This window comes from Vidua macroura, chromosome 28, assembly GCF_024509145.1.
Source record: "Vidua macroura isolate BioBank_ID:100142 chromosome 28, ASM2450914v1, whole genome shotgun sequence".
NCBI lineage: Eukaryota > Metazoa > Chordata > Aves > Passeriformes > Viduidae > Vidua > Vidua macroura.
The window spans coordinates 1,134,730-1,275,925 of record NC_071598.1 but is presented as its reverse complement, the minus strand read 5'-3'; the positions used below and the strand labels follow the sequence as shown (position 1 = coordinate 1,275,925).

At 50.5% G+C, this 141,196-nt stretch overlaps 1 protein-coding gene and 1 long non-coding RNA gene across 2 annotated transcripts; one reads left to right on the top strand and one right to left on the bottom strand.

The window, feature by feature from the left end:
* Positions 1-14,200: 14,200 nt before the first annotated feature.
* Positions 14,201-16,327, bottom strand: LOC128820242 (uncharacterized). The gene is made up of 3 exons (XR_008440865.1): positions 16,210-16,327; positions 15,805-15,953; positions 14,201-15,410 (listed from the first exon to the last, which is right to left on the bottom strand). It is a non-coding gene; the product is annotated as an uncharacterized LOC128820242 (long non-coding RNA).
* A 12,793-nt stretch (positions 16,328-29,120) lies between these two features.
* UNC5D (unc-5 netrin receptor D) lies at positions 29,121-119,726 on the top strand. Its single transcript, XM_054000473.1, has 17 exons — positions 29,121-29,199; positions 66,202-66,420; positions 71,200-71,343; positions 74,318-74,421; positions 89,272-89,452; positions 89,664-89,831; positions 90,536-90,700; positions 94,401-94,433; positions 99,211-99,396; positions 100,915-101,292; positions 103,642-103,726; positions 105,280-105,448; positions 106,340-106,567; positions 109,119-109,268; positions 111,969-112,133; positions 114,025-114,203; positions 116,312-119,726. Exons 1-17 carry the CDS (start codon positions 29,121-29,123, stop codon positions 116,511-116,513), a joined length of 2,835 nt encoding a protein of 944 aa, XP_053856448.1. The 3' UTR covers positions 116,514-119,726.
* Positions 119,727-141,196: the final 21,470 nt, after the last annotated feature.

Below are 141,196 nucleotides of genomic sequence, written 5' to 3'. Positions count from 1 at the left end.
TCAGCTTGCCCCTTTCCCTTTGCTGTTTTCTGTGCTTTTTGGGTAAGGTTGTCCTTGGTTCTCCAGCTGTGAGGGGATTTATTGTAAATGCAGGCGAACCCGGTGGGAAGAAACGCTGATGTGTGACTCCAGCTCAGAAGGCTGAATGATTTCTTTATTATAACTATGCTATCATACATTAATATACTATTTAAAGGAGATACTAAAACTACAAACCTACTTTTCTAACTACCAAATCTAACTCACTCACAACTCATGACCCTCTCTGAGAGTCCAGCCACAGGTGGATTGGATTGGATTGGATTGGATTGGATTGGACTGGATTGGATTGGATTGGATTGGATTGGGTTGGATTGGATTGGATTGGATTGGATTGGACTGGACTGGACTGGATTGGATTGGATTGGATTGGATTGGACTGGATTGGATTGGATTGGATTGGACTGGATTGGATTGGATTGGACTGGATTGGATTGGATTGGATTGGATTGGATTGGGTTGGGTTGGGTTAGATTGGATTGGATTGGCCATCAGGCTCAAACAATCCTCACCAGGATCCAACCAAGCAATCACCCCAGGTAAACAATTTTCCAAACACATTCCACAAGGGAAAAACAAGAAGCAGAAATAGGAATTGTTTTCTCTTGCTTTCCTCTGTGCTCCTCGATGAAAAATCCTGAAAGAGAGAGAAAAGAATGTGCCACAGCCACAGGGATTGTTTGGTCCAACTGCCCTGTGGAGAGAACCTACTGACACCCAATACTCAGAGTTACACACCAGGCAGCAGAGAATCTGAGAAACACAACAGCTACAACCCAAGGCACCACCGTATTTCCTCAGCTGTGTTGGGCACTGCTCTCCCTGCCTCGAGCAGATCCTGGCTTTCAGCTGGTTTATTCCTTTTGATCCCACGTTTTCTCAGCTCTCTTGAACTCTGCTCTCCCGCCCTGGCCTCCCGGGGCTGTGATGTGACAGAGCCAGCAGAGGCCAGGCCGCTTTCATCTGCTGATTCGCGAGCTGGTGCTCAGCAGCCTTGAAGTGCCTCGTGCCTGCTCTCCAGAGGCAGCCTGAGCCGTGGCTGCAGGTCCCACGGTGTCCCTTTGTGTCACTGTGTGCCTGCAGCCCGTCACTCCCGGGGAAGGGATTTACTGTGCTCTGACACGGGGAAGTGACGCTGTTGAGCCAGGGATGGGCGAAATGACGCGCACGATTTCAGAAGGCAAAATGAGCGTTTATTCAAAAGCACCTCTCTCTTTTATAGAGAACATCGTGAGCATTAATTCCATTGGTTTTAAAGTAAAAACATTTCACCTGATTGCCACACTGGCCTCAGGTCAGTGTGGCAGAACAGGTCTATAAACAATATGAACAGAAAGCAAGATAACAGATTATTTACATTGCTCTCGGGCTTTTTCCCAGGCTAAACCTGGCAGAAATCTTTCTCTTTTTCTCTCTGACTGAACTGAGAATGTCCAAAGGGAAGGGCTGGGCCAAACCTTCTCCTGGAGCAGTCAGATCTCAGTGCCTCCATCTGGGCCATCCCACATCGCTTTATGTGGGGCTTCCCCAGGAATGCTGCACATCCCAAATCAGCTGTGACCCGGCAGCAGCTCTGGCGTCATTCCTTGGAGTGGATTTTGGTGTTCATTCCTGTATCCTGCTGGTGCTGGAGCCACAGAAACTGCACTGAGAGCAAATATTCTGTGAAAATCACAGAATCAATCACAGAATCAATCACAGAATCACAGAATCAATCACAGAATCAATCACAGAATCACAGAATCAATCACAGACTCAATCACAGAATCAATCACAGAATCAGTCACAGGCAGGGCTGAGGCCGTTCTCCCTGCCTTGGGAACAGCCTGGCAGAACCTCCTCTGCTGAAATCAGGATGAAATCCTGCTGAAATCAGGCCGAAATCCTGCTGAAATCCAGCTGAAATCCGGCTGAAATCAGGCTGAAATCAGGATGAAATCAGGATGAAATCCTGCTGAAATCAGGATGAAATCAGGCTGAAATCCTGCTGAAATCAGGATGAAATCCTGCTGAAATCCTGCTGAAATCCAGCTGAAATCAGGATGAAATCCTGCTGAAATCCTGCTGAAATCCAGCTGAAATCAGGATGAAATCAGGCTGAAATCAGGATGAAATCCTGCTGAAATCCTGCTGAAATCAGGATGAAATCAGGATGAAATCCTGCTGAAATCCTGCTGAACTACATAGGGAAGTGCAGGGCAATATTCCCCTCCTGCAGCACCAGGCAAAGGGCAAGAGGAAATGTTTCATTTCCAATAATTCTGTGAAGCTGCCAGAGAGGAACAGGCTGCAGGGCAGGAGCTCAGAGAGACAGGAAATCAGATTCATTCATGAAATATCTCATGGCAGCTCCTGCGCTGCGATTGCAGCTGCAAGAGCTCTTTAACGTCCACACTCCGAATTAATTTAAACACTGGAATACAGAGCTGGGGGATGGATTCTGCTCTGGCTGTGGTTTTGTGTGAGTGCAGGTCAGGTCCCTCTGGATTCCTGAATAAATCTGGGCTCTTGAGGAGCCTTCTCAGAGAATGAGGAGCCTTCGGAGCACTGGGCTCCAAAGCAGGATTTATCTGCTGCAGCCTTGGCTTTCTTGGAGGATTAATTCACTTAATCATAACTGTTTCCTGCAAGCATTTTAATCAGCTGCTAATCCTCATCTCTTCCTTCACATTAGCTAATTAAATCAAGTTATTATTTTTAAGTGTTCCCTCAAAGCCAATGATTCATGTGGAAATGGGTGAGATCAGTGCCACGTGCTGGACAGGATCCTGTTCTTTTGGGGGCTTTTGGTGGCTTTTATTGAACATTCCCGTGGCAGCTTAGGAAACACCCTCTGTCTTTATGTTGTACAAAGAGCCAGTTGTGCATCCTTGTTTTTATTCATAGAGACAGATAATAAAATTAATGCCTTTGGTGGTAGCAGCAGATCACCCCCCGCAGCTTTTTAAGCAGATCTTTGTGAGAAATGAAGCCACTCGCCAAAAACGGCAACAAACAAATTACACAAGCAGAGTTCAATCTGCATTGAGTCCCCACAGACGCGGCTGGGAAAGCTTGTTAGAAGTAATTGTGGTTTTGTTCCTCTTCTCCCTCCCCTCGCGTTGTGTCACAGCAGATACCGGCAGCAGGGCCCTGTCTGTGTGATTCACCTCCTGCAGCCAGCAGAGCGGTTTTGGGGTGTTTGTCCTGCTCCCAGCTGGGTCATCCTGGGAGCCCTGGGGTCACCCAGGTACTGCCCAGGGCTCAAAAAAGCAAATTATCTTTTCATTTCTGCATTCCCTGGGACCCCCGGAACCCCTGGGGGCTGTGGGCGCTTACAAGCCAAGGCAGAGAACTTTAAAACTTTCAAAAGAACTGTAAAAGAAAACGTAACGCTTTTTAAAAATCAGGGTGACAAATTCTGTATATTGCAGGGTCAGAAAATAAAACTCTCTTTTAGTTCTTTTCCTCCCCCTTTTGCATCTCACGTGCGTGCCGCGGTGCGACAGAAGGTTGGTTGGGGTCAGTGGCCGATGGGATCCAGCTGTGTTGGACTCCCAGCAGAGAGTCACGAGTTTGAGTTAGTTGATAGTTTAGGTAAGTAAGAAGTAAGTAAGTAGAAGAGGATAGTCTCTCTTTAAATAGTACATTAATGCAATATAGTTTTAATAAAGCTATCCTTCATCCTTCTGATCTGGAGCCAGACATCATCATCATCATCATTTCTTCCTGCATCCGGGGTTCGCCGCATTTTTTGGCCCGGGGTAAATCTTTGGGGATTTGGGAGCAGGAGGCTTCTCCCTGTTTTATTGCCAGCCCCAAAGTGAATCTGCAGCTCCTGGCGTTGCCTCCCCTCAGCCAGGACTGCCAGGCCTGGTGCTGCTTAAGGATTTTGAGATAAATTTTACCTCCGGGAAATCTCCAGGTATTTCATTGCATTTCTGGAATAATTGTCCTCCCCTTCTGCTCGTTTCTAGAGGGGGGAGATAACACCTCTCTCTCATTAATGAGCCTTTTTTAATCTGAATTATTGAAACACGAGGCCAGGTCCCTGCTCGTCCTGCTGCAATATGGGCAGCCCTGTACTGAGCTAAGGACACTTCTAAATGAGATTTCATAATATAGCAGGACATTTAGCATATATTAATTAAATATCAGCAGATGGTGACGAGAGCCCTCGCTGGGAGTGAGTTCAGAGGATTGGAAGTGCCACGTAATTACCCAAACCTGCAGAAACAATGGAGGTGCAATTACTTTTTTATTAACACATTACACCGGCCTGCAATGCCCAGGAATTTAATTACTGCCCAGCTCCAGTTCTGTGCAGTGGCAGGGTTCAGGTAGAAAAGGGTTTGGAATCTCATCTCCTCCAGGAGAGCAGCTCTGGCAGCCCCAAGAACTTGGAATAAAAGCTGGGCATGAGGCTGGGAATAAGGTTCTGCACTCATGGAGTGAACCTGAAAAATGGTGTGAAATCTGGAAATTTCTGAGTGCCTCAGCACAGAAATGTGAAATCTGAAAGTTTCTGAATGCCACCAGTACAGAAATGTGAAATCTGGACATTTCTGAGTGCCATCACCATGGAAATGTGAAATTTGGAAATTTCTGAGTGCCTCAACACAGGAAACCCTGTGTGAAATCTGGAAATTTCTGAGAGCATCAGCACAGAAATGTGAAATCTGGAAATTTCTGAGAGCATCAGCACAGAAATCCCTGCTGGCACCGTGGTGGCAGCCACACATCTGGAGTTTTGCCAGGCCAAAGAGGGATTTTTGTCCATCCCTCCAAGCCAAGGTGCCCTCAAGCCTCACCCTCTGTGTGTCCTCCAAGCCCTTCCTGGGTGTTCCACCTTTGGCTGAACCACCATTTTAATCTCTTTAGGGTTAAAATCCTGCCCTTACAAGGATTGGCATAAAAACCCCTGAAGGTGTGGCAGGGTTTGGGGGCTCCAGCCCATTTTCCAGCCCCTTTTCCAGCCCAGAGCTGCAGGGAGAGTCTGAGCACCAGGGAGTTCCTGTCAGACACCTCGTGAAGGTTTTGGGATCCAGGTTTGTGGGGCTGGCGAGGTGGGAACACTCAGGTTGCAGCAGCTGGCTGAGCTGCCTCCCCTGGGACAGCAGTGCTTAGCCAAAAATAAATTAAACCCTCAATCCTGCCGACCTTTTTCCCTGCAAAATCCTCATTTGTGCCTTTTTCCAGGGCAAAGCAATGCTTAGTGGCAGAAGCAGCTCTGTTAACTTATGTTGGTGGAGTCCCTGTTATATTCAACCTGACACAAAATGCCAAGAAACGGCCAAGAATGACATTTAAATGCATGGAATCGACAGCCCTACCTCTAGGTGTGGGTTTGCAGGAGCTTTTCCCCCCCTAAATAATAATGCAAAGCTACATTTGCCATCCAGTTCTGCTACCTTAAAGTACCTTGTTTGACATTTTACTGTGATGAGTGAACCTTTAACAAGGTCATTAGCTTTGAAGGATTTTTCTCCTGGGGCTGTGGCAAGCAGTTTATTTTAAATAGCCAGGAAGAGAGAATAAAATATAAACAAAAATAACACCGTGTAACTGTGAAAGATTTCATTTGTAAAGAACATAAAGTGGAAGTCTCCACGAAATAATCCGGCCCTTCAAGAAGCCAGCAGTCATTGAAATGAATAAATCCAGGCACAGCAGAATAACTCCATAAAAATAACAACAAACTCCACCAGGTTTATGGGACAGGAGGGGAGCTGGGGCAGCTCGGGGCTGTGAACATTCCCAGAATTGCCACTCAGCTGGAGAGGGAACGGGAGCAGAGTGATAACAGCAATGAAAACGGTCGGGTTCTCGCTTGGAAAGGGAAGGGGGTGAGATCCTAATCCGCGTTTTTTTTTTCCGTTTCTGGGCTGTGAGAAGGCAAAACCCGGGAGCTGCGAGCTCAGAGCTCCCAATCCCCCATGGCTGCTTGGATTACTGATCAATGGCTGCTTGGATTATTGATCAATGGCTGCTTGGATTATTGATCAATGGCTGCTTGGGTTACTGATCAATGGCTGCTTGGATTATTGATCAATGGCTGCTTGGGTTACTGATCAGGGAGAGCCCCGAGGTGCTCTGGGTCACCCGCAGCTGCAGGGCTCTGATGCTGACCCAGACAAACCCCTGGCCAGGGCTGGGTGCAGGGACCCTTTCACCAGAGCATTAAAATGAAATTTTCCATGAGCAGTTCCAGGGGAGTGAGGCGGAACTGCGCTCATCCTGCCCGGAATGATGTGGGAACGTGCGGGAATGTGCTCATCCTGCCTGGCTGTGCTTTCAGGAGGCTCCTGGGCTGTGCAGTTCAGAGGGAATGATGTGGGAATGTGCTCATCCTGCCAGGAATGATGTGGGAATGTGCACATCCTGCCAGGAATGATGTGGGAATGTGCCCATCCTGCCAGGAATGATGTGGGAATGTGCCCATCCTGCCCTGCTGCCCTTCAGGAGGCTCCTGGGCTGTGCAATTCCAGGAGGATGATCTGGGAATGTGCTCATCCCGCCCTGCTGCCCTTCAGGAGGCTCCTGGGCTGTGCAATTCCAGAAGGATGATCTGGGAATGTGCTCATCCTGCCCTGCTGCCCTTCAGGAGGCTCCTGGGCTGTGCAATTCCAGGAGAATGATCTGGGAATGTGCCCATCCTGCCCTGCTGCCCTTCAGGAGGCTCCTGGGCTGTGCTGCTCTGTCGCTGTAAACGGCCCCAGCCGGGTAACAATTGGTATAGACTCCATGTATTGCAGAAGGCTGATCAATAAAAATCTTCATTAAGAAACTTCTTGTTCTTTTCTAGACAGCTACGATACACGTGCGCTTGATTGGTCCTTTAATTAAAACACCGTCACCATTGGTTAATTAGGAAACCACCCTTTGGCAAGCAAGTCTCCAGAACACGTTGCACGTGCGCACGACACCAGGTGCAGCAAGTTAAGAATGGTTTCTCGTTCTTTGCTCTGATCTTCTCACAGCCTTTTAATACCTGGGAAAGTTGTGCCTGTCGCTCTCTGTGGCTCCATCCCTCCGGCCATTTCCTGACTTTGCTTTAGGCCATTTCCTTCACTGCTTTAGCCGCGAGTGGGAGAGCCCAGCTCCTGCCGGGCACCAGAGGGATCCCATTCCCCAAGGCAGGGAGCGCCGGCTGTTTGTTGTTCTGGAGATTCTGCCTGAACCTCCCTGGCAGCAGCAGCAGCAGCAGCAGGTCCCTGGTGTGCTCCCAGCAGAGACGTCTCCTTGGTGGAGCTGACCTGCAGCAGTAAGGACAAACTCCCGCCGAGACGCAAAGCACTGGGACAGAGGCAGACAGGACAATCCAGGCGGCAGCCGGAATTCCGTTTCCCCCGTGGGTGCTGGCTGTCGGAGCGTTGGTTGGTAGGACGGTCAGACAGAGAGACAGACAGACGGACGGACAGAGACGAGAGATCTCTGAAGTCAGGTCTTGGAACATGCAGTTTATTACAAAGGGCGTGGGTGCAGGGGCCCTGCTGAGAGCTGCCAGCCACGGAGCAGGCCCGAAAGAGCAAGAGAGAGAGAGGCAAGAGGAGAGCAAGAGCAAGAGAGGGCAAGAGTAAGAGCAAGAAAGTGAAATTCCCGTTACAATACAATAAATCTTCTGTGCTGAATATTCTCATTTTCACTAGCCAACCCAGTACAAGATACAAATCCTACAGCATTTGCATACAGCCTATGAGAATCATGACATTACCATACTGTGTTACATTTTAAACCCTAAAAACTTCTCTTTGGACCCCTCCTGCCAAGCCAGTAGGGTTTGCTCTGACCCGTGGAGCTGTCTGCAAGCAGAGGGTGTTGTTTCATCAAAAAGGGATTCCTTTCAGCCGGCCATACCATTTGTTTTCCAGTTGTTCAGTAACCAAGGCTTGCTACTTCAAAGCTTGCTTTCATTTCAATCTCACAGTTTCTATATTCTCAAAATCTTTTGCCAGGCAATCATATTTATAAGGCTTTCCTGTTCCATCTTGCCCAACAGCTGGCACTGCTTCTCTGTGTGTCTATCCGTACAGGACCTGCCAGGCACCGACAGCTGAGTGCTACGGAGCAAGGAAATGCTCCCAAATCGTGCTGGAGATGTCTTTGTCAACTCCCCACCAGCCCTGAGAGCAGCCAAAGCAGAGCACAGCTAATTGGCTGGGATCTCATTAATTGCACTATTTAGCCAGTCATTATCAATGAGCGCGAGAAGGAAGTTTCAGATATTTATTTGCTGCCTATAGCACGGGAAACATCTCCTATTTAATACACAAAAATGTTGCCTCTTATCTCTCATCCCACAAGGGATTTGTTTAACCAAGGCTCCGGCTGATAGCAGCAGGCTTTTAAATTGAAAAATTGCAATTCACTCCCCCCCAACTTTGATACAAGTCTTATCAGCAGGAGGAAGTGACAAAAACGTATCTCTTCTCCAAGACAGAGGAAGGATTAGCTGAGCAGCGAAGGAGACTTCATTTGGTGTCTCGGGAAGGAGAAGAATGGGAGGAAAGCTCTGTCCTTCACTGAGACAGAGGGCTGCTGCTGGGCCTGGCTTTGCAAAGCCGGGCGCCTTTGGGCTCCTCCTCAGGCTGAAATTACTGCCGAGGTTCTCAGGGGGTGAAAGGTGTGAAAGAATGAAATAATGGGAGGAGATCAGGGGATTTGCTGTGCAGAGCCATCCCTGGAATGTCCTGAGCAGCCCCTCCATCCCCCCGGATCAGGCACAGGGGACCCCAAAAACTGGATTTTGTTACTTTAACCAGAATCTCCCTCAGGTCAGCAGTGGTTTTAATGGGAGGAATCTGGGAGGAGGAACAAAGCCCATGTCTGCTTTTTGATTGAGCTCCAGGCCCAATCAGGCCTAATTAAAGCCCTTTGTTGCTCTCTGTGAGTTCTGCTCCAGGCCTGGGGGTCCAGACTCGTGATTTAATCATTCCAGGGATCGATGGGGGGGGATTTATGATTCAGCTGGATGGAAACTTGGCAGAATGATAATGTGAAATGCTCTCTGATAATCAATACGGGATAGGAAAGGGCTTGAAAGTGCAAAACTCTCCAGATCTGCTACAAGCAGCTGAATTTAGCAGCTTTTCAAAGGGATGGTGGTAAATACTCAAATCAACAAGAAAAGGGGGCTCGAAACATGAGTTGGTATCTAAGATCTGTCAGTCTGAACTATCTTTACATTATGTGGAGGTTTCAACTTAATTCCAGCTCCGAGGTGTTCCACAGCTCCAGGGTGTAACATTTCTGTGCCCTTGGACAGCAAACAGTAAATTCAGGGTCTTAATTGCCCAGACAGACTTTGAGTATGGAGGGGAATTTACGGGAGATCTCAATTTCCCACTTAACATTCCACGCCCGCACTTAGGCTGGAGCGGAATTATTCCCCAGCATGGAATTGCTTCAATCCATCCCGATCTGGATGGCTTTTGCTCTCCTCTAAGGGAAGAGCAGCAATAACTCAATTCAAGTGACATTGTGCCTCGTGCCAGCTAACAAACGGCCAGAGCTGTCGGTGCCACGCTGGGGCTCCTCTCCCGCGGCACAATTTGACATTTCCTGGGCGCTAAATCTTCCCCGTGAGCGCTGAACGCAGTGTGGGAACTGGGGCGGTGTCCTGGGGAGGAGGGGCTCTTGTCACACCCCTTGGGAGGGGTGGTGGGTTGTTTAAAGTGCAGATTAAATGACTGGCTCTTCGCAAATATTAAATTAAATTCTATATGTGTTATGTTAGAAAGTTGTTTTGTAACTTAATTAACTGTATTAATCGTTTTTAAGTAGTGTGCTAAACACAGTTTTAGGCTATGGCATAATATTAAGATAGAAGCTGTGTGATGTAAAATACCTTTTTGTGACCAGCACAAGGAATGGATAAGATAACCAAGAAATTCTTCACATGGAAATAACAACAGCAACAAAACACCCAAAAATCTCAAGACAAAATTTGTTACCTCTTTATCAGACTATACAGACTTCTTCCAAACACCCCAGAGCCAAAAAGACTGATTTATAAGATGAGGGGAGAAGCTGACAATAAACAGAAAAATTCCTAGTTTGAAAGGAATATTTGCATCATGTTTGAGATATATGAATATCAGCAGGCTATCACTTTTAAGAGTTAATCCTTTGTTGGTGAGCCATGCGTCCGTAATTCTTTGTTTTTTTAATTGTCATTTATTGTCCTAACTCTGATTATCCAAACTCTTATTGCTCTAATTTTTATTACTGTTTTTTTTTTTTAATAACTATTTTATTACTATCAAACTTTTAACTTTTTTAAACTACTGACTGGCTTTTTTCACAGGGCAGAGCCCCCGGGCCACCAAGTCAAGCAGCACGCTGCAGAGGAACTTGTAATTCCTTGCAAATCGCTCTTCCTTCCAGAACAATCAGCATTATTTCACAATAATTGCCTCTGTGATTTAATAACCCGCACGGGGAGGAACATTTCCTTCCAGCTCCCTGCGCTCCTCCGCGCGGAACGGCGCCGCATCCCTGCAGTCCCAAAATGTTTGACAAGCGGCCCTGCTCTGGCTCAGACCTCCCCATCTGTTCGCTGGAATAATAATCAGCATTTCTATCCCGACAGTGCCCTTTGCCGTGCCCGGCTCTGCCCGGAACCATCTGCTCGGAACCGCCGGAATTCCGGGCTTGGAGCCGTGCCTTGGCCCGCCTGGGGAGCCAGGGAGCTTTTCCCAGCTAGCGCCCGAATTCCAGAGCAGGAGCTGGGTGAGAGTCCCCCTGCCCCACGTGTGGCGCTGTCAGGGAGGGAAATCCCTGGGTTGGAGGGGCTCTCTGCTCTCCCTGCTGGTTTTTATCTCTTCCAGAGGGGGAAAAGCTTTATCCGAGCAAAGGGAAGATCCCAGTGCCCGGGGCCATCCTGCCCAGGAGCTGCTGCCGGCCAGGTGAGAGCAGTGTCCACTGAAAGAACTGTATGGGTGGATTATTATTTTTTTTTTTAATTCATTTTTATTTTTATTTTTATTATGATATTACTGCTGCTATTATTATTATCAAATTGCTATTACTATTGTTATAATTATCATTGTATCACAAATTATAGTATAGTATAGTATTATTTTATTATTACTATTATTATTCTATTACTACTGCTATTATTATTATCATATTGCTATTACTATTATTATAATTATTATTGTATGACATATTATATTATATTATATTATATTATATTATATTATATTATATATTATATTATATTATATTATATTATATTATATTATATTATATTATGTTATGTTATATTATATTATATTATATTATATTATATTTTTACTATTACTATTATTATTCTAGTACTACTGCTATTATAGTTGTTATTATTATTATTATTATTATTATTATTATTATTATTATTATTATTATTATTATTATCCTCATCTCCCTGTTTACTGCCAGGCTTTCAACAGCTCTTCCCGTGGTGGAATCACACCAATGATGATAAAAGCCCTCAGCTGTCGCTGTTGGACACGAAATGAGCACACAGCAGCTTGGGAAGTTCAAAAGGGAAAAAGAGCCAGGTTTATTCCAACATCTGGGATTTACAGAATTCCAAAGGTGCCCGTGGATTGGAGGATGGAGTTACCACCTCTCCAACCACACTGTTCCAAAGATCAATCCATCATTTCTCTCCACCCACAGAGAAATATGTAAATTATTTTATTTGCACATGAAATTGTGTGGGAGCTCTGACTCTCAAACACGTAAACATTATCAGAAGGCTAAAGAAGTTTGATGAGAACTTTAAAACTTTCAAAAGAGCCATAAAAGAAAACTCAACACTTTTAAAGATCAGGGCAACACGCGGTCTCTCCAGCCTTCCCTCTGTGGCTCGAGCTGTGGCAGAGGAAGGAGCTGCCTCGTTCACCCCCGAGGATTTAAATTATTTCCATTCCCTGTGCCCTGGGTCCTGCTCTCCCATTCCTCCTCTGTGCCTTTGCTGCAGGGGGAAATGGAGAATTTTTGCTGCTCCTCCCTGAAGCTCTCAGAAGAGCCGTTCAAAGCTTTGAACCACAAAATCAGTTCACCAGGAGCCGCCAGGGGCACAAAAGTGCCCCAAATTTTTGTGGCTGGAGGTCAAACCCTGCCCTCAGCACCCTGCTTCGAGCAGGGACTGGAAGAAGGGCACCTCCAGAGATGCCTTCAGGGGAATTGTTGGAGGAATCCCTGATTTTGGTCCAGCAGACCCTTCCCAGCCCTGTGGGAGAGCTGGAAATCAGGGATGAACATTCCCTTCAGCCTCTCCTGCTGAGCGGGCTGCAGCCATGCTTTAAATGAAGAACAAATTCTCCTAATTGGTTTTTTTTGGCAGATTTTCAGTGATAAATTATTCTCCAACTTTACAGCTCCTTAAATTCGGGTTTGCAGCGCTGTTTACAAACCCCAGAAATTGATGCCTGAGCAAACAGACAATGAAAGGGATCTTGTAAACTGCAGTTGTGTGTAATTGCTGCCTGGGAAGCGTCCATGGGGGAGAGAAGAGCCTCCCTCTCTTTCAGGTTTGACATTCAGAGTGTAAATATTTGCAAATCTGCCTCTTCCTTCCCTAATTATTTGTTGTTTGTCTGTTTGTTTGCACTGGGAAGGTTTGCGGGGTGAGAGGAGCTCGGAAAATCCCTCCTGTTACGGCTCTGGCTCTTCCAGATGTGGGGGGAAATTTCGGGATACTCCAGCCTGTGGGGCAGTCGATGCTTTTGTGCTTTTTAGAGCTCTGTTTGTGCTTTTTAGAGCCCAGCCTGTGTTTTTCCTGTGTTCAACCCTCGGAACTGCCAGGCTGGAGCTGCCTCTGGCTCAGCTCTGCCCTGAGGTGAGGTTGGCTCTTCCTGTCCCAGCTCTGACGGGAATTCGGGATGAAAATCGACAATTCCCCGCCTTTGCTGTTGGGCTGTGCAGGGGAGCAATGACCAACAATCCGTGAAGCTCTCAGCCCTTCTGATGCCTCAGGTTTAGCTTTGATATTTTTCACATTCTGTGCTGCTTTAGTGCGCGGGTCTGGGCTTCATATTATGGGATGGTGAGCTCTCTTCACAGAGTAGGGAGACAAAACAATTCCTTCTCCAGCTGGGGACCAAGGACAACCCAAATTTCAGGCCCAAAAAGTATAAATAACAGTGGATTGAAGAGAGAAAAACAAGGATGGGACTTGATAAGCTAAAGCTGGAATTGGACAATTAACTCCAGTATGCAAATGGAGCAGAACTGATAAAAGTGAGAGCCCCCGTGAGCGGTCGTGCATTTTGGGCCCATTTTGGTTCATTTTGGGTGTGGCCCTGGCTGGGCTCTGGTGCTGCCCAAGGTGGATCCATGGAGGAGTTTTTTTATTGGGAATTCAGGGTTCTGCTCAGTCATTTCCCCAAGCAAGGAGTGAATTCCCAGTTTTATTGGGAATTCAGGGTTCTGCTCAGTCATTTCCCCAAGCAAGGAGTGAATTCCCAGTTTTATTGGGAATTCAGGGTTCTGCTCAGTTATTTCCCCAAGCAAGGAGTGAATTCCCAGGGTTTTATTGGGAATTCAGGGGTTTACAGTGAAGTTTTCGATGGCTCCACACCCTTCCCTACAGAATCAAGCACTCCTAAAATCGTTTTATTTTTTTTTTTACTCTTATAGGTGGAATTTCCTGACAAAACATCCCTGAAATGGCCAATTCCCCTCGGAGGCCACGGAGCAGTCAGGGTGGAACCACCCAGAGCAAACCCAGCAGCTCCTGGATGTGCAATCAAACCCAGCCCAGGAAGTCTCTCCTGCGGGCACAGAGTGGCAGGGCTGGTAATTTTATGAATTGTATCATTAATAAAATATATTTCATTCTATTTGATATTGGCTTTGGAAGGTTCCTGTATGATTATTACATTTTTAAGCATCGGATTTTTTTTTTTTTTCCTAAAGGCTTTACTGGAGGCTAAATTGAGATCTAATACAAAATTCAAAGAGGTTCTGCTGAAATGCCATTAAAAATTTAACTTTATGTTCTTTCAGGGCTTTCAAAGTTATAGAGGCAAAGCAGCACAAGGCAAGAGGAATTTAACTACCAGATTTCTGCGTTCTGTAACGGGCAGGGTTCTCATTTCAGCCACAGCCGCTGGAAAATTCACGGAGCAGCTTTTTCTGCTGCCTCACGGAGCTTTGGTGGTGGCAGGGAAACATTCCTGGGCTCTTATTTCAGCCCAAAAAATCACTTTACAGTGTCCTGGTGATGCTGTGCTGCTGGTTTGGGTTGTTCTGGGTCGTTTTGGGTCGTTTTGGGGGGTGTTTATTCATTCCTGCTGTTCTGGAGGGGGGGAATCAGCACGTCCAGGAAATCCCAGAGAAGTGAGAGCAGTGGGAAGGGCAGGAGGCAGAGTGGGAATTCTGGCACACAGGTAAATAGGGGTGTGCATCCGTGTCCACACGGATTCCTGAATCCAGGGCTTTTCTGGCTCCATTCTGGAGCTCAAACAGAATTTCCCTCTCTCCTGCTCACTCTTCATGGATTTTGTCCTACTTGTTCACACAACTGTTTCTTAAAAATCTCCGTGCCTTTGTTTTGACAGGGTCGAACATTCCCCAAGGGGGTTTCAGGCATTCATGTGGAAAAGGGAAAAAAATAAATGTTCCTTGCTGCAGCAGGAATGACCCAAAATTCCTGTGTGCACTGCAGATCCTTGGGGTGCCTGGCCTGGTGATGGCAACTTTAATCAAATTATTGCCTGAGATAATGGGCTGATTCTTGGAGTCATTTTTAATTCTTTTGTTCTCATAAGAACAAAACGGAGCAGACAGAAATCAAATCTTTTTGGAGAAAGGGAGTGGGAGGGGAGGGCACTGGGAAGTGGGCAGGGGGAGCCGCTCTGGCCACTTTGGGTTTATTCCTTTTGCAGCTTCACATCTGCACTCCGTGGAAAATTAAAACACAAACCACATTTTTCTGGCAAAAAAATGCTCTTGTGCCGAAAGCAGCGTTGGATGAGCAAAGCCCTGAGTGCTGAGGCATCAAATAGAAGATTTTGCAATATATATATATATATATATATATGTGTGTGTGTGTGTGTTACATCATACATCCAATATAGACACAGATCTTAAAACTGAAATCCCTGAAGCTCTGAACTCGTCATTTCCTGTCCCTCTCCTCAGTGACATTCAAGTGCTTTTTCCTCTGCCCTGCCCTTCAGCTGAAGCTGCGTGGATTCTTGAATCCTGAAGGCTGGGGTCAGCGGGGAACCTTTCCAGACCTTGGCTTTCTTTGGCAGATCATCAGCAGAGTCTGTGCTTGGTGGTGGGTGAGGAGTTCCACCCGTAGAAGAACAAAGGGGAAGGATCATTCCAGAGCCTTCCAGGGACAGGGGGGCTGCAGGGGACTTTGTGCTGTGCTGCTGGGTGCTCCCAGGGCCCTGGAGGGCAGAAAGAATGCCACGATCTGACTTGCTAGACGGAGCTCAGCAGGTCAGAGAAAGAATGTTATAAGTAAGGAAAAATAAACAACCTTGAGAAGCAAAACCCACGCATCTGGACTTCTTCTTTGGCTGTGGGGCTGGGAGAAAAAGACTTTTTACGATCTCAGGGTCATCTTGACCACAGAACCCCGAGACCCTGCCTCTCCCTCCCCTTCACTCCTGAATCCCGTGGTCTGGGCACTTCTCCCTGGCAGGTATCCCTGGAAATCCCAGCTCCAGGTGCAGGATCCGACTGCAGCCACGGGAGCTGAGGTCCCCTGGGACTCTTGGGAAGAGGAGAAATTACTCCGAATTCCATCCTGGCTAATTATCCTGTGGGAATCGCACTTACCTGCCAGAGGAAGCCGTGTGTTTTGTAAAATCTTCCAAGCTGAAGGTGACTTGTTTTGTTTTGGAGCACGAGCAGAATTCTCTCCTTCCCATAGCAACTGGAGCTTGGCAGCAGAAGTGTCGGGTGCTTGGGGAGATGTTCGGCTTTGGCTGAAGGTTTTTGACAAAAAAAAAAAGCGTGGTCAGAATGTAGAGGTTTCTTTATTTGTATTCAGTGAAATTAGATATTACTCAGGGACAGCCTGAGAGAAAATTGGGAAATATTCTTTGTTGTATTGCCTGTGAAAATTAGGAAATATTCTTTGTTGTCTTGACTGTGCAAAGCAGATTTAGGGGTGAGGGCAAAAGAAACCAAACGAAATGGCTGGAAACAACAAAGAATGTGCGAAGCCAGGGACGTTCACACCTTTTTGTGGTGCAGCTGCGGCCAAGGAAATCCTTCCCAGGCACGAACCCAGTCCCTGTGAACTCCGCTGCCCTGTCTTGCAATATCACACATATTTTGAGACGATTTGGAAACGAAGTGTCTGGAAAATACAAGGGTTGCGAGTTCACCTTAAGGGGATTTTTAATTCTCTCTCCTACGTGATCGCTTAGGAGAAAATGCTGATACTGACAGGAGCTGGGATGCCAAAATGAACCAACTGGGCTGGTGAATTTGGGATTTGGAGGCAAATATTGTAGGGAAATACCCCCGTGGAAGGAGAAGAAACCCACAGCACCCCAACAAGCCCACAGCACCCCAATTCCCTCAGCTAAAACAAACCCCACAGCACCTCAAATCTTCAATTAAAAAAAACCCCACAGCACCTCAATTCCCTCAGCTAAAACAAACCCACAGCACCCCAAATTTTTCAGTTTAAAGCAAACCCCACAGCACCTCAATTCCTTCAGTAAAAAAAACCCCACAGCACCTCAATTCCTCAGTTTAAAACAAACCTCACAGCACCTCAGTTCCCTCCAAAAAAAACCCACAGCACCCCAGTTCCTGAGTGTAAAACAGACCCACAGCACCCCAATTCCTCAGTTTAAAACAAACCCCACAGCACCCCAATTCCTGAGTGTAAAACAAACCCACAGCACCCCAATTCCTGAGAGTAGAACAGATCCACAGCACCCCAATTCCTGAGTGTAAAACAAACCCCACAGCACCCCAATTCCTCAATTTAAAACAAACCCCACAGCACCCCAATTCCTGAGTGTAAAGTAGACCCACAGCACCCCAATTCCTCAGTGTAAAACAAACCCACAGCACCCCAATTCCTGTGTGTAAAACAGACCCACAGCACCCCAATTCCTGAGTGTAAAACAAACCCACAGCACCCCAATTCCTCAATTTAAAACAAACCCCACAGCACCCCAATTCCTGTGTGTAAAACAGACCCACAGCACCCCAATTCCTGAGTGTAAAACAAACCCACAGCACCCCAATTCCTGAGTGTAAAACAAACCCCACAGCACCCCAATTCCTCAATTTAAAACAAACCCCACAGCGCCCCAATTCCTCAATTTAAAACAAACCCCACAGCACCCCAATTCCTCAATTTAAAACAAACCCCACAGCACCCCAATTCCTGAGTGTAAAACAAACCCCACAGCACCCCAATTCCTGAGCGTAGAACAGATCCACAGCACCCCAATTCCTCAGTTTAAAGCAGACCCACAGCACCCCAATTCCTGAGTGTAAAGCAGACCCACAGCACCCCAATTCCTGAGTGTAAAGCAGACCCACAGCACCCCAATTCCTGAGTGTAAAACAAACCCACAGCACCCCAATTCCTCAGTGTAAAACAGACCCAGAGCACCCCAATTCCTCAGTTTAAAACAAACCCCACAGCACCCCAATTCCTGAGAATAGAACAGACCCACAGCACCCCAATTCCTGAGTGTAAAACAAACCCACAGCACCCCAATTCCTGAGAGTAGAACAGACCCCACAGCACCCCAATTCCTGAGTGTAAAACAAACCCACAGCACCCCAATTCCTGAGAGTAGAACAGATCCACAGCACCCCAATTCCTCAATTTAAAACAAACCCCACAGCACCCCAATTCCTCAGTTTAAAGCAGACCCACAGCACCCCAATTCCTCAGTTTAAAGCAGACCCACAGCACCCCAGTTCCCGGTTCTGGGGCGCAGAGGCCCCTCGGGTCCCCTCCATGTCCCTCCTCTCCATCAATAGATGGAGCTGGAAGCACACAAATCCATGGGAGGCGTTCCTGGGAGGCCTCAGGAGCTCCTGCTGCCCCAGGATGAGGGGGAAACACATCGAACAGAGCTGGCACCCCTTCTCAGTGGACCTGGAATCGTTATCCCATCAAAATGCACATGGATGAGGAAGATAAGTGGGTTTTTTAAGGACCAAAAAAAATTAAATTCTGGTGAATTTCCATCATATACCTGCTCCAGTGCTTGAGTTTATGGGGAGTAATGTTTTTATCAGCTGCCAAATCCATTTGGTGACTTTTCTTTCATTAATTCTTTTTTTTTAGTTTTGAGATAAAACAATGCATTTTAGAGAAGCTACTGATGACTCTGACATCTGCCCAGAAACTCTTCTTTCTTACAGCTGCAGTTTGAAACTTATTTGGGGTTCTCAATTAATTCCTCCTTGTGCAATTCCACTTTTTATTACGAATTTAACCGCTATTACAGGTCTGAAATGTTGTAGGTTCATTCGGAAGGGCTGAATTCCCAGAAATTTTGGAGTGAGCAGGGGTGGGAGGGTTTTTTTTTTATTATTCTGCTGGTGGCTGTGAGGTGCCAGGAGCTGAGGTGGTTTTGGGGGGAGGATGGGAGCAGCAGCTCCTCCTGCTGCACCAGCTCTGGGCTGGCCAGAGCCACAGCTGGGCCTGCTTACTGAGAAATAAAGGCTTGGTTTGGTGAAAAAACACTGAAATGGGAGAAGCCTCGGGCTGTTTGGGATCCAGGATGGGATCAGGGCAAGGAAACCTCGCCCTGGAAATTCCCTCCCGTGGCTTCTGTTCCAGGGGAGATCATTAAACCAAAACTGGGAGAGGATGGAGCCTTTCCTGGGGAGGCAGAGCTGGGTTTGGGAAAGGGAAGCAGAGCTGGGTTTGTTTGGGAAGGGAAAGGGAAGCAGAGCTGGGTTTGGGAAAGGGAGGCAGAGCTGGGTTTGGGAAAGGGAAGCAGAGCTGGGTTTGGGAAGGGGAAGCAGAGCTCGGTTTGGGAAGGGGAGGCAGAGCTGGGTTTGGGAAAGGGAAGCAGAGCTGAGTTTGGGAAAGGGAAGCAGAGCTGAGTTTGGGAAGGGGAGGCAGAGCTGGGTTTGTTTGGGAAGGGGAGGCAGAGCTGGGATTGTTTGGGAGGGGAAAGGGAAGCTGAGCTGGGTTTGGGGAGGGGAAGCAGAGTTGGGTTTGTTTGGGAAGGGGAAACAGAGCTGGGTTTGGGAAGGGGATGAAGAGCTGGGTTGGGGAAAGGAGAGGCAAAGCTGGGTTTGGGAAGGGGAAGCAGAGCTGGGTTTGGGAAAGGGAAGCAGAGCTGGGTTTGGGAATGCAAACACCCGGGCAGGCCCTCAGGAGCCATCATCTCCCAGGAGTTAATTGATATTAAAGTTGGTGTTTCTCCTCTAATAAACTGCAGCAGAGGAGTGAAACTTTCCTCGGCGAGGCAGGAGCAGCAGCTCCTCCTTTTCTCCGTGTGACCCCAGGGAGAGGAACGATCCGAGTGTGGTTTTCATCCTCTGCCCCCACAGGGACCTAACGGGGTTCGTTTAATAACATCCCCTTTGTTCTGGCAGGTAATCATGGGCTGGCCCAGATAGCATCGCAAATCCTCTTTACCAGGATCTTTATCAAGGCCTCAGCAGCATGCGGCCATTTCCAGGCTTTAATTAAAATGACAATATGGGTGAGATTCCCCGGCCTGGCATCTCGGCAGCATCAGCCTGGAGAGGGACAGGGTAATAAATGGCTTTTATCTGGTACAGGGAGAAGGCAGAGAAGTTTTGCCAAGGCTTTAATCAGCTGTTGCTGGATGGAACCTCGCTTGGAAGTTGTAGGGGAAGGGAAGGTGTGTGGAACCCCTGGGCTGTGCTGATGGAGCCCAAAAACCCAAAAACCTAGAGCTGAAATGGAATGGGAGGCTCGAACCGAGCTGGGACGGTTTGCACCTCTGCTTTTGGCCACCAGTGGTGGGCATGTCAGGTCTGGTGATGGAGAACACAGGATTTTGGAGCACAGCATCCTCTGGGTCAGGGCTGGCTGTGTTCTCCCTGCAGAAACTGGGGCTGCAGGCAGCATTCCCAGGGCTGCTTTGGGAAACAAAATGGGCCATTCCCGACTCACAGATCGGCAAATCGCTGACTGGGGTTGGGGAAAGGCTGGATTTGAGAAAACAGCGGGAGGGGAGGGGTGTGCTGGGCACTGCCCAGGGCATTGTGGCACCTGGGGCCAGCCCTGCGGTGCTGGGGCTCGGGAGGGATCCCTGACCTCCTCCTCCCTGCCCCAAATCTCCTTTGGCACCTTTGGGTTCCCACCTGGGAATGCCCAAACCCAGGGGAAGGCTCCTCATCTTCCTGCTGCTGCCAGGGAAGCCAGGGCAGGGAGGGCGAGCCCGGCCTTATCAGCAGCACGAGGGAGGCTGCTTATCAAAAAAATCCACCTCCCCTCCTCTCCCCACCCTCAGAGCTCCGCCGTCCCTGCTCCTGCTCCCCAAATTCCCGCTGATAAGAACCCGCTGTGCCTTCCTTTCCCGCCGGGGGCACAGCGATGCGGGGGAAGAGGATTTAAAACCAGACTGGGCATCCTCCCCCAAGAGCACCCAGTGCCACGGGGTGCAGAGCTGTGAGGTCACAGGTTGGGCTCGGTGGTCTCAAAGGTCTGTTCCAGCCTCGTTCGTCCTGGGATTCCGTGAATTCCCTCCCCAGGGTTCCCTCTGGCACGGAGCTGTGCAGCTCTCCGGGGAGGCAGGGAGGCTCCAAATGAGGCTCAGGCCTCGCTGCCCACTCTTTGAGGTTTCTTGCCTCTCTTTGGGGGCCCTGAAGAGAGCACTTCAAAGCAGGAGCTGCCCCCCAGCCAGTGCTGAAAGTTTTCCAGCACTAAGCATCTTCTACATTGGAATTGCGTTGTGTAACCTCCACGACGCAATCACTGCGAATATCCCGAAGAACAGCAGATGACAACGGATGAAAAGGCTCCAGGAATCAGCTGACTTAAGGGAAAATAATTACCTTTACTCAGCAAAGCTGAAGTTAATATTTTTGAAGCACTGAGTTGCCCGATAGAAACCTCCTCGAAGAAGTTTTTTTTCCTGGTTAATCTTAGCGCTTTTTCTTGCTTTGTTGTGTTCCTTTGCTTGGATTTTGTATCCTTTAAAAGCTAAACGAAAGGGCTTTGTGTCCTGTCATGGCTGGCTTTGAAATGAGAGGTTAAAGGAAATCTCTGCGTGCCTGAGAATTTCTGGGGTTTGTTCCCTTGCTGGGGGTCACGTTGGAAAAGCCTGATGGGACATAATGGAGTACACAGTGATGGGATTTTTAAATTTCTTTTTTTCCATATCAAGGTCGTATCTGCAGTGCAGATTTCTCTGAAACCACGCTGGGAGAAGTGGGTTTGTGTCCTACCCTGCAAAACTCCCGGATTTATTAAAATGGGGGTGTCTACCAGCATGGGAAATACAAACATCCTACTAAAAAAAAAAAAAAAAAAAATCTGTATTTTGATCTGAAAGCAGCAGTGCCCTGAACTGGAGCCCTGCACATTTCCTGGGACTGGGAGAATTTTATTGCAAATCTCAGCTTGGCTCCAAACCCAAGAGCAATTTCCTGGCAGTCACATTCCCACCTTAAAATCTAGTCCTGGTTTAGAAATGTGAGTCTCTTTGTCTTAGTTCATTACAGCCACCCTTTAAATAATCAGTAATTACCAGCCTTTAACCTTTAGATCTAACCCCAGACAGCAGTTATTTAATATTATTTTACTCTAAGCGTTGAGGAAAGGAAGAAATCTGTATTTCAAAGCAATTTAGTCTTATGGTTTTATCACATGATCTGGGCTTTTAACAGCTTCATAATTATTCCTACCTGGGCTGTCTCCTTCTGCCTCCCTTCCCACAAATCTTCTTTATAGCAGGATCAAGGAATTGTCTCCTTCAGCTTCCTGAGCACAGGGCGGGAATGGGAATTGAGGCATTAAAGGGGGAATTGAGGCATTAAAGGGGACTCGAGGCAGAAAGGGGGGCCCTGGCTCGAAGCCAAAGAGAAAACTCCCTGGACAATCCTGAAATTCCCAAATTTGTGCACTGCAGTCCATGCTCTGGGGCTTGTTGTGCTACATCTTTCACAAATTTAATTAAATTAAATTTAAAATATATCAGCGATGGCCCTGGATGATTCGCCTGGGAACTTTGAGGAATGTTTGGCCTCGAAGCCTTCCTGGAGAGGTGGGGTGGGAGCAGGGCAGGTAAATCCCAGCCTTTTGTCCAGGGTGAAATCCCATTTCAGTGTCACAGCCGTCCCTGACCTGCCTGGGAATTGCAGTCCCCGAGTAGGAAACACCTCTGGGGCTCTGGTGCCTCCTGTAAGGGGGAACTGGGTGATTAAATGCTTTAAATTCCTCAATTTTTTGGGCTGACAAACACCAGAAAAATGGGAGAAAAGGGTCCAAAAGTGAGTTTTCTGCACTGTTTGGTTCCTGTGTCAAGGTATATCACACCAAAGACACAAAACGTCAAACTTTAAATACTTCAAATCTATTGTAGGCAAAACTTCCCCTCCTTTATCTGCCAGCAGTTGGAGCTGGGGATGTATTTAGAAAATACAGATTTTCTTAGAAAAGCAGATTTGTTGTTAATTCTTGAGAGACTCTCGAGATTTGATGAAATTTCTGCATTTGCAGTAAGTTTTTCTGGTAGAGCGCCAGGCCTGGACAAGCAAAGCAGAACCCTGCATTCGCTGGGCTCCTTCTCCTGAGCTCGGGGTGTTTTCCCTAAAGCCAGAGGAAATTCCACTTGGACTTTCACCCGCTTGCAGCGAGCCCAGAGCTCACCACGTGCGGGCTGAGCCAAATCAAATCTGTCGCCCTGTTCTTCAGAGAGTTTTAAACTTCTTCTAAAAGTCCCTGTGCCTTCTGACATTTACATATTTCAGCTGAGTTTTCTCACGCACTGTTCGTGGCAAATAATGATTGTTTTGCATTCTTCTTTGTGGGAGGGGAGGATTGATGGGCTGTTGGTTTGGCCAGTGTGGTTGGAGAGGTGGCAGCTTCACCCTCCAATCCGCCGTCACTTTTGTTATTGTATATATAGCGGAGTCAGACAATAAAGTTAGCTTTTTTAGGTTCTTTTTCTTTCCTTTTCCATCTCGCCTGCTTCTGTGGGTTATTTCGCGTCGCGGTGTGACAGAAATGTTTAAATTCGGCGGCTGAGCACGTTGCGGGGCCGGCTGCTTCCCTCTGCTGCACGGAGCCAGAAGTGCTCGGGGACGGAATCGGGAGCTCTGCCCGGCCCCGCAGGGCTGAGCTGCTGCCGGGAGGTGATGGGGACCTGCCCCGTGACCCCTCTCTGGTTCTCTGCTCCCTCCTGGAATGATGTTTTGGTGTGGGAGAGTGTGAAAAATCCATATTTTATCGTCGGCTCTTGGCAAATATTAAATTGGGTGCTGTATGTGTTATGGAGGGTCGTTTTGTAATGCTGCGTTAATCCTTTTTAAGCAGTGTGTTAAATATAGTTTTAGGTTACAACATAGTGATAAAATAGAAACTCTGCGATGTAAGATATTTTTTACAAGCTCAAGAAAGAGATGAGATAATCAAGAAACTCTTCACACAGAGATAACAGCGACAGGGCACACAAAGAGTTACAGCCTCCTTATCAGAAAAGACAAACATCCTTCCACCTCCTCTCCCTCTTCATGGAACCACCAGGATTAAGGGGAAGAAGTTGACAAAAAACAGAAAAAAATTCTTAATTTGCAAGGAATTCCTGCACCATGTATGAGCTCTATGAAGATGCAACAGGCTGCTGCTTTTCAGGGTTATTCCTTTGTTCACAGGGCGTGTTTTTGGCAGCTCAGCGCCCAAAAACATCCGGACGTCCGAAATTCTTTGCTTTTTATTGTCTTGTAGTGTCCTAATCCTCACTGTCCACATTTTTATTGCTCTAATTTTATTACTATTTTTAATAACTATTTTATTGTTAATAATGTTATAAGATTTTTAAAAACAAGTGGTTGGTGTTTTTCACAGAGAGGTTTTACAGCGACTTCTGCGAGCCACAGAGAAGTTTGAGAAGAGGGTCCGTGTCCACCCCTGAAAGGATTTCCTACCGAGGTCGTTGACACAGAAACCAAGAAAGAAAAAGGAGAAATAAGAGAAACCTGCCGCTGCCTGTTCCGGTGAGCACTTTGTGGGAAGTGTAACTTCATGAGTTTTGTAAGAATGCATAAAAAGCATGCAGGCTCGGATAAAAAGGGGTTGAAGCCTCCTGAAAACGGAGTTGCTTTGGATTTTCTCCATCCCAACTCCGACATTTTGGAGCTTCAGGAACATCCCAGCTCCTCGCTGTCTCACAGCTGAGGTCACCCTGCTGCCCTCCCCGGTTTGGGGCTAATGATTTACCTGCCGCTTCAGGTGTGAACGCTTGCAGCTGCTCCCGGCGAGGAGCACCAGTGGCTCAGGTGCGTTTGTTCTCTTTTCTCCTTGCTCACGCTCACGGCAGCGGCTCTGTGGCACCGCGGGGATGTTTTCATTTGCCAGAGCAGCAGAAGGAGGCAGCTGCCTTTCATCTGCGTCCCCAGCCCTTCTCTGACACGCAGGTGATGGAAGTCCTGGTTTCTGGCCCGGCACAGGTGGGGAGCTCCAAGGGCATCTGTGGCAGGCACATTCTCTCAGGATGTGAGAGAAATCTCTCTCTCAGGATTTTTCATAGAAAGCTTCTTAGATTTCATAGGAATTTCATGGATCTCTCAGAAATCTTCTTCAGGATTCTCTCAGGAAATCTCTCTCTCAGGATTTTTTTCATAGAGGAGCACAGAGAGAAGAAAGAGAAAGCAATTCCTATTTCTGCTCCTTGTTTTTCCCTTGTGGAATGTGTTTGGAGAAATGTTTACCTGGGGTGATTGCTTGGTTGGATCCTGGTGAGGATTGTCTGAGCCTGGTGGCCAATCCGATCCAATCCAATCCAACCCAACCCAATCCAATCCAACCCAATCCAATCCAACCCAATCCAATCCAATCCAATCCAATCCAATCCAATCCAATCCAATCCAATCCAACCCAACCCAATCCAATCCAATCCAACCCAATCCAACCCAATCCAATCCAACCCAATCCAACCCAATCCAATCCAGCCCAGTCCAATCCAATCCAATCCAACCCAATCCAATCCAATCCAATCCAATCCAATCCAGTCCAATCCAATCCAATCCAGTCCAATCCAACCCAACCCAATCCAACCCAGTCCAATCCAACCCAACCCTATCCAATCCAGTCCAATCCAACCCAATCCAACCCAATCCAGTCCAACCCAATCCAACCCAATCCAACCCAATCCAACCCAATCCAACCCAATCCAATCCAACCCAACCCAACCCACCTGTGTCTGGACTCTCAGAGAGGGTCACGAGTTTTAGTTAAATATAGTAGTTAAAAAGTAGGTTTGTAGTTTTAGTATCTCCTTTAAATAGTATATTAATGTATTATAGCACAGTTATCATAAAGAAATCATTCATCCTTCTGAGCTGGAGTCACACATCAGCGTTTCTTCCCACCTGGCTGCAGAGCTTCGAGCAGACCCCGAGCGCCTCTGCGAGCTCAGCTGGAGCGTCCTGCTGAGCCTCCGGGATTTAGCTTTTCTTTTCTTTCCTTTTTATTTCAGCCCGCAGCTCTCCGGGTTATTACGATGGTCGGGGCGTTGGTGTCTCCTCTCCACGAAGATTTCCCCTGCAGCTGGGGAGTGCCGCGCGGTCAGTGAGCCAAGGTGGATTGCAGGAATCTCCTCAGTGCCTGAGTGGCACCACAACAAACCTGAGATGGGGGAAAAGGAGCCCAGAAGTTGCTGTGGGGTGGAGATTTTGGATTCTGGATCCTCTCTGCCCCTCCCAGGGGCGTTCTCCAACTGGGATGTGGCTGCTGGGTCGAGATGTTCAGGAAAGGCCAAACCGAAGCAACTTTCTCCTTTCTGGTTTTTATTTTTTTTTTTGTTTGGTGGGGTTTTGGTGCAGCTGCCTCAAACTTCAGGCTCGGAGTTTCCAGGAAATGCAGGCTCCAGCTGTGGAACGTGGACCAGGCCTCCATTCCTGGAATCACTGAAGTGCCCTGGTGTGCACAGAGCTTCATTTCTGTATTTATTCCGCATTATTATTTATTCTGCAGCAGCGCTGAAAGGACGGATAACTTCAGCTTGAGCTGCGCTCCACCCGCTCAGAAGAAGCTGCCTCACCCCGAGATTTTATTTTTGTGGAATATTCTGCTTATTTCCATTTCCAAGTGCGCTGATTGAAGCCACAGCTGCTGCCCTTATTTCTACTTTTGCTCTCTCCTTCCCCACCAGAGCTGCGTTATAAACTGAGGACTCGGTATTTTTATCTGAAGCACCAAACACAGACTCCGTGGCGTAGGCAAAAATCCATAATTAGTGGGGCTCGAGGCAGAAGTGGCTGCACTGACGTGGGCAGGCTCGGGAGGATGCTCTGCCACGTGAAAACTTTCCCGTGGAGCGGCCCAGCTCTGCCCCTCCGCGGGGCTTTTGTTGGGTTTGAGTTCGGCTTTTATTATTATTATTATTACTTTTATTTCCTTGGCAGCATCAGACACAGGGAAATGACCTAAAAGGCTGTTGAAGGAAATGTATTTTTCATATATTTGCTCCGTGCCTTTGCAGCGCCGCTCCTCGTTGTGAGCTGGAGCCTGGCAAGCACAGGTTGGCGAGGGAATAAGGAATCTTCTGATGTGATGTGCTCAGATATTGATTTTTTCCCCCTCCCCTCTCTCTTAAAATTCTGTTTACAAATTCCTTTTGCTTTAATTATTTCTTTCCTCCTGAAGGCAGCACAAAGGCAGCCTGCAGGAGGACCAGGGGCCGAGCCCTGTTCTTCAGGAGATGGAACCAGCCCTGCTGCGCTCTCCCGGCCTCTTCCAGGCAGGGACTGAAAAGCATTTTGTCTTTTTTCCCCAAAACTTGGGAAACGAGTGGGGTTTGGGGTTGGGGTGGCTGGGATGGGGCGAGCTCAGTGCAGCTGCTCCAGCACGGATGGGGAGCAGTGCTGAGCTCTGCTCTGGGCCCCATGGAAATGGAGTTGATTTCCAAAGGGGGATGGAAATGGAGTTGATTTCCAAAAGAAAAGGGATGAGCCCTGAGCTCTGCTCAAGGCCTGATGGAAATGGAGTAGAATTCCAGTGGAAGGATGGAAACAGAGTTGATTTCCAAAAGGGGGAAGGGAAATGAAGTTGATTTCCAAAAGGAGGATGGGAATGGAGTTGATTTCCAAAAGAAAAGGGATTAGCCCTTAGCTCTGCTCAAGACCTGATGGAAATGGAGTAGAATTCCAGTGGAGGGATGGAAACAGAGTTCATTTCCAAAAGGGGGATGGAAATGAAGTTGATATCCAAAAAGGGGATGAGCCCTGAGCTCTGCTCTGGACCCCAATGGAAACGGAGTTTATTTCCTAAAGGGGATGGGAATGGAATTGATTTCCAAAAGGGGATGGAAATGGAGTTGATTTCCAAAAGAAAGGAGATGAGCCCTGAGCTCTGCTCAAGACCTGATGGAAATGGAGTTGATTTCCAAAATAAAAGGGGAATGGACGCAAAATTCCAACATCTTGGCCGGGAATTTTTCCTGCTCCCCTTCCACAGCCAGAATTCCTTGCAGGCCCCACGATGCAAACAGGGCCTGGCTGTTCCTGCCCTGTGCTGAGGGAATCTCCACTCCTGAGCATCAAATCTCATTCCGTGCCTCCCCCTGCCCCGTTTCTGCGGGGTTTGTGTCCCACACAGCTCTGACACGCCAGATCCCCCGTGGCTTTGCCCCTTTCCTCTCCCCCTCTGCCCACTGGAAAGAAAACACCACAAATCCCCCAAATCCTGTGCCCTGGCTGGATCCAAGGACAGAGCCTGGCAGAGCTGCTGTTCTTTCCAGCCACAATTCCTCCTCCAGCCGTGCCCTCTCCTCCAGGTGCTGCCTCTGCTTCCCAGCCCCTCCCTGGTCGGATTTATCCAGGGCAGAGCAGAGCAGCCGTGGTTTCACTCGGGCAGAGCCAGGAGTTTGGCCTTGGACCCTTGAGGTGTGTCCTGATCAGGCGTGTGATAAAAATATCGATGTGCAATTAGCCGGGGAAGGGAAACTGCTGCCGCGGGCAAGAAAGAGAATTTTAGATCACAGCCCCCTGCAATATTGATAACAACAGCCCAGAACAGGGCGGGTGGGCTGGGGAGGCTTTTTCATCCTGTTCCTGGGCACGGGGATGCGTTTTTAGGGGTTTGGGCCCAAACGTGCGAGTTTAAAGGGTGGAGCAACCTGGGGAGGGCGCAGGGCCACGCCTGGGTGTCACAGCCTGGCCTCGGGGCTGCGGGGGAAGCCTTGGGGCTGCTGCCAGTGGCTCTCCCGGGCCGGGGCTGGCGGGTCCCGCACCCCCGGGGTGGGGGACAGTGTGGGGCGGGCCCTGGGCGTGTCCCCGTCCCGCACACCCGGGCGTGTCCCCTCGCACCTGGGCGTGTCCCAGCTCACCTGGGCGTGTCCCAGCTCACCTGGGTGCCCCTCCCCCGCCGCACTTTGGGGGGGGGGAAGGGTGGGTGGATGGGTGGGGGGGGGGTCTCGCCTGTCCTCCATCCCCCCCCCACCCCCAAAACCTGCGCGCGCGCCGCCGGCAGGACCCGCCCCGCGCGCCCCTAATTGGCTGCGGGGGGAGGGGCGGCTCATTAGTGATGCGGGCGCGCGCCGCGGCCCCGGAGTCGGCGGCGGCCGGAGCGGGGAGCGGAGCCCGCACCGCGGCCCCGGAGAGCCGCATCCCCGGGGGCGAGACAGCGCGGGGGACAGGAGCGGGAACCCCCCCCAAAACCGCCCATAACCCCCCAAAACCCCGGCCAATTCTCTGGCTGGAGCTCGGCTCCGCATCCCGGGGCTTCATCCCCGGGGCTCCATCCCGGGCTCCGCATCCCGGAGCTCCATCCCCGGCTCCGCATCCCGGGGCTCCATCCCCGGCTCCGCATCCCGGGGCTCCATCCCCGGCTCAGCATCCCGGGGCTCCATCCCCGGCTCCGCATCCCCGGGCTCCATCCCCGGCTCAGCATCCCTGGCTCCGCATCCCGGGGCTCCATCCCCGTGTTCCATCCCCGGCTCGATCCCCGGTTCTGCGGGCTCAGCATGGGCGGAGGAGCCCCGCGCCTGCACCGGCGGCTGCTGCTGCTGCTGGGGCTGTGCAGCTGGACGGCCGCGCTGCGAGGTAAGCGGGGCTCGTCCTGCCCTCCCCGGGGCGACCGTGGGGCGCGGGGGTCCCACCGGTTGCTCCGCGGCGGGGGGAGCGCCGGAGGATGGCGGAGCGGGAGCAGCGAGACGCGGGGAGATGGCGGGGACCCGCCGGGAAAAACATCCACTATCCCAGCGCCGGGAGAAACCCCGCATCCCAGCGCCGGGAAAAACATCCGCTATCCCAGCGCCGGGAGCAAAACCCGCATCCCACCTCCGGGAGAACCACCGGCATCCCAGCGCCGGGAGAAACACCTGCATCGTCGCTCTGGGAGAAACATCCACATCCCATCTCCCGGAGAAACACCCGCACCGCCGTGGGGAGCGGAGCCGACGGCGCTGGGGGTCCCGGGGTGGTCCCGGGATGATCCTGGCCGTGGTCCTGGGATGGTCCCGGGGCGGTCGCGGCCGTTCGGGTGCTTGGGGCGCAGCGCATCCCCGCGGGCTGCGGCTCCGCGCACGGAGCGCTCCGCGCTGTGCGGTGCAGCAGCCGCAGCAGCCGCGGGCAGCCCGCGGGGCGCGGAGCCAGGGCTGGCTCTGGCTCTGGCTCTGGCTCTGGCTCTGGCTCTGCCTCTGCCTCTGCCTCTGGCTCTGGCTCTGGGGGTGTCCCGGGACGGGCTCCGGGAGCCTCAGGGACCCCGCGGGCAGCGCGGTCTCATCCCCCGGGTGCCTCCGGCCGATGCGCACACGCGGGTGGATCTGCGGATCTGTTTCCCATGTGCCAGGCTCGTGGAGATACTCCGAATCCCTTTTTTTTTTTTTTTTTTTTTTTTTTTTTTTGGTGATTTTTATTTAACTTTTCCCTGGTAAATCACTGGAGGGCAGTCAGCTCTTCAGGGCACCCAGCCAGAGGATGTCACCAGCCCTCGCCGCCCGGGCTCCCGCAGCCTCGGCGGGGCTGGCTGGGCTTCTCCCGGTGCTGGAAGTGCGGGGACGTGCGGGCGGGGCTCTGTCCTCCCTTTCGGAGGAAGGCGCCTGCTGCGGTGAGCAGCTCCGCGACGCTCAGCACAAGCGCTCCTTCCCGCACCGCGGAGCGATCAGACTTCGCGGCTCCTCACAGGTTCCTCACCAGTGGAGCTCTCCCTTCCCGTCGTGTCTGCGCTTCCATTCTCCTTTGGATGGAATTTATGGGCTCTGCTCTCTGCAGGGGAGACCATCCTCAGGTAGCCACGGGCTTGTGCCCGCTGGCCACAGGTGCTGGAGCCTCCCTGGCCACCTCACCTGCCCGGACCTCTCCCTGAATTATGGCTCCAGCAGAGGAGGATTTTGTGGAACAGACAAAATCTGCCCTTTTGGGGGTGTTTTGGGGGAGGAAAAAAAACCGCCAACCCACAGAACCCCACCGGTTTAGAGGGCAGTGAAATAAATGGCGAGAGTAGAATGGAAAAGAATAATTCCTGGTTTTCATTATACTTTGATCGAGAAGCGTCGGTGCCTGCAGAGGGAACCGTGTGCCTAAATCAGTGATGGGGGTGCTCGGTGCCTTCTGTGCCTCCCCCCTGGGAGCCTCTGGCAGCTCTTGCTCTGGGCGAAGTGTGGTCAGGGGCTGGAATTTCAGACCTCGGGGCTGGGAGATGCTTCTGGTGCTGCCAAGTAACAAATTCCAGCTCTTTAATTAAAACGCGCCGGGTTGGACGTTTGGGATTCTGGGCTGGGGCAGAGTTTTGGGCACGGTTGTGAGGCAGAGCAGTGATTTCTGGGCAGTTTGGTGGCGGTGCTGCCTGGGGGTCACTGGCAGCTCTGGCTGAAGCAGCTAAAGCTCAGCTCCAAGCCCGGAGCTGTGAGGTTTTGGTTTATGAAGTTGTCTCAAAGCTGCCTCAGAGACAGATTGTGCTCAGATTTCTGTTCTGAGCGGGGATTAAAGACAAATGGAACGGTTGTAGAAACCCCTGGCACGGCATTTGAAATCTGCTGGAATGAATATACATGGATAGCCCTGGGCTTGTGCTTTTACAGGAAAAAATTGCTCTGACAGGCTGGTAACTGGAGGAGAGAGTCACTAATATTTATTATCTCCTTTCTGCCTCCAAACTCATTTTGAGTTGCACATCTCTGAACGGAGATGTCTGTGAACACGAGCGTTAATTCTCTGCAGCTCGAGCTGTGTCAGATCGGGGCGTTTGGTGCTAAACGAGCATCGTTTGGGGATTTTCCTGCTCGGGAAGGAGTGGGGTGGCTCTGTGGGCAGGGAGCTGTTGGAGCAGAGATCTCCGAGCCTTGCTGTGGCTTTGGGGAGTTTTTGGTTGCTTTTTCACGGCCATGAGAAGCTCTGATCTCTGCTGGTCAGAGAGCTGCGTGCTCACAGCGCTGCTGTCCAGCTCCGGAGAAACAAGGCTGGCTTTGGGTGAAAACAGCAACTTTTGCTGCCGAGGGGGCGAGTCTGGTGGGGTGCCCAGATTGGCCCTTTTGTCCTGCACTGAACGACGTGAATTGGATGTCCCCGTCACTCCATCCTAAAGGGGCTGGGGTTTGGGGCAGTGCAGGAGCCACCAGGGGCTGCTGCTCCTTGGCTGTGCCCATTCCTGCTCCAGGGGCGGGTTTTGGGCAGTTTGGGGACACTCAGCAGCTCTGGGTGGGACATTTCTGCTGTGCCAGCCCTGGCTGAGGGCACAAGTATCAATAATAACATCAATAACACTACAGGGTAATCAATAGAGGCCCTGGACTGATTCATCTGCTCTCCAATAGCCCAGCTGGGGTATTGATAACCCAGCCCTGGGCTTGGCACGGGATAAACACAAATCCAGGCAGGAGCTGGGTGCTGCTGGGACCTCTCCTGGCTCTGCTCGAGCTGCTCCACGCAGGAAATTCTGCATTTTGGTCTCGTTAGGATGAAGTGCTCATTAAAATAACAACCACACGCTCCTCTCCCAGCTGTCCTCCCACTCCCCTGCAGTGCCTCGTGTGGGCTTCCCCGTCAATATTTATATTATTTAATTTAATTTTCTCATGTTATTGAAACTTCCCAGGGAATGAGCTCCCTTCCCTTGGGGTTTAGGAGCTGCGCTGCGGGGCCATTTCCCATCTCCCAGGGTGACCCAGGTGTGCTGCAGGTGCTGGGGCTTTGCTGTTCTTTTTGGGCCACTCAGGGCTTGGAGCAGCAATTTTCTGAAAAGCACAAGGAATTTGGGGGCCCTGGAGAGCAGGATGGCAAAGCTGGGTGTGCAGGAGTGCGTGGTTTGGAATTACTGTGTGGGGGGTTCTGCTCAGCCCTGGGTTTTCTCTGCGTTTGTGGCCGTGTTTGTGATGTGCTGTAACAGAATTCGGGAGAGGATTCCGAGAGAAAGTGGCCAGGCCTGACTTTGGGCAGGAATATTTGGTCTGGCTTAGAGCAGTCTGGTCTGGCTTAGAGCACTGACCCTTGTGTTCTAATTCGCCGGGGTGTGCTCCAAACACAAATAATGTGATTTTTGCTAAGATGGAAAGTCTCAGAGCAGAGGAGGCCTCAGGGCCCCGGCTGTGTCTTTTCTGTATTTTTAGCCCTGCTTCTGGTTGAAGGTGGAGTCGGAGGGAAGGAGCAGGATGTTGACACCAGAGGCTGCTGTTTCAGAGGCTTTGGGATGCTGCTGGAGCAGATGGTCACATTCATCTGCCTCAAACACAGAAATGCTTCATTTTCTATTTATACTTTGGTGCTCTGGTTGTGCCACGTGTGGCTCAGGGCAGGAGTTCTGGAGGGCTCGTGTCCCATCAGCTCCCACCAATAAATCGCTTTTTGGAGCAGGCAGGGGTGCAGAGGTGCCAAGGAGGAGCCTGAGCACCTGGAATTTACCTGCACAAAGGTGATGAAGGTTTCCATCACCTTCCCCTGCCCGCCCGCCCTTTCGTGGCCTTTTGAACCACTCAAAAATGTTCTTAATTAAGAGACTTCCATTAAGTCCAGTGACTTTCTCAATATTGTTCAGTGCCAAATACTTCTAGGAATTTCCATGCAGGGAATTACACTGAATTACACTTTGACATCATCATCCCTAATGAATTTTTTGGTTTGTTTTTTTTTGGTTTTTTTTTTTTTTTTTTTTTTTTTTTTTGTGGTCTTTTGTTTGTTTTTGGTTTTGTTTCTTTGCTTTTTTTGTTTTTGTTTTTTGGTTTTTTTTTTTTTGCTGGCTGCTGCTGTGGGTAAGGGGTCTGTCACTTTTAGAAGTTCAGGTCCATTTGCATATTGGAGTTAATTGTCCAGTTACAGCGTTAGGTTATGAAGTTCCATCCTTGTTTTTCTCTCTTCCCTTCAGCTTTGTTTACGCTTTTTGGGCCTGGAGCTGGTGAGGCCTGTCCTTGGTCTCAGCTGGAACAGGAATTGTTTTGTCTCCCCACCCTGTGGAGAGAACGTGCTAACACTTAGCACAAAGCCCAGAGTTACACTAAAGCAGCACAGAGTGTGAAAAACAGAAAAGCTTGTGAAAAACGCGGATTTTGTGATTGGCTTTTTCTCAAATATTACAATGAATATTACATGTGTGATGTTAGAAAGTGATGCTGTGTTAATCCTTTTTAAGCAGTGTGTTAAATACAGTTTTAGGTTACAACATAATGATAAAATAGAAACTCTGCTATGTAAGGTATTTTTTACAAGCTCAAGAAAGGGATGAGATAATCAAGAAACTCTTCACACAGAAATAACAGCGACAGGACACACAAAGAGTTACAGCCTCCTTATCAGAAAAGACAAACATCCTTCCACCTCCTCTCCCTCTTCATGGAACCACCAGGATTAAGGGGAAGAAGTGGAAAAAAAAACAGAAAAAAATTCTTAATTTGCAAGGAATTCCTGCACCATGTATGAGATCTATGAATATGCAGCAGGCTGTTGCTTTTCAGGGTTATTCCTTTGTTCACAGGGCTGTTTTTGGCAGCTCAGTGCCCAAAAACATCCGGACGTCCAAAATTCTTTGCTTTTTATTGTCTCGTAGTGTCCTAATCCTCACTGTCCACATTTTTATTGCTCTAATTTTATTACTATTTTTAATAACTATTTTATTATTATTAAACTTCTAAAAATCCCAGAAACAAGTGGTTGGCGTTTTTCACAAGCTGGAACTTAAGGCATCATTTCTGAAGGCAAATGTTCTGTGAGCCGGGGGAGCCTCGTGCTCCTGCTGAGGCTTCCTGAGTGCTGCAAAGCCTCTGCTGCAGACGTCTGGGGAGCAGCATTTGGGAGGATTATTGTTGTGGGATTTCTTTAAGACATGATTATTCTGCAAAGGCTTTTTCTCCTCTGTAAAATCACACAGTAACTGCTTGGAATTATTGGGGTTTTTTTTGTTTGTTTTTTTTTTGTTTGTTTGTTTGCTTGTTTGGTTGGGTTTTTTTTTAGTAAACAGGCCCAACGTGCCTTTTGTTCTGTTTTGTTTATCTCAGCCCCGGCGAGCCCAAAAAATCACATTTTGCCAGGATTAATCCCACACCTGGAGGTGGGCAGAGTCGCTGCCCTTCACCTGGGGGTGCTGCCATCAGACTTTTCTCTGTGCCAGCCTGAGAATGTTCTTTGTCCTCTCTGGCCTCTCAAAAAGCTCTTTTTGGAGCCTGGAGCCCCCAGTCTGCCTTGGAGGTGTTTAATGGCATTTTCAGCACACCTGGGCTGGGGCTGAGCCCTGGGAAATGCCCCCGGAGCTCAGGGAGCTCACCCTGCCTGGAAAACTGCAGGATTTAGGGCTGAGCTCCTCCAGGAGACACCCCCGGGCCAGAGCTGAGGGGGGATGGAATAAAAAGGGGGCTGGGGGTGGCAAATTGCTTGGGAAAGACTCAATTCCCCCTCCAGAAGCACCAGTTCAGTTCCCAATCCTCATTTTCCTGGGATGGTTCAGCCTCTGCTCTCCTCACTCCGACTTTTGGGGGAAGGATTTTGGTGTTTGAGAGATGAGGGAGAAAAAAAAGAAAAGCTTCTGACCCCCGAAAATGTGATTATTGAGATCATTCCCCCTCCTGGACAGCAGTTGTAGGTGTGGCTGGGGGTGTTGGGAATGAAACACCCCCTGATCCTTGTGGGGGGATTCGGAGGGGGCAGGGTGTGGGAAGTGCTGGGCTCTGCAGCCCCAGGTTGTTGGGAGCTCACTTCAACTTTTTATTAAATATCCCCAACTCAGCAAACATCTGTCAGTGGCTGGCACTTGGTACAACACAAAATAAAATCAATTTTGTGGCCAATCCCCACAGCTGAAACAGGGAAGAAAGGCAGAGGATGAGCTGAAGGATTCTCCTCCTTTCCCCAATAACCAATCCCTTCCACAGCTCCAGGAGAGGTGTGGGATGTTGGTGTTTGTCTTTCCCCCCAGAAGCAGAGGATATTCCTGCATTTCAGTGATTGCTCTGAGCGGGGTCTGCTCCACAAAGCCCCAAAATCCCGGGAAACGCGGGCAGGGAAAACTGCCCAGCCCTGCCTCTGCTGCTGGGGCCTCAGCAGAGATTGCCTTTGGTGCTCCCAGGGGTGACAACGACTTTTGCAGGCCCCCAGGAATAAAAATCAGCCGTCCTGCAGCCAATTTTCATTAATTTTCTAATAACTTAATCTGTGTCCAGGAAGGTAAAACGGCTCAAGCCCTAAATGAGAAGGATTTTTAAATAATCAAAGCCTGGCCCAGCCTCCCCTTGTTCTCCTGCAGTCCGAGGGGCTGGGATGCTGCAGAGCATCTCCAAGGGACCAACTTTATTTGGATATCTTAAATTGCATTAAAATGAAAGTGCAGAAATAGCCTCTCCTCAATTACAGCTGCAGCATGTGACTCCTCAGGCCTATTTACTAATTTTTTAAACCCTGCTGAAGTTGGGGCTGAGGGTGTCAGAGGCTTTTCTGTGACAGACTTGGTGAGAACCAATTAGTCCTGGAGGGCTGCTGATGTCACGGGCTCAGCTGGGAACAAAAGGGACTTTTTGGGATCATTTGAGGAGAATTTTATCTAAAACTGGGGGATTAACACAACAAATGGAGCCGTGGACTCTTCCCACTCGGTTTGCAGTGGAAATGCTGAACTGCAGGGATTTGTGTTCCTATTTTCCTCTCTTCCCAGGGATTTTTATTCCTATTTTCCTCCCTTCCCAGAGATTTGCATCCCTGTTTCCCTCCCTTCCCTGCCCCGAGCTGCAGGCACAGGTCAGACCTTGGGAGTGGAAGTTTGGTTATCCCCAGATGAAAAGCAGATTTTTGTTTCCAGAATGCTGCACAGACAGCAATCCTCTGTGGTTAATTAGGCTTTAGATAATTGGCACAATAGTGCTGCTTCACCTGGAGGTGCTGGAGCCTGGGGTTTTCTTTGTTCACACACCCTCAGAATAATAAATAAATAAATCCAGTGTGCTGCAGGTTCCTTCCATCAGCAGCTGATTGACTGCAGGATGGATTTGCAGACAATTAACACACTCAAGGCTGGCAGGGACTGCCCAGGGACCTAAACCCCATCACCTTCTCTTTAATTAGCCCCAGAAATTTAATCTCATGCTTTTTGTGGGAAAAAAAACAACTGAACCCATGAGCTTTGGGGTGAGCAGAGCCCTTCCTTTCCCACCCAAGCAGGTGAGAGCACCTGAGTGCTCTGAATTCCTGCCAGGGGATGTGGGGGAAAACACCAGGAATCTTTATGGGGATTATTCCAGGCCCTGTTCCTGGTGGATCTGCCTGTTCCCAGAGCTCTTCTGAGAGCCCTAAAATCTGTCTCTGTGTGTGTGGGACCCAGCCCATGCTGAAATGGGAGTGAGGATTTGGGGGAGCTGGGTGAGGGTTTGTGACCACCCAAACCCCGCTGCTCGAATTACCACTCCTTGGGGAGGAGAATTCCTGGCCACAGCCCCAGGAATGAGGGAAAGTTGGGGGCAAAGGACCCTGGGGTGTGACTTCCCTCTGTGCCCTCAGCGTGAGACCCTCAAAGGTTCCCCAGAACCCGCCTGGGGCGGGCAGCAAATCCTGCAGGGACTCTGGAACAGCAAAATCTGGCAAAAAACGGGGACTCTGGAACAGGAAAACCCAGCAGGAAAAAACTCAAAACCAGGGACTCTGGAACAGGAAAATCTGACAGGAAAAACCCCAAAAAACCAGGGACTCTGGAACAGGAAAATCTGGCAGGAAAAACCCCAAACCAGGGACTATGGAACAGCAAAATCTGACAGGAAAAAACCCAAAACAGGGACTCTGGAACAGGAAATCCGGACAGGAAAAAAACCAAATCCAGGGACTCTGGAATAGGAAAACCCAGCAGGAAAACCCCAAAACAAGGACTCTGGAACAGGATAGCCTGGCAGGACTCTGGAACAGGGAAACCCAGCAGGAAAAGTGCCAGCAAAGGGAACCTGGGATGGGTTGGAGGCTCTGTGCTCAGGACAAGGAGGGTCTGAGCAGCACAGGGATGGTTTTGGTGGTTTTTTCGTTTTTAAAATGAAATCTTTGGGAACATCCATGGTGAGTTCCCCCCTGAGTGCCCAGGGGGGTGTCAGGGACAGGTTCAGGGCTGGATCTCTGAGGTACAAGCAGGATGTTCCCCCCGGGAAGGGCTCCAGGGAGCACAGAGAATTCCAGAGGAGTTTGCTCACAGAGCATTGTCCTGCTGGGTGTTTTTTTGTTTTTTTTTTTTTTCCCTTTAAAGAATGATTTAATTGCATGTGAGTGGAGGTTTTTTCCGCTGGATTACTGCTGTCAGTGCATTTCATCAGCCACGACCTCCGCCCTGCACCCCCTCCCCGGGCTGGCACAAACCCCAGGCTGCTTAACGTGACATAATTGTCACTGTCCCTGTGCTGTGCCTGCCTCCTGTCCCTGTGCTGTGCCTGCCTCCTGAAACGCGGATAAAAATTAAAACTCGGTAATTTTTATAAAGATTTGTAGGGACGGTATGTTTGTTACAGCGCTGGGCGCGTGTGGGATCATTCCCCTGCGAAGGACATGCGTGCCCCTGAGGACTCCCAATCCCTTTTTATTACCCCTTACTAATTTACATATGCATAGAATTCCACAATAGGTTCGTGCATATTCATTCTGCTGATTTCTCGTTACACTTACAGCTGGTTGCACTTGTAGCCATTTTTTTTGTCAGAAAGTGCAGAAAGAACTCCTGGGTCACTCTGCCCTGTCTGCTTCAAGGTTCGAGGAGCGTCTCTTATCTCTTCAGTTTGGAAATTCACATTCTTTCTCCTCAGCTGGGGCAGCTTTGCTAGTGCTGCAGTTACCAGACTAAACAGCATATTTTACTTACGCTAGCGAGCTCGAAGCGGCACATTTCACCTAAATCCAAATGGATTTCTACCCCATTAAATTTTCACTCTGTCTCACTCTGGCACTGCTGCCACTTGGAAATGTCACAAATGTCACAAATGTCACCAGGGGTTCTGCAGCACCCCAGGGTCCAGCACAGGCTGGGAACCCTTCAGTGCCTCAGTGCCCAAACCCCTCTGAGGCAGCTCCCAAGATAAGAATCCTCCAAAACTGTGAAAAACAGCAATCGCTTGGGTTTTTTTTTAAATCTTAAAAGTTTATTAGTAATAAAATAGTTAGAAAAAAATAGTAATAAAATTAGAGCAATAAAAATTTGGACAGTGAGGATTAGGACACTATGAGACAATAAAAAGCAAAGAATTTCGGATGTCCGGATGTTTTTGGGCACTGAGCTGCCAAAAACACGCCCTGTGAACAAAGGAATAACCCTTAAAAGCAGCAGCCTGTTGCATCTTCATAGATCTCATACATGGTGCAGGAATTCCTTGCAAATTAAGAATTTTTTTCTGTTTTTTGTCAACTTCTTCCCCTTAATCCTGGTGGTTCCATGAAGAGGGAGAGGAGGTGGAAGGATGTTTGTCTTTTCTGATAAGGAGGCTGTAACTCTTTGTGTGCCCTGTCGCTGTTATCTCTGTGTGAAGAGTTTCTTGATTATCTCATCTCTTTCTTGAGCTTGTAAAAAATATCTTACATCGCAGAGTTTCTATTTTAACATTATGTTGTAACCTAAAACTATATTTAACATACTGATTAAGAGAATTAACACAGCATCGCTTTCTAACATCACACATGTAATATTCATTGTAATATTTGAGAAAAAGCCAATCATAAAATACGCATTTTTCACAAAAAACTGATTCAGAAAGGGCCCTCTCCTCACAAACAATTGGAAATAAAAATCCTCACAGCTCCTGTGATGTGTTCCCTTTCCCCCTTTTTTAACTCCTTTTTCCCTCCCATTCCTGGCTTTTCCCCTCCTCTTTTCAAGTGGCATTTTCAGATAATCCCCAAAATTAATCAGTGCAACAAAATGCCACTTTGCAGGGTGGCTTTGGCTCATGGATGCAGAAGGAACATTGAAGCTTTGGGCTGAAAAGCAGCGGGTTTGGGTCTGCTTTTAAAAACTTTTAACAGGCAGGAGGCTTCCCTGGATGAACGTGAGCCAGGTAAATCCGAAGCTGGGATAAATTTGCCTTTCCAGCCGTGTTTCAGTGAGCTGGGAGTGCCAAAGGTTGCGTTTAAATGAGTGTTCAGTTAAAATGTTTTATGGGTCCTGGTGGCCACGCTGCATTTCTGCAAGCTCTTTATTTTTTTTTTGCTCTTTATTTAACCTGGAAGGTGTCCTGAGGAGCCCAGGCAGCTCCCGGGGAGCTCTGGCAGTAAAACGTGCAGGAAATGGGAATTTGGTGATTTATGGCGATATTTTCATAGGGTGTTTGCCAGGGGCAGGCTGAGTGCTCGAGCTGCCAACAGAAGCTGTGCCAGCGTTGGGGTTTGTGTCAATAAAAAATCTCGCTTTGCTGAGTGTTGCGGTTTGATAGGGAAGTGAATTTTTTTAGGAAGTGGGGGTTAAATTAATTAGTAGTTAGGTTTGGATATTGACGTTTGGAGTGATTATTGAAGGTATTGGGTATTTCCAGGGGAGCACTAACCCTGGTCTGGTTAGTGAAGAGTGCAGATCTCCCTTGCCCAGCGTGGCGAAGGGGAAGTTATGTGGTTTGTGGTTAAATTAGGTTAGAGGTTTTTTTATAAGATAGAAGGGTGGAGAAATACTGAGATGTTTTAGGTAGTTTTTTTAAGAGGGAGAGAGAGAAAGAGGGAGCTTGTTTTATTTAGAAATTTGATATTATGTGTTGGTAGTATGTTGTAGAAAAGATAGAGGTAGGGGGGAGGTAGGTGTTTAGTTGTGGGAGTTTGATAGTTTGTTGTGAGATTTCAGTTGTTTCGGGAGTTTAAGAATTTTAACTTTTTTCTGAGAAAAAAAAAGTTTTATAAAACACTATTTTTTTTTTTTAATTTGAAAGAGAAAAGAGATAGTTTGAGACTTGAGATGTTAAAAGTAGAAATTTTAGGTGAGAGGAAATGATGGAGTGGTTTTAATTAGACTTTTCTTATATAACCATAGACTAAGCCAATTTCTCCTGCAACACAGAGACTGCATACACTGGGGCACAGAAAGCCTCTGCACACACCGGTCCCCAGCCCTGGCCCAGGTGATTTTCAGGTTAAAGCTGCTGGGCCAGAGCAGAGCAATCATTGATGGTCAGAGGGAGCAAAACCTGCCAGAGCTCAGCCTTGGAAATGCCAATTCCTGCAGCTGCTCTGGCCCTGAACTCTTGGTTTTGTTGTTATTTTTTCTCTCAGTCTCTCCATGTTCCCATTCACAGCAGTGACGCTGTGGGAGGAAGGAGGGGGATGAACACAGCTCTGAATGCAGAACAAATTCTTGTCCTTAAAGAAGATAAAAAGGAAAATCGAGTGCTTGTCCAGGTCCCTTTTATCTGTACCAGGAGCCAATTACTTAATTCAAGATGAGATTGGGTCTGGGCAGAATCAGAGCAGTGAAAAGCTGCCCTGGTAACATTGGGTCTGGAAACTCACCTCTGGATCTGGATCCATTTTCTTCTCATTACTCTGAGAGGATATTTGGCACGTACAAATTAAAACCAATTAAAACACTTGTTGACCTCCTAAATTGTTATTTATTCATAACCATTTAAATTGCCGCTGCTTGTAATTTAACTAATAATTCCATTTTAAATAATTGATATAATCATTGTGCTTAATTTAAAGTTGAATAAAGTCTGTGGGAATAAATTGCATGAAACAGTGGTTTCATCAATAACATGTCAAAAGGCAATCAATATTTAGGTCGCAGAGCTCTGTTAATGGATGGGGATATTAAAAAAAATAACAACCTTCTTGAAGCACTGACGTTTCCTCCTGCTCTGAACCCCTGGATCGGAGTTCTGGCAGGGAGGCTTTGCCAGAAGCCTGGAAACAAAGTCCTTGATTTTCCACCTTTGAGGCACAAAAGCATCTTTAATATTAAAGGATCAAATAAGAGAGAAATTCCAGAGTCGGTGGGAAAGAATTTGCTGATAGAAACGTTTCTGGCAGGGGGGTTTGTGTTTGTAACCCAGCGTGGATCTCCCTGGAGCTTCCCCTGGTGCATCCCAGCCCGCGCTCTGAGGAGCAGTGCTACTCTGTTCTTTTGAGGGTTTTAAAGTTCTTCTAAAAGTCCCTGTGCCTTCTCACATTTGCATATTTCAACTGTGTTTTCTCACGCATTGTTCATGTAAATAATGATTGTTTTACCTTTTTTTTTTTTTTTTTTTTTGGTGGGTGGAGAGAATTGATGGACTGTTGGTTAGGCCAGTGTGGTTGGAGAGGTGGCAGCTTCACCCTCCAATCCACCGTCACTTTTGTTATAGTGGTGTCAGATAATAAAGTTAGCTTTTTTAGGTTCTTTTTCTTTCCTTTTCCATCTCGCCTGCTTCTGTGGGTTATTTCCTGTCACGGTATAACATTTGGACTATATACACAATAGTGCCCAACATCAATGACAGATATTGGCACGTTATTGTAACCACGGCACACGGAGTTTTGGGTATAAAATGTGAACAGTGCCCTGAGGGCAGACAGAATGCCATGGCCGAGCTGCTGGACAGAGCTCAGCAGGGCAGAGAGAGAATGTTCTAGAGAAGGGAAAAGGAACAACCTTGAGAAGCCGACCCTGCACATTCAGACTCCTCCTTTGGCTGCTCGGGCTGGGAGAAAAAAGACTTTTACACTCTTGGGGTCACCCCGACACCCAGACCCCAAGAAGAGCCTTTCTGGGAGCCGTGGCATGGCTGAGTGCTGGATTTGCTGTCAAAGTTCTTGGAATGCTGATTTGCTGTCAGAGTGAAGATCCAATGTCTATAAAATGCTGAGGGGTGGCTCAGGACCCTAAACTGGTGCCATAAATCCCTGTCCAGGTGATTCCTTTCTCTCCAGGTGCAGAGCCAGCTGTTCCCGAGGTGCTGCTGGGAAGTGGGGCTGGAATTCTGGGGCTGGGCAGGTCCAGGCAGGAATTCTGCCCTAAACCAGGCAGGGCTCCGAATTCCCCTGCAGTGCAGCCAAGCAAGGAAGGAATTGGGGTCTGGGGCTCCCCGGGGCTGTGCGGAGAGCAGGGGCTCCCCCAGACTGCTGAAATCCTGGACGGCTTTGGGATGTCTCCTTGCGAGAACTCCAGTGGGAATCAGCAGGGATTTCCTGCCCACCTGCTCAGGGTTTGCCCCTGGCAAAGCCTGGGGGGAGCTGCTGGGTTTGTGTTTCCTCGCCGAGGCAATTTTGCTGGGGTTTTGCTGGGATTTTCAATTTTTTAAAATTATTTTTCTCTTTTTTTTTAATTTTTCTGGAGACTTTCTGGAAAATACCTCGCATGTTTGCATTTCTCTGACTGTTGTCCCTGCCTACCCTGGTGTTTGCCCTCTCTTGGTGCTCTGCTGTGCCTGCAGAGTTTTTCCCTCCCCTTTGTCCCCACTGGAAAGCGAATTCTCAGGTCAGCAGCCCGTGAGAAACGGCCTGGAAAACAACTTAAAGAGCAGATCAGCTGGGGTTATGTGATGCATTTGGATTCCTGAATGCATCCTGGAGGAATTTATCTTACCTGGGTCAGGAGTTTCCCAGCGAGCAGCAATTTCCAGTTCATTTAAACCCTTGGCTTTGTGTCCTGGAGTGGGCACTTGGCGGTGCTGAGGACATCAGAGTCAGCTCGAGGTGCCTCTTCATTTCTGAGTGTCTGCTCCTGCCTCTGTCCTGCTGCCAATTGTCCAGGCCAGAGGCAGAGAGCAAATTGAGAGGGATAATTCCATGTACACAGGGATTTGGGAAGTCTGGTTCAGTGACTGGAGAGCCCGGTAACCCCCGTGCTCCAAACAAAGCTTTTCCTTTTCCTTTTCCTTTTCCTTTTCCTTTTCCTTTTCCTTTTCCTTTTCCTTTTCCTTTTCCTTTTCCTTTTCCTTTTCCTTTTCCTTTTCCTTTTCCTTTTCCTTTTCCTTTTCCTTTTCCTTTTCCTCTTCCTCTTCCTCTTCCTTTTCCTTTTCCTTTTCCTTTTCCTTTTCCTTTTCCTTTTCCTTTTCCTTTTCCTTTTCCTTTTCCTTTCCCTTTCCCTTTCCCTTTCCCTTTTCCTTTTCCTTTCCCTTTCCCTATCCCTTTCCCTTTTCCTTTCCCTTTTCCTTTCCCTTTCCCTTTTCCTTTTCCTTTTTTTCCTTTTCCTTTTCCTTTTCCTTTTCCTTTTCCCTTTCCTTTCCCTTTCCCTTTCCCTTTCCCTTTCCCTTTCCCTGGAATAGAACTGAAATCTCTCTGCCTGTCTCTCCTGGGTCACCAGGACTGCACAGGATTTTTCCTGCTGCTCTGAGCAGCAGCCCTGGAATATCAATGATTTTTCTGAGGAGTTGGGAGCTCTTCCCCCGACACCTCGGGGACAGCACCGGGCTCTTTGTAAACTCTTTAATGGCAACAATTTCCTAAATCAAAGCAATCTGCGCTTCCCCATTTACAATTTCATTTCCAAGCACTAAAGCCTCATAAAAGGGTTTACAGCTCGGAGTCTGTGGCTGCTGTGAAGTTATCCAGCAGTGGTGCAGTGGCGTTATCTTCAGTGGAGTATTTTATCTTTAAAATTATAAGGATTTGTTCTGCTCTCTTCTATGCAGAAATAGAATGCCAACAGATGCAAAGTTTATTTTTAAACTTGGCTAGGGGCTGGAAAAGCGCATTTAAGTGGAGGTGTCATTTGGTGCTCTGAGTATATTTCAGGCTTTAATAGTAAAATGTTTCAAAAACTTACAGAGCTGATAATTTCTGTGCTGGAGGTGACACCGAGGGTGGACACCCAGAGTTCCCCCTCGCGTTTCCTTCCATCCTCTCCTGCCTGGATGCTGCTGGAGAAGCAGGTGATTATTAATTATTAATTATTATTATTAATGAACGGGAGAGGTGTGGATGCAGCCAGCCCTTCCTGGCTGCCTCGGGACGTGCAGCTCTGGGCGTTCCCAGAGGGGATTTTGGGCAGGGCAGCAGCACTTTGGGGGATTATTTGGGGGATTATCTTCTCCCCTTTCCAGTGTGCCCAGCCTGGCCATGAACACGGGATATTCCCATTTTCCTGCAGAAACTTCCACGAGCTCGCTGCCAAAAATCCTTTTCCCTCGTTTTGGGCTGAAATCTCCCTTTTAGGAGAGCTCGCTGCTTTCCTGGGCAGAGGCTGCAGCTCTGCTCTGCTGGCATGGAGAGCTCAGGGAATCCCCCCAAAACCCCCCGGGCACCCCCAGAACCCCGGGGAGGTTTCTGCTGGGGGAGGAACACGGAAATTGGGGTGCTGCAGCAGGGGCTGCTGCTCATCCCTGCCAGGCTCTGTCTGACCCCGGTGGCACATCAGCGCTGGAGGGGCAGATTTGTGTCCCCCACAGGGGGGGAGGCTTCATTTTCATTTAACTTCCATTTAATTTCGGTTTTAAATTGTGTGTTCGGGCTCTGGGAAGGTCCTGACAATTGGGGTAGATCCCCCTCCCAGGTTTTGGGATAAATCCTCATCCTGGGTTTTGTGGTAAATCCTCATCCTGGGTTTGGGGTAAATCCTCCTCCCAGGTTTTAGGGTAAATCCTCCTCCTGGGCTTTGGGGTAAATCCTCCTCACAGGTTTTGGGGTAAATCCTCCTCACAGGTTTTGGGGTAAATCCTCATCCTGGGTTTTAGGGTAAATCCTCCTCCTGGCTTTTGGGGTAAATCCTCATCCTGGGTTTTGGGTTTGAGTTTTTTCTTTGGGTTTTTTTGGTGTTTTTTTTTTGGTTTTTTTTTTTTGTTTTTTTTTTTTGTTTGGGTTTGAGCGCATGAATTGACTTTTTTTACTCCTGTACCGTCGTTGGTGCCGTTAAGGCTGGAAAATGTCATGTTTGGAGGGTAAATAATGACTGGAAACAGGACGTTTTTGGCGCTATGAAGGCTGGGAAATGTCACATTTTGAGGGTGAATAATGCCTGGAAACAGGCCAGGAGTGCTGGCTGGCCAGGGTGGGGAGGGGACAGCGAGGGACAAAGTCATTTCCCAGTTCCAGCAGATTTCAGCAGCCTGTGATGGGGCTGGGGCTGTGACAAGATAAACCCTGGTGGAGTGATTAAGGAGGGAGGGAGATGTGCTTTGCTGTCCTTATCAAGCCCTCATTTCCAGGCTTTAACACTCCGAGGACTGAAGCTCATCCTCAAGGAGAAAAATGGGGAGATCAGTTCGGACTAAGCCCATCTTTGTGTCTCCTAAGAGCTCCTGAGCGGGATTTTAAACAAGAAAATGAGCAAAACAGCGAGATTGTCAAACCCCTGGGGTTTCTCTCTAAAGTTTTGTAAAATTTTATTTCTTCAACCCAGGCTGCGGCAGGCCTGGTGTGTGGTTCTGGGAGTGAGGATCAGGGGGATGCTGGAATTCCTTGGGCTCAGATCCTGCAGTTTGTCTGGGTGAGGGCAGAGTCTGCTCTCGGCAGCCAGTGCTGGCTGAGATTTCCATCTGTGACTCTCCAGGAGGGTCAGGTGTGTGCTGCTCCCACCCATCCAACAGGAATTTTTATTTATTTATTTAGTTTATTGCATCTCAGGTCCTTCAAAAACACTCCGTGGTCCTGGTGAGCTGCTGGAGCTCCACAAATCCAGCACAGCTTCATTGGGGGATGTCACAGAAACCCCAGGGACTCCAAATGAACTTTAATTGTTGTGGATTCACTAAATTATTTGTTATAAATAACAGTGGGCCCAGCAAAGCAAGGGATCCCCCACCTATAGAATGGGAATTTTTATTTATTGCATCTCAGTTAATTGGGAAAACACTCCGTGGTCCTGGTGAGCTGCTGGAGCTCCACAAATCCAGCACAGCTTCACTGGGGGATGTCACAGAAACCCCAGGGACTCCAAATGAACTTTAATTGTTGTGGATTCATTATTATTCGTTATAAATGACAGCGAGCCAGCAAAGCAAGGGGAGCTGCAGGGAAGGAGTGCAAGAGATGCAGATTTTCCCTGACCACACCTTGGGATCATCCCGAGGCCTCTGCCCCAGCCCTGCCGGGCAGCGCAGAGTGTGTGAGAGGGTGATTAAAGCTGGGTGTTAATTGTGGATCCCAAAGAGGAGATGGGCAGAGAGGAGCCCTCAGCTGTCAGCTCCCAGCCCCTGGCATATGGTTCCATTAAGATAAAGGAACAAAAGGTAATTTACAGTAACAGATGGGCTTGAACTCTTTCTGGAGCTGCTGAATACTTTTTAATTTTTAATTTACGACGGCTCTTCCGTGCAGCATCGGAGCAACTCCTCTGTCGTGTTCTTTCAGGATCCACAAGCAGGGGAAATGTCTGTGAGGGACTCACCAGGGGCTTTGTGACTTCTGGGGATGGAGCAGGGAGGGCCTGGCCAGGGCTGGAATTCTGCAAACCAGTGAGGCTGGGAGTGCAAATCCTGCTGGAGGAACTCAGGAACATTCTGGGAATGCTTTTGAGCCCTCGCTCCGTGTGCTGAGGGTTGCTGAGCTCAGGGGGGAAATGCTGGGACACCAAAGCTGTCCCACACCTCAGGGATCCCTTCTGGACATCCCCTGGAGCCTGGCAGAGGGGTCCTGCTGCCCTGGAAGCACCGGAGCCCTGGGGCCCTCCCCCAACCCAATTTGAGGTCCTAAATTTAAGGCTGAGCGTGGGGAAGAGGGGACAGGAATGTGCCACGGCCAGAGCTCTGCAGCGTGAAGGAAACTGCATTTCTTTGAGCCCTGGAAACGGGAGCTGCTTCTCCGTCTGGGAGGGGTCACCGTGGATCACCGGGAACAGAAGGGAGCAGGGGGGGTAAAACCCTCATGGGGGACAGGGAGCTGCACCTGCTGCAGGTGGCACAGGAGAGGGGATGCTGGAAAAAGCCAGTCCTGAGTGCAGGAAGGGCGTGAAAAACGCGTATTTTGTGATTGGCTTTTCGCAAATATTACAATGAATATTACATGTGTGATGTTAGAAAGTGATGCTGTGTTAATCCTTTTTAAGCAGTGTGTTAAATATAGTTTTAGGTTACAACATAGTGATAAAATAGAAACTCTGCGATGTAAGATATTTTTTACTAGCTGAAGAAAAAGATGAGATAATCAAGAAACTCTTCACACAGAGATAACAGCGACAGGGCACACAAAGAGTTACAGCCTCCTTATCAGAAAAGACAAACATCCTTCCACCTCCTCTCCCTCTTCATGGAACCACCAGGATTAAGGGGAAGAAGTTGACAAAAACCAGAAAAAAATCCTTAATTTGCAAGGAATTCCTGCACCATGTATGAGATCTATGAAGATGCAACAGGCTGTTGCTTTTAAGGGTTATTCCTTTGTTCACAGGGCTGTTTTTGGCAGCTCAGTGCCCAAAAACATCCGGACATCCGAAATTCTTTGCTTTTTTATTGTCTCGTAGTGTCCTAATCCTCACTGTCCAATTTTTATTACTCTAATTTTATTACTATTTTTTATAACTATTTTATTACTAACAAAGTTTTAAGATTTAAAAAAACAAGTGATCGGTGTTTTCCACAAAGGGAAATCCTCCAGGCTGTGGGGATGCCTTTTGGGGCTACCTAAAAACACAGGCCAGACAAAATTAAGGGAATAAAAAGCATTTCTCTTTATTGAAGGGCCTTCAGTGAGATTTAGTGCAAACAAAGCCCCCCAGGGGCTACACCCAAAATGGATGAGGGTCACGGGTTTTTATACTTTTGTAAGTTTGGTCCATTTGCATATTGGGGATTAATCTTCCAATTCCAGCTTCAGGTGATGAAGTCATTTGTCACCAGAGGACACAAGGAAAAACGACGCAGCACAGCTTTGGTCACGATGAAGAGACTAATTTATTTTCTCTGACTCCAATCTTTTATAGTTCTCAAAAGGTGCCAGTGGGTTGGAGGGTGAACGTGCCACCTCTCCAACGCCACTGCACAAACCACCTGTACATCAAATTTCTCCGCCTCTATGAAAGAGTGCAAAACAATAGGTTGTTTACAGAAAGTTGTGTGGGAAAGTTCTCTACAAGAATGTAAACTCAGAAGGCTTTAGAAAACTCTTGATAACCAGGGCGACAGTCATTGACCCCCAGTTTGCTGCCCCCAACTCACTTTTGTGTCCATCTCAGGGCCTGAGGCAGGGAGGTGTCCTTGGTTCCCAGCCTGGAGAGGAATTGTTGTGACTGCCCCAAACGGGGAAGCAGCAGCTCACAGTGTGTGTGGAGTTTGGAGCTCTGCACTGAAGAACTGCAGGGTTGTGAACGGATGGAGAACAGAAAAGCTGAAATCCCGAGGCGTCAATGCGGGCTGGAATCAGCAGATGGAGAATCAGGAAGAGGGAAGGGGATGCAGCTGCCTGGCTGGGGAGGAAGCTTTGTGAGAGCTCCTGCGGCTCTGAGGGATCCTTAATTCCAGGGAAATGGCCCCAGAGCCGCTGAGGTGTGGAGGCCTCTCCCAGGAGCTGGCTGGGGTGAGCGCCGATGCTCTCAGGTGTAAATGCAGCTCTGCCTCGGTGTGCAGTCAAGGCACTCTGGCTGCCGTGCCAGTCTCAGGGGAAAAGGGACAATTTCCAGTGGGACAGGGGCGATTTCCAAAAAAAAACAAAACAAAACAAAACAAAACAAAACAAAAAAAAAAAAAAAAAAAACAAAAAACAAAAAAACACAAAACAAAAAAAAAACAACAATAAGTCCAAATCAAGACCTGTGCCTGGAAGAGGAGCAGGCTGGAGGTGCCAGCTGGCAGGGGAAGGCAGCGTGGAGCTGCTCCCTGCCACCCCAGCAGTCTCAGGAGCAGCCCCCAATCCCCTGGGTAGCCAGGGGTAAGTGAGGATTGTCCTGTCCTGTTCTGCCCTGTCACCACCCCTCCTCCGTGGCTGGGGAAGATGTGGGACCCCTTTCCCCACGCGGGAATGAGGGGTAAATCCTCGCACTGCAGAGCTGGAGCCGTGGAGAAATGTTTTAACTGAGCAGGTACCAAAGTGTCCTTGCAGCGTCCCCATCCCCCCCAGCCAGCTGGGACCAGCTTTGGCTGCTTCCAAACGCCCCCAGAATGCAGGAATGGGCTTTTTTGGGGGGGATAGGAACTGCAGCTGCCTTTGGAAGAGACAAAAAAAAAAAAAAAACAAAAAAACAAAACAAAAACAAAATAAAACCAAGAAACAACAACAACAACAAAAACCCAAAAAACAAAAACAAAAATACAAAACAAACCAAACAAAAAACCCACCCCCCCAAAAAAAAACAAACAAACAAACAAACAAACAAAAAAACCCAACCCCAAAACTCAACGCCAAAGCAGGAATTGTGTGGATAGTTTGGGAAATAATGGAAAGTTTCCCAACTGCTGTTGAGTTCGTTGTGTGTTGGTGGGGCCCAGGAGAGCAGCCACCACCTCCTGCAGCTGATTATGCAAATGTGGATAAATATGTGAATACCTATTCCAACTTTTTATCCTCTGCAATCTAATGTCTCCCCTGACACAATACTCTCGAATTATCTTCAGTGAGTAATGACTTGCATTTAGCATTTTACACCGAACTGTCATATAGATCATTTTCTGTAATACTTTACATAAATTAGGAATCCTCCCCCACGGAACGCGTGTGGCTGCCGGAGAGGTTTTTACAAGATTAAAAGTGCAAACAACACAATTCCGGTGTAATTTGGAAATCCATGAGCGGAGTGAAGTGGGAAACGTGGAGGTGACAGCAAATTACGGTGCCATCAGTCAGAGCCCTGCGGGGAGCCCTGCGGGCTTTCCCAAAATGGGATTTTTGCCTCGGGTGGGGCGGGCTGGTGCCTCGGGGTCGTTTTCCCGGTAATTGTTATCCCGGTAATGAATTGTTATCCCGGCAATTGTTATCCCGGCTCTCTCTGGGAGCTCCTGCGCTCACCTGAGCCAGGTGTGGGGCTCCCGCGGGGTGGAGGGGGTGATCCTGAAGAGGGGGCGGCTCCAGAGCAACTGGGAGCGGCTGAACTGGGCAGACTGGAGGTGCCAGCCCGCCGATGGGAGCGCTTGTGGGAACGGGACCCCAGCAGCCGGTATTTTCCCCCAAACCCGCTAAATGTGGCTGAATCATCTGTTCCTTTGAGAGGCAGTGGGATTTTTGTTTCCTGTAATTATCATTTTAGCAACTTTCGGTGCCAGGCTAAACTTCGCTGCTCATTTTCCCTGCCGGGATTCGCCTTGTGCCGAGCCCCGGACCTGCAGGGTTTGGGGTTTGGGGTTTGGGGTTATCCCAGCCCCAGAGCCGGATTGTTCCAGGATTGTTTTGTTCCAGGTGCCTCAGGGCTGGCCGGGAGGCAGCGAAAAGCACCTCGATGTGCCTCAGAGTGGCACTAATGAATATTAAAGGCAGCAATTCTTGCTGTCCCTGTCCCCTGACTGCTGTCCCGGCAGCGGGGGGGGTTTATTGCCACCGGCACAGGTGATATTTCACAGGGACAATGCAGGGCCATAAAAGGGGAGTTTTAGGAAACAAACAGGGCCAGGCCATCCAAATTCTCCCCAGGGCGGCCGTGTTTTGCTTTCCCTGTTTATGTCGCTACAGAGGAAGAGATAAAAATTTTATATTGCTTTTAACAAGAGATAAAAAGCGCTGGCAGTGCGACTGCTGTCCAGGGGACAGGGGAAAGGGAATGACAGGAGCTTCGGGTGGTGCAGCTCCAGGGAACTCGTCCTGCAGCGGGGACAAGGTGAATTTATCCTGGAATTTATTCCTTCCCTGGAATAAGCCCCGTTCCCCCGGCTCAGTTTTTATTTTATTAATCACAATCGTGGCCCGGGTTCAGCTCCCACGGGGAGGGGAGAGCAGAGAGCAGAGCAGGTCCCTGCCCAGGGCTGCAGCTCCCAGAAATTGGTGTTTGCAGGCAGGGACACGGGGACAATTCTGCTTTTTGGTCAGGTTTGGCACCCCCAGCTCCTCTCCTGCCTCTGGAGCACAAAGCTCTGCTCAGCGGGCTGGGGGCAAGGTTATCCAGACACGGCCAGGAGCCACCATCAGGCGCCTCTTTGGCCTCATTTTATGCTTTTTTTTTCCCTCAAAAAGCACCGTTCTCACTCCTCAGCCGGTGCCACTGCCAGGCAGAGCTGTGCTCGGGTGAAAAGTCCCGTTCTTGAGCCAAAGAAAGAGCAGGCAAGAGTAAGGCCGTATCTATTCCAAACCAAACTGATCTAAAATCCAGAGTTTCAAACTGAAATGGGATGAAAATGAGGAGGAGATTTGTTACTCGGGCGCTCTCTGACACGGCAGTCACTCACAAAAGGAACAGTCCATTGTTGCCTTAAAAACCAGATTTGATCCCGTTTGTGTTTGAGGATTTTTGTTGTAATTATGTGGAATTTCTCTGCCTTGCTCTCAGAAGCTCCAGCCAGAGACCAGCAGGACCTCATTAAAGATTGCTGAACAGGTTTTTTCCCCTCATTTTGCCACTTCCCTACTGCTCCTTTTATCCCTTTTCCCTCCGGTGCTTGTCGGGTGTTGTGTTGTGCATTACTGAGCGTGACAGGGGAGCACGAGGGGAATGAAAAGTTCTCCACAGCCTTTAATTTATGGCTGGGCTCTGCCAGCGAGCGCAGAACCAGGCAGTGCTGGGTTTGCCAAGGCTTTGCTGCATCCTGCTCGTGCAATTCCAGACAGGGAATCTTTCATCTCGGCTCGGAGGGGAACAGGAGCTCCTCCCTGGGCTGGGGGTGTCCTTCAGCCCTGGGAATCCCTCGGATTTGGGATAATTTTGCTGCTGTTCCCCCTTCTGGCCTGTTCCTTGTGCTGTGCTGATGGGGAAATTCCCCCAGAACCCCACAAGGATTTGCCACCTCCACCCCGGGATTCCAAATGGAATTTCCCCACCGAAACCGTTGCTGCCCGCTGTGGTTGTGGTGTTTAACTCCAGGGGAAAAGGGGATTTAATCTGCTCTCACACCCACTCCCTGCAAACCCAAAAGGCTTCTCCTCACCTCTGCAAAGCAAGGCAGACTCCAGGCTCTGGGATTCACATTCCAGCGCTGGGAATATTGGGTGTGCCTGACCACGGATTGTTGCTTGGTTGGGCTTTTTGGGGTTTTGTTTGGGTTTTTTTCAAAGCTGGCTCCGAATTCTCCTGAAATGAACCTCTGACCAGAGAGTGCTTGGAAAACCCAACCTCTGAGCATCCTTTTTTCCCTCTTTTGCTTCATTTTATGGCCGGGTTTTACACCACCATGAGGAAAACGTTAAATATTCACCGCCCGGTGCGCATTAGTTAAGAAGCAGATCAAGGAGGAGGTGGCCAGAATGGAAAATCCTCTCAGCCCTGCAGGAGCCCGGCAGCAGAGCCCCTTCTCCTGCCCGCCCTGCTTCATCCACACACGGCGATTTCGTGGGGATTTTTTTTTTTTTTTCCCCCCTCGATATTATTCTTAATTAGCCCTCAAAAAACGAGACGGAATGTGCCTTTTGGGGCTGAGCTCAGCCTCATTAGCAGTGTGTTCCACCAGATTTCGGGCTATTATTGCTCTGCAGCTCCTCCCCGCAGGACACACATCCACTGTTTGTGTAGTTAAGACTCGCTAAAACCATAAAAAGTGCCGCATTTGGAACTCCGGAGTTTTCAAACCCCTTTTCATGCTGCAGGGGGGTTTGAGCCGGGTTTGAGCTGTGCCTGGGGGTCCGTCCCCAGCACCACGGACGGAGCCTTTCATCCCAACGCAGTTTATTTATTAATTAATTCATTTACCGAGTTAAAAGCGCAGCAAGCACAGCCTGGGTGGCGTTTCTGCACTTTTTATCCATCCTGCTCCTCTCCACCAGAGCCCTGCCTGCTGGAGGATGGGTTGAGGGCTGGCCTTTGGCAAGGGTGGGTTCATCTCTGCTGGCGTCTTCTCCCGGCAGGGACAGAGCAGCTCCTGCCGGGGCTGGGGGGTGCCCAGGGGGGACCCCAAGGCCTGGCAGGGCTGGCTCAGGGTGGGCGCTGGGCTCAGGTTTAATGCCCAGCCCAGTGCTAGAGCCGGTTCTGGATGCCCATAAATCCCAAGATCTGCGTGTTTGGTTCCTGGCTTTAAATGAGACGCAAAACTTCACAGCAGAGGGGGCTGGCTGGGGTTTCTGTCTTTTACGGTTTGTGCTCAAATCCCCGAGCCAGCGTCCCCAAAATGCTGCCTGAGGGCACCCCGGGCGTGGCACGCCTGGGATTTGGGGTGGGCAGGCTCTGATCGATTGCTGTGTTTGTGTTTGGAGAGGTCCTGATGGGGAATGGCGCTACCTGTGCCCACGGGTTGTGTTTCTCACAAGAGATGATGGAGTTTTGTGATGAAAAATGGCTTTAAAATGTCACAGCGCTGCCCTGATGAGGCTTGATAATGCTAATGGCATCCAGGGCTTGTTTTCTGAGCTTTTAGAAAGGTATTTAAGGTAGCACCACTCATCTCAGCACGTGGGCAAGAGCAAAGACAATCTCACTTTTACACCAAATGTATCTCATTTGTACCTGTTGATTTCTCAAGATCCAGAATGAAAGATGTCTGGATGGAGTTTAAATGTTTTTATATCTTCTTAAAACTCTATAAACCACATGTTAAGCACACGTGAGATCTGTCACTGCCCGGTTCCTTGATGCTTCCAAATCTTTTAAGTGAGCCTTTTCTTATGGAAATGCAGATTCTTATCTCCATGTTGTTTATCTCCTCCTCGTTTCCAAATCAACCCTTGCTGTGATTTTGGCTATTTCCTGCAGCTCATGATTTCATAAATTCCTGCTCAGGCACTGCTGTTCCCTGCAAGACGAGATCAGAGCTGTCAGACTTGACAAATAAATCTCCAAGTCTTGGAACAAAAGGGCTCCGAGTCCCCGAGCAGGCTGTGAGCACGGGGTTAATAACGCTGCCAGAGGATGACTCAGGCAGCAGTGGAGTAACAAGTGATTTTATCATGCTGCAGATATGAAAAGGATATTGTTCACAGGGCACTGGAGCAGGGCTCGTGAATAATTCCGAGTTCTTCCCAGAGCCTCTGCTGACACACGAGCAGAGCGTGGGGGCAGAGCCCGGCCGGGGCTGCTCCTGCACCCCAGGGGTTCTGCGGGGCCCGAGGGGGTGGCACATCCCGCAGGAGCTTCTCCTCCCCTCCCTGAGCAGGAATTTGCTCAAAGGAGCAGTCTGAGGTGGAGGGGAGCAGGTTTGCATCCAGGGGCAGCTCTGGGATGGGGTGAATGAGGGATGGATGGATGGGAGCAGCTCAAGGGATGGATGGATGGATGGATGGATGGATGGATGGATGGATGGATGGATGGATGGGAGAAGATGAAGGGAGGGAGGGATGGATGGATGGATGGATGGATGGATGGATGGATGGATGGGAGAAGATGAAGGGAGGGATGGATGGATGGATGGATGGAATGGATGGATGGATGGATGGATGGAATGGATAGAGGGATGGATGGGAGCAGCTCAAGGGATGGGCTGGGAGCAGCTCCGGTGTCAGTCCTGCGACACTCAGGGAATGTCTGGGGATGATTCCTGCTCAGCAGCCTGTCCCTGTCCACGGCACAGCCCCAGTGACATTCCCAAGGCTCTTTAGGATCAGCTTCCATCCAGGGGAAGTTCTGGGATGGATGGATGGATGGATGGATGGATGGATGGATGGATGGATGGATGGATGGATGGATGGATGGATGGATGGGAGCAGCTCATTGGGATGAGTTCTCAGTGTTCCTGGGGCACTCAGGGAGTGTCTGGGGATGATTCCTGCTCAGCAGCCTGTCCCTGTCCACAGCACAGCCCCAGTGACATTCCCAAGGCTCTTTAGGATCAGTTGGTGTTTAGAAGTGAGATGAAACCCTCTCCACTTTGTTCTGCCTCAGAGCAAAGCCCGGGGATGCCTGTGTCTCTGACAGGCTGTGTGAGCTGATGAGGAAGGGCTTTGTACATTATTAATAACAAATTGTCGCCGCTGTCGCTCCTCTCTGTTCTCCGCTCCCAACATGAAACGTGGCACCGTGCGCTGCTCTGGCAGAGCTGCTCCCACGGGTGCCAAAAGCTGGGGGCTCCAGCCCCAGAACAGATTTGCTGCCTTTTGTTGGAGGTTTGTCTCCCTTAGCTCGCTGCATGTGCCGGGGATTGCAGTGTCTGTGCACTGCTGCGCCTCACTCCGGGCCCTGCCGTGCTGCCCGGGGGATCCAGCCGGGAAGCTGCAGGAATTCGAGGTTTTCCAGCATGGAAACCTCGCAGGGGTCCTGCTCCATCACAGCTGGTCCCACGGGGGAGGCAGAGGGAGGGGTGAGGCTCCAGCCCTGCCTCGCGTGTCTGATCCCAGCCCTGGTCAGAGCTCCGTGTTCGGGGGGCTCAGACACCCCCGGCGCTCGCGGAGTGCAGCCCCCAGATGGTCAGAGCGGGAAAGGAGCTCAGCACAGGCTGAAGCCAAGCAGGTGCTTCGGTCTCCTTGACTTTTGAGCTGCAGCCTGAGGGCTGCTGGCACCGCCTGGGGGTTGTTTTTTATTTTCAGCTGCTCCCAGCACCGGGAAGGGAAGGTTCCAGCCGGGGTTTGGATGTGCTGGAGGAGCTGAGCCAGCCTCACCTGCAGGAGCTGTGCTGGCGCTTCCCGAGAGGAGCAGCAGCAAACTGAGAACCGGGAGAGCATCCAAAAAAACGGGGACGGGGTGGGAATGCAGCAGGGGGTGAACATCCACGCGGGGAATGATGGAATCAGGGGGAGACTGCTGGGTCAACGTCCCGCTCCCCATCCCGAGAGCCCAGCTGGGCTGAGCTGCTCCCAGGGCAGCCGGGTCCTCACCCAGCACTGGGGCTGACTTTTTACACCCAATAAACCCCTCGTGTCCCAGCAGTGAGGAGCCCAACTCAAATATCGTGTCCAGCGAGCTGGAAGGAGATGGATTTTAATGCCAGGCTCCTCATAGTTTTTGACGTGCTGGGGGAGAAAAAAATGGGAGTGTTGTCCGATGTTATTGCTGGTTTTTGTTCTGAGAGTGGCTGGTGACTTGTGAGAGCGCAGAGAGCTGGCTGCTCACCCTCTCCCCCTGCCCTGTTAGGGACAAAAAAAAAAGCAGATTTTCATCAGGTTTCCAGCTCTGGGTGCTATAAAACCCCCCAGCATTCAGTCCCAAGGTCTGTGCTCTGTGTTTCTGAGCCATTCTGCTTTCAGGCCGTGGGTTGGACGCTGCCTCTCCAGCCATCAGCCGCCACTTCCAAATTGGAATATTCCCGCTCCTAATGGCACGAAAACCCCTGCAAATGTGTGCTTGTTCAACATAAAAATTACCAGCAATTTGAGGATAAGTCATGGAGGATGTAATGACTTGTATTACAAGGCTCAGGAAAATTGAAGTGTGAATTGGGATCTGAAGGGGCGGCTTTGTTCTCTGCCAGGAGTTCAGTCCCGAGCAGGACCTGAGGAAAATCACTGCCCTCCCTTCCCTTTTTCTCGGAGCCTTTTATCTGCTGGAAAAGCTGTTTGGGTCCTGGTGTTCCCTTTCCCACGCAGAAAAGAAATTAGGGTTGTTAACCGAGCAATAGCGGGGGAAATTCGGATTTCACGGAGGCCAAAAATAAAAAAAAAAAAAAAAAAAAGAAAGGAAAAGCAAAAGTATTCCTTTAGAAATCAACCCAAAATCTCGCCCTCAAAGGTTCCTCCAGTCTTAGGGGGTAAAGGAAGTGTTCTCAGGATGCTGGGCTGGCCCTTCTGAAATGCTGAAGCAAAAGGGGCTGGTGTTCCCTGATCCCACAGGCAGGAGTTTTTCCCACCAGCAAATGCTGGAGATCCCAAGAGCTGGTGTCACCTGCAGGCCCCTTCGTGGAGATCTGGAATGTTCTGTAGAATGTCGTAAAATTCCTAAAAAAAATTTGTCGTAAAAGCCTTGTATAGAGATTCTGTAAAAGATCAGAAACTGCAACATTGAGTAAAATTGCTCGGAGCCAGGCTGGAAATGGGGAACTGGGACAGCGGGAAGGGCTCTGCTTTGAGGGGAGGTGGGCAAGGGTTGGTGAGCTGGAGTTCTCCAAGGTGTGCCTGAGGATGCCAGGGCAGGGAATGTGGTGGGAAATGAGGATCCTTTGGGATCTCTTGGTGTTGGAGCACCGGTTCCTCTGCAGAGCCACCAGCTGGGAATCCACCGGGTCTTTACCATGACAAAAGCGTTTTACCAGCCTAAAATGCCCTTCAGCGTGAGAAGCAGCATGGAGCAGGGTATGGAAAAGATTTCTCACAAAGTAGCTTGTGATTCAGATGGAAAATGTCAGGTTTTGAAAATTATTAATCTTTGTGCTGCACAAAACCGTCAGCTGTAGGGGCGGCGGGTGTGGGAGGTTCCTGCGGGAGAGCGTTTCCAAAAGGGGCTTTTTTTGGGGGCTGTTTTTCTCTTTCCCTTTGTTTTTTTTGGGGGGTTCTTTTGTTCCTTCCCCCACGGGGGGCTGAGTAAACAGGCAGCTGAAGCTGCTGATGGGGACAGCAGCAGGAGGGGAGGTGAGGTGGTGACAGCAGAGTCAGGGGAGCGTCACCAGCCCGGGCTGTGATTCAGTGCAGGGGGAAATGGAGCGGGGGGATAGCGGGAATGAGGTGGGAAATGGGAAAACAGCTCCTGGGGATGGTCTGGGCGGATTTCTCACAGAAATGGGACTGGGTTGGGGAGCTCTCAGGTCCTGCTCACCCTGGAGGGGCTCGGGAAAGTTCCAGAAATCCCCCGGGGGAAGGCCTGACTGTGAGGATGTCCTGGGGCAGGCAGGGAGGTTTTCTCTCCCCTCCAAAGCAGGGGCAGCTCAGGGGATGGTGCGGTTGGGTGGGGTTGGCTTTGCTCTCCCGTGGCTTGTGGGATCTCTCACTGCTTTATCCAAAGTTGCCTGACTGGAAAGGGAAGGGTGAGAGAAGAATTGCAAAATATTCCCTTATTCCCTTACCCAAACACCGGCACCTCGGAAATCTGACTGTGTCCCAGTGCAGAAAACAGCTGATGGGAGCTACAAACATCAATAAATCAGGGCCTCCCAGGTCTGTAACAATATTATTTAACAATATGTTTTACTGTTTAATTGCATGGAGGTTGTGTTTCAGGAAATATTTGTAGCTGAATACCCTGAAAAAGCACAAAATGAGCAGAACAGGCTGGGTGTGGAACCCAAAACTGCTCCAGTGCCCAGCTCCCCCTCCTTGTTGTTTGCTGTGTTCAGCTGCTGCAAACACAACATTAAAATATTCCTTAAATGCCACTTGTTGCTTTGATGGAATTTACAGAGAGATCTAAAACATCTGTGGCTCAGTCTCTCTGCATGTGTAGAAAACGTCAATTAATTTGATTTTTCCTGTTGTCAGGGACACTGGACGCTTCAGAAACTGGGCAAAAATCCCAAATTTGTTTTGTAAGGAAAAACACTGTAAAATTTTACGTCCCAAACTTTATTGTTTAACTGCAGATAAAATTCCTTTCCCCAATCACAATGAAATAAAATTTCAGATTTTGAAGATCCATCATTAAATTCAATTTAATGATTGAATGATTTAATGAATTAGTGCAAAGTGCAACGAGGACTGGAGATTCCAGCAAATACGGCCAGTACAGGATTTTACAGGAACTGGGAAATCTGGGTTCCAAATCTTCTCCTCTAAATTCCTGTTTAAATTGGGCACTGCATGTTGGAATTATTTCTATTAATACTTAATGGGCCCAATTTTCCCAGAAATTCTGAGCCACCTGAAGGAGCTGCAGCGTTGCTCAGTCCAGTTTTAATGAGCTCATCAGGGATTTCAGGCTCAGTCGTTGAGAGTCGCACTCTGATGTCTCACTCAGCCACCGAGTGTCCCTAAATTGTAATTCCATTTGTAATTCCAATTGTAATTCCATCATTTGTTATTGCTGTGCTCTCCAGCTCTCAGCTCTGGAATGAAGCCCCGTTTTCGGAGCCTGGTTTCTCACTCGGCCTGGCTGAGGTGAAGCTGAATTTCTCTCTGAGCTCCTGTTGTGGGGTGTTTTTTTTTTTTCCAAATGAGCACTTCCATATCGTTGTCTCAGTAATTAAGATTAACTGAGCCCCAGATCTCATCAGGGACACAACTCTGGGAACGAGGAATCCACATGAGCAGGTGAAACATGGAATTTGGAGTAGGAGGGGAGTTAATCTGGGGAGTCCCCTCCTTGCCTCGCTCATCCATTTCTCCGGGAAGTCTGATGGCACTGGGAGGGGTTTGTGGTCTGAATTCAGCCTGGGAGGAGGCTCAGGGTGAGCTCTGTGCTCTCTGCTGGGCAATAAATGGCATTTCTGATGGTTCTGGACAGAAACGCTCTGCTCAGGGCTCCTGGCTGGAATTGTTGAGGGCAGCAGGTCGGGTCAGTCACTGAGAGAAGTTTGATACTCCTCACACACCCCGTGCTGGGACACCTTTAGTTACAGATCCATCTCTTTGGGGTGCTGGAGCATCCTTTTTCCCTTTAAAGATTTATATTGCTTGCATATTGCTCAAAGGGAAAAAAAAATCTAGATGTTAAATAAATGTATGAAAGATTCTTCAAGTTTGTAACCCACTTAATATTTAATAAATGTAATACATCATTTTTATAAATAAGTGCAGCTGGGATATAAATAAATTCAGGATGCAGAAGGGATTACAATGGGATGCACATTCATCTCTGTGGCACAGGAAGGGCCTGCAATGTTTTATCAACAAATTCATCCTCCCTGGGGGAAACAGATGCCCTCCCCTCCTGCAGCCGGGGATGGGGTGGTTGGTGGAAATTCCCCCCATAAATTCCATGGAATTGGAAGTTCATAAAATGGGTCTGGCAATCTCAGAATGGTTCTGACAGAGCCAGAGGAGAACGAAGGCTGGAACTGGTGGGCAAAGGTGGGAAGTGTCAAACTTCCTTTGTTTTATGGGAACAAAGGTGTGAGTGAGGGGTGCCAGGGGCACAGGGGTTGAGGGCTGGTGCTTTGGGAGAGGGGATAGGAAAGGAGGAGGTGAGGATTGGGGAAATGGCAGGAAAGGAGGAGGTGAGGACTGGGGAAATGGCAGGAAAGCCCTTCCAGAGGAGCCCTGCCTGCAGAGGAGCAGTTCTGTGTGTGACAGGGCAGCCACAGCCTGTCCTGGTGCCACTCTCAGGCAGGTTTGTGTGAGCAGAGATGTGGGTGACATTGCTGCTGCTGCTGGGGGGAAAAACGCCAGGAATGGGAATGTGTGGGGAGTGGGAATGGGAATGTGTGGGGAGCAGAGAGCACTCCTGCTCCATCAGGGACCCCGGGTGTGCTCCTGGCAGGGACAGGAGGAGCTGGCCCAGCTTTGGCTTCGCTTCCAGGCACAGAGGAGAGCCCAGAGGCTGCTTCCATCTCCTCCTGTCCCTCTCAGGGTCCCACCCTGATCCAGGCAGAGTTTGTCCCATTCCCTTCCCCACAGCCACCCCAAGCTGGCTCCGGAGCCACAGGGAACAGAGGGGAAGTCCCCAGGTGTGCTCAGCTGTCCCCAGGTGTGCTCAGTGTCTCCAGGTGTCCCCAGCTGTCCTCAGGTGTCCCCAGCTGTCCCCAGGTATGCTCAGCTGTCCCCAGGTGTGCTCAGTGTCCCCAAAAGCCCAGGATGATGGCAGCAGCCCTGAGCTGGAGGAGCCCAGCAGCACAGGTGACAGCAGAGGTGACAGCCTCGAGTGTCTCCCCCCTGCACTCGGCAGGAGAAATGAGATTTTTAACCCCCTAAAATCTCTAAGTGAGAGATTTTAGAGATCTCTAAATGAGATTTTTAACAGGGGCTCGTCTGCACCTGAAGATCCCCAGCTCGCTGCCGGGGGATTTACTTTTTTCTTTTTTAAGCCCAGATTTATTTCCACAACTTATTGCACGTTCAGTTTTTGGAGTTTTCACTGCGGAAAATTGCCGGAAGGGATGGATTTTGTCTTCATCAGCTGGCAGAACAATTTTCCACCTGTCGCCCAAACATTTGATGGGAAGGATTACGGCAGAGCCACTGGAATTTATCCTTTAAATCCTTGGGGAGCAGGAGGGTCTGGAGAAGTTAATGTGGGATAGCAGGGCTGAGATGGAGCTGCAGCACTTGTGGATCTCAGCGTGGCCTGGGAATTTGGGAGTTTTGGGAACACAGGAATGAGCTGGGCTCATTAATAGAGGATTCGTAGATTTATTGAGGGTCCACAGATTGATGGAGGGTTTGGTGATTTATTGATGGTTCATTGATTAATTGAGGGATTCACTGATTAATTGAAGATTTATTGAGGGTTTCTTGGTTTATTGATGGTTCACTGATTTATTGAAGGGTTCATTGATTGAGTATTCATTGATTAATTGAGTGTTCATTCATTTATTGAGTGTTCATTCATTTATTGAGTGTTCATTGATTAATTGAGAGGTTCATTGATTAATTGAGAGGTTCATTGATTAATTGAAGGGTTCATTGATTAATGGAGTGTTCATTCATTTATTGAAGCTTCACTGATCTATTGAGGGTCTTTCCTCAGAGGGAAAATGTCCATATCCAGTAAAAAATCCACTGTGGTGTTGAGCAAAGACATTTGAAATTCTTTAATGAAACTAAATCTGGCTTTGGGCTGTACAGCAGCCAGGAAAAAATCAGGAATTCTGCTAAAAGCACTGAAGAAATAGGAATACGTGGAGATGAGCGAGCTGTGTGGCGGAAGGCTCCCTGCCCGCGCCGGGGTGGAGCGGGATGAGCTGGGAGGTCCCTTTGGGGTGGAGCTCTGTAGGGAGCGCTGGTGTGCCCCACGTGGGGCGCCAGTCTGTGAGCAGCGCTGGACGGTCGGGACGGGTGGAGACGAGAGATCTCTGTAGTCCGGTCTTGGAATATGCGGTTTATTGCAAAGGGCGTGGGTGTGGGGCCCTGCTTGGAGCCTCCAGCCACAGCTCGGAGCAGGGGCAGGGAGAAATAGTGAGAGAGAGAGCGAGCGAGCTAGCGGGGGCGGGAGAGGATGCCAAGAGAGCGTCCGGACCCCCGGGCACACCTTATCAGGGGCTTCAAAGTGGGCACAGAACAAGACTTGGGCCAGTGGGATTACAGATACCTGATGCTTCAGGGCAGGGTTACAGGTGTGGGATAAACCACACATTTTGAGGGGTGAGACAGAGCATTCCATGTGACCCTTGGACCTGTCTGTAGGTAGAGGGCATTTTTTAATCAAAGGGGGAATTGCCTCCAGCTGTACTATTGTTTTTCTAGTTGTTTAGTAACCAAGGTTTGGTATCTCAAAGCTTGTTCTCATTTCAATCTCGCTTTTAGTTTCTGTATTTTCCAAATCTTTTGCCAGGCAATCATATTTACAAGGCTTTCCTATTTCATCTTCCCCAACAGAGCTCCTCAGGATTTGTTCCTGGCTCTCCCATTTAGGCTTTGCTAAGTACCCTGTCCCGGGCCCTCAGCAAATCAGGGCAAACAGCAGAGGCAATAAAGGATTTCACGTGGGCAACAAAATCTGCCATTCCCACCCATTTCTGAGCTCCTTCCAAAAACCCCACTGTGCGTGGGGGCCGGGGTCATCTGATGAAGCAAATGTAGGCAAATCTCACCGAGCTGCTTTCCTGACTGAATAATGACTCAAATTTCATCATGGAAACCGTTCCAGGCATGAGAAAATTCTCTATTCTGGAACAGGCTTTTTATTTTTGCATCCCCTGGCTTCCCTGGCAAATTGACACTTGAATTTATTTGGTGCTGGAGGAAATCCTGACTGCAGGGGGTTAAAGTCCCGCAGGGATCAGGGTTTTTTTCTGGTACCACAAAGTGTAAGAGAAGTTGTGTTTGGACACTTGGGAAAAGGAAAAGTCTCTGCAGAATTTATTGCCAGATTTATTTGCATTTATCATGAGTTAATTGGCTTGTTGGGGGCACTTTAACTTTTGTTTTTTTTTTTTTTTAATGCAAAAAGAATAATGCCACTCACTTTTAATAATTCTTAATTTAAAAAAGAAGTTCAGAACTCACAGTTTTTCACTGGTTTAAGATCTCATTTTAGCATCTAAATTATCCTAATCAGTTTTGAAATAATGACTCATCCCTGTCTGCTGCTGTCCAGATCTCCTGATGTGTTCTGACAACAGCAGTGTGTTTATTTCAGAGAAGAATTTAATGTTTGTCCCTAACTCTTTTTTTCCCCTTCCCTCCTTTCTTTTCCATTTCTATTATTGTCATAAAAAGATTTAAAGTCCCTTTTGGCCTCGCGTGCAGAGCATAAAACACAAAACCCTTCCTGAAAGGTAATTTTCCAGGAATGAAACCCACAAGAATTGTGTGTCAGGCTTTTCTCTTCTGTCATTTGCTGCTGCTACAAAACAGATTTTTTTGGGTAGCTCGGAAGGGCCTGAATCCCAAAAACTGACATAGAAAACCTTGGGGATTTGCAATCAGCTTTGGGGGAATGTGAATTCGACTTAGGGCACAACAGAGGTGATCACAAGAGGAAGAGGAGTTGAGGTAAAATCCTGAGTATTAAGGGCACTTTGGGAGAGGCTCCTGCAGGTAAATGGGAAAATGTTATTTATCCAGGAATGTTGTGCTGATTCCTCCTGAGCAGGAATGTCCTGCAAGCAGGAATCCAGGCAATTCTGTGTTTAAACCACAGAAATATCTGTGTGAGTGTGAGGGGATGGGGAATTGTGGGAAGCCAGGACACCCCTCTGGCTGCCCTGGCTGGCTCCAGACCCTGGCAGGGGGCTCGCAGACCTTGGCACCAAGTCAAAACCACCTGTGGCTTCCATTTTAGCCTGTGGAAAAAACTGCCAGCTTTGTGTGAGGAATTACAAACCACAAGGGTTTGAGCAGTGTGGGAGTTGAGTTAACACAGGGTGAAAAAGTAGAATTTTGGGGTTTTTTAGAATGGGGTTCAGGGGACAAGATGGAGGGATTGGGGCATGCCCTGACCTCCTTCTCCTTCTCCTTGCCCTCCATGTCCTGCTGTGCTGGTGACACTTTTCTGTTGGTTTCAGGCACAGACACACTGCCCAACATCAATGACAGACATTGGCACGTTATTGTAACCACGGCACACGGAGTTTTGGGTATAAAATGTGAACAGTGCCCTGAGGGCAGACAGAATGCCATGGCCGAGCTGCTGGACAGAGCTCAGCAGGGCAGAGAGAGAATGTTCTAGAGAAGGGAAAAGAAACAACCTTGAGAAGCCGACCCTGTGCATTCAGACTCCTCCTTTGGCTGCTCGGGCTGGGAAATGAGGACTTTTACACTCTTGGGGTCACCTCGACCTCCGGACCCCCGAGAGGGAATCATTCCTGCCTTTGTGCGTGCTGCTTGGATTTCCAAAGGAAATGCTGAAGGGAAAAGATGCGCCTGGGTTTACCTAGCCATGTGAGAGGTTTTCATGGGGAGGGAGCCACGCCCAGCCCCACAATCTCCCTGACACCCAAAAAAAAAGCCAGGTCACACAATCCAAGCACAGCCTGCTAGGAGAAATCTGCCCTGGCTTTCGGTGGGGCTGGGATTTCCTCCTCTGTACCTTGCCCTAAATAGCAAATTCAGCGGAATAACTCGGGGTCACCGGGAGTTCTCCAGCTGGGGGATCCTCACGGACTTGGCTGCTGCTCTCCCTCCACTCCAGGGCTGCTGGAGCCTTGCTGGGAGCCTGGGATTTCCCAGCCTCTCCAAAATCTGAAGACATTTTTTGTTCTTTCCTGCAAAACTTGGATGGAATAGAGCCTGCAGGGACGCAGCGCTGCTGCAGATTGACAAGATGGAAATTGGCATCAGTGCTGGGGAGTAAAACACTGGGAGTTGTGATGGTATTTTCCAAAGCACCCTGAGAAGGGGCTGAAAGCACTGCAGCCCTTTGAAGGTGGCTGTGATTTCCCAGCACAGCTCGGGGAGTGTTTGCACACACGATTTAATAGAAATAAAACAATGTTCTCGTTATCCTGGCACCTCCTGGACACGGGAAGGGTTCTGTTTTCCTTCTCAGCACCGCAACTTCCCTTTCATCTGCCTTAATTTCGTTGCTTTGGGTTCCATCACCTCCCTCGTGCCCTCAGCTGTTCCCTCCCGGCTCCCTTCATCCTCACACGTGTCCTGTTATCCTCCCTGGGTGTGCTCGGTGCTCTCTGATCTTCCTGCAGGAATCGTTCCCTTCTCACCCACATTCGTCGCTTTCCTCTGAATTTTCGCCAAAAACAGACAAAGTGCTGAAATAAATCCAGGGCTGCCGGAGATCAATGGGAATTTCCTGGGTTTGACAGCAGCGATGAGGGTTTGGATGGGAGCTGTTCCAAAGGCAAAGCCTCTGCTCCAGGGCCTCTGGAATTTGGGAACTGAGGGACCTTCCTCATCCTGAAGGAATGCCCCGGCCCCTGATGGCAGCTGAGGATGTGGAGAAGTGCTGAAAACGTCTCTCTTCACATCCTGCAGCTTCGGAACCCTCAGTTCCCCACCTGTTTTCTGGTGGTTTTGATGCTGGTTTGTGGCATTTGGCAGCCCTTACACTTCAATTATTTGATTTTTTTTTTTCCTCTCTGTGTGTGTGTCCTTTCAAAGCCCAACCCAGCAGCTCTGCAGGCGCTCCTGGAGTAAAACCGATCCTAAAGAAAACCCGGAGTTAAACCAGTCCTAAATAAAACCTGGAGTAAAACCAATCCTAAAGAAAACCTGGAGTAAAACAGATCCTAAATAAAACCAATCCTAAATAAAACCCGGAGCAAAACCGATCCTAAATAAAACCCAAAGTTGATTTTTCACTCCAGCAATAAAACGAGATGATAGAAAAACCATGAAAAATTGAATTTTCCTCTGGTTGCCTTTCAGGAAATGAGAACAGCGAGGCCCTGCCCGAGTCCATCCCCTCGGCCCCGGGGACCCTGCCCCATTTCCTGGAGGAGCCGGACGATTCCTACATCATCAAGAGCAACCCCATCGTGCTGCGCTGCAGGGCCGTGCCCGCCATGCAGATCTTCTTCAAGTGCAACGGGGAGTGGGTGCACCAGAACGAGCACGTGTCCCGCGAGAGCCTGGACGAGGCCACGGGTGAGCAGGAGCTGCTCCCGGGACCGACCCCGGCGGGAATCCCAGCGCTGACCCCGCCAGGCCGGGGCCTGGGCATCCTCTGATTCCCTCTGGAGCGGGAGCTGGGAATAGGGAAACTCGTTTTGGTGGGATTCCTGCTGGGTTGGACCCTGGGCTTTGCCCAAGCCCCAGTTTTTGTGGAATTCTTGTGGAAATCCTCCAATTTTTCTGGAATTCCTGCTGGGTTGGACCCCGGGATTCCCCCTTAGTCCCAGTTTTTAAGGGTTTCCTACTGGGTTGTACCCTGGGATTTGCCCAAGCCCCAGTTTTTGTGGATTCCTGCTGGGTTGGACCATGGGATTTGCCCACAACCTCACTTTTTATGGGATTCCTGCTGGGTTGGACCCTGGGCTTTGCCCCAGCCCCAGTTTTTGTGGGATTCCTGCTGGGTTGGACCCCAGTGTTTGCCCCAGCCCCATCCAGGACAGGAATTGGGGCGGGAATAACCCGAGCAGGAGAAATCCACAGTGCCCAGCGCGTGTGGAAGAGAGGAGAAGGAGAAGGGAGAGATTTGGAGTGATCAGGAGATTTTATCAGCTCCGAGCAGAGCCTGTAGCTTCTCTCATTTAGCTGATAAGTATTGCAGACCAATTTAATGCTGTGGCTCCACAATCCTGCTTGTTATTGCTTTCTCCCCTCCCAGCATTGCTAGGCAACCCCCAGCCTTGGCAGCAGCACTCTGTGTACAACACCTTCTCCAGCAACACAAGAAATTCCTTTTTTAGAGGCAAAAATGCCATTTAAAAAGAAGTTACACCTCTTAAAGTAGTGCTTGGCATTCTTTTGAAGTGACACATTCTGAAGAAGTTTCGTATTAGAGGGGTTTTTTTTTTTGTAAATGCTAATCTGAATGAATTTTAATTTTTGCAGTTACCTTTTCAGAAATAATTTAATAGGCATAACCTTTACTTCTAAATGCACTGCTGAATCAATATGGGAGAAATGTCGTCCCTAAAAGCTTTCCTTCCATATGGTTACAGAAAATCTCTCCGTGAGTGCTGCAATTATGTTTTCTAAGCTTTGGGTTAATAACAGAACAAACCAAGATAGGTGGGGTTTAAATGACATCGGTAACGTTGAGGTTTGAGACACGGAGCAACAGGTTTGGGATCGTGGAATGGTTTGGGTTGGGAGAAAATTCATCTGGTTCCAGCCCCTGGGCCAGCTCCCCTGACCACAGAAACGCTGCAGGGCTGGGCTTAGCCCAGGGGTGCAGATGCCCCAAAAGTCTGGACCCCAAACCCACTGCAGGGCAGTGTCCAGGTGTTCCCAGAATGGTCCCCAGGGCACAAAGCTGCAGAGAGAGGCAGCCCTGAGGGGAATTCTCTCACCATGGTTCTCCCCATAGCCGGGAATTCGTCTGGAGCTCTTGCTCAGCCTCGGGGGAGCAGCAGCTGTTGGGGTTTTGGCACTCGCGTGCGGTGCCCTCGTTTCTGGAGCCCAGTCTGGGGCACGGCCGAGTCTGTCCCCAGGCACAGCCCGGGTCTGCTCCAGCTGGGAGAAACTGCTCTGGGATTTGGGCCAAAAGCGGGGCTTTTGGTTAAAGGGGATTCTGGGGCCTCGGTGCACTGAAGGGTCTGACCCTCTGCATCCTTCCACCGCTTGTGTGGGATCAAAATCCCGAGAGGTTGTGGAGAAGTGTGAAAAACAGCAAGCAGAGCCCCAGGCTGGAGGAGGCTTGGTGCTGAGTGGAGGGAACGTGTCTGAGCTCCTGTGGCAGCTCCTGGCAGAGGGGCTGAGCTTGGTGCTGAGCGGAGGGAACGTGTCTGAGCTCCTGTGGCAGCCCCTGGCTGCAGTGGCACTCAGTGTCCTGAGGCAGGGACTCCCCACGGGTGGGCTTTGTCACCGTGATGGGCACAGAGCCCGGTTTTCCATGATTTTGGTTTTACAGGAGAGGAATGAAGGCCTCAGAGTAGCCCAGGAGTGTCTGTGAGGAGGAGCAGCAGGACGGGGAGGGTTTTGCAGGACTCTGCTGCTGCCTGGGGATGTCTGGAAGGCTTTGCCTGGAGTGTCCTCGTGGTGGTTTTGCTGCTCTTCCTCTGCTTTTCCTGTTTATTCCCAAGCGTGGCAGAGCAGGGACTTGGTTCTCTCTGTGCTCTGCCTCATCAAGGGAGAGCCGAGCTCGTGGGTGCTGCTGTGATGAAAGTGTGGCAATTAGGGGCTGATTAATTTCCCTCTGCTGCATTTCCTGCGCACTCCAGAACCTGCCCGGCTCTTTCAGGCTGGGGTTCAGCAGAGGCTCAGCCCCGCTCGGCAGAGTTTCCTTGTCTGATAACTGGAAGGATTACAGCAATAACTGCTGTCAGTGTTTTTCTCATTTAAACAAATAAAGCTGACAAATGCCGAAGTTCTCTGCAGCTCCGTTGTGTTTAGTACACGGAGAGCAATTATTCATCTGCTGCCAGGGTCTGTGCAGCTCGAGCATCCAGCAGAGCCCATTAGCATTTCAGTGCCACAGCCAGCACTTGATATTCTGCACGGCTCTACTGTAAAACAAAAGATGATGGTTCTAATTTGCACAATAATTTAAAGGGTTGGGCTGGCGGTGCTTATTGGAGTTATTGGAGTCGCAGGTAGAATGTCGCTGTGCTTTATGAGGTGCCCGCTTTGATCTGCGGGGATTTTTCAGCCGGTGTCACTCCCCATGAAGGATTTTCCTGGTGGTTCCCGAGGTGCAGAGGGGAGGTGGCTGTGTTTGCTGGTGAAATACGGGGGTGATAAATGGAGAATATTCCTCTCCTCCCAATAGGTTTGCTTTCCGTCGTTGCTCCTAAAACAAATGGAAAGAGCTGCACTTCCTCCATAAACAAAGCATAACTTCCCCCAAAGACCCCGCGTTCTCCAGAGGTCCCGTCCAACCCCAACAATTCCGAGATTCTGCAGTTTTGGGTACATTTATTTTGTCTATGGGTGAATTGGGAGACCTTTAAGAGGACCTGAATTCCTACCTGGCCCATTCTCAAAACGCTGAACCACCAGCTTCCCCAAACCGTGTGCTCTTTGTTTGCCACATTAAATACAGGCTGATTTATAGATTCATTAAACGCCGTGTCAATGAAAGGAAGAGCTGGGCTGGAGACTATTCCACCTTAATAAATCTGGAGCTGTAAATGCCTGAATTCACTGACGCCTGCTCAGAAATTTGCAGCACCCAGGAGCCAAGAAATGGCTTCAGCTTCTCCAAAATTCATCATCAAGTGATGACTTTTTTTTTTTTTTGTTTGGTATCAAAATCCTGGCGTTGCGAGCAGGGGCTGTGCTGGGGCAGCTCCCACACCTCTGCCTCCCTTTGCTGCTTCCCAAAACCCCCCGAGCAGCTCAGGAGTGAAGGGAGCAGGAGCTGGGGGTGTGAGTGGGGTCAGCACAGCTCTGGATAATCCAGGGAGGGTTTTCCCCCGGGAAGCTGCTCCTGGTGGGAGTGGGATCCCAAACCCTCAGCCAGGGCAGCCCTGCTCTGTCTCCAGCACTCCAGTCCCCTCTGAGGGAACTCTCTGGAGCTTCTCTTACCTCAGACCTGTACACATCACTCTGCAAAACGTTTTCGTGCCAGAACTCAAGGATTTTTTGGCTGGCAGAGCAGGGATGGTTTTGTTCAGGGGGTGCATTTTCCTGGCAGGGCCTCTGGCAGAGCCTTTGTTCCTCAGGGTTTGTTGTCTCCGTGTCAGGAAATAAAGGGAGGCTTTGTAAACAGTTTTGTTAAAAACGGCATCAAGCCGGGGGGAAACAAAAAGCAGCCAGAAAACCTGCGTTTGTTTGTTGCACGGGGATAAATATTTGAGGGACTGAAGGGGATCTTGAGACAACTTGTGGAGCTGTCAAGGGTTTGTCCCTGTATTTGGGTTTCATTGTAAGCCAGGCTTAATGAAAAGAAGTAAAAATCCCCTTTTCCTCTTGCTGGAAAAGTATCAAATATCCAGTATTTTTGTACAGGATTTAAAGCTTGTCTGAGCTTCCCTCTTGGAGCATCCCCAGTGAACCCCGTCCCTCCTCCTGCCAGAGGAGCACAGTGACTTCCCAGTGCCTTTGAGGAGTGGCTGCCCAGCTGCTAATGATGCCTGAGATTAAGTGGAAGCCAATTTTTATGGAGTTCAGGTTTAGAATTCCTGCTGCTTTATAAACTCCACAGGCATGAAATGCGGTGAGATTGGGTTTGCCTCCATTTCCAGTGGAGGGGAAATAACTGCCTGGGGACTGCGCCGGAGGAGAGGGGAGCAAGAACAAGGCCTGAATGTTTTCTGGTTTCATTTAATGTTTCTCTGACTCTCTCGAATGGTTCCCAGTGCCGGGTTTGGATTGGATTTCCTCTCCCAAGGCTGCCATGCCGAGGTGGCTGGAACATCCCAGGGGTGCCACAGGAAAGGTGTGGGAGGATCCCGGAGTCTGGGATTTACCTGCTGGTGTGAGGGGCCGCAGTGCTCAGCTCCCCCTGTGCTTGAGGGAGGTGTGCAAGGGCACGGAGATGTCCTTTAAAGACATTTTTATTGTGCATGAATTGCAGACTGGCTGAAGGAGGCACCAGGGATGAGGATTCTGAGGGAGGAGTTGCAATGATCACGGTGGGGGCAATTCCTGGAGCTCGGTGCATTACAGCCCGCTCGTCTTACAGAATTTAATTAGCGGCACTGCATTACTGCGCACGTAATTAGGGCTTTGCCCTGATTGAAAAGGGCATTGTTGATTAAAGGACAGGTTTGGGCCCCGCTGCCTGCCCCTGCTGATTCTCTGCTTCTCCCTGCTCAGGGCTGAAGGTGCGGGAGGTTTCCATCAACGTGACGAGGCAGCAGGTGGAGGACTTCCACGGCCCCGAGGATTACTGGTGCCAGTGCGTGGCCTGGAGCCACCTGGGCACCTCCAAGAGCAGGAAGGCGTCTGTGCGCATCGCTTGTGAGTAAATCCTGCTTTTCTGGGGCTTCCAGGGTGGGGTTGGGGTTCAGGATCAGTGGATGTGGCCAGGCACCTCTGTCCCTGCAGGAACATCCCAGGAAGCACAGGTGTCAGCAGAGGGAAAAATAGCTTCCCTCCTTTCTTGGGATGGAGAGCCGAGGGAATCCTGCAGGGCCCTGAGCTGGCCTTGGCAGGGAACGCCGATGGAGCTGCTCTCCATGGAGACTTTTAGGGAAGGTGGGGGATGATCTTCCTCTCTTCATGTCCTTGATGTGCTGTGGGGTCGTCACTCACCACCCACAGACCCTGCTGGAGCTGCAAAAATGGGAAATGTTCCAAATGCCCCACAGCCAGAGGGACAGCAGGGACACGAGCCCAAACACAAAACTGTCCCCAGAAGCTGCAAAAGGCGAAATGTTCCAAATCCTCACAGCCAGGGGGACAGCAGAGATATGACCCCAAACACAAAACTGCCACTGGGAGCTGCAGAAAGGGGAAATGTTCCAAATCCTCACAGCCAGAGGGACAGCGGGGACACGACCCCAAACACAAAACTGCCACTGGGAGCTGCAAAAATGGGAAATGTTCCAAATTCTCACAGCCAGAGGGACAGTGGGGACACGACCCCAGACACAAAACTGCCACTGGGAGCTGCAAAAATGGGAAATGTTCCAAATGCTCACAGCCAGGGGGACAGCGGGGACACGACCCCAGACACAGCTGTCCCCAGGAGCTGCTCCAAGCCTCATCCCATTCCTGGAACCAGACCTGGGATGTTTTCCTGGCAGAACCAGAGCCTGACACCGCCCCTGCCAGCGGAGAATTCAGGGGTTGCTTCCCCCACTCTGGTGAGCCCTTTTCCTTTGAGCCCCCACTCAGATCTTTCCTTTCCCAGGAAAGGGAAGCCTGCAAAAAGCTGGGAGAAACATTCCCTGGGAGAGGAGGGCAGGAGCAAAGGGAGAAACTGAAGGGAGACTTTCCAGAAGTGTTCCAGCAGCTCCAGCAATATAAAAAGGTGTCTTTTACCAGGGTAAACATTTAACAGGATAAAACAAACATTCATCAGTAAAAGGACAGTGTAAGAAAACCTTCATTTCATTAATGGCGGATTTTTTTTTGTTGGCTGATTCAGTCTGAATGTCTAAATACGTGTAAATTCAATTTTTTATTTCACTGCATTAACTGTCATAACACTGAGCCAATAATTCCCCTGCATTGCCGAGCTGAAAGGACCTTTATCTGAATTGAATTTTTATTGACTTTTCTCCGCGCTGTGATTTCCCAGCCCCACAAAATGGCAATTTGAGCCAGGCTCAGTGTGAGCAGGAGCAGGAGGAGCCGTGTGCTGGGGCTTTTCATCCCCTCACTGTGGGAGCAGTTCTTCTTCCCAGTGCCCCGAGACCCCATTAACCCCAGAGAGCTCTGGAGAGGCTCCTCAGCTCGGCCTGCAGGGTTCTGGGGGTGCCTGGAGGCTTTGAGTGGGAGCTGAGCTCCTCTCTGCCCCTTCCCGGGCTGTTTCCGCTCAAAGCCGAGCGGTTTTAAGGGAAAAGCAGCAATTCCAGAGGGCAGAGCTGGAGAGGCACAGCAGGAACAGCCCGGGCTGGGATTTATGGCTCAGGGAACACCCTGGGAGGATTAGGGATGAGGCCCTGCAGGTTCAATCTCTGACAGAACCCAGAACGTTCTCCCAGCGCCTCTGGGATGGGCACAGAGGAACCGGCGGCTTCATTTCATCCCTTTTTTTTTTTTTTTTTTTTTTATTTTGCACTGAAATCCCGATGTTTCTGAATTGTGAGTCAAGTCCACAGTGTTGCAGCACTTTATATTTCTCCAAGGAAGCAGGTGAGTATTTCTTTGTGATAGCGGGGAAGGCAGAGCTAAGGGATCCTGCTCCATTTTTCACCCTAATAAAGGCATTTGTAGGCACGAGCGCAGCCCGGCTGTTAATGAATGCCTTCTTAAAGAGAGCACTGGAAAAGAAATCGGTTGTCTGAGGGGGGGAAAAAATCAACATTAGCAAAGAATCATGGAAAGGAGCACGCAGGCACTGTGAGCATCTTCCTGCAGGCAGCAGCTTGCTCAGATAATTCTGGATGCATTTTGGAAAATGCAGTGCCAGGGCTGCATTTCATCAGCTGTGAGCCAGGCAGGGAATGAAGGCGGTAAATCCCCACCGTGGAGCCACTGGGAAGGCAAGCAGAGCTCCTAGTGGAACATCCTCCAGCAGGAAGGCACATCCCTGAGGGTTTGCTTTGCTTCCACGGCCAGGGAACTCCAGGGATCCCTGGGCGTGTCTGGATCCCAGGATCCCAGCTGGATCCAGGTTCCCTTTGTGTCTGCTCTGTCTGCCCAGACACCCTCAGGTGCTGCAGCAGCTCTGAGACATTTCTAAACCTCCATTATCACCTGGGGTGGAGCAGCTTGTCCCCAGCTCACAGGCTGGACTTGGTGACCTCAAAGCTCTTCTCTGCCCTGGCCCGTTCTGGGATTCCGTTCTGGGATTCTGTGAATTGCTCCCGGCCCCTTTCTCCGTCTCCCTGCAGCTCCCAGGGTGAGATGTGCACAGGTCAGGGTGTCAGACACTGCTCTGAGCAGGGCATGGCCCAGCCAGGCTGGATCCAATTCAATTCCAGCCCACGGAGTTCACCCACAGCGCCCTGGGGATCCCACGCTGCTCCCGCGTGGAACTCCGAATTGTGGGGAGGCTCTGGAGATGGGGTGCAGGGCCGGAGCCTGGGGCTTGGGGATTCTGGCCTTGACTTGTGTCAAACACAGGTGGGGTTGGAGAGGGGAGAAGTGGGAACACAGCTGAAGGTGATGGGATACAGGGATCCGGGCTGGGCTGGAGCTCTGGGAGTGCCGGGATCACTCACCCTGCAGCGCCCTGGAGCTTTGGGGCAGGAATGCCAGTCCTGATGAATTCTTGCACCCAAGGAACGCCAATTCTGATGAAATCTTTCCTCCAACCCTGCAGATCTACGGAAGAACTTCGAGCAAGACCCCCAGGGCAAGGAGGTTCCCATCGAGGGGATGATTGTCCTGCACTGCCGGCCCCCCGAGGGCGTCCCGGCGGCCGAGGTGAGGTTTGGGGTGGGCACAGGGGCACAAGAAAGGGCTTTGGGATGGGGGAAGGATGGGGGAAGCACAGGGCTCAGCTCCGCTGTGCTGCTGGAGGTGTTGGTCCTGGTGCTCTTCTCCCCCAGAACGCTCCAAGTGTCCTTTTTGGATTCGCTGGGTTTACAGAAGTGTGGCTTTTTATCCACATTCTGGACTGTTAGCTGAGGAATCCTGGTTTTCAGACAATTTTCAAGTCCTGCGCTTTCAAACTGAAAGCAGATTGTTGCACATTTTCCCAGCAATTACTTTTCTCCTCGAAAAACAAGACAAAGTAAAAGGCAAACCTAAAAATATTATGATAAATGGTTGCTGGGGAGAGAAAATCTGCTGCAAGTAATAATTTGGTGGGGTTTGGCTTTGCTTTAAACAGGCTTTTTTGCTGATGAGAGCTGGATCTTAACAGGAAAACCACGGGGATGCCTTAAAATGGCAATAACCAGGCTGCTCTTGGAGGGAGAGGTTCGAAGTGGGTCGTGTTTAAAAATCCACCGCAGGGGCTTTAAAACCCAAGGAAACGTTGAATTTTTAATTGCACCCTGCAGTTCTCTCCAGCACCTTCTGGGGAATGGGAGCAGCTGGATCACTCAGGAGTTGGTTTTGCCCCTTATCCCCAGCGTGGCTGGGGTTGGTAATAGCTGAAGGAAGAAAAGGAAAATAAACCCCGGAGAAATGTGTGCTTTTAGTTAATGAGAAGCGATTGGAGCAGATGTCCCTGGAAATAAAGAGGAGAAATGCAGAGACACCATCAGTGAGGCAGAAGTGCTAAAGGAGAGGAAAATGAGGCAGAGATGGGCTCAGTGAGCGGCTGGGTTTGGATCCAGGTTTCTGGTGTGCTTCACTCTGTCAGTCCAATCTCTGCTCCGACCTTCCCCTCAGCTCTGTGGCATTTTCACTCGTTACCAGGAAAATGGATGGTGCATTGCAGGGAATTGCCAGGGTTGCTGAATGTGTGCCCTGGAAAATGGATCTGGTTTGTAGAGAAAATAAACCTCCACAGGTGTGGCTCCCCAACCACCCTCGGTCTGACTGAATTTTTCTGAGAATCTTAGATTTCTTTGAACTGGCAGCTTTACATTCCCCACTTGAACAGGGAGTCTGTCTTCTGTGGAAGGTAGGAATTATGTCCAATGAAAACCTGACATTTTAATTGCTTGCTCCAGATAAAAGGTGGTGGAGTTCCCAACGAACCCTGATTTACTGCTGTTGACAGTAAAATTGTTATTGCTGCTAATAAAGCTGGTAAATCTCACCAGGTCAGATTTGTTTTGGCCAATAAAATGTCCCATAAAGGCTCGGGCTAATTCTGGGCTCATCGAGGTAAAGAGTCTGCTGGAAATAACTCAGTGTCTTTGGAAAGTGGGTTAAACCCGTTAAAGCAGGCCTGGCTCTGGGCTGGGGGGATAAACTCAGCTTTATTTCCACGTTAAAGGCCAGCCTGCCCTGATTAACGCAGGCTGGGGAATAACTGAGCCACAAAGGCTCCCTCAGCGATCGTTCCGTGGGTGCTGAGCTGTGCTGAGGGTTTCAAACCCCGCAGCTGGCAGCGAATCCCTGCTTCTGGTCCAGGGACTGATTTCATTAGAGTTTGGATGCAGCCCTGGATGGAAACATAAGGCTGGAAATAACTGGGGACAAAGGAGCTCGTCTGGTGCTTCGTGAGATGCAAAGCGGGTCCTGACTGGGGCATGGTCGGTGTTTGTTCAGCCCAAAGAGAACTGGAAACGAGGGGGAAGGAGGCTCCAGCCCATCCCTGCTCCGCCAGAGCCCCTCCCTTGGGGAGGGTTTGGTTATTCCAGGTCCAGAACTTCAGGAATGCTGTCAGAGTTTGGTTATTGCAGGTGCAGAATTGCAGGAACGCTGTTGGAGTTTGGTTATTTCAGGTGTAGAGCTTCAGGAATGCTGTCAGAGTTTGGTTATTGCAGGTGCAGAACTTTGGGAACGTTGTCAGAGTTTGGTTATTGCAGGTGTAGAACTGCAGGAATGCTGTCAGAGTTTGGTTATTGCAGGTGTAGAACTGCAGGAATGCTGTCAGAGTTTGGTTATTGCAGGTGTAGAACTGCAGGAACACTGTCAGAGTTTGGTTATTCCAGGTGTAGAACTGCAGGAATGCTGTCAGAGTTTGGTTATTCCAGGTGTAGAACTGCAGGAATGCTGTCAGAGTTTGGTTATTCCAGGTGTAGAACTCCAGGAACGCTGTCAGAGTTTGGTTATTGTGGGTGCAGAATTGCAGGAATGCTGTCAGAGTTTGGTTCTTTGGGGCCAGTGGTGCCTCTCTGTGCTAACCCCATTATTTAGTTATTTATCTGTGGGGTGGGACAGCACAGGAATCCCAGTCAGAGCTCCCGGGAGGGTCTTTAGGCAGAATTCCTGCAAATGAAGTTTTGTGGGGAGCAGTGTCTGTTCCTGCCATCTGTTCCAGAAGGAGAGAGCAGCAATGGGAATACCCAGATTAAGTTTGCTTTTGCACGTGTTCATTTCTGCCCAAAACAAGCATAAAAGCAGTTAGGGGAATATGGATTAAAGGGCTGGATCCACAGTTTGAGCGTGTCTGAAGTGAAAATGGCTCAAAACCCAGCTTGTGTGAATGAATTTCCCAGCACTGGGGAAATTCTGGGGCTGCCTGCTCACACAGCTCAGCGTGGAACATGGTCCTTAAGCTGAGCAACACAGCAGTGAGAGCAAAATCCGGGGATTACAGACAGGGAGCAGCAAAATTCCAGTTCAGCTCTGCCAGGGCTGCCTCAGGGTGAAGCTGCCGTGCCCTGGCTCCCCCAGCAGCACATCCCAGCTGCTCCTGCTGGCCACACCTGCAGCCAGGCTGACCAAGGAGCAGCTCCCTGAGCCTGCAGCCCCTTCCCGAGGATCTGGCACTCCCATGGAGCCAAAGTCCCCCTCTGGAGCCTGGAACTCCGTGGGTGTGCCCGGCTTTGGGATGACCAAATCCTCCTGTGGCAGCAGCAGTGGAGAGAACAGAGTGACTGAGGTTTAACCTCTTGTTTTAGCCCTTCAGATAATCTGGGAATGCTGAAACCAGGCACAGGCACTGATAACCCCAGGTACCACATCCTGGAGCACCTGGCTCTGCTCCTGAAGCTGCTGCTTTTCCTGGGCAGGTCCAGCTCAGCTGCCCTCAGCCTCTCTGCAGCCCCCCGGGTTTATTTCTGCCCACCCTGGATTTATTTCTGCCCACCCTGGATTTATTTCTGCCCCTAAAGCCCCTCTGGGTTTATTTCTGCCCACCCTGGATTTATTTCTGCCCACCCTGGGTTTAATTCTGCCCCTACAGCCCCCCTGGATTTATTTCTGCCCACCCTGGATTTAATTCTTCCCCTACAGCCCCTCTGGATTTATTTCTGCCCTCTTTGGGTTTATTTCTGCCCCTGCAGCCCCTCTGGGTTTATTTCTGCCCTCTCTGGGAGCAGGTTTCCCATCTCCAGAGTTCTCTACAAAGCAGGGAATGAGACCTTTTTACACAGCTCTGCTTTGGGAGGGTGCTGGGCTTTGGGGCACCCTGGGTGCATCAGCACAGCAGTAAGAGAGGAAGAAAACCCAAATCCCAGTGCTGGGCAGGTTGGAAAAGGCTTTTAAATCCTCTTCTCATGCATTTACATAGCAAGCAGAGAGAGCTGGTGAGCAGCTGTGCTTGCAGGCATCGGCACCCAACCCAAATAAATTCCGTTTTTATGAGTTAAGGATCGAAATGAAAAAGAAAATTCAGCATTTAAATAGAGCAGCTGAAAATCCCCCGCTGAGGCAAATGTTGATTCAGCTCTGGAGAGTCTCTGCTGGCACGGGCTGGGCTCGGTGGGACCAGAGCCCTTTATTCACCATTGATGGGAGCTGGCCTGGGCAGGAGTCAGCTCTGGGCTCCTCAGCAGCCTCTGCAGGGAGATACTGAGGAATTGTGTGCAGGAATTGTGTCCCAGTCCCTCAGCAGCTCTTCCACAGGGAGATATTGAGGAATTGTGTGCAGGAATTGTGTCCCAATCCCTCAGGAACCCCTCCACAGGGAGATACTGAGGAATTGTGTGCAGGAATTGTGTCCCAATCCCTCAGGAACCCCCATGGGGAGATATTGAGGAATGGTGTGCAGGAATTGTGTCCCAGTCCCTCAGCAGCCCCTCTGCAGGGAGATACTGAGGAATTGTGTGCAGGAATTGTGTCCCAGTCCCTCAGCAACCTCTGCAGGGAGATACAGAGGAATTGTGTGCAGGAATTGTGTCCCAGTCCTTCAGGAACCCCTCCACAGGGAGATATTGAGGAATTGTGTGCAGGAATTGTGTCCCAGTCCTTCAGGAACCCCCATGGGGAGATATTGAGGAATTGTGTGCAGGAATTGTGTCCCAATCCCTCAGGAACCCCTCCACAGGGAGATATTGAGGAATTGTGTCCCAATCCCTCAGGAACCCCTCTGCAGGGTGATATTGAGGAATTGTGTGCAGGAATCGTGTCCCAGTCCCTCAGGAACCCCTCTGCAGGGAGATAGTGAGGAATTGTGTGCAGGAATTGTGTCCAATTCCCTCAGCAGCCTCTGCAGGGAGATACAGAGGAACTGTGTGTGTCCCTGAGGGTCCTTCTGGAGCACACCCCAGGCCAAAGACACAATTCCTGCACACAATTCCTCAATATCTCCCTGAGATATAATTATTCTTATCCCAAATATCTCCCTGAGGGTCCCTCTGGAGCACAGCCCCATCAGCTTTACCAAGGGGCAATTGTGCAGCCCGGCCTGGGGTCAGGCACCCTCAGAACCTCTGGCCATGGGTTGGGTTTGCTTCCTTTGAATTGCTCATGCAATTCTGACTTTTTTACAGGCTCTGCTGCATTCTGCACAGTACAGTACAGGAAAAGAGCTTTTGTTCCTTCTCTTTCTTTCTCTTGTGCTCCTCAAGCAAATTTCACGACACATTCTTTCCTTATCTTCCTAGCTGACCTTTCAGTGTTTCTTTAAACAGTTTTTCTCCAGTCTGTGCCCTGTTCAGTTTCTTGAAACTCTTCGTTTTTTGGGGCGGGGGAGAAGGCACAAAGCAAAAAGACTGGAGCAGCATTTGACACTGCTGGCGCATGAGACGAGTTTGGGATGCTCCCACGTTGTGTAAGGTCCTGTAACCCTCCCCTTGCAGGGTCACAGGGACCCTGGTGGGAGTTCTCACCCCTGAGGCAGCCAGGTGAGCTCACCCAGCTGCTTCCCAGAGCTCTCAGCTTTAAATCATCCCCCAGGTGCAGTGGGGAACGGGGCTGTGAGCTCCTAAACGGCTGCAGAGCCCTCACCCCTGAGAAAGCCCTGCTGTGTGTGATGTTCTGTGTCCCTGACAAAGCTGCCCGTTCCCATTTCCCACGCCCAGAGCAGCTCTGGAGGGATTTCACAGCTGGCAGGTGACCCCTCCATCACCCCTCAGTGCTCCCTGAGCTCTGCCAGAGGGGATTCCTCTCCCTGGGCTGAGCTGGAGTCGGTGACAGGAGCAACGAGGAGCGGGGACAGCTCCGTTCTGTCACCCTGAGCAGCTCAGGAGGCAGCAGGGTGACTGACAGGTCCTGCAGCAGTCGGCAAACACAATGAATTCCACCCTCCTGGCTGCTGCTAATTCCTCCCAGCGCCTGCTTCCCCCAGCCCCGGGGCTGCTGTCAAAGCAGGGCTGAGCTGTAACCTGGAAAATCCTTGGTCAACACCCATTTAATGAAGTTTGGGATAATCTCTGGGCTGTGTGTTTGGCCTTATTGGTGCCTCAGAGTGTAAAATATTAATTCTGTCAGGTACAGCAGCAAAAAAAAAAAAAAGAAGTGTTTAGGTGGCTGGTAATCCTTGAGGCAGGTGTGGTGGGGTGCTGGGGAGTGTCACTGCTGCCTCTCCATCGGTGACAAATGGGCTTGGGATTTCTCAGGTGTCAGGGCTTGTTCCTGTTTCATTCAGTGGGCTTGAAAATTGGGTTTTTTGATGTTCCCTTGACTGGACAGGGAGCTGCCATTCCCTGCACTGGAGTGAAGCTCCAGGAGTGCTTTGTCAGGCCTGGGTGTGATGTGGGAATGGGACATCTGAAACGTGCAGGTGTGATGTGGAAATGGGACATGTGAAATGTGCAGGTGTGATGTGGGAATGGGGCATCTGAAATCTGCAGGTGTGATGTGGGAATGGGACATCTGAAATGTGCAGGTGTGATGTGGGAATGGGACATCTGAAATGTGCAGGTGTGATGTGGGAATGGGACATCTGAAACGTGCAGGTGTGATGTGGGAATGGGACATCTGAAATGTGCAGGTGTGGGGCTGAGGGTGCTGTGAAATGGGGCTAAAGCTGCCCCGGGGGGTTCATAAATTCTGTCACCACTGCTCTGTCCTGTCCCTCAGAAACGTCCCTGCCGTGGTATTAAAGTGCCAAATAACCCTTGATATTAGAGATAAATGCTTATAAACCTCAGGATTTCAAATTAATAATAATTAATTAATAATCCGAACGATGCTGAGGGCCTTTGGACCCGCAGGGAGGAGCTGGGGGAGGCAATTCCCACCTGGAGACCTTGGGATGGAGAGGGGAGCAGCAGCCAAGCCCATTGTGAGGCGCGAGGTGCAAACCTGAGCCTTAAAATTCACCCCGAATCCCTTTCTTATGAATGAAACACTCGGAGCAAAGCTGGTATTTGAGCATCAGCAGGAGCTCGTGGCTCTCCCTGCACCTCCTGTCTGCTCCGCTCGTGGTGGCGTTCTCACGAGCTTCAGGTTCTTTTTGTTTGCCTTGTTTTTGTTTTGGGTTTGGGTTTCTTTTGTAATAAAAGGGCAGCTGTTGCGCTAAACGATCGCTGATAGTTTTCTGTTACTGAACTGTTACTGTTGAGTGCTCTGCAGAGGTTTGTGAAATACTCTAAAATATCTTTATCGCATAATATATGCATATATTTAAGATTTAAATGTGTTGTATCCAGTGCTGCTTTTTCAAACGTTTAACACAGATTCTGACATTTTAATGGAGTGCTGTAGATGTTCCCAGGAATATCTGCCTGAGTTCCAGGGGTTTATTTACCGCCAGGGCTTTTAATGGAAATGTAAAATCATTTCTCTTCTGGGCAGCACGCATTCCACTGCGAGCACATCAGCACAACACGAAACCCACATAAAATTCAAAAGCTGCGAGGGCTCCAGAAGCAGCGAGAGCCTGCTTTCCATAGGTTTGTGTATTTATGGGGCTGGCACGCGCTCACTGAAACGGGCAGGATAACGGGGCTGCAGTAAAACACCCCAGCAAAGCAGGCTGAGAGTTACAGCCCGCCATGAATCCTGCTGCAGCCACAGAGAGGGGTGGGATTGCTCAGTGCAAACAGCCTGCATTTGTCCAGGTGCTCATGGATCTGCAATGGCAATATTTGCTTTGCTTTTAAGGGATATCTGTTACAGGTACAATAAAAGTGTTTCATTTCTCACCGGAGACGTTTCACTCTCAGGACCCAGCCTGGGTATGTGCAATGTCTCATTTGTGACTGATCTGATATTTAGATTGGGCTTTTAAGAGCAAATTCATAATTTTTTAGCTGCTTTTAAGAGCAAATTCATAACTTTTATAGTTTCCCATTCAGCAAAGATTGAGAGCTGTCACGGCTCGTACAGGACAGACACACTGGTCTGGACTGATTTTATAACACGGGTGTCTAATAATGTGTCAGCCTCTTTATTCTATAAAAGTTGGCCTCAGTTAGACTGGTTTTGTTGGAGGTGTTTGTTGTGGACAGCACAAGACCAGTTCCATTTCCAAATTCCATTTATTTTATGTGCTGTTACACCTTCAGCCACACTCTGCCCTTCCTCGCGCGTTGCTCCGGGTGTTCCCGTTGTGCGATTTCTCCTGGCAGCAAGGGAATTTGGGAATTTGAGCTCCAGGAGTGGTCAGGACTCCCCGGGGCTGAGGGCAGAGCTGCTCCTCCAGAGCCCTTCCCCTCCCACGCCTGGGTTTGCTCCGCTGCCGCCCCAGCGCCCTGCTGGGCACTCTGGACTCTTCCCTGTCCTCCTGGATGTGTTAAATCTGCCACCCCGTTTGTCACCTCTGTCCCTGCACCAGTCGCCCAGCTGATCTTTTTAATAAAGAGCTGAACAGTAATAAAGGCATTAGCCCTGTTCATTTCAATTTGGGGGCTCGTCCGGGATCGGTACGTAGCTAGAGTTAGTAGTTTTCTTTTAGTGTTGCCATGGGAACTAGGAAAGTCCTGCCCGCGTCTCTGGGGAACACCTGGAAACTGTTCATAACACGTGGCACTTCCAGCCCTGCTCCCACCCCCTCAGCAGCATCTCCAGGTGCCTCTCCCGCTGATTTTGTCCATTCTGCAGCCCCTGGGGGCTCTTCAGCCCCTGCACATCTCCCCTTTATTGGACACAGCCCTTGGGTGAGGGGCTGAGCTGCCTCTCAGGCGGGCAGGGGAGCTGTGCGCGGGGTTTTCTTCCAGCAGGAAAAAAAAAAATGTTTGTTTTCCTTCTGAGATTTGTGAATAAATCAATACAGCCAGGAGGTAGCGAGGTCATGAAATAGAAATGCTGGAGCAAAGCACTTCTGAATTAGATTGCTAAACTGAAAAGAAAAAAGAAGGGAGATAACTTTGTAGTTCCCCTGAATAGATAATTCCTTTTTATACAGACATGTGCTCTGGGGCTTCTCCGGGTTTGATGTGCTGCTTTGCAGCCGTGTCTGTTTTCTCTGGCCCTGTTGCCAGAAATGGTTTTAATTTTGAATGCTTGAACATGAAAGGAGAAGTTGTGAGACTTTATCGTTGTGTTTGTAATCACGGGGATGATTGTGTGAGCGAGGCCCGCAGGGATTTGGGAAGTTCACAGTGATGGAGGTGGGGACTGGAGCAGCTGGAGGCCCCACCAGCGGTGACACTGAAATGCTTTAATGGCTGGGGGAATGTTCTGCCTCTGGGCGCAGAGATCAACGCCTCTTTTAGTTGTAAACAGCATTAAAAAGGAAAGCGGGAAGTCGGGAATCTGGTGCCTGTTGCACTTAGTGACGGCAAGTGTCACACATTTGTTAACTAACGATTGTATTTCTGTAGAGTTTGGGTTAAATGCAGTTTCCAGTGTGGACATAAAGATGTTTCTTTAAGGAATCTAAAGGTTCCTCCCAACCCAGGCCGCTCTGTGACTCCTGTGAGATCTCACAGTTGCGTTCTTGACTTTATCCCATCTGAAGGCTGCTAACAAAAAGGAACATTGTCAGGCATTGCCGATCCCCTGGAACGCGAGGGAACGGCGCAATTACAGCCTTGGAAGGCTTTGGTTTCAATTACCGAAAGCTTCCTGTGATGATTTCCTTATCTCCAAGCGTTTCCTATATAATGTGATCCTGCCTATCAGGACAGGCAAAACCTGCAAACATCATCGCCAGGAGCCTTATCTAAAGAGCAGGTTTTCAGTGTCGGCAGCACTTTAATTACCGTCCAGATTTCGTGCGCTGAGGACCAGTTTCAAAGGAGATCCGTGGATTTCTCTGTATCCTTCGATTCGGAGCTATTTAGCAAAACAAAGGTTGAGGCTCAGCTGCTCACCTGCGCTGCTGAGCTCTGTGGGGACAGGGATTTGAGCTGCAGCAGGATCGTTCATCTCTGCTCACCATCCAGCACCTGAAGCCAGGCCATGTGTGTGCTCTGTCCCGCTGGGAATCTCCCATCCCTAATGACCTTTGGGGTTATTAATGCTGATTTGTTTGTGCATGGAGATTAAAAAAAAAAAAAAAAACAGTGCTCCAGTTAATGGTAGACACTCCAAAAATAGGAATAGAGATGAACTTATTTGGGATCTGATGGTGTCTTCACCAGAAGCAGACAAGGTAACATTAGCAGTGGTGTTTTTATCCCAGGGATCCAAAATAGCCTGCCTGAGTCAGCTGCTTGCCCACCTCTACCACTATAAATTGATGCACACGTCCAGGCTGCCACCTCTCCCTTTATCCCCACCCCAAACCATATTTTAATTGCGTTTTGACTCACCCCCTCCCATGCTGGCCTGCGTTCCCTCCTCTGGGTCTTTGGCTGGGATTTCAGGGGGAGCAGAGCTCAGAGGAGGAGCTGTGGCCACACATGAGGATTTCTCCCCTTTGCTGGTGGAGGTTTGCGCAGCAAACCCTCCCCGCCTGCTGTCAGGAAAATTAATCCACAAGCATCAGAGGTTTATGTCCAAAAAGGAGACAGAGGAGTCCTTTTACATTATTTGAATAAAGGGAGAGGCCATGGGGCATTCCTCTGGGGTGTCCCCAATTTTTGGAGGACGCAGCCTCCTCTTTTATCCTAATTTTCCTTCTCTCTTTCTCCATTGGCTGAGGTACTTGAGAGGTACAGACTTCCCAAAGCACCTGATACCAGAGATTCCCCTCTAATGTACGACCCTCCCTTTTAATTTTCAATTCTTACGGAATTTAGGGTTTCCCCCCCGTTGTTTCTTTCATCTTTCAATGTCTTAATTTCATTTATCAGCAAACCTAAAGCTTGTTTGCAAAAGCAAATATCTTCTTCCATTCACCAATCAGTCGAATCCTCCCCATTGTTTCTTTTATCTCTCAGTGTTGCTTTTATCTACCAGCAAACCCAGAGCTTGTTTGTAGAGACAAACCCACCATTCCTCTCGCTGCCCTGCAGTGGGAATAACCACAGAGAAACGGGCATGAGCAGCTCTGGAGGTCTCAGCTGGTCCCTCTGGCCGGCACCGAGTGCATCCCCCCAGAGCAGAGCCTCCTCCAGCTGATTTGTGGGTCAGTCAGCGTGTCAGATTCCTGTAATGAGATTATATATTCAACCTAATGAAGGAAAAATATGCTTGCCAGCCTGGTGTGACAGTGCTGCGATTAAGCGATTCAGGAACAGAGTTGCCTCAGCGGATTAATTTCAGAAGAATGCAGCAGGTACAGCTGACCTGCTCCGGGTGTTTGTGAGAGGTTCTGGCGCAGGATTAATGGCTTGTGATGGTGTTGATAAAACAATAATAAAGGCAGGGAGGAGTGTGTGCAGCCCTTGGGTTTGTGTTAAACCCCCCCTCACCAGAGATTGGTGCTGGTGGAGGCTTCCCCTCCTGGCTGGAGTCTCAGGGTGGAAAGGAAGATGAAAGTGTGACAAGGGGGGACCTGCCCTGCCCATGCCCAGCCTAATTCCAGCTGGAACAGCGAGGAACATTCCTCCAGCCTGAATTTTTAGGAGCAGGGGTTCCATGTTGGAGGAAGGTGAGGAGGTTTTTGCTGCTTTTCCACCTGAGAGAGAGAGAGAGGAAAACGTCACCATGGAGTGGAACAAGAGCCCTTTGTGCTGTCCTGAGTCACCTTCCCCATCTCAAACCCTGGAGCTTTTGCATGGTGTCAGGAAGCCACGGGTTGTCCCCTGAGGAGCAGCTGGCACCCTCACTGAGTTATCTGGGGTGTGGATGTGGCTGGGACTGGCCATGGGGGAGGCACAGGCCGTGTTTAAAGGGCAGCAGAGGACAATCCCAAAGCAGGGACAGGAATCCCTTCGTCTGCTGACCTCCCGAATTATCACCGTGCCCACAAGGGGCTGGGAGCTGCCTCGGGTGTTAAATCTGGTTGGAATCTCAAACCAGGTCACCAAGAAGAGCCAAAAACTCAGTCCCAGGTCTTGGGATGTTTGAATGTCCATCAGAGCGACTGGTGAGCAACTCTTAGTGGATAAGTTGGAGTTGGGATAAGCTTTGTTTTTCAGGCAGAAGAGTTCTCTAACTCCCATAATCTGCTCAGGCTCTGGGGTGCTGAGCTGATTTTACTCTGATAATGCCATAAGCTGGTCTGTGAGAATTGCTTTCTGTAACTGGGACAAATGTATGATGATGCTAATTGGGCTGCTGCCACCCAGGGAGGGGCCCAGTTAATCCCTGCGTGCCCCGGAGCTGCAGGTCCTGATGTGATCAGCCCTCCTTGGAAACTGGGGAGGGGGGTTAATTCTGAGCAGATTGCATTTCAGAGGGAAAAAAAAAAAAAAAGCAGATCTTTTTCTACAAACCTGCAGCATTTAATAGCAGGTTTAAAGTCTGGTTCCAGATCATCAGACTAATTCTTAAAAGGAAAAGGATTTAATTCTGGTACAAGCAACTGTGTGACCTCCACTTTGAGGGAAGTGAAACTCAGAGGAGTTTGGAGTTTGCTCTTCAGACACTGCAGTCCAGACCCCATCGCTCATCCCAGTGGGGAGATGTTTTGGGTTCTTGGCTGCTTTTATTTTCCCTGGTTGCTTTGTGAGTGTTTGTGCGGGGGCTGAAGTTTCCCAAAGGTTACATCCCTGCCAGTGACAAACATCTTTTGTCATCACGACTCCTTTAAATGTATTTTTATCCCATAAATCCGTCCCTTGGTTCCCCATCTTTGAAAGCCTCCATCTGCTGAGGCAGAGCAGGGGATGGCCTTGGATAAACCTGGTTTTCTCAGGGAAGGGGGGCTGGAATGAGGGGAGCACTGGCAGTGCCATCCTCCCTGACAAATCAGCGTTTGATCTCACGTCTCAACACTTTGGTGTTTATGTTCCGTCTGCTTAATGTTCTCCCTTCGCTGGGATCATCATTCTTTGAAATGCTCTGCTTTAATGTAAATGTTGTAATGTTTTCTGCTCATCAAACCCCACTTTCCCAGGCTCAGCACACACAGGATCAGCGTGTGCTCCCTCCAAGGGCGAGGCTGACGGGAACGGGGCCCTTGAACCCCTCTCACCACCCCAGAAATCCCCTGGCCTGAGGAGAGCCAACATTTATAAACACACTTGTGAAATAATGAACTCTGGGAACGCTGGCCGTGTTTGTCATTTCTCTGCCCATTTCACTGCACATAAAGTGTGCTCACCATCGAACTCCTGTCACTTGATTTATGCCCATGCGGCTGCTCCATAATTTAAATTGAATTCCTAATTTCTTTGCTGAAACCCCCTCGGATAATTACTGTTAAGGTTAACTGCAGAAGGGGAACTGAATAGCCAGTGGATTAGTTGGTTGCTCTAGAGTGTTGGTTGTGCTAGACCACAGGAAAAGGGAATAAAATCCAGGGGATTTTGTCCAGGGAAGTGTTTGGCATGGCTGGAACCACACTCCCAGGGATTTTGTCCAGGGAGAGGTTTGGCATGGCTGGAAAAGGTTTGGCATGGCTGGAACACACTCCCAGGGATTTTGTCCAGGGAGAGGTTTGGCATGGCTGGAGAAGGTTTGGCATGGCTGGAACACACTCCCAGGGATATTGTCCAAGGAAAGGTTTGGCGTGGCTGGAACTCCCAGGGATTTTGTCCAGGGAGAGGTTTGGCATGGCTGGAGAAGGTTTGGCATGGCTGGAGAAGGTTTGGCATGGCTGGAACACACTCCCAGGGATTTTGTCCAGGGAGAGGTTTGGCATGGCTGGAGAAGGTTTGGCATGGCTGGAACACACTCCCAGGGATATTGTCCAAGGAAAGGTTTGGCATGGCTGGAACTCCCAGGGATTTTGTCCAAGGAAAGGTTTGGCATGGCTGGAACACACTCCCAGGGATATTGTCCAAGCAAAGGTTTGGCATGGCTGGAACTCCCAGGGATTTTGCCCAGGGAGAGGTCTGGCATGGCTGGATTTAGCACGGCTGTTTGGTCCCTGCTCCCGAGCTGTGCCCAGGCTCCTGCAGGCACAGTGGCTGGGAGGGAGGGCTGGGTACGGGAGGACAGAGAGATGGCAAAGGGATCACAGAGCTCGAATCTTTCCCCCGTTTTCAGTGTGAAACTGACGGTGCTGAACCTCACCCTCAGGTAACTCACCTTTGCACAGATGTGTCAAATCATGATTTCATTCCATAGCCACCGTGCGGGATGAGGTGCCCCAGGCCTGGAGCCTTTTCCAGGTGAGTCTGCAGCCCTTGGCCGGGATGTGCAGGGCTGGATCCGTCCCAGCAAAGCCGGGCGTGCTGCTGCGGAGGGGAATCTGCTGCCTGGCACCAAACGTAATTGGCTTTGATGGTCAGCGTTTGCAGATTTGTTTAGGAACTGGAAAATGTACAAATTGCAGCCCATCTGCGCAGAGCTGAGTGCTAATGAATGCCTGCAGCTACCACAGCCATAAGCTCATTACCGCAAAGTTCCAAGTCCTTCCACAAGTTGCTAAACAAGGTTATTCATCTGAGCGGAGTGGAGAAGGGAGTTTGACTGCAGGGCACAGCCAGAGCTCCTCCAGATCTAGAAAAGCTGTTAAAACAACCCCCTGCTCTTTGGTCTTTTAATAGAATCCGTTGATTTTATTTCTATTTTTAATTTTGCTCTCCTGTGACAGCAGCTTGCCATGCCTTAACTATTTTCTGTTAATGTTTCGAGTGGAAAGGCGCCTCGCGGGCGATTCCTGGGCGTGCTCGGAGACGTTGGGTGGTGAACTGGAGAAGATGGATTGGAACACATCGTGCACGGCGTTTCAGGGGGTTTATGGACCGTGGCAGCAAACACTAATGGCCTCTGTTCTCAGGGTGTTTGTGTCAGCTGGGGATCTGTTATGATGACTCGGCTCTTCCTCGGTGTGCCATGTCAGGCAGTTCCATCTTCCTGTTTCTTCACAAAAAAAAAAAAAAAAAAAGTGGAATTGATAATACTTATTATCTGTTTTATAGAACTGGTAGTTGTCCAAGCGTTTGAACATCCAATGCATGGTGCAGCAGGAGCAATATGTAAAAATATTGTTGGGAGAATTTCCTATTCTCTCTCTCTCTCTCTGAGATTTTATTCCATGTTCCTTGAGGAAAAATCAGCTTTTGTAAGTTACCAGCTAAAGGAAGCGTTTCCCCATCCAGTTAACGAGGTCATGAGGTGCCTTTGGCCCGCTCCACGTTCTCCTGTGCTCCTCCCTGCCAGGTGGAGTGGCTGAAGAACGAGGAGCCCATTGATTCCAACCTGGACGAGAACATCGACACCAGGGCCGACCACAACCTCATCATCCGCCAGGCGCGCCTCTCCGACTCGGGCAACTACACCTGCATGGCTGCCAACATCGTGGCCAAGAGGAGGAGCCTGTCAGCCACCGTGGTGGTCTATGGTCAGTGACAGGGCTGGGGGGCAGAGGTGGCTGTGCCTGCCGTGCCCTGCTTGGGTTCGTGCTGCTATTGCTGCGCCGATTCAAATCCGGCACGCTCGGGATCACCCAGCCAAGCCCTTCCCGCTGGGATGGGTTTGGGTTTGGGGCTGGGGGGCTCTGGCCCAGCCCCACAGCCCCTCAGCCCCCCCCCCCCCACGTCGGTGTTTTGCAGTGAACGGGGGCTGGTCCTCGTGGACGGAGTGGTCCAGCTGCAACGCGCGCTGCGGCCGGGGCTGGCAGAAACGCTCGCGCACCTGCACCAACCCCGCGCCCCTCAACGGGGGAGCCTTCTGCGAGGGCATGTCCGTGCAGAAAATCACCTGCACCTCCCTCTGCCCCGGTGAGTCCCGCGGCCAGGGAGGCCTTTGGGGGCCGCAGGAACGGGACAGCTGTCGGTGGGAAGCAGCAGCAGGGAGTTGGGGAGGGAACGGGAAATGCAGCTGTGTTTTGTGTGGGCGTGGGTGCAGTGCCAGGCACCTGTGGACAGGCTGGCACCGCCAAAACCCTGCCAGGACAGCTCAGGGCTGGGGGGGAGAAATCAGGGACCGGGTGGGGGTGTGGGGTTAGCGCAGAGAGGGGAGCTGAGGTTAACAACACCAGAAAGAGAAACACAGAACCCTGAGCCGAGAACCTCGTTAAAAGCATTATCTTGTGGCGGTTTGCTCAGAAGTGTGTTAGCCGTGCAGTTATGGGGGAAAGAGAGGAAAGAAGCGCTGCTGCAGGAGCTTCCTGGCTGGGCAGGCAGAGCTGTGTTTGCCCTGGGCACCACCAAAACCCTGCCAGGACAGCTCAGGGCTGGGGGGGAGAAATCAGGGACCGGGTGGGGGTGTGGGGTTAGCACAGAGAGGGGAGCTGATGTTAACAACACCAAAAGAGAAACACAGAACCCTGAGCTGAGAACTCATTAAAAGCATTGTTTATCTTGCGGAGCTTTGCTCAGAAGCGTGTTAGCCGTGCAGTTATGGGGGAAAGAGAGGAAAGAAGCGCTGCTGCAGGAGCTCCCGGGGCAGGCAGGCAGAGCTGACTGTGTTTCTGGGCCCGCAGTGGACGGGAGCTGGGAGGTGTGGAGCGAGTGGTCGGTGTGCAGCCCCGAGTGCGAGCACCTGCGCGTGCGGGAGTGCGCCGCGCCCGCCCCGCGCAACGGGGGCAAGCCCTGCGAGGGCCTGAGCCAGGAGTCCGAGAACTGCACCGAGGGGCTCTGCATCCAAGGTGAGCTGACACCGGGCTGGCCTGAGAGCTGGGCTGGAGGCCAGGGAAGCCTCTGTGGGTGGGGCTCTTGTGTCTGATCCATTCCCGTGAAAAGGGAGGTGGTTTTCTGGTTTTCCGCGCGGAGTTTGAAATTTTCCGGGTCTCTGGATTTGTGTTGCGCGCGTTCTCTGCCTGTGAACGATCAGGTGAGGCTGAAATCCCAAATCCAGGGGGTTTGCAGGGTGGAACTCCAGCCTCCATAGCCAAATGTGCTCCTCAGCCTTTCCTTGGAAGCGAACGGGCAAAGCCCCCCCGGGAGAGCTGCGGGTGCAGGAGCCGGTCGAGGTTGGATTTTGCTCCTTTTGCTGCCTGTAGCAGGAGTTAAACCCAGGCAGACCTGCAGCTCCCTGGGAGAGGCTTTGCCCTTCACCAGTGTCTGGGAAGCATCTGGCACTGGGAAGCTGCTGCCGTCCCCAGCACGGGGAGCTGGGCAGAGCAGCCCTGCAGGCTCCGCACACGGGAGGAATTTGTGAGTTTCTCCCTGCCCCGAGCCCGCTCCTGTCCCTGTGGAGGGGCTGGCACCTCCTCAGGTGGAACAGCAGCCCTGGGGGCCATCAGGAGTGTCAGGGCTGGGAGATGGAAACAAGGATGTGTCTGTTTTCTGTAATGTTGTGTTCAACCAGCCCTCTGTCCTTGCTCCTACGGTTCTGCGCTGCCTTTTCTCTTCTAAACAAAACGACTTCTCTTTTTTTGCCCTGAGATTTCAATACTTTCCCAGTGGCAGAGACCATCCTGTGTATTTATTCAGGCTTCAGAGATACCTGAGCTGAGACCTTCAATCAGATTTTGCTGGGGTTTGGTGGGAGGGAACACTCAGCACTCTGCCTACAGAACAGCTCCAAGGTGTCCAAGGACAGAAATGTAATCTGTTTTTTTTTTTTTTTTTCTCTTCCCTGTGCTTTAAGAAAGAATACCCAGGAGGGTTTGGGAGCAGTGCCATTCACTCAGCTCTCAGTGCTGATCCTGGGCTGTTTCCTGGGGTGTCTCTCCTCCCTGTCCATTGATGGCTGGCTCAATCCCAAATCCATCCCGGTGTCCGTCCGTGGGGGGCTGGCAGGGGGACGTGTGGGAAGGGCGTGAGGAGCAGCAGCTGAGGCTGCACGGTGGGGGTGTGACAGCAGAGGGGACCTGCCACCCCCCTGGCTCCATCTGTGGTGTCCCCAGGGTCCGTTCAAGGTGGCCCCACTCAGGTCGCTGCCGGTGGGAAATGCTCCTGTCCTGCCCCAAATTCCCTCCTGGCTGCCCAGGGGGCACTGCCACACCCCACCCGTGCCTGGGGGCACAGGGACAGAGCCAGGACTGTGCCAGGAGCCTGTGGCACTGAGGGAGCTGGCTCAGCCCTGCCCTGCCAGGCCTTTGGGGTCGGCACAAACTCATTCCCTCCTTTTCCTCCAGCGGTTTGGGTGGGAAGGGACCTTAAAGCCCTGCAGTCCCACTCTCCTCCGTGGAGACACCTTCCCCTGTCCCAGGTGGCTCCAAGCCCCGTCCAGCACCCCCAGGCTGCATTTCCCTGTGGGTCCAGCTGGACTGGAGCACCCCACGTCTCCTGCTCCTTCCACCTCCAGGTGGGATCCCGTCCCTCCTTCATGGCTCGAGCTGTCTCCGTGTCCTGGTTGTTTTTTAGGGCTGTAATTGCTTTCTCAGCTGGCAGGAATTGATGCAATTAGCCTATTTTTTAAAAGATCTCTTCTCCCCTGTTCATCTTCCAGTATGTGCCTTTCCTGCTCCGCCTCTCATCCCGTGGGGAATTGTGGAGGAAATGCAGCCCTGAGCCACAGCAAACCAATCTCTTGGAGGTTTTTTTATCAGGCACAACTCGTTAACTTTGCTCCTTCTGTGAGGCAAAAATAGCAACGTCCCTTTGGTTAACAAATAAGGACTGGGCTGAAGGGGAGGATGGGAATGGAGGGTGCCAGGGAAGAGCCAGCCTGGAGCTGGCTGGGAAAATCTTGATCCTTGGGGTGAGCGTTCAGATCGGGAGGCAGAGAATGGAACTGGGATAAAATGGATCAGCTCTGGGGTTCTTTATTCAGTCCCTGACTGGAGAGTTTGGGAATATCCCCAAGACACCACCTGGGAACATCCCAGTGCTCCCTTTGGCCTTGGGTGGATCCTGGTGGCCCAGCCCTTGCTGAGGAGCAGCTGGAAGAGCTTTTCCTTCAGGGAATTTCTCCTGGAACTCACAACTCTTGTGTAGAACCAGACTTAGATGCAGGAGGAGGATTCACGTGGGGTTTGATAGGGATGAGAGGTTTCCAGGGCTGCCAGATTGGTTCTGTGGGATGCAAAAGTGGCTTTGGCCCCAGCCAGTCCCAGTACCTCACTGGTGTGCTGCACGTTTGTTCTCCCCGTGTTTATTCCCTCCCAGTATTCCCAGCTGGATGCTTTGCCAGGGTGGATTTCTCTCTCTTCCCTGCAGAGGTGAAAGCTTTCTCTCTGTTAATAAAAGAGAGGGTTTTTTGTTTTGTTTTGTTTTTTGTTTTTTTTTTTTTGAGAGCTTTTTCTTTTACTTTTATCTGTTTGCTTTAAAGTTATTTCTCCTGACTTCAAAACCTATTGATTTCCTCTCCCAGTGCCCAAAACCAAAACAAACAAGTAGGGCCACAAGGACTGACCTGCAAACATGTTTTTACTAATGCACCCCGGATAATCACAGCGCAATCACAAATCATTTTGTTTTCCATTTTCCAAGCAGCGCTGCTGCTGTTGCCAGGAGGCTCCTGGATCCAGGAATCTCCATTTTCATGGGAAATGCTTTTCCCTTTGCAGTTTGGTGCAGACAGCCCCTGCCAGCAGCAGGGAAGGGGTTGCTCCACTGCAGACTCCAGTCTGACCCTCCTCTCTGGGTGTTTTTGGGCCTCATTTTCCTGCAAAACCAAAACCAGCCTTGGGCAGGGAAAGAAAAACCTCCTCCCACCAGGTTTTTGGTGAGGAGCCGAAAATCCAACGATCTCCTGGGTTAAGTATTTCTTAACTGAGCATCCTCACAAACATTAAAGTGAAGAGAAGGATTGGCCCTAACCCACCTGAGTCTCCCAGTTTTAGGGATTACTTTGGCAGGTTTTAGGTTATAAATGGTGACTCAAGTGCTTGGCATGAGGGAGGCAGAGAAGGCTCATTTTTGAGAGCTGCAGTCCCATAGAAAACCCCTTTTGTCCCTTATTTCCATCTGTTGGGGGCACGTGGATGTGTGTGTTCACATACACACAGGTGGTGTTTAGTACAAAAATGTGAATAAACTGGGCATTTTTATATCTTATAACTAATTCAAGTGCCCATCACCAGCCTTTCCATACATCAAACACACAAAGGAATCATTAATTCTGACCTGAGTCTCTTTGCCAGTGATCCACTGCAAGGTATTGAACTTCCTTCTTGCTGAGGTGTAAATAAACAACAGCATCCGCTAGAGCCAACAAATAACCCGAATTAACCAAGTGAGAAATTGCTGCAAAGGAACTTCCTGATAGGGATTTAGGGAAAAAAAAAAAAAAAAAGAGAAGATGAAGAGAAAAACACGGACAACATAAAATATTCATATTGTCAGCAAACGAGGAGAAAATGTTTCATTTATAGAGTGAGACAGAAGCAATATAGGAGATAGATATGCTCCATGTAAATTTATTAAGTGCAACTTTCTCTCTCTCTCTCTCCCTCCCAGATAAAAAACCTCTTCATGAAATAAAATCCCAAAGTAAGTTCTTTTTTTTCCCCTCTTGTAAATATGATTTTCCTCATCTTCTCAGCCGTTTGGGTTATTTGTTTAGGAGCTAAGTAGGAGCCAAGGTTTTATGAGAGGCTTTAGCATCTGCTGAAAGCATCTCTGTGATCCCAGGTTCAGCGAGCCAGGGGAGTGCTCATCCTCAGCAATTGGCATCTGACAGGGAGCCCTGGCTCTGGGCGTGCTCTGGAGCACTTGGAATCAGGAAAAAAAGGAATTTCTGCAGGAGTTTGGAGTTCCTGGTGCAGATCTGGTTCTGCTGCTGGCTCTGGCCCTGCTCAGCTCCCTCCTGTCTCACCTGGAGGGTGTTTCTGTGCCTGGGATCATCTCGGGGCTGCTCTGGGGTTTCTGTCCTGCACCCGGAGCTCTGCCAACCCCAGCAGGGCAGGAGAGCGGGGGGACAAGGGACAGGAGGAGGGGGAACGGCCTCCAGCTGTGCCAGGGTGGGGCATCAGGAATTTCCCCCTGGAAAGGGCCTCCAGCTGTGCCAGGGTTGGACATCAGGAATTTCCTCATGGAAAGGGCCTCGAGCTGTGCCAGGGTTGGACATCAGGAATTTCCCCCTGGAAAGGGCCTCGAGCTGTGCCAGGGTTGGACATCAGGAATTTCCCCCTGGAAAGTGCTGTAGAGCTGTGCCAGGGTTGGACATCAGGAATTTCCCCCTGGAAAGGGCTGTAGAGCTGTGCCAGGGTTGGATATCAGTGATTTCCCCTGGAAAGGGCCTCGAGCTGTGCCAGGGTTGGATATCAGGAATTTCCCCCTGGAAAGGGCCTTGAGCTGTGCCAGAGTTGGACATCAGGAATTTCCCCTGGAAAGGGCCTTGAGCTGTGCCAGAGTTGGACATCAGGAATTTCCCCTGGAAAGGGCTGTAGAGATGTGCCAGGGTAGGGCATCAGGGATTTCCCCTGGAAAGGGCTGTAGAGCATTGGCAGGGGCTGCCCAGGAGGTGCCCACCCCTGGAGGTGGCACCTGAGGCCATGGCTGGTGGTGACCACGGTGGTGCTTGGTGGTCTCCGAGGGCTTTTCCACCCTTGGTGACTCTGTGATTTTACATTCCTGGTTCTTGTTTTTTTTCTCAGGATACCCAAAATCAGTGCAGGGAGCTGCGAAAGGGGCTGAGGATGCCTTGAACCTCTGGGTGTCCCCAGAATCAGCCCTGGTGGGTCCCTGCTCTGGGCCAGGCTGGGCTCTGGCAATGGCTTCACTTTTTTGTCTGTGCGGCTCCATTTCATAGAGAAAATTGGGAGAACCTCAGTCCAGCCTCTGGATTTTGTGATTTCCCCAAGAACGAGCTGCAGTGGGGATGATTTGGGCTGGGAGAGGCCTGGAGATGGAAAGGGCTGGGTTCCACCCCGGGGCAGGGACACAGAGCTCACGGAGCAGGAGCTGCTCCAGGACTTCCCGACTCATCAGGGACGCAAAATCAAAGCCAGTGATGAAGATCACTGAGGGACAACCTGTTCCACTGAAGGGTCTCTTCCCCCAGCCCCTGGCTCCTGATCCTCGCGCTCCAAGAGTGAGGAGAAGGACTTTGGGCTGTGGGAGGGATGGGGAAGGACCCAGCACTGGGAAGAGCCTCTGGGATCTCCTGCCCAGGTCCCAGACCTCCTCTCCCTGCTGGAGCTGGGGAGGTGGGCCCTGCACAGCTCCTGCAAAGCACTCCTTGTAAATGAGATAATTTAATCAATTACATCTCCTAATGCACTAAACCAAATGTTTCGTTTTCTGCTCCTGCACATCTTAAATTATCTTCAGGTGCTTTATGAAACTTAATCATAGTTAATAGAAACTTCATTACCGTCAAATGTGCTTTCAATAAATGTTGTGTAACAGTGGCAGGAGGTGGAGTGAAAAATGGGCTGCAATTACCACAAACAGGGATCCTGGAGCACAAAGGGATAAAACTCGTGGTGCCTGCCAGGGTCCCTCCCGCCCCGGGCCGGGAGGATGCTCCTCATTAAGGAATAATTGGTGGACCATAAATGTTTGCTTTTCTGGTTTGTTTGGTTGGTTTCCACTTTGTTGCCTTCTGGGAAAAAATAAAAGCAGAACCTCACTGTGCTCCCCCAGATTTCCCACGCCTTCCTCCTTCCCTTAATTTCTAATCTCCCATGGAAGCAATTCTCCAAAAGAAAAGATCAGAAGGTGAAGAGGGAAAAATTACTTAAAAAAAAAAAAAAAAAAACCCAGTGGCTGTTTCTAAAGAAACACCAAAATCCCAAGCCAAAAAGAAAGGCTCCTTTCTCATGGAGTTGTGTTCCGTGGAATAATTCAAGGAACACTGAGCCACTCTGGGTTTGCCCTTTTAGCATCAAGCTGTTTAAAACCCCACTAAATCCTGGGAAGGATCCTTTGCCTCTGAGCTCTGCGTTCCCCTGAGGTTTGTGGAGGGTTTTCCTGGCAGTGGGGCAGCTCTGGGATCACCGGGGTGACTCCTCCAGGTGCTCCGTGGAACAGAGCAAGGAGCAACTCATTCCAGGGAAGGAACCTCAGGAGGAATTCCTGTGAGAGGTTTTATTATCAGATTTATAGACCAGTGTCCAATTCGAGCTCTGGAGATACTTCAGAGTCAATGAAAAGAAAATTCTTCTCCTCAGAAAGATTTTTGCTCGAGTCAAACCGCTCCCATTTTTTTGGATTTCGTGCCCTCCCTCTCATCTCTAACCCATGTACAACCGTTCAAAGGTGGGAAAGTGGAATTGCCTGACACGGGAATCGATGGAAAAGGAGATGCTGAAGCACTTGAGGAGATTTAGAGCCAGAAATGGCAGTTCCAGTGAGCACCCGAGGAGTGCCTCGCGCCCTGCTTTGGGGGGCAGGAGATCAGCTCTGGGATCCTCCCCCAGCTGTCCTGGGGCTGGAAGCTTTTCCTGCCAGGATATTTCTGCATCTCTCAGACTCGATCATTTATCGTCCCAGCAAGGCAGGAGGGGTAATTCACATTTTCAGCACTTTCCTTTTTTAAAGCAGCGATCCAAAGGGAAGAGCTAGAGATGCTTCGTGCTCTCCATGGCTCCCTGGGAAGGCAAAGACCCCAATTGTTCCTGGGTTTCTGGAGATCCATCCCCTCCCTCCTCCCGCCTCATTCATTGCTCTAATTACCCACAGAAATTAACTCAACAATAGCGTTTCGTAATTAATTCCCTGTAACAACAAAGCAACTTGGGAATAGGAAATTGGAAGAAATAGAAATGTAATTATTGCCTGTACTTCCCCTTCTGCACCTGGTGCTGGGGAACAAAACCGAGCTGTGGGAGTGGGGCTTTGGGCTGGGCTTTGTGTGGTTTTGGTCGGATCTGAGACGTTTCCAGTTTGCCTTTGTGACCCTGGGGCTTTGCATTTGCTTTTTCTGTCTGGTCTCTCCCATCGTTACATTATCAGCCAGTATCTCACTCTCTGCGACCCCGAACTGAGCTTAAAATTCTCTTTACAGCATTTTTTAAGGGGGGATCTCATGGCAAAAAAATGGAAAAAAAAATATATAAGGCTTCAGAAAAAAAAAAAAGCTTCTCTTGTAGTGACTGATTGGTCGAACCGTGTGGCAGTGGAATTGTTCTAGGCAGCTGAATTTTGTAACCTTACAAGTTTGTTCAGTGTGGTTTCCTGGCCTGCCACAGAAGGTGGATTCCTCCTCAAAGCTGTGCTTCCGTGCCCGTGTCCCCCCGTGTCTCCCACATTCCCCGTGTCCCCACGGCCCTGACGCAGTTCTTGTCCCCCCCGTGTCCCCCCATGTCCCTGTGTCCCCGTGTCCCTCCACGTCCCCCATGTCCCCGTGACCTTGATGCAGTTCATGTCCCCCCCGTGTCCCCCCATGTCCCCCCATGTCCCTGTGTCCCCGTGTCCCCCATGTCCCCCATGTCCCTGTGTCCCTGATGCAGTTCATGTCCCCCCCGTGTCCCCCATGTCCCCGTGTCCCCCCATGTCCCCCCCGTCCCCCCATGTCCCCCATGTCTCCGTGTCCCCCCACGCCCCCATGTCCCCCCGTCTCCCCTTGTCCCCCCATGTCCCCGTGTCTCTGATGCAGTTCATGTCCCCATGTCCCCATGTCCCTAACACAGTTACGTCCCCCCATGTCCCCCCGTGTCCCCATGTCCCCAATGCAGTTCATGTCCCCCCATGTCCCTGATGTCCCCCCATGTCCCTGATGCAGTTCATGTCCCCCCCGTGTCCCCCATGTCCCCATGTCCCCCCACGTGCCCATGGCCCCCCTTGTCCCCACATCCCCCGTGTCCCTGACACAGTTATGTCCCCCCATGTCCCCCATGTCCCCCCATGTCCCCATGTCCCCAATGCAGTTCATGCCCCCCCGTGTCCCCCCATGTCCCATGTCCCCGTGTCCCTGACACAGTTAGGTGAGCCTGTGCCCCCACATCCCCTGTGTCCCCATGTCCCTAACGCAGTTCATGTCCCCCCATGTCCCCCCATGTCCCCGTGTCCCTGACACAGTTAGGTGTCCCCATGTCCCCACATCCCCCGTGTCCCCCCGTGTCCCCATGTCCCTGACGCAGTTCATATCCCCCCATGTCCCCTCATGTCCCCCCGTGTCCCCCCATGTCCCATGTCCCCGTGTCCCTGACACAGTTAGGTGCCCCCATGCCCCCACATCCCCTGTGTCCCCACATCCCCCCGTGTCCCCATGTCCCTAACGCAGTTCATGTCCCCCCGTGTCCCCCCGTGTCCCCCCACATCCCCCGTGTCCCCCCGTGTCCCCCCCGTGTCCCCGTGTCCCTGACGCAGCTCTCTCCCGCAGACGTGGAGCGCGGCGGGGACATCGCGCTGTACTCGGGGCTGGCGGCGGCGGTGCTGGCGGTGGCCGTGCTGGCGCTGGGGGTGACCCTGTACCGGCGCAGTCAGAGTGAGTACGGCGTGGATGTCATTGATTCCTCTGCACTCACGGGAGGCTTCCAGACTTTTAATTTTAAAACAGTCAGACAAGGTTAGTGCGGCGATTTCCTTCCTTCTCTGCAGACTCCCGCTGCTCAGGCGCCCGCCTTTGGGGAGGGGGTTTGGGGCGGCCAGGGCAGGGACAGGGACCTGGAGTTGGCTCTGCTCTGTCCCACAAACACAGCACCCTCCTTGGCCACGCTCCAGGTGCTTTAGGAGCGCTGCTGTCCAGCATCCAAAATCCCCACGTCCCTTCCAAAATGCCCAGCTCCCAGACTGAGGTAGGAAAAGCTCAAATCGAAGCAAAGCGACCAAATCAGAGCAAGCCCGGGCACCACAGCTGGAGCTCCTCCTGTTCTCAGTGACAGAGCTCTCCTTCACTCCAAGAAAAGGAATTATTCTTTTCCTGATAATCTGAGACCCCCAGCTGGAAGTGTTTTGTAACCTGCTGTAACACAGGCACTGAGGGAAATCGATGTGTGTAAGGCTGGACCCCTAAAGCTCTAGAAAAAACCACCAGTGCCAGGAGACATGGACAAAACCTTTACTAAAAGCAGCGCTCAGGTTTTCAGGAATGTCGTTCCCTTTGAACAGGAAGGTGGGGAGGGAGAGAAACGGGGATGAAAGCAGGATGTTTATTGATTCTGTGCTGCCATTCTACCTCAGACCTGCCTGATTGTGGGTGGGTGGGAGCGTGGGCAGGGTGTGAAAGTGTCCCCATGTCTCTGTTCTCTCTTCAGAAAAGGGAAATATGTTGCAGAGTTTGTTTGGGGGGGTTTTGTGGGGCTGTTTTTACAGTTTCTTTATTTCCTGGAGACGTTCCTCACCAAGCATGACTTGCAAGAAATTGGCAAAAGGGCTTGGCAGACAAGGACGTTTGAAGGAAGTTCATTCATCCATTTCTAAATCCAAACCTTTAATTAGGGCTGTGTAAATCCCAATGACTGTCTCAAACAAGAACATTTTCCTTTGTGGTTCAGTTCGAATCTTGTTTTGAGTCTGGGGAATTGTTTGCTTGGCTTAATGCTTAAAACCTTTCATTCTGCATGCTCTGAAAATACCCAACTAAACAACCAAAAGACCCCACACAAAACCAAACAGCCAGAGGACTCAGACCCCAAAATCCATCCACTCCTCATTTTTCAGAGTGTTTTCTGAGGTAAAACGCCTCAGAATTAATAACTGTGGTGTCTTCCCATGTATCACTCTTGTCCCACCTCCCTTTCAGCCCAGTTTCCCTCAGGCACGAAGTTGTGGGTTTGTGTAAAAGGTCTGCAGGAAGATGTTGTCACCCAGTGGGGTTTAATGTAAGGAAAGAAAACAACAAGAGAGGCAAAAGGGCAAACACAAAAAAACGTGAATCCAAACCAAAGGAGGCTCCTCCTCGGATTCCTGCACTCTGCAGCTGCCTGAGGCGTGGCAGACGTGAAGTGTCAGATCCTGGCAGCAGTTCCTCTGCTCTCTGGCGTGGCCTGGTGTGATCTGGGGCTCCGAGAGCTCGGGGAGGGTCCCAGAGGGGGACGGGGGAGGATCGCTGAGGTGTCCCCTCCATCCCCTGCTGTCCCCACAGGTAACTCCCTGCTCCTGAACTCGTCCCTGCAGCCCGAGCTGACGGTCAGCAGGACCTACAGCGGCCCCATCTGCCTGCAGGACCCCCTGGACAAGGAGCTGATGACCGAGTCCTCGCTGTTCAACCCCCTGGCCGACATCAAGGTCAAGGTGCAGAGCTCCTTCATGGTGTCCCTGGGCGTCACCGAGAGGGCCGAGTACCACGGCAAGGCCCACCCCGGCACCTTCCCCCACGGCAGCCCCCGGCCCTTCGGGACCCTCCAGGCCAGGAACAAGGCCATGTTCATCCAGAACCTGGCCTCCATCTCCAGCAGCAGCGAGCTCAGGAGCTCGGCCCTCTTCGGGCACCTGGGGGGCCGCCTGGTGGTCCCCAACACAGGTGGGTGGCTCCTTGCTCGTCCAAGCCCATGGAGGAGTTTGAGATTAGGCTGCCTGATGTGGTGTTTTATTACTGAATTTAAAAAAAAAAAAAAAAAAAAATGCCAGGAAAGAAGAAGCAGGGGCCCCGTTAATGCAGATTTTGGAAGTAGGGCACGTTGCCCACACAGGACACGAGTGATCAGAGGGAAGCCTGGCCTGAGGACTGAAGAGGCATTATGCCTATTTGAACAGTTTTAAATTACTGCCTCTCTTGATGTCTTCAGCATGAAAGTCACGATAATCAAAGCCGTGCCGTGCTTGGATCCTGCTCCAAAGGAGAGGCTCCCCAGGAAGGATCGATGCTGGATCTTACATAAAGGGCTCACATTCCAGCAGCAGCTCCAGCCCCACAGCCCTGCCCCACTGGGGGACACAGGGACAGCAGCCAGGCCTGGGCACAGCCCCACTGCTGCCCCACCAGGCTCCTGCCCCTCCTGCCTGCCTGTTTTCCCCTTTCTTGGAGCAAAAAGCTCCCCAGATTCCCACAGCGGGGCCCTTCCCGTCAGCCCTGTCCCGGGCTGGGTGCTCCCTCTGCTTTGTGGCAGGAGTTGTGTGACCCCAGGGTCCCTTTGTGGGACGTGTTGGGGACCTGCAGGGCTGTTTGTGTGTGGGGATTCAGGACACCCCTCTGGCTTGCCCTGGCTGGCTCCAGACCCTGGCAGGGGGCTCGCAGACCTTGGCACCAACTCAAAACCACCTGTGGCTTACATTTTAGCCCATGGAAAAAACTGCCAGCTTTGTGTGAGGAATTACAAACCACAAGGGTTTGAGCAGTGTGGGAGTTGAGTTAACACAGGGTGAAAAAGTAGAATTTTGGGGTTTTTTAGAGGGTACAAGATGGAGGGATTTGGGCGTGTCCTGACCTCCTTCTTCTCCTTGCCCTCCATGTCCTGCTGTGCTGGTGACACTTTTCTGTTGGTTTCAGGCACAGACACACTGCCCAACATCAATGACAGACATTGGCACGTTATTGTAACCACGGCACACGGAGTTTTGGGTATAAAATGTGAACAGCGCCCTGAGGGCAGACAGAATGCCATGGCCGAGCTGCTGGACAGAGCTCAGCAGGGCAGAGAGAGAATGTTCTAGAGAAGGGAAAAGAAACAACCTTGAGAAGCCGACCCTGCGCATTCAGACTCCTCCTTTGGCTGCTCGGGCTGGGAAATGAGGACTTTTACACTTTTACACTCTTGGGGTCATCCCAACACCCAGACCCCGAGATGTGTGGAATGAGCTGAAGAGCAGAGCGGAGGCTGGCAGGGTCACGGCCCTGCAGTCGCAGCCCAGGGCTGTGTTTGCATCACCCCAAATCCCAGCCCTCACCCTGGGTATTTTCTCTCCCCAAAAGGCAGCACAAAAACCCCACTGCCGGCCGGGTGTTATCATCCTTCAACTCCCGTGATATTTATTCACTTTCAATTCAGCTCTGCTTTCGTATGAGCGGTGGCTCCAGGATTATCTGCTGCTCTCTGGTTGAACTGGATGATTTAGAGCTTTATCCTTCATGTCCCACAAAACGAGTGCTTTAAAGGTTACCATAAAAAACGTGGTTTGTGTTTAGAGAGGATTGATAGCAGTGACAGGCCAGGCATGCACAACGTGGGGAATGTTTTCATTTCTCCACAGACTGGTTTTGTGCTGAGGAAGGAACATTGCAGAGGCACCAAGTTAAGGCATGAATTAAGAATTCCCTCATACTGTATATTTAGCTACTTTATGTAATGATAGGCCCATCAATTAGATTATTAAAATATGTATTTGGTCCACTTGAAATTTATGTAATTCTTGCTGCCTTTATGTAAGATCAGCTGTGCCAAGCAGTTGTGAATTCCAGTGTGATCGAGTCAATGCCTCACCAAGGCTCTGCATCGTGTGACAGATGCAAAGCCAAACACGTTCCCCCTCTCCTGAGAGCGAGATAAAGCAGTTTCATTTTTTCCCAGTGGAAAACTCCCCTGTTAACTTCTGATCCACCCTGGTGCTGTGGAAGGAGAATGGGATCACCTGGGTGCAGGAGCTGGGATGTGTGGGGACAAAGGGGGAGATTCCCTGGCATCCCACAATGATCAGGTGTGATTTCAAAAAGGAAAGAGCTTCCAAGAAGCTTTTTGGGAAATAAGATGTTTTTTCCTTTAATGGAAAAACAACAGCTTAATTTCCTTTGCTAATTCATGTTCCTCTCATCTGACGAGGTTGCCACGAGGAGCAGGAGCTCACAGGAACATTCCCATTCCCTTGGGGCCGGTGCTCCCTGTCCCTGACATCCCTGCCCTTCCCAAGGGTCAGTCCTGCCCTTGCTCTTTTCCAGGGGTCAGTCTGTTGATTCCACACGGGGCTATTCCTGAGGAGAGCTCCTGGGAAATCTACCTGGCCATCACCCAGAAGGAGTCCAGGTGAGAGATCCGGGCTCACGTGCCTGCCTCCCTTAATGGGTTTGGGGTGGAACGTGGGGAGCCACTCCTGGTGCCACTGCTGGGGTGGCCGCCCTGCTGTCACCCTGAGAGGGACCCAAAAATGGCCTTGGAGCGCTGCTCCTGTGGAACCCATGGGATTTTCTTGTGCCTGCTGCTCCTCTCCCTGCTCAGGAGGAGCTCAGCACCTCAGGCTCTGGGAGAGCTTTGAGGTTTTTTTTTAGCCTGAGAATCCTACAGACATTTGGAAGCACCGAGGCTTCAGCAGAATTTATTATTGTGACACTTGAGAAAGGGAAAAAAAAAAAAAGAATTGGCCTTTTTTTTGTTACCCTGTTGTGGCTTTTTTTCCTCCCCTGCAGTCTCCCTCTCAGCAACACTTGTACACACGGACTGAGGGGAGGCTTGGAACATTCCAGCCTCTCTTGAGCAGGAATGGGGTTTGGAAAGGGCATTTTGTGAGCACCCACAGCTACAGCTCCACGTCAGGGTGTCAGCACGGGCACTGGAACGGGGTACCCAAGCCAGCTTGGGCTTTTCCCCTTTTTATATCCTGGTTTTATTCTTGAATCTTCTATTTTTTATCTTGGCTGGGGTCCTTTTCCTAATTTTTTACCCTGGTTGAGGTTCCTCCTCTTATTTCTTACCTTGGAAACACCATTTGCTTTCATTTGAAGAGGGAACAGTAACTTAGAACCCAACCATGGGGACCACACCACCCAAATGGATTAAAATACAGCCAAACAGCAACAAAAGCAGCAGGGAAAGAGGGGTTTCAATTGCTGGTTCAGTGTCCAAGGGATTCTCCTCCACTCTGGCCCCGCTCCTGCCCGGGGATTTATTCCCAGAGATACAGAAAACACGTGCATGTGGGAGTGGGTCCAATTTGTTGGAGTGGGAGAGAAGAGAAGCAGATTCCACATCTCTGGAAGGCAGCAGGCAGAGGAAGCAGGCATTAATTGAGCCCAGGTGAATCCCTGGAGCTCAGGTGGGCTCTCCCCTGCCTGTCCCGGAGCCACAGCCACGGCTCCACCTGGCCCAGCCCAAATTCCAAGCACAGCCCTGTCCCCGAGTCTGGAAAAGTCACTGAGCTCCTTCCTCCTGCAGAATACAAATGGGTTTTCAAAGCAGGGAGATCACACTCAATCTGGAAGAATTTATGAGCCTGTGTTTTTTAAGCCATAATTTGTTTTATCTTCGCTCCTGTGAAAATATTGTTGATGGCAGCGTTTGAAGGCAGAGCACGGTGGGGACGGGACCAGCTGGTGCTCGGAGCTGGGCTGGCTGGCACAGAGCAATTTCAGTGCTGGATTTGGGTTAAACAAATTGAAATGTGCTTTAAATACCGGAGTCCTAAACTGACCAGCCGCTGATTGGAGTTAGATGGGGTCTGATGGGTTTGTTTCATCTCCAGCTGCTGCTTCCACGTGAAAGGAGCAGAAAAGAGCAGATCAGGGGGGGTGCTTGGATTTGCAGTGAAATATTTTCAGTGAATTCTCACTCCTGACAGCCACTCTTGTCTTTGCTGCCCCAAGCCTGGAGCCGGAGGGCCCCGAGGTGCTGCTGGGGCCCGAGGTGAGCTGCGGGCCCCCCGAGCTGGCCGTGAGCACCCCGTGTGCCCTGAGCATCCCGCACTGCGCCCACGCCGACCCCCAGCACTGGAGCATCCGCCTCAAAAGGAGGACGCAGCAGGGCAAGTGGGAGGTAAGCCCAGCCCCAGCCTGTGCCCACCATGGAAGTGGAATTAGCCCTTGGTGGTGCAGGGACAGACACAGAGGGACGCCTGAGAGGAACAATCACAGCGAAAAGATTTTGCGCTTTGTGAAGAAGCAGCAGAATTGGCTTCGGGTGTTGTAGCAAGTTCATGGCTACAAAGCCCAGGCATGGATCCCACGGCTGCAGCCTGTCCTTCTGTCCTGTCCCTCTCCGAGCCCCTGCCTGGGTTTTGCTCTGCTTTAAACCATTCCCAGTCCCATTTCCCTCACTCAGATTTACTCCGTCCCTGGGCAGTGCTGGCCTCAGACAGCTGGGTCACCGAGGAGAGGGACAGAGGGACGTGGGGACACACAGGGACAGAGGGACACAGGACAGAGAGACAGAGGGACACGGGGACACCGGGCAGGACTGAGCAGCAGAGGCAGGGCAGAGGGAGTTTTTGAGGGAGGGAAATGTGGCTGTAATGGGTGTTCTGGAAGGAAGTCAAACCCCAGCCGTTGTTCAAGGTTTGCATATTGACTTTAACCTTCAAGGTAATTTTTTAACTTGACACTGGGGGGAAAAATTAGCCAGAAAGTCAAGAGCACTTGAAAAAAGCTGCTAAAATTGCTTAGGCATCATCATTATTATTGTATGTACACAGCGAGCTCTGCACAGGGCACGGCCATAAATCCTGCTGCTGACTCAGGGCTAAATTGGGAATATTTACTCAGGGAAGCAGTCCCCCTTCTCCCCTTCCCCGAGAGTGCAGCCTGGCTCCCAGCAACACTCTGCATTCCAGTTGAATAAAAATAAAGAATTAATGCCATGACTCCTATTGTCGAGGCCTATTGATTGGACTGCGCTTTATTCTTTTTAAACCTGAATTTCATTTTGCAGGAAGTGATGTCTGTGGAAGAGGAAACTACTTCTTGCTACTGCCTGTTGGATCCTTATGCCTGTCACATTCTCTTAAACAGCTTTGGAACTTATGCCCTAATTGGGGAACCCATCTCAGACTGCGCCGTTCGACAGCTGAAAGTCGCCGTTTTTGGCTGCCTGTCTTGCAACTCTCTGGATTACAATCTGAGGGTTTATTGTGTGGATAACACCCCTTGTGCATTCCAGGTAAATGGCTTCGCTTTGCTCCTCTGGGCTTTCTTTATTTTCCCATTAAATGCCGGCATCCTTTTACTCCCAATGAGAATACTGGATTTCTGAAGTGCCGCTGCACCGTTAGAATAAATCCCTTCAGTTCCCTGCAGTTGTGGATTTACGCTGAGGGCTTTAGGGCAGCCAAACCCTCTTGTTTGCTCTCTCATTTTTTTTGCCACATTCTCGACTACCCAAACTCACCCAGCCCTGGTTTGTCACACTGCGACACGAAATGACTCACAGAAGCAGGCTAGATGGAAAAGGAAAGAAAAAGGACCTAAAAAAATAAACTTCATTTTCTGACTCCACTGTATATACAATACTAAAAATTACAGTGGATCGGAGGGTGAAGCTGCCACCTCTCCAACCACACTGGTCAAACCAACAGCCCATCAATTCTCTCTACCTACAAAGAAGAATGCAAAACAATCATTATTTACATGAACAGTGCGTGAGAAAACTCAGTTGAAATATGTAAATATCAGAAGGCACGGGAACTTTAGGAAGAACTTTAAAACTCTCAGAAGAACAGGGTGGCACTGGTTTACAAAAATTCAATTATCCTGCATTTCCTCTTAAAAAAAAAAAGCGCCCAATCCCCACGTGGCAGCTGGGATGAGAAAGATTTTCCTGCACCGTGTTCCAGGCCACAACAATGACATTCTCTGGCTCTTGGTAAACTCAGGGGCTTTAACAAAATGCTGTTCTTTGGGGAACCGAAATGCAAACAGTTGTGGGATGAATTTTTCCTTCCCCTTGCCGTGGCACAGGAATGGAAACACGGCTCTGACTGGAGCACACGCTGCTGCCTCTGTGCCTCTAATAAAAGCCAAGGCACCAAAAGCATTGTTAGAGGCTCACAATGGCTCTGTAATTATCCTCTTTATAACACTTAGGCAATTAGTGGGTACCGGTGTCTTCCTGATGAGTCTGGAGGAAATGATCAGAAGAATAATTACCAGTTCTCTGCCTTCCCAGGAGTGAGAGCAGGGTGTGTGGAGATAGTGAGACAACCGTGCAATTTACGGAGTGATGCAGCCCTAAAAGCAAGGCGATATTAGTGGGGGAGTTACAGAGGTTTTTGGATAAAATATGGGATATTACAGAGGTTTTTGGATAAAATATGGGGAATTACAGAGGTTTTTGGATAAAATATGGGATATTACAGAGGTTTCTGGATAAAATATGGGATATTACAGAGGTTTTTGGATAAAATATGAGATATTACAGAGATTTTTGGATAAAATATCAGAGTTGGGGTTGCCAAGTGGTGTTTGACAGCTAATCCTGCACAGTGCAGGTTTATGTAAGAGACAAAATTCTCTTCTTTTTGACTTTTTCCCTGGCTGAAAACTCTCCTTGCTCCTCCAGCAGTGGAGTTGGGCCTTTGTGAAGTTCTGAGTGTGCTGGGAAACTCCTGGCTCTCAAAACTGAGGAGACCCAGGTCCTTGTGGTGTTTTGCCCAAATGCTGCCGCTGTGGGAGGAGTCCCACGTCTGTCCCTGAAGGCAGAGCAGCACTCACAGAACATTCAAAAACACCCCCAAGATACTCCAGGAATTTTGGGGATGGTTAAGAAATAATCTGCTCCCTCTGTGGCTGGCGACCAAAAACTGAAGTCTCCCGATTTCTTCCTTCGGGTGAACCCGACCACCAGGGGTTAAAGCAACTTAAATGCCTGGAAAAATAGGTTTATAATAGAAATCCATTAGTGCAGTTTCAGAGAGCTCGAGCATTGAATTTTCAGAAGGTCACAGTGATTCCAGGAGCTCCTCTAACGACGACTTTGGTCCCGACAAGCACTAAACCCCTTCGATGGACACACATTTGATATAATTTATGTGGATTGAGAAAGGTAATTTGGAAGCACTGCTTGCCTGCTGATTTTTAAAGACTTCTGCAACCTTTCCTCCCTCACTGGTGTTTTTACTGCAGCAGCACAGGAATAAACATTGCTTAAGCACCGGCAGGGGTGATTTTTTTTTTTTTTTTTTTTTTTTTGCCATTATGTTTTAAATTCACCGAATTACATAAAAATTTCTCTTGGAACAGAGCTCTGGAGGGCTGCAGTGCAAACCCCTGCCCAGAGTCTGCCCTTCACGCTGCTCAGGGTCTTGTCCAGTGATTCTGGAAGTGCCCCAGAGGTGGGAAATGGAAGGGAATGATTTCACCTGAAGCGTTTGAGGGCTCTGGAAAGCCCTGAGAGAAGTTCCCCAGCAAAGCTGCTCTGGAGTCCAGCTGTGCTGGGCTGCACTGGGGGTGTTGGAGAGGGGAGACAGCCAAAAATTCAGTGTCCAACCAGCATTATCTGCCCAGAAATGGGGCTGGCAGTGCCCAAACCCAGCCTTCTGGGAAATATCAATGTCAAATATTTATAGATATAAATACCATCAGCTGCCCACGAGAGAAACTCCACTGTGCATTGGACACTGTGGGGGCACCCGGGACCCCCACGGAGAGGGATTTTCACTGGATGTGGGGTTTGTTCCCAATACTGAAAATGTTCTCTCACTCCTCCCTTGCAGGAAGTGGTTTCAGATGAAAGACTCCAAGGTGGGCAATTGCTGGAGGAGCCCAAACTTTTGCATTTTAAAGGCAACACCTGCAGCCTGCAGATCTCAGTGCTGGACGTCCCTCCCTTCCTGTGGAGAATCAAACCCTTCACTGCCTGTCAGGTACCTGGCATTTCACCTGCTTCCCTCTGCCCTGGGGGAGAGCCCAAAGGAACCAAGGCTCCTTTTGTTTAAGAAGCTTTAAACCTCCCGAGCACTTAACAAAAACATGTTGCCTTTTGATTCTGACAAACACAGATTTCGTTTACACCAGAATGCTGTAAATTTGTCATTTTACAGAAATGCTGGTGCTTTCCCTCCTTTCAGTTGCCTCCAACAGAAGGCAAATATTCCTGCTCAAACTTAACCACTCCTCAAGATGTTTCTAATATCTGTCATTCCAGTTTTGATATAACTATGGAAATATGGCTAAAAATGACATTTAAATGTAACCATGAGTTCAAATCACAGCACGCAGAGAGCAAGCATTAGAACTGAAGAGCAGCAAATTGGTTTTTCTCTTCTCCATTAATTAAAGAGGCTGTTGAAAACCGAAAAGGAAAAATCAAAACAAAAGAAGAATTTCCAAGGATTTTGATGACTGGAAATCCTAAGGAATGTGCTGGCACATGGAGTGGGCTGGTTTTAAAACACAGCACTCAATTAGAATGTACAATTTCCCTTCTCCCAGAAGCAGAGACACAGTTATGCATCCTCCAGGATTTTGGCAAAAACCCTGTTTTAAATGTGTTGCCACGTTCCCCAAAACATGAGGGTAATGGGCTCTGAGAGTTACAAACACAGACCCAGAGCCAGAGCAATCCTCTCCTCATCAACAACGTGGGCATAATTTGGGCTACAGCTTAAGAAATGAAATAAAGGAATCCTTTTCAGCTTCTTAGGGAGAAGAGCATTTCAGTGTTTTGTTTGTTCTTCTCACTCACCTGTATTTTAAAAGCCAGGCCAAGCAGGGTTGGGATGTCCCAGTTCTCCAGCAGAGACCTTCCAGTGTGTGCCCAAAAGAAAATCAAATCAGAGGAGTTTCCCCTCAACACAACAAATTCGCTTCTGCCCTCAGCAGATTAGAGAGCTCTGTACTTTGATTAATTTATTGTCTCCTAATCCCTTCTCCAAACAGGAATAATAAATGTCTGTGACAGACTGGAATTCCACCTCCAAGTGCCACTTAGAGCCTGATCAGAGCAGGGGCTCAGGGCTGGAAAAAAGCCTGTGCCAAACCTGTGCCGCCAGAATGGGCTGACCCAGGGCTGCCCTGACCAAAGGAAAATTTACATTTTATACCTGCTGTAACTGGGATGGCTTGGGCAGCTCAGAGACACAGTCGCTGTTCCTCAGAGGAGCTGCAGAACCTCCCCTGGCTCTGTGCTTCCCTCGCAGTGGAAAGTCTGGTGACAGCTCTGGTTTGGTTCCAGCCTCTTTATAGAGAAAAGGATCTATTTTTGCACGTGGAGTTTCTTCCAGTGTTCCCTGGGTTCCTCTCCTACGCCCCACCCTGTGAGAGCAGCTGCTTGTGCTGCCTGGCAGGAACAACTGAACACAGCCTGTTCCAGGAATGTCTCTGGTCCACCACCAGAGCTCCCCGGGCAGTGGGGGAGGGAGGCTTTATGGAAATGATGTCTCAGACGAGCAGCGATCCTGCTCTGAGGCCGAGCAGATGAATCAATCACGCTGAGGAGCTGCTGGAAAGCAGGTGGCACCAGGATCCTGCTCAGAGCCTGTGTTTGTCCTGGCCTGGCAGGAGCAGCTGCCCGGGGCTGGGCTCCCTGCCCGCCGGGGATCCCCGCAAACCGTGGGTGGTGCAGGGATGGGCACGGCAGGGGCTGGGCAGGCGCCTCTGGGTGCTCAAATTTGCCTCCCACCCTGCATCTCGTGGAGGATCCAGCTCTGCCTGGCGCCATGAGATGATTTACAGCCCCTCTGTCTGCAAGGAGCTTAATTATAAACGCGGAGTGGAGCTGAAAGCATCTCCGGAATACTCCAAGCACTCATTGTTCCAGCACTCCTTGCTGCTCTGCTTTGTTTCACACAGCTCCTTTCAGCTGAGTGGTTCTTCCACTCGGAGTGAAAGCAGAGATGATCACCCTGAAAAAAATCTAATTACAGTTGCTCCACTTCTAGCATTTTGCTAATGTTTCCTTTAGCACTGTGAGCATCTTACTACTGCTGCTGCCTCCAGCTCAGGATCCAGCCTGGGGCTGGGGACAGGCACGGAGCTGGGGCAGGAGAAGGGAAGGGTGGCAGGGCAAGGACAGCTCTCAGTCGGAAGTTCCTTTGGGATGGAGAAGGGAAGGGTGGCAGGGCCAGGACAGCTCTCAGTGGGAAGTTCCTTTGGGATGGAAAGGGAAGGGTGGCAGGGCCAGGACAGCTCTCAGTGGGAAGTTCCTTTGGGATGGAAAGGGAAGGGTGGCAGGGCAAGGACAGTTCTTGGTGGGAAGTTCCTTTGGGATGGAGAAGGGAAGGGTGGCAGGGCCAGGACAGCTCTCGGTGGGAAGTTCCTTTCCCTGGATTCTGGTTACAAGGTGATTCCAAGGAGACACAGGGAGGCATCCTGATCCTGGCAAGGGGGAGGAAGTGAAATGCACCTTTCTTAAGTGTCTTTAAACATCTTTTTTAAGGGTCTCCCATTACTTGTTCCCCTGAGCTCTCGGTCACTGCCACACCTCAGCATCCATGAACACAATCCTCATTTTTTGGCTTTGCTCAGAGCTGGAGGGGACATTACTGAGCTCGCCCCAGCAGAGCGGGGCTGGGTGTGTCCCCCCCGGCCGTGTCCCCTGTCCCTGACGTGTCCCCGTCCCACAGGAGGTGCCGTTCTCCCGCGTGTGGCGCGGCAGCCCCCGGCCCCTGCTCGGCGCCTTCTCCCTGGAGCGCTTCAGCCCCGCCACCACCCAGCTGTGCTGCACCGTGTGCGTCAGGCAGCTGCAGGGCCACGAGCAGCTGCTGCACGTCCAGACCTCCGTCCTCGAGGTACAGCCACCAGCACCCCCTCGTCTGTAGGGCGGGATGGTCGTGGAACAGAATCCTGGGCTGGGATGGGGTGGGGTGGGTTGGGTTGAGTTGAGTTGAGCTGAGTTGGGTTGAGTTGAGTTGGGTTGGGTTGAGTTCAGTTGGGTTGAGTTGGGTTGGGTTGAGTTCAGTTGGGTTGGGTTGAGTTCGGTTGAGTTCAGTTGGGTTGGGTTGAGTTCGGTTGAGTTCAGTTGGGTTGGGTTCAGTTGGGTTGGGTTGAGTTGGGTTGGGTTGAGTTCAGTTGGGTTGAGTTCAGTTGAGTTGAGTTGGGTTGGGTTGGGTTGGGTTGAGTTGGCTTGGGTTGGCAGCACTTTAAAGCCCATCCAGTCCCACCCCTGCCATGGGCAGGGCCACCTTGCACCATCCCACCCCTTGGACCCTTCCAGGGATGGGGCACCCGCTCTCTGCGCACCGCTTCCCTCCCCGCTTTTGTCCTTTCCCCCTGTAGTTTTTGCTCAAAGCTGGAAGCAGTCTCTAAAGCCTTGCAGATCCCATTTCCAGCAGAAATCAAGGCACAGAGACTCTGCAGCACCAACGATAATTTATCGACAATTTAATAATTTATTGTTGGGGTTGGTGGCTGCAACCTAGCAAGAAGCCTTTCCTAGCAAGAAGGCTTGCAGAGCACTGAGGCTTGGGGACAGGGGTACAAACTGTGTCTCATGGGGACTGGGCCCTGCTCGTGGCTGAAAGAAATCAGACCTACAGCTGAGCAAGCTGCCGATGTGTCCCACAGCCATGAGAACTTCAGCAGCTGCATTTTTAAAGATTATTGAGCATCTTTGTTGATTAATCCAGATTAATACTTCTGGATTAGAGCTCCGCACCCCTAAATGCTCTGAGCAGGGAGTGCAGCAGCTGGACAAGAGCAGCACGAACATCATCCTGTGTAAACACTCCTCAGGACTGGCCAAGTGTTTCCTGCTCCTTTGCTGTTATTTCATAAAACCCCTCTGTCACTCTCTGTGCCTCCAGCCCGTGTTGCTGCTGCCTTGTTCTCCCTCTCTGCTGTGTTTTTAAGGGCCCTGTCTGTACACAAGTCCCCAGAGCATGTTCCCGTTCTGCTTCAAGCAGATTTGCTGCTGTGGAAGGCTTTCTCATGCCTATCTCCAGCAGTGATTGAAGAGGGAGGATAATTTGACTGCAAAATAAATCTGTGAGTGACAAGTCCCCCCCCGGAGCCGCTCCGTGCGTGACAATCCCCGCAGCGCCCGGGTCGCTGTGCTTATCTCACACGTGCAGGGCAGGAGCTTCTCCTGCTCTGCATCTTGAGCAGAGCCCAGGGCAGAGCTGCAGCCCCCAGTGCCGAGCCTGGCTGGCCCTGGGGACCTGTCACAAATGGTGGATGGAGGCTGCACCGTCGCTGCTGCTTAATATTGATGCTGTGTCACTCTCAGATGAGTAATGCACTGAAATTTGACTCTGTTATGCAAGGCTGCTGTGATTCCACGGGAAAAGAGGGGCCAGATCCGCAAAGGACCTGGATTCCAGAGGGGCTGGGAGAGCTGAGGTGCTTACGGAATTCAGGTGTTTAAAAAAACCCAAAGAGAGAGAGAAACAAACACAAATTCTTGCGTCCATGTTCCGGGTTTAAGCAATTAAAGATTTAGAAACCCAGCACTGCTCTGTAACAAAAAATAAACAAATAAGAAAACTCATGGAAGGGAAAACCACCATTTTAAAGGTTTTTATGCAAAAGTCCTTGTGATGTTGAAGGAACACCTTCTAGGTGTTCTTTCACAATCCACAAAAGCACCTCTTAGCTCAGCCGTTTTCTGCTGTCAGTTCAAGCAACAGGAGCAGTCTGAGGTTTGATTCTCCTTTCCCCGCTTTGCTTTGCCGTTCCCTGCAGACTGAGAGAGAAAACATCACCTTCTTCGGCCACGAGGACAGCGCCTTCCCCGCCCAGCTGGGCCCCAAGGCCTTCAAGATCCCGCGCTCCATCCGGCAGCGCATCTGCGCCACCTTCGACGCGCCCAGCGCCAAGGGCAAGGACTGGCAGATGCTGGCCCAGAAGAACAGCATCAGCAGGTGATGGCAGCGCCCTGGCAGGGGTTTGGCACCTGGAATGGGGATTTCTGGCCGTTCAGGGGTTGTTGGTTTGTGTCGGGGTCAGCTGGCAAGACCCCAACAGTGTGAAAGTCATTTTTTCCCCGAGCCCAGCGGCCGATGAAGAGGTCTGGAATGCATGAAGCCGAGTTTTCAAGGTCGTTTATTTTTCCTTATCTATAATATTTTTCTGTCTGACCTGCTGAGGTCCAGCTAGTACAGAAGCCATGGCAGTCTGCCCCGAGCCCTGGGTATCTCCCACATTTTATACCCAAAATTACGTGTACCATGTTCACAGCTCCCATACCAATACCTAAGATCTGTGTTGGACGGTGTGTCCCCATCCCAACCCAATAGAAAAGTGTCACCATCACAGCAAGACATGGAGGACAAGAAGAAGGAGAAAAGAGCTAAGACACGCCCAGATCCCTCCATCTTGTGCCCCTGAATAACATTCTAAAAAACCCCAAAATTCTACTTTTCCACCCTGTGTTAACTCAACTCCCACACTACTCAAACCCCTGTGGCTTGTAATTCCTCACACAAAGTTGGCAGCCGGTCCCATGGGCTAAAATGGAAGCCACAGGTGTTTTTGACTTCTTGCCAAGGTCTCCGAGCCCCCTGCCAGGGTCTGGAGCCAGCCAGGGCAGCCAGAGGGGTGTCCTGGACTCCGACAGGTTTGCTGCAGGTGTCAGCGGTGTGGGTGGGAATTATGGGCTGAGTTGGGCTCACTCCTCGTTTCAGCTCCTCGTGCTGGGCTGGACGTCCTTCTGTCCACCCTCAGGAGTCCAAGGCTGCAGAAGGATTTTGTCCATCGTTGAGCAGTTGTTCAAAGCCCTTAGGAGGCTGCACATTCCCCCAGACAAATCCCCTTGGCTCTCATGGGTGCATTTCCTATTCCAAAATGAATCCTGCAGATTTTTTTTTTTTTTTTTTGTTTAAGGGAAAGACATCTTTAAAAGAGACAGTCGTGCTCTACTCTTAGGAGTAATAATATTATGATTATTAAAACTGAAAGATGCTGTAAAAACCAATTTACTTCTTACTCTGCTTTTTCTGCTTGGCTAAATTAAATTGGCGGAGGCAGCTTCCTCACAAAAATATTTTCTGATTGTCACAAACTCTATAAATGCATTCCCAGGAGAGCAGAGGAATACTTAAATCAAGCAAAGTAACTTTCCATTGGCTTCCTGCTTTGCGTGGGAGCCTCAATAAACCACATCTGAACCAAAGGAAAAAGAGTTTTGGATAAACACTTTGCTTTACCAAATTCTGTACAAATCACCTAAAAACGGCACACTGACAAAAACAGAAAGGCACAGATAAAAGGTGTTGTGCCTTTGCACGGCCACAAGCATCAACTGCTGGAAATTCCTCTCCCTGTCAAATCCTTGCTGTGTTTCCTGGTGGTGCTTCCCAGAAGGGATTTGTTTGCCCATCCCAGGGGCAGCAGTGCTGGGCCTGGGGACACCCTGGGCTGGTGGTCACTGTCCCTGTGCCAGGCTGGGCGGGGGCCACGTGAGGAGCCACCACCCCCGCGGGCTCCTCAGCTCATCCCCCCAGCTCTGCGGGAGGGGTTTTACTTTCCAAACACGTGGATCATGCTGGGCACAGGGCACTGCTGCAGCCCAGGCTGCTCCTCATCCCCTTTTCCCTGCTTTCCCTGCAGGAATCTCTCCTCCTTATCCTTTTTCCTCCTTTTCCTGCAGGAACCTCTCCTTCTTCCTCATCCTTTTCCCTCCTGTCCCTGCAGGAACCTCTCCTCCTTATCCTTTTCTCTCCTTTCCCTGCAGGAATCTCTCCTTCTTCCTCATCCTTTTCCCTCCTTTCCCTGCAGGAATCTCTCCTTCTTCCTCATCCTTTTCCCTGCTTTCCCTGCAGGAATCTCTCCTTCTTCCTCATCCCTTTCTCTCCTTTCCCTGCAGGAACCTCTCCTCCTTATCCTTTTTCCTCCTTTCCCTGCAGGAACCTCTCCTTCTTCCTCATCCTTTTGCCATCCTTTCCCTGCAGGAATCTCTCCTCCTTATCCTTTTCCCTCCTTTCCCTGCAGGAATCTCTCCTCCTCATCCTTGTCTCTCCTTTCCCTGCAGGAACCTCTCCTTCTTCGCCACCCAGAGCAGCCCCTCCGCCGTCATCCTGGACCTGTGGGAGGCGCGGCACCAGCACGACGGGGACCTGGACTCGCTGGCCTGTGCCCTGGAGGAGATTGGCAGGACACACTCCAAGCTCTCAGAGGTGGCAGAGCCCGAGCTGGAGGAGCCCGAGTTCCCCTGCAGCAGGAAGGGCCTTTAGTCCCTCTGCCCCGCCGGGACGCGCGGCCAGCCCGGCCCTGAGCCCGGGCCGGGGGGACAGGAGGGTTTGTGGGGATGGGACCCACCCCACATCCGTGGCAGCGGGAGGAGCAGAAGCAGCCCTGCTAAAAAAACCCTCCGGTGATGAGGAAAAACGAGCTTCTCCCTGTCCTCCTCCACTTAAAATCCACCTTTTGGTGCCCCAAACAAACCTGCACTTGTGTCAGTCCCGGGGCAGGAGGGAGAGAGACACAGAGCCATAAGAGGTAAATGTTATTTGTGTTTAGGAACAGTCATGTTCGTGTACTGCCTAGTGAAAATCAACAAATAATGTTGGATATTTTGAGCCACTGGAGGTTGGTCCTGGTTAAAAGGTTTCTCGCTTCGAGAGTGGTTTAAAATCCCATCACGTTGTCACTTTATGTCTGCTACAGGAAAACTGAAAATTTGGCCTTATCCTGTTCAGATGCTTGAGGAATTAGAAGAACTCATCATTATTTCATATCATGTGTATTCCAAATAATTTGTTTTAAAAATTCAGCCCCTTAATGAATGTACATTTGCTGCAGAGCTTTGCTGCCTGCTCTGTTACCAAAATTCCAGAACAAACCCCTTCTCTCTGAGACTGGGGGTTGTGCACACGCCAGAGGAATTTTCTAATTTTCTACGTCTGCAAACTTTCTTAGTCAAAAAAACCTGTCTTTGGGGGTGGATTTAAATAACCAAATAACACACGGGAAATTTCCAGCCCTATTTTAGCACGTTGAGACATTTATTTTTATTACTTCATGCTCTGTGCCTGAGCTGAAGGTGAAGGCAATCAGCACAGCTTCATTTTGGTTTGGTTTGGTTTCAGACTGAGACCACAAACCCCACACGGCACTGCCAGCACTGGCCTTGATTTCGTTGCACATTTTGGGAATTTCACCGGGTGCAGAGCTGGCTGTGTTACCTTGGTTTAGCTACAAATTGCATTTACCCCCAAAATCAGAATCTAAGTGGAGAATTCGCCTCGTTTTTTACCCATTCCATACAAATATGATTTATGACTTCAACCAAACCAAAAAGAGCTGTCACTGTGAGCGAGGGCCTGGTGGAGCTGGTACCGAGCCAAATGTCAGCATTATTTTGACCATTCCTTTCACTCACATCCTTCACCCTAGCCGAGGTGCTCCTCGGCCCGTGGGGCTGCCGGGGCACAGTCAGGAGAAACAGGAACAGAAATGAGGCTTTGGGAGCTTAGTGGAAATGCAGGAAACCCAAACTAAGGACTTGGGGGCTGTTTTAGCCTCGTGTTTGGCTGAGAGCAGCCCCCAGGGCAGGTCCAGTCTGGAACTACTCCTTCACTCGGGACTGCAGTGTGAAAATCTGAACAACAACAACAACGAGATCAGCAACAGCAACACCAGCTCTGCCCTTGCTCCTGCTGCTCTGAAATCACGAATGTCGCTGCCTGCCCAGCTCAGGAATGGGCTGAGACTTGGAAATCCCGAGACTTGGGAATCCTGAGAGCTGTGCAAACCTTGCCTGCAGCTCAGCATCTCCTGCAGCCCGGCAGGAGGCTCCTGGCACAGGTTTAGGGGCAGACAGAAATACCGGCTGCAAGCTGTCACTGCTTTCAGCAGCACACGCTCCTCCAGTTCTATCTCCAGTGACTGCCAGTCCTCCTCCTCAGAAACCTGTTCTTCGCTGGACAAAATGTCAGGAATCAGAAAAAACAAAACAAGGAGAGGCACCCGGGGAACGAGCGCAGCGAGCTGCCGTTGTCGGGGAAACCAGCCCGCTCTGCCTGCAGCAGGGAGTTCGTTCTCTGCTCCCGGAGCAGGCTGCCTTTGTGTCCCCCGGGTGCTGCGGGGCATTCCTGGGAGCTGCATCCTCCTGCTCTGCTGTCCCAACCCACGGGAGGTGCCCCGACGCCCCAAAGGAGCCGCAGGAGCTGCGTTGGGCTCAGCCCCTGCTGCCTTTCCTCAGGGAACAGCCGGGTTCTGCGCAGCCCTGGCAGCTCTGCAGACCCTGCCAGGGCAGGACACCCCGCTCACAGGGACCCCAGCCCGGCCCCAGAATCCCAGATCCACCCACAGTCCCACGGAGGTCGTGTCCTGGAAGGGAATAAATGTCCAAAGTGGACGATTCCAGAGGGAAGCTGTTCCCCCGTGCCCGGGGCAGGGCTCAGTTGGGTGTTGCCCTTTAGGTTTTGGTCCCTGGTTTTTCTTCCCTTTGGCTAAATCAGGTTGCTTTGCTGATCTCACTCTTTGGGAACCTGAATCAACAACTCCTGAGTTTTCCTTCCTATTCCTGACTGCTTTGATGCTCTTGTGTTCTTCAAATGAACCAGAAATGCCCCAAATATTTATTTCCTTTCTCCCTTTCTCCTAAAAAGACCTTTTGGAAATCTCTGCACATATTCAGATGATTTGACCCAAAACACAGATGTGGAGGAGCACCTGGAAAAGGATTAGAGGCCAGAAATTAAAAATTCATTCCTTTCTTCTGTTGTATAAATTATGATAATTGAAAAAGAATTTTCATGAACCAGAAAGCAAAAGAAAGAGAAATGTGAATTTCCCCCCTGTAGATTCCACGTGGCTGCCCTGGCTCTATGCAGGGGAAAGAGCCATTCTGATTTTACATCACCAAAGAATCTGCTTTAATAGATTTCCATCTTCCTGAGCACTTTGCCCAGGTATTTCTGTGCCATGACTCATTGCAGACTAATGGCTGCATTTTAAAAATGACTCCCAGCTCCGCCAGCACCATAAAGCTCATTTCCATCTCGTACCGCCCTGCACTCCCACAGAAATTTTATTGGGATTTTTGTAATAGATGAAGAGATATCAACACAATCCTCTTACAATCCAGCGAACTGCTTTTGTCATTGTTTTTATCTCTGGCCACAGCTGCTCTCCCCCTCTCTGGCCTGGGCTCTGCTGGCTTCCAGAGAATCTTATTCAGCATAAATCACTAAAAAGGGATCTTGCAGGGTCCAGGATATTCACATCACACTGCGACTCCATTCTTCTTTCCCACCTGCGAGGCAGTGCTGTGTGAGTTTTAAAGCATTCAATAACTGATCAATTCCAATTTTCCACAAAAGAGAGGCACAGCTCAGGTCCACGATGTGTTTAACAAGGGAGGGACCGGGCTGGGCTTCTGGTCACCACCTGAATCTTCATTTTCAGGCTGTTCCTGCCTGTAAAACACAGACCGCAGCAAAGAGCTGGTAATTAACTGAGAGGAAAACAGGAAACGAGATTTGAAATCCTTGACGACCCTGGATGATCTCCAGGGTTTTTCCTCTCTGGCCTTTCCTTGGCTGATGGCCCCAGGGAGTTCTCTCTCACCTGAGGCACAGCAGGAGAGGCTGAACATCCCTCACCCAGAGCCTGCCCATGCTACATTTCCCAGGGGTGGGTCATTCCTGGGATGAGCTTTGGTGAAATTCCTCCCTGGACACTGCTCCCGCTCCAGCAGGGGTTGGGGGGTGCACAGACCTCCCTGCCCAGCCCCAGATTTTGGTGAAATTTGTGAAATTCCTCCCTGGACACTGCTCCCGCTCCAGCAGGGGTTGGGGGGTGCACAGACCTCCCTGCCCAGCCCCGGATTTGGGTGGAATTGCTGAAATTCCTCCCTGGACACTGCTCCCGCTCCAGCAGGGGTTGGGGGTGCACAGACCTCCCTGCCCAGCCCCAGGATTTTGGTGAAATTTGTGAAATTCCTCCCTGGACACTGCTCCTGCTCCAGCAGGGGTTGGGGAGTGCACAGACCTCCCTGCCCAGCCCCAGATTTTGGTGAAATTTGTGAAATTCCTCCCTGGACACTGATCCTGCTCCAGCAGGGGTTGGGGGTGCACAGACCTCCCTGCCCAGCCCCGGATTTGGGTGGAATTGGGGAAGTTTGGGGTGCCCTGCACCCAGCCTGGCAGGGCAGGAGGGGAAGGTTTGGGGGTTCCTCCCTTGGCTCTGGCAGAGTGGCACATCCAGCCCCTGCCAAACCCACGCTGGAACTGGGAATATTGATCCATGGCTGGGGGAACTCCTCAAGGAATTCCTTCAGGTGTCCCTTGCTCGGGCACTGGAGGGGAAGGGAGGAAACCCCAAACCCCAGCCCCAAATTTTTAGGTGAAGCTGTGATTTTTCCGTCCTTTCCCCTCTCAGCCCCAACCCCAGCCCCCGCAGGGCTCCTGAGTGCCTGTCCCAGCTGGGCAGGGCACACACAAACCTGGCTCACAGACACAGCTTTGGGAACAGCAAACTCCATCCCCTCACTCCACCTCCACCACTCCTCCACCTCCCCGTCCCGCTGTGGCCCCATCCCAGCTGATGAACGGCTACAAAAACGTGAAGTGTGCTCCTCCTGTCCATTTGGAGAAGATAAAATGTGGTGCTGGTCAGTCTGGTGAGACTCTGAGCCGTGTCAGACAAGAGATTACAAAATTCCCATTGCGTTTTCAACTCCCACAACTTTGGACCAGCTCTTGGGTGAAAAGGGGGAGGAGGAACTTCAACCCAGTCCAACACAAAATAGAAATAATTCCTAAAAAGAGAAAAAAAAACCAAACAACCCACAAGTATTCCTCTAGAGAGAGCTGTTTTCTCTTCTGCTCCTTTCTCTGTGCAACGAATGGGTTGTGGAAAGGTCTGTTCTCTGCCCGAGCATCCCTCCCTGCCCCGGGCTCGGCGTGTTTGGGGTGAAGGAGGGCAGAGCTCCGAGCCCTTCTGAGGATGAAGCTGAAGCAGCGGGGAAGGGAGACAGAACGTGGAATCAAAAGCATGGCCTTGGCTTCATACCACACTTTCTGTGCCTTGTTCTATCGATGTAAATTCTGAATGTTGTACAGTGAAAATACTTGGGAAAGACTCCTTGGGAAAGGCTGCACTGGCTTCTTTTTTCAGCACATGTACATATATAAATATCTATACATATATATATATATATATATATTTGGTAATGCCAGGCAGCTGTGCTCTATTGTCCTGGAGAAGTCCGAGTGGACACTTTGGGTGTTTTCTGTCGAGTTCCGGAGCTGTGTGGCCCCGTTGGCGAGAGGTGTACAGGCGGGAATGATGGATATCAGCTATTTATGAATAAAGAGTCTTTTACTGACCCCTGAGCCTGCTGTCCTTTCACTGCTGGGCTCAGGCCAGGCACGGGGAAGGGCGGCTCACACCTTTTTGGTTTTAGTCATCCAATTAATTAGCTGTTAATCAAATCTGTGTCCAGTGCTGGCCCCTCAGTTCGGGAAGGACGTTGAGGTGTTCGAGCGTGTCCAGAGGAGGCAACGAGGCCGGTGAGGGGCTGGGAACACAAACCCTGTGAGGAACGTTTGGAGGAGCTGGGGGTGCTCAGCCTGGAGAAGAGCAGGCTCAGGGGTGACCTCATTGCTCTCCACAACTCCCTGAAGGGAGGCTGCAGACAGGTGGGGTCGGTCTCTTCCACCGGGCAGCACTGACAGAACAAGAGGACACAGCCTCAGGCTACGTCAGGGGAGGCACAGGTTGGATATTAGGAAAAAAAATTTCACCAAAAGAATAATAACTTTTATAATAATAATAATAATAATAATAATAATAATAATAAGAAGAAGAAGAAGAAGAAGAAGAAGAAGAAGAAGATAAGAAGATAAGAATAATAAGAAGAATAATAAGAATAATAACTTAATAATAACTTTTATATATTTTAATAATTGTCTTCCCAGGGAGGTGGTGGAATCACCATCTCTGGATGTGTTTTAAGAAGACTGGACGTGGCACTTGGTGCTGTAGTCTGGTTGAGGTGTCAGGGCATGGGTTGGACTTGGTGATCTCAAAGGTCTCTTCCAACCTCGTTATTCTGTGATTCTGTGATCCTTTAATTTATTATTCAGTCCTCCCCAAGAGCAGTTGGTGAAAGGCTCCCCAGACCCTTCCTGTGCCTCGCAGGGACTGCAGGAGGGACAAAGCTCCAGCACCAGGAGCCCCCAGTGGGTGACAAGGAGCTCCTGAAGGCCCAGTTTGGGTCCTGGAAGCACAAAAACCCCAGGGGACGTTTCCAACACCAGGGCAGCTCCAAACCCCACCTATTCTTCAACATTTTGGGGATTTGATTTTTTATTTGTTATTATTATATTTTTATAATTACATTTTTTATTATTTTATTATTTCATTATATTATTATATTAGCTCCCCAACCCCCACTCCAAGCTCCGAGCGGGATTTTCCTCCAGAATTCGGGAGAGGGTTCGAGAGCAGCCCCGAAATCGGAGACGGAGCTGAGAGATTCCCACGGTGGGGAAAAAGGACCCCGGCTTTGAGGGAGTGTGAAAAAACTGAATATTGGTAGTTGGTGCCCAGCAGGGAGGGCAGGGCTGGCAGTGCCCGGGCTTGGGGACATCCAGGGACATCCCAGAATATCCCAGGGACATCCCAGGGACATCGCGGGGACATTCCAGGGACATCCCAGGGACATTGCTGAGACATCCCAGGGACATCCCAGGGACATTCCAGGGACATCCCAGAATATCCCAGGGACATCGCAGGGACACCCCAGGACATCCCAGGACATCCCAGGACATCCCAGAACACCCCAGGACATCCCAGGACACCCCAGGACATCCCTTGGCACAGACATCCCCCGGCAGGGCCGGGCCGTTCCGACACTCGGGGACATCCCAGAACATCCCAGGACATGCCAGGACATGCCAGGACATTCCAGGGACACCCCAGGGACATCCCAGGACATCCCAGGACATCCCAGAACACCCCAGGGACACCCCAGAACATCCCAGGACATCCCAGGACATCCCAGGACATTTCAGGATATCCCAGAACATTCCAGAACACCCCAGGACACCCCAGGACATCCCAGGACATCCCAGGACATCCCAGGACATGCCAGGACATTCCAGGGACACCCCAGGGACATCCCAGGACACCCCAGAACATCCCAGGACATCCCAGGACATCCCAGGACATCCCTTGGCACAGACATCCCCCGGCAGGGCCGGGCTGTGCCGACACTCGGGGACATTCCAGGACATCCCAGAACATTCCAGGACATCCCTTGGTGCAGACATCCCCCGGCAGGGCCGGGCCGTGCCCACCGCCCGGCCGGAGCCCCGGGGCGTGCGGGGTGCCAGCCGTGCCCCCCTCATCCACGATCCCGCCGGGTGATTTTATCCCGGCTGCCAGAGCCGGGATTTACCGCCCCATTCTCCAGCTGCCCTCTCCCTGCCGCTCATTCCTTTATTTGTTAATGGCCTTTTCTCTTGTTATATAATCCTGTCAGCAGTGTAAAATCGTCTCTCGGGACTGCTCAGGGGTGTAAATCTCCCGGGCCCGGCGCTGACAGCGCTGAGTGCTGGTGGCAGGAGCCCCGGCCTGTCCTCCAGTAATTGTCACCACATGATAGGAAAGTGTAAGATTTAATAAGGTCATAAAGCAGAATGGCACCAGCCCGGCTGATGGGGTTTTTTTCCATTAGCATTCAGAAGATCTGGATTCGGCGGGACAATAAATTACGGCAGTGAGCAGAAATGACCCATTTGATTATTCAAGACTTTCCAGGAACGCGGGGAGAGCGGCAGGGCCCGGGACAAAATTCCCACAGGAATTCCCACCGAGCTGAGCCCAGCTCCGGAGGAGGGGAGGAGAGGCTTTGCAGCTAATTTAGTGGAGCAAAATCAAATATCCCCATCAAAGCCGGTGCACGTTGGCGACAAAGAGCTCCGTGCTGATTGCAAGCTCCAATGCAGAGCCCTACATCAACACCGGTTAGGTAAAACCTGAAAAAAAACCCAAAGAAATTAAATGAAGAAAAATAGAGATAGTGCCCTCCCCACCGGAGCGTTTTCCCCTCAGAGCAGCACAGCTCCCCTTTTGTCTGATCCCACGTCCTCAAGCTCCGGGCAGCTTCTGAAACCTCACCTGGAACACAAACTGACCTTAGAGCCCTTCCCAAAGCCCAGACCCAAAAATTCCCGAGCACTGAGAAACACCCGAAGCACCGCTGGCACTCCTGTGAGCTCTGCGAGCTGCTGGCACGTCTTGAGCTAAAAATCGGATTTTTAAAGGTGCTAATTAGCAGCTGAGCCCTTCTGAGAAATGCCAGCCCGTCTGTGGGTGACAAACACCTCGGAGAGCAGGAGCCTGGGTTTCCCCAGCCCCACTCGGTGGATGTGCAGGTAAATTTTCCCCCTCATTACCTGGAATGTTCGGGCTCCTGCTCAGACACTTGCCCACGGCTAGCAATTATTTACTGCTCATTATCACGGGCTCCTGTCAGCTTCAGGGAGCCGGGAGTGAGCAGGAAACGAGGAGCAGAGATCTGGGCTCGTGGAAACACCAACAACATTAAAATGCAAGGCAAGAAAAAGCACCTTGAGCTCCGACTCACAATTTACAAACTCGCCGAGGAGTGACAAGCGTTCCTGAAAGGATTTGTCACCATCAGACCCATTTAAGGGGCTGTGACAGCGCTGAATTCCACATTCCGCGTTCCTGGGGAGAGAACTTCACCGTTTGGCTTCGGAGAAAGTCAAATAAAATTTTGACTGTGGGAAAGGTGCAGCGCTTTCCTTCCCCGCAGCCTGCCCTTCACTGATGGTTTCTGTTTCATTCTCCCTGCTGTGGAGGGAACTCGGAGCTCTCTGCAAACACGAGGCTCATTAAAGCCCTGCTCCGGAGTTTGCAGAGATCACAGCAAAAGGTTTACACCAAAAAAAAAAAAAAAAAAGGATGCTGCTCTTTATAAAGTGCATTTCCCCCGATCTCCTTGAAGGATGAGTTACACCCCGACTCATTTTCCTAAACAGCTGCCAGCTCCTTTAGGAAATATCCCTTTAGGAAATATCCCAGACAGGCAGAGCTCATTCTTTCCACGCTTATTTCAATCCCAGTACCTGGGATTATTTTATTATTTATTGCTTTATTCTATTTATTGCAGATAAAAAGAGGAAATGAGGCAGCAGAGGTTGTTACTGGGGGCCCTGCTGGAGCGGGAGCCTCACCTGGGGCTGGCTGGAATTGAAATTTTGGGGCTGAATTAATAACGAGCCCAGCTGGGAAATGCTGCCTGTGCCCTGCAGGGCTGGAAACGTCTTCTGACATTAATAAAAAAGGGAGGGGGTGGTACCTGGGCAGAGCAGGGAACACATGGAATAAAAACCTTCCCCGAGCTCCTGACAGGCCAAGGGATGCTCCTGCTGGCTCTGACACCTTGCAGGAGGAATTTCACAGCTCCCTTAGTCCTTCCCAACACATCCGGGAGATGCTGAGAGCCCAGGACCAGCTCAGCATTTTGCAGAGCAGTTAATTCAGCCGAGCGCGCCCGGGAAGGTGGAAAACGGGCACGTTTTTGGGTCAGCGACCGCCGAAGTCAGGGTGCTCACACCGCAATCACCGTCATTAGCGCGCCCGTTACCGGTCACTGGGGGTGGCAGGAAATAACAGCAATTTAATACCACACCACGTGCCAAGGAAAGCCTTTCCAGCCACACGCCGCGGCACAACCCCGAAAAACCCCAGAGGATGGTACCTCCGTGCTACCCCACACACAGAAAACGCGTCTGAGGGGCTCAGCAGCCTGGAGGGGGTGGGAAAGCAGCAGAGCTTTAGCAAGCAGGGCATTCGGCAGCTAACGAGGGGTCTCTGCTGGTAGAGCTGAATCCGGACAGAAGCACGGGGGTTTGTAAGTGCAGGGCTCCGTCTGGCCGAGGGAACAACCAGGAGATGATCCTGCTCTGCCTTGGAGCAGTTCCAAGGGGGAATATCCCCGTCAGGCTGAGCAGGACACAGGTCACAGGGGGAGAGCGAGGATTTCAGGGGTGGCATCTCCTCCCTGCCCCGAAATTCAGATCAAAACGTTGCCCTGCAGAGGCTCAGCTGGGTCCCTTCCATCCTTGTCCCTTGCCTGTCCTTGAGTTTGTCCTTGCAGGTGAGAGCGAGGAGCCTGGGAGAGGCTGAGCTTTGCAGAGCTCGCTGCTGCTCCCAGCCAGACCGAGCCCGGCCCGAGGCGATGCTGCTCCGCACGCAGCAAATGCCAAGAAAATTAAAACTTTCTTCCTGAATTTTTTCTTTATTCCTCCCCACTGGAATTCAGCATCCACTCCAGCGGAGCTCTGCGCTGCCGGGTGACCTTTGGGTGACATTTGCTTTGCTCGGAGCAGCAGGAGGGACGAGCCCAGCCCCGGGCAGGCAGGGAAGGGCTGGGGTGAGCTGGGCTGGGGTGCAGGGAGGAAACTGAACTCCCAGCCAGGGCACAGCGCCGAGGTCACAGCTCCAGGTTTTACTGATCATCTGTTACCACACAGTTTCCCCCTGGGAGAGCTCCAGAGCCCCTGGGATCAGGGCACCTCCCTGGTGGCACCAAAGAAAAGTGACAGTGGGCCAAAAAAGAGTTACCTCAGAGCTTTGTGTATTTAACCTCTATTTATTCTGCTTCCAAGCTCTTAATGCCTATAAGTGACTCCACCTGCTTAAAACAGGGAAGAGGTAAAAAGAGAGATAGAACAAAGCCCAGCACAGCCATCCAGGAAACAACAGAGAAGAATAATCCACTTTCCAGGCTTTTATAAGTCATAAATGGGTTGGTGTTTGGGTAAGTTCTGCAGGATTCTTGATTAAAAAAATACATAATTAGAAAATGAAACCTTCCTAGCAGTTAGCTCTCACAGTTTGGAGGTTTAAAACACTTCTGTAAATAGAATTATCTGCTTCAGAGACATTAAACCCACCAGTGGAATCTCCTGCGTTACCACCTCGTGAACATCTGACCTCCAGCACGGGGAAATAATGAAAAATTAACGGATCCAGATGTGCCAGCCCTGCCGGTGGCAGATGTTCATTTTACACACCATTTAGAAACCCCCAGTGCATTGGAGTACAGGAGGATAAAACGATGGAATAATGGGAAGGAAGGGAAGAACGCCGGGAGTGAAATCTGCACCTTCCCGGGGGGTGGAAATGCAGGCAAGGGCAGGAGATCACTCCGAGAGCAGAACGTGTCCCTTCGTGGCAGCTGCTTGTCCCCAGCACTCCATCCACCCGTTCCTGAAGGTGCCAGACAAAGAACAAGTGGCAGAGAGTTTGAATTCACAAAACTCGCTCCAGACTCACCCCCAGCAGGGATTTGCCAGCCTGAATCCCTTCCTCTGCCGCGAACAACCATCCGTCTTTTCTTCTCCTTTTTCATCTGCGGTTTTTGCCCTCCTGGGGATTATTTTTGCCTCTTTTCTGCCTGTCCCACCTGGCACGGAGCCCCTGATGGAGCTGAGCTGTCCCTCCTCAGCTCTGCCCATCCTGCCCGGGGCTTTCAGTGCATCACAACGTCACAAATGCTCCCAAATTTAACAGGGATCAGCTGTTCCGTCCCGAGGTTCCACACAGAGCTCCTGCAGCCCAACAAGGCAGCCCTGAGCAGAAGAGCCTGGGAGAAGCTGCCGTGGGAGTGCTCAGGGGCATCCCCAACCTCTTCCCCCTGCCCTGCAGCCCCTCCTGGAGCTCTGAGGCTGCCCGGGACCATCTGCAGGTGTGATCCTGGACAATTCGTCACAGCAGCAGGAGCCCCTCTGTGCTTTGTGCTCCTTTGACTCTGACGAGCAGCCTCAGGAGCTGATGGCTTCTGAAGATCAGCTCAGCTCTCAGAGCTCGGCCTTCCAGCCTTAATCCTGATTTTGTGCCTTTGATTCGCACACGGGCGGCGGAGGCACAGCTCTGTTGACCAGGCAGGTTCCATTAAAGCCCTGCACCATGGAAATGTTCTCTGGGGCTCTCTGCCCTCCCCTCGGAGGGTGGGAGGTGCTGCAGGTCCATCCTGGGGACAGATTCCTGCGGATCTGGGCCACCACCCTCCCCGCAGGAGGCACAGGCAGCTCTCAGACCGCCTCAGCCTCACCCAGACCCCCGAGAGCGCCGGGAGCTCTGCCCAGCCCAGAGCAAAACCGAGAGGAGCAAAGCTGGCATGGAAAGGGAAAGAACCAAACGTGGAGAGGGAAAGTGCTGGGACCTCCCCGTGCCATTGGCAGCTCCAGGGGCGGGCACGGGGCACTGGGCTGGGCACGGGGGCACTGCCCTGCCTCGCCGCTGTGATTTGCTCTGTAAAACAGCCCTGAACGAGCAGGGCAGAGCAGGGCACTGCTGCCTGCCCAGGTCTCACGTTTCACCTGTGGCACGGCTGGGCTGGGAGTGCCGTGTAGAGCAGGGGCACAGAGCGGTGCCCGAGCCAGCGGGGCACCCCTGGGGACAGGAGAATCACAGAATCACAGAATAATGAGGTTGGAAGAGACCTCTAAAATCACCAAGTCCAACCCATGCCCTGACACCTCAACCAGACTACAGCACCAAGCACCACGTCCAGTCTTTTTCTAAACACATCCAGAGATGGTGATTCCACCACCTCCCTGGGAAGACAATTCCAGAACTTTATTGTTCTTTCGGTGATTTTTTTTTTCCTAATATCCAACCTGTACCTTCCCTGACGCAGCTTGAGGCTGTGTCCTCTTGTTCTGTCAGTGCTGCCCGGTGGAGAGGCTGGGGACAGTGGCCTGGGCTGCCCTGGGAAGCCTCATCCCCTCACTCAGCATTCAGCAGGACTGCAGGGACTTTATTTACCCACTTTATGGGCAATAACTCAGTTATTTATCAATCCCCAGAGGGGAAAAAAAAGAGGGGAAAAAAAAGGAAAAAAAAAAGCCCAATTCTTCAGCTGAGATTAGCGGAGAAGCAGGGAAGGGGCAAATCCTCGGAGCACAAACAGATTGCACTATTTATATATGAAAATGTTTTCTGCATCTATAAACTTCCCATGCCCAGGCACTTTAATTAATTGCAGGGGTTGCCATGGTAACCTCCCTAACTCAATTACAGCTCTGCAGAGGGGTGAGCGTGCCCGTGACAGAGCAGGTGCCTGGTGCTGGGCCTGCGGTGGGAGCGGATCCCGTGGAAATGGGAGCAGATCCCATGGAAATGGGAGCAGATCCTGAGGAAATGGGAGCAGATCCCACGGAAATGGGAGTGGATCCCACAGAAAGGGGAGCAGATTCCATGGTAATGGGAGCGGATTCCACAGAAATGGGAGCAGGTCCTATAGAAATGGGAGTGGGCCCTGTGGAGAGGGGAGTGGATCCCATGGAAAGAGGAGCAGATCCCACAGAAACAGGAGCAGATCCCACTGAAATGGGAGCAGATCCCATAGAAACAGGAGCAGATCCCACAGAAACAGGAGCAGATCCCATGGAAATGGGAGCGGATCCCACGGAATGGGGAGCACCAGGCGTCTCTGTCAGGAGCTGAGCCCCATTTATCCCAAATCCCCCCAAGGGGTGGCACAGCACGGGAGCACAGATCGGTGCCAGACTGCTGAACACAGCTGATTTCCCTGGAGATGGGCAGAGAGGAGATTTTGGGGTGGGAAGTGCAGCTCTGGCAGGCTGAGGAGCCCCGGGTGAGGGGGACACAGCTCCCACAGGGACACCCCACAGGTGCAGATCCTCCAGATCTGCTCTGCTACAGATCCTCCTCTGGCACTGCCAAACTCCGGCACTGCCTCTGGGCAGGGCAGCCCCTCTGTGGGAAAGAGATCTGTAAAGAATTCTTAAAACTTGATAGAAAGTTGTTCTGGTTTGGAAAGACAGGCGTCTTGCTTAAGGAAGGCAGGAGCCTCCTCTGAAATGGAAAATGCAAACCCCCTCCCTCCGAATTGTTATAATTCTGAAATTAAGGGGCTGTCAGGCAGAGATATGGGAGTAGGAATAGCAGTTCATACAAATGCAATAGTACAAAAAAAAAAAAAAAAAAAAAAAAAAAAAAGAAAGAAAACAAACCAGTGCCAGAGTCAGAGCAGGCCCTGGCATGCTGTGGGTCAGGGTGGTGGCAGCAGTGCCATTCCATGTGGGCTCAGCCCTCCTGCAGTGCCAGCTGTGCTTCTGCTGGAGCAGGATCCTGGACAAGGCTGGAGTTTTCCTCTGGAGCTCCAGGGCTGCTGGAGATGGGCCTGGGCTTCCTCTGGGAATGCAGTGGGGCAGAAAGCTGCTCCTCTGGGAATGCAGTGGGGCAGAAAGCTGCTCCTCTGGGAATGCAGTGGGGCAGAAAGCTGCTCCTCTGGGAATGCAGTGGGGCAGAAAGCTGCTCCTCTGGGAATGCAGTGGGCAAAGGCTGCTGTGGTGTTCCCAAACCTCAGATTGTATCCAGGTAGGAATGCTTGGCTCCTCCCCTGGGCGGAGCTTCTCCCCATGGGATGATGGAATTTTATCAGCCATGCAGGGACACTCACTGGGCCATGAACAGAAGATAATTAATAATTAATGGCCCATGAACAGAAGAAATCTCCTGGAGGGAGGATTAGCTGTGGAAGAGATAAAGAAAACTGCCCAATTAACAGAAGATAACTGCCCTGTTGCCCTGATTTTTAAAAGCGATAAGTTTTCTTTTATTGTTCTTTTGAAAGTTTTAAAGTTCTCATCAAACTTCTTTAGCCTTCTGATAATGTTTATGTGTTTGAGAGTCAGAGCTCCCACACAATTTCATGTGCAAATAGAACAGTTTACATATTTCTCTGTGGGTGGAGAGAAATGATTGATTGATCTTTGGAGCAGGGTGGTTGGAGAGGGGGTAATTCCATCCTCCAATCCACGGGCACCTTTGGAATTCTGTAAATCCCAGATATTGGAATAAAACTGGCTCTTTTTCTCTTTTGAACTTACCAAGCTGCTGTGTGCTCATTTCGTGTCCAATACGGACACTGCCCCACCTGTGACAGGTGGGAATTGAATACACACCCAGCTAAACCCGAGACAAAAGCTCACCCAGTCTTGCACATCTGTGTGCAAACTCTGAGATAAGGCGTGCTGGCTTAGGAAGGCCACAGAACAGAGATGACATTGCTGAGAGACTGAACTAGAGACACGTTTCAACAAGTTTCAAAACATGGCCTTACAAAAAGACTAGATAATTCAGAGAATTAGAACTGCGAAAGATGCATTGAAGCAAGAGCACGCAGAGAAAAAAAATATTTAAAAAAACCAACCAAGACCCCTCCTGACTCCTGAACACCAGAATGACCCTCAGCTGCTCCAGCTCCCAACGGGGAAGGTCTGTCTGAAGTTCCTGTCAGATTTGATGATCGATACCGCAGGAGTTGCTATTCACTCCGAGCCTCACAAAGACCGAGCTCCTTCCCTGCACCTCATCAGACAAACCATCTGCATCACAATCAGCGTTTGCCTCCAGACGGTGACCCCTCCTTGTGCCACGGAGCGATCAACAGCACAGGAAAGGCAGGGAGAAAAGAGGGGAGAAATGACATTTCCTCCCAGCGTTATCACCTGCAATCTGTGCGGTGATAACCTTTCCATCCACTGTGAAAAGTCACCTGCCACGTGGACGGGCTCCCTTCTCCCCCGCACCCGCTCTGCTCTTATCTCGATCCTCTGGCACCTTTTCCGGGGCTGTGTGACAAAAGAGACGCTGCCACTCCAGCTCCTGCGCCTGTCATCCCCTGTCCTGAGCGTGGCTGTGGCAGGATGTTCCTCTGCCCCTCTCCAGCTCCTGTCACTTGAGTTAAGTGTCCTTTTCTCCCGTTTGAAATTAAATGCCTTGTTAGGTACTTCCGAAGGTGTCTCTGGTGAGACACTGTGATATTTCTTCCCCTCTCTGCCCCCATCCTCCCAGGTCACGGACAGAGACTTCAGCTTGTTTCTTAAAGGTTAAATGCAACTTCCAGAAGAGGAGCTTGAACTTTGGAGAGGGAAGGCAGAGAAAAAGCAGCCCCCTCAGAGAATACCAATTGTTCTGTGAGCAGCAGCTGGACAGAAAACAGCAGCTCCATCCTGAGCAACAGCTTCATCTGTCTGTGCAAAGCCCTGCTCCTCTCCCTGCAGAGCAGGAACTTGCCAGAGGCTTTTCCTTTCAGCAGAGCCCCCAGCAGCTGTGCCCGCACTCCCCCGAAGGATGCAGAGTTAACCCTTCAGAGCTGGCATCTCCAGCCTGCCAGGGAATGATGCTCCCTCAAAGGCTGAACAAATTCTGCCCTGCTCTTCACCGGGAACCTTCAATCACAAATTCCTGCCCGGCTTCCTGCACCCCTCTTGTCCTCCCCGGGCTGGGATTAGCCCAGGTCAAGGGATCTCACTCTTTAGAAAAAGTTTTTACTTCATTTTTCATTCCCTGCGTTTTTTCCTGTGCCCATCCAGCTTGCTGGGTTTACAGCAGAGAACTGCAGAAATTCCCGGGGTTTACTGCAAATTCAAGCTCAAGAAATTCCCGGGGTTTAGTGCAGCTCAGGCTCGGAGATGTGCTTTCCCCAGGCTCCCCTGGCTGATGTTCTCCCACCCTGAGGGAATCCTGCCCTCAGCCCCAGTTTGTGGGTCCCCACTTGTGCAGAAGCCCCCTCAAATGAGAGCCTGGAACGACAGAAATCCCAAACCCCTCCCGTTAACTCATGAACAAGAGGTTTTCTAGGGAGAAACTGGCCAAGCAGCCCCAAGTATCCCAAGTGGGCTGTGCTAAACTGAGGCTGGGTTTAGAACACATCCAGAATTTTCTTCAGTCTATCAAGGCTCCATCTTTACAAGTATTATTTTGTGTTTTGCTCCTCAGCCCTGTACTGACAAAGTGGTGGTAAGTGGATGTGATTTTTGCCTTGGCAGGGTTTGTGGAGGCCGAGGCTGGCAGGAATGAATCCCTGGCAGAGCAGCAGCCTCTGGGGGCTGGGATTATCAAGGTTGGTTTAGCAGCAAGCTCTGCTCAAGCACATCAGACATGACTGGACATCTCCAAGGACCAGCCAGCGTGGCTGAGGAATTCCAAAAACATCCTTCCCTCAAAGCACAGCCTGGGAAACACACTGCTCTCTTCATCCCAGTTTAACCCGTTAAAAGCACAGCAAAGCTGTGGTGGGTCCCCACCGTGGTGTGCAGTTGTTTCTGCAAATTCAGGGTTTCAAATTTCTCCATTAAATTGTATGAGATTTCTCCTTCTCTCCACTTGATGACTGCACTGGAATCACCGGTGAAAAGCTGCAGGATGTTCCTGTGTATGTTTCATATCTATTTCTATGTTTAATATACCTGTAAAAGAGACACTGGGTTAAAAGAGGTGCAGAAGTGGCAAATCAGACACTTCCCTCTCCAGTTCTCATTATTCAAGGGCAAGGCAGAGCAGTGGACCAGAAACAAAATTCACAAAACCCAGGACATGTTCTGTGCCATTTGCTGAGCAGCAGCGATCAGACATCAAAATTCTAAACAGATAAAAAAGCAAAATCAAGCTCACACACTGAGAAAGTTCCACCTTTGCACGCATTTAAGGAAGGAAAAGAAAAATTGACCTTGCTTCAAGGCATAAATCGACCTCTAATGGATTAGGATTTTTCCTGCAAGCAGCTCTTAATTAAGCAGTGCACAAAATCACTTTGCAACATCGCTGTGAGTGGGAGCCGCTGCTGGGGAGTTGTTAAATTAAAGCACTCCTGCCTGGATTGGGCCATCCCGGGCCACCAGGGATGGGCTCCACGTAGCCACAGCTCCCGTGGCCACATTCCTGGTGGCTTTGGGAAAACCGGGGGACAAACCCCTGGTGACTGCCCCGCCCATCCATCCCCGTGGTGTTCCCGGAGCTGGGAACCCACAGAGCTGGGATGAGGGGTGCAGGGCCCTCTCAGGGGCAGGGGGCGAAGATTGGGTTGGGTCAGGATGGTTTGGTTTGGTTTGGCTGCAGAAGCACCCAACAGCAGGGATCCAACAGGACACGCCCATCAGGGGACATGCCCAGGACAGGACACACCCATCAGGGGACACGCCCAGGACCAGGGATCCAACAGGACACGCCCAGCAGGGGAGACACTGAGGAGAGGACACACCCAGCATCAGGGATCCAACAGGACAAGCCCAGGAGTGGACACACCCAGGACAGGACACGCCCAGTGTGGGACACGCCCAGGAGAGGACACACCCAGGACCAGGGATCCAACAGGAGATACCCCGCAGGGGACACGCCCAGTGTAGGACACGCCCAGGACAGGACACACCCAGTGTAGGACACGCCCAGGACAGGACATGCCCAGGACAGGACACGCCCAGTGTGGGACACATCCAGGACAAGGACACGCCTGGCACCAGGGACCATCAGGACATGCCCATCAGGGGACATGCCCAGTTTGGGACACGGCTGGCACCAGGGACCATCAGGACACGCCCATCAGGGGACACACCCAGGACAGGACACCCCCAGCAGCCCCAGCCCCGCACCCACTCTCCATCTCCCGCCCGGGCTCACCTGACAGGGGGCTCAGAGCAGGAACCCTGCGCCTCCTCCCACCCTCCCACGGCCCCAGTTAACTCCTTGTTGCCCCCAGCCCAGCACGGGGGTGCTGCAGAGCCCATCTGCTCCTGACCACAGCCCGAGCAGCCCGGGAAGGGCTCAGACCACCCACACCAGGGTCTGCCCACTGCACCAGGGCAGGTCACGGCCACACTGGTCAGAGGCGTTCCCTGCGCACAGTCATTGGGACAATTACGCCCTGAAGCACGAGCAGCTCTCATCTTCCAGCAGGAAATTCGGAGAAGGAAGTACAAAGCTACTGAGAATCCAGCTAATGCCACGGGAAAAGGTCACAAGGCAGCTGAGATCACAGGCAGTGTCAGGATTATCCCTCTTCCATCTCTATTTCAGCTCCAGGTTTTTATAAAAAGCCAAGTCTGTGGAAACTCAAAGCTCAGTGCTGAAAGGTGGATGCTCATCTACATCAACAACACCGCCCTTGGAGCAGCAGCCTTTGAATCCAAACCTCTCTGTGAACCTCACACTTGATCCCACACTTTGATTTAGTACAGAACGATATGCACGGCATCATCTGTGGATTTAAAGAGGATCTGTGAAGGGATTTTCAGCAAAGGCAGTGAACAGCTCTGCAGAAATTGTCTCCCCTCGGGTGGAACAAAGCAGCTGTGGGCAGGATCCTGTGACCAGTGCCAAAAATCCCAGAGCTGGCCCTGTTAGCGCTGACCCTGCTGCACGCCAGCTTCTGAATGAATTTAACCCAAATTCCACCTATTCTGATGAATTATCTGCTCTCCACCTGAGAACCACTGAGAACCTGTTTGGGGAAAAAAGCTCCAGTAAAAATCCCACCAACAATAACCACTCCAAACCATTTAACAGTTGGGAAAAGCTTAATCAATGATTTTTGTTTTCCCTCCCCTCAGAGGAAATAAACATTCCATGAGCCCTTTTTGTAAATTGAGTACAAGCAATGCTTTTTCTTTTTTTTTTTTTTTTTTTTTTTTAATAACAACCCCCCAACAAATCATTTTAAAAAGACAGGCCCACAGTGGGATGCAATTTATTCTTCAGGCTTACACTTTACCCCACTTAATTACTCCACAGGAGCAAATTCCCAGTTAATGGCAGCTGACAGATGATGACCTTTACATCACAATTTTTTCCAAACTTCTCAGAGGCCCCAGATTTCCTACAGGTAATGCTAAGCTGGTATTTAGGTGATAACATCTAATTGTTTCCATGAGATCATCCCAGTGAGATCCTGATGCATTATTTACACCCCTGCATGGACAAACCATTGTGGAAGTGCAGCAATAAAATAACAGCAAAATAACTGTGGAAGTGCAGTAATAAAATAACGGAACCATGATATTCCCTGTCCTGGGCAGGGGGAAGAAAGCATCTCCAGCATATTCTTGATGTTAAAAGCATATTTTCAGTTTTTACTGGAGTCAGTCTTTTGTAAAGCACGTTAATCACCTGCCACACAGGTGTCAGAGTAGCCAAGGGAACCCCGAGCTCGGATGTCACTCCAAAGAATCATCGTTATCTCCTAAAAAATGAAACAAATGCAGAAACCAGAGAGGGGGCAGGAGGGAAGAGCAACCGGTGAATAAACCTGGCAAGGGCAGCCCCCAATTCCAGAGTTCTCCCTCGCCTGCCTCCCACCCACAGCCAGGTGATCCCAGGAGCAGCTGCAGGGCTCTGGAAAGCCCATGAATCAATGCACAGTTAAATTACACAGCCCGTGGAACTCAACGGCAGCACAAGATGTAACACCAGGACATAAAAATCCTGCAAACAATAAATAAAGCAGAGCCACATTTAGGGACTGCCTTGTTATTTATCTGAGCAGGGCTTGGGCACATTGCTCACAGCTGAGCACATCGCTACCCGAAAATGAGAGCCCACAGTGCAGCTACCCACATCCCTATTTTCCCTTAAATGCCAAATACCCTCACATTTCCAGCAGTGTCCTTTCCACACCTCAGACTTTCTGGATGCAGCACCATCCCCTTGTTCCCCTTCCCCAGAGTAACAACCAAATCCCTCACTTGGTTGAGGATCACTGCTGCAGGGACTGGAGAGCCCTCACAGCCCATCACAAACGCTGCACCCACCTCAGGTGTGACACCTCCAACACCTCAGAGGTCATGTTTGAAATCCTGCTTTTCCTTCCCTCCTATTTCTTTCTCGAGACAAAGTGTCGCGGTTTAACCTTGGTTTTTAGTTACAGAGAAAATTCCGTCTTTAGTTAAAAACCTTTAGAAAATCCAAGCTTAGTTAGAGCTCAATTTTTAGTTAAAGAGAAAATCCATCAGTTATGGAAGGGATTCTCTCTGTGAGGATCCACGCTATCCAAAAATCCCGTTTTTCCTGTGCCTCTCCCTGGCTATCATTTCCTTCCTGGGCACACATACCGGAGGTTCTGATACCTCAGGTTTAGCTTTTCTATTTTTCAGATTCTGTGCTGCTTTAGGGTGCAGTCCTGAGCTTCAGATTAAGTGTTGGTGAGCTCTCCTCTCAGTAGGAGAGTAGGGAGACAAAACAATTCCTTCTCTAGCTGGGGGCCAAGGACAAATGATCCAAAGCTCAGGCCCAAGAGCAGAAACAACGTGGACTGAAGAGAGAAAAACAAGGAGGATGGGACTGCATAACCTAAAGCTATAACTGGACAATTAACTCCAATATGCAAATGGAGCAGAACTTATAAAAGTGACAGACGCCGTGACCTCGTGTCCATTTTGTGACGCTTTCTTCTCCTCCTTCCCAGACACCTTTTCACCGACCCCAGCAGCCCCTGGAGATCCTGCCCCAGCAGCTCCTTCTCCACCTCCATCTTCCCATCTTGAGCTTCCCAGTTCCAGTTGTCAGCGTTTCCCAGCTACTTGCAGGATTTTTCCCCGGAAGTTGTTAGGAAACGCTAACGACTGGGTATTTAAGAAAAACAAAAGAAGGGGCCCAGCTCAGGGGAGGAGGGCAAACTGGGTACCATGAAAAACAAAAGTGGCCAAGCTCAGGGGAGGAGGGCGTCTGGTTGCACTTCTCTTACCTGGGAGTTTCTCTCTGAGGGGCAGATATAGCCAAGAATTGGGAGAATTGGGGTGAGCCTCCGCTTGTGAGAGCAGCTTGAACTGGGACCTCATTATCACTCACCTCATTAAAAAAGGGACCTATCACAGCCGGCTTGGGTGCTGGGATCCTGATCTGGCCTCTCCCTGCCCTGCTCAGAGCTGGGCTGCCTCTCATATCTTTGCCTGAGAGCCCCTTGATTTCAAAATTATAATAATAATTCTGAGGGAAGGGGTTTGCATTTCCATTCCAAGGGAGGGCCTGCCTTCCTTAGCAGATCCCTGTCTTTCAAACCTAGACACAAAGCAAGAGAAAGAGAACTGCAGGGAAATTAATGTGTATTTATAGCAGGCATTGATTGCACTATTTATTCCTGCTCTTTCTGGCAACTCAAATCAGCCCCATGTCCTTAAGGGGCTCAATTTCCTCCTCACTGATCACTTGGAGCCTCCTTCTGAATTCTCTGAGCCACTCTGTGGTGGCACTGATTGGGGTGGGACAACTTCTCTCCACACACCTCGGTCCCTGCCAGGCTCCTGAAGAGGCCATGAGCTTCCTGCAGGAGATTTGAAAGGATTTTGGGGTGTTCTGCTCAGAGAAGGCAGCGTTCAGAGCCTCTCCCCACCCCACAGAGAATGGCTGGCGGGAGGCTCGGGGTTCCTGGGGAATTCCCAGCTCAGATTAAAGCCACATCAGCCCCTTGTCCCTGTCCCACAGACACCTTTTCCAGGTCCAGAAGCCTCTGGGATGTTGCCCAAGGAACTGATGGTTCTGCTCCAGCCCCCCCAGCACTGCGGTGACACCAAGGTGGCAGTGGCTGCACAGCCCCATCCCCAGAGGAGAACCCCAGTTTCCTTCAGCCCCCAAGGTCCGAACCAGCAAATATTTAGTCCAGTCCAGAGCTGAAGGGCTGAAGCTCAGTGCCAGGGGCTGTTCCTCTGCCCCTCTCAGCTCACACCCCCTGAATCCCAGAACTCCTGGAGCCTGTCCTCATTATCCTTTCATGAACCGCGGGGTTTAAGGCGTGTTTGTGTTGCAGCTGCTGATGTTCAGGTAACACTTACCCCGAAGCTTTCATAAAACTTTCAGAGCTGCTATTATTTTTAACCTTGCTGCCAGAGGCAAAACCTTCCAGGAGGAGGCAGCTCAGGGAGCCGCCGGGTTCCTCCTGGCAAACAGACCCGGTGTCCTCAGTGAGACAGAGTGAAAATTTAACGGGGTAGAAATCCATTTGGATTTAGGTGAAATGTGCCGCTTCGAGCTTGCTAGCATAAGTAAAATATGCTGTTTAGTCTGGTAACTGCAGCACTAGCAAAGCTGCCCCAGCTGCGGAGAAAGAATGTGAATTTCCAAACTGAAGAGATAAGAGACACTCCTTGAACCTTGAAGCAGACAGGGCAGAGTGACCCAGGAGTTCTTTCTGCACTTTCTGATAAAAAAATGGCTACAAGTGCAACCAGCTGTAAGTGTAACGAGAAATCAGCAGAATGAATATGCACGAACCTATTGTGGAATTCTATGCATATGTAAATTAGTAAGGGGTAATAAAAAAGGATTGGGAGTCCTCAGGGGCACGCATGTCCTTCGCAGGGGAATGATCCCACACGCGCCCAGCGCCGTAACAAACATACCGTCCCTACAAATCTCTATAGGAATTGTGGGGTCTTGCTTTTTGGTCTGTGTTTCATTCAGCAGGGCCAGGAAAGTGCAAACCAGTTCCCCCTCCCAGTGCCACCAGGGCACAGCTGTGGCTCCGGGGTGACCAGCACAGACCTGCCAATATCAGCTTTCAGGGAGGAAAATGCCAGCCAGATTGCCCAGCTCCCCATGTGGCAGAGGGATGGTTTTATCCATCCTGGGTTAATGCCTCCTGCTCTTGTTGTGAGCCACACTCAGATCCTCCAAATTCATCATTTAATTCCAATTGCCCTGCAGAAATAGCAGGCTCTTTTGAAAACTCAATTTGAAAGATCATTAAAACGTACAAAAGACTTTATCTGTTGGGGGAAAAAAACGCTGTGTATACAGAGGAGGGGGGAGAGATCTCACCCATGGAAATGACAGCGATTTCTACCTGAACCTCTTCAGCTGGAGTTGCTAAGTAACCGTGACACACCACTGTGCATTGTCTGCAGCCTCTGGTCTGAGCCTGGCAGGCTGATTCATTCTCTGAGTGCCCAGCCTGCACCGGGAGGGTTTGAAATACTTCAGCATTTACCTGGACAGGAAGGGAGGGAGGAGCAGCAAAGCAAAACAAAAAAGAAAAACCTACAGACAAAACCCTGAGCCCATCTATAATTTATGAATTAAGTTTTATTACCAGGCTGCCATATTTAGACAGAAACCAAGCTCCACTTCCACAGGAGAAGATGATGTACGAAGTGGTTTCTCCCTCTAATATCTGTGCCTCCCACACCAGTAAATCCATCTCTCCACCTCCAAAGGATGTAAATTTAATTACAGATCCTGTGTGGCAGCGTTTGGAAAGAGACAGTGAAAGAAAAGGCTCCGTTGTCCCTGCAGTGCCCTCAGAATCCCCATTCCCACAGGAGGAGTTTGGGGAAGGCAGCAGAGATCCATCCCTGGGTCCGTGCTCACCTGAGCAAAACTCTCTGGAGCTCTGTTTGTACTTCAGGGGTTCCCCAGCCCCGGGACAGCTGAGCAGGACATCAATTAACACAGGGAGCATTAATCACTGGCTAATTATCCACCATAACAGTGGGGAGAGCCAGGCAGTCCAAACTTCACAGCCCCAAACTTCTGCTCACTAAAGCAGCCAGGGCCAGGAGCTGGTCTGAGAGCTCCCACCTCACGTTTCCCAAAGAAACCCTCCTGTTTCCCAAAGAAACCCTTGTGATTCCCAAAGAAACCCTTATGATTCCCAAATAAATCCTTGTGTTTCTCTGTTCCCCAAAGAACCCCTCCCACCACGGGTCACAAAAGCAGGATCCCCTTTGTGTTCCCATTGTAATGCAGTTGTGCCGTGTTTGCCAAGTGCAATTTGACTCGATTGACTAATTAGGCACTGCAATCAATCTGTCTGGTCACATTAAATATTTCCTCTTCTAACCCTGAGGAACTTTTCGGGGGAGCAGAGGCGGCCACTTGAGGCACCTCCCGGTGGCCAAGGGGACACTCCCACGCAGGTGGTGACCTCTGGTATTCAGTGTCTGCGCTCTGCTTCTTCATCTCCATGAAATTTCCGCCAGGCATCCACGATAACCCGAGGAAAACATCCTCCCTGCTCCCCCTGAGTGCCCTGAGAGCTTCCCAATGTGAAAAAACGCGTATTTTATGATTGGCTTTTCGCAAATATTAAATGGAACACTATATGTATTATATTGATTAGAAGTGCTGTATT

Excerpts from the sequence above, each read along its gene's own strand:
- UNC5D (XM_054000473.1), top strand. The coding sequence starts at position 29,121 with ATGGGCGGAGGAGCCCCGCGCCTGCACCGGCGGCTGCTGCTGCTGCTG. Across the intron at positions 99,397-100,914 it reads TTTTAAAACAGTCAGACAAG|GTAACTCCCTGCTCCTGAAC; the intron begins GTTAGTGCGGCG and ends CTGTCCCCACAG. Across the intron at positions 106,568-109,118 it reads ACACCCCTTGTGCATTCCAG|GAAGTGGTTTCAGATGAAAG; the intron begins GTAAATGGCTTC and ends CCTCCCTTGCAG.